This window comes from Pelodiscus sinensis, chromosome 9, assembly GCF_049634645.1.
Source record: "Pelodiscus sinensis isolate JC-2024 chromosome 9, ASM4963464v1, whole genome shotgun sequence".
Taxonomy (NCBI): Eukaryota; Metazoa; Chordata; order Testudines; family Trionychidae; genus Pelodiscus; species Pelodiscus sinensis.
This window is the reverse complement of record NC_134719.1, coordinates 34973379-35079243: the sequence shown is the minus strand read 5'-3', so window position 1 is coordinate 35079243 and position 105865 is coordinate 34973379. Positions and strand designations below refer to the sequence as shown.

General features: G+C 41.7%; 1 protein-coding gene across 5 annotated transcripts; it reads right to left on the bottom strand.

Annotated features, from left to right (window-relative positions):
• Positions 1–3981: 3981 nt before the first annotated feature.
• FNBP1L (formin binding protein 1 like) lies at positions 3982–104286 on the bottom strand. 5 transcript variants are annotated; one of them, XM_014569049.3, is made up of 16 exons: positions 104230–104286; positions 53819–53934; positions 38792–38845; positions 36906–37053; positions 36468–36530; positions 26721–26825; positions 25689–25817; positions 21226–21372; positions 18577–18780; positions 16022–16180; positions 12489–12503; positions 9742–9851; positions 8779–8911; positions 7859–7953; positions 7000–7148; positions 3982–6626 (listed from the first exon to the last, which is right to left on the bottom strand). In XM_014569049.3, the coding sequence occupies exons 1-16, from the start codon at positions 104269–104271 to the stop codon at positions 6448–6450; spliced, it is 1848 nt and encodes a 615-aa protein (XP_014424535.1). In that variant the 5' UTR covers positions 104272–104286; the 3' UTR covers positions 3982–6447. The 5 variants fall into 5 exon arrangements, with proteins under 5 accessions (XP_014424535.1, XP_075792671.1, XP_075792670.1 ...); XM_075936556.1 differs by lacking the exons at positions 12489–12503; positions 16022–16180 and having other exon boundaries at positions 3982–5254; positions 6468–6626; XM_075936555.1 differs by lacking the exons at positions 12489–12503; positions 16022–16180.
• Between the last annotated feature and the right edge of the window lie 1579 nt (positions 104287–105865).

The following is a 105865-nucleotide window of genomic DNA, read 5'->3' as shown; positions in this document are numbered from 1 at the left end:
TTACCATTCAAGAGTGTACTGGAACCTGTGCAACATACTAGAACAAATGATGCAAATTGAAAATGAGGGGCAGACTCTAAGACAAAGGCATGAGCACAAATCACTAAGCAACTGAGATAATTAAAATGTTTCAACTTCACCATCAGCTAGAGGTTTGTGCCTGTTGCTAAGGCTTTCTCCATCAAAAAGGAAGAAATGGATAAGTAAATAGTAGCTAGATTTTTGTATCAAGAACGGCCATACTGGGTCAGATCAAAGGTTCATCTAGCCCAGACTGAGAGAGAATAGAAACAGGTACTCAAGTGATCCCTATCCTATTTCCAGCCCTGACAAACAAAGACTAGGGGCAGTCAATCTTTTTAACCACACGATCACTTAAGTGCAATGTAAGATCTACCTCAAGTACCCTTGCCCTGCTTTCTTACTACCCCTTTCCTGAGGCTTCACCCTGTTCATGGCATCCCCCTTCCTCACTCACTTTCAGCAGGCTGGGCTGGGGGGTTGAGGTGCAGGCTCTGGTTTTGGGCCAAAAGTGTGGGAGGGGCTCCAGTCTTAGCCTGGAGTGGGGAATTGGGGCCCAGGTTTCTGGGGTAGGATAAGGGTTCAGGAAGCAGTTGCTGTCTGGGCACCATTTAACTGATATGGCTGCTGAGTGATGAAGCAGTGGGGTTAAGGCAGGCTTACTCCTGCCCCGGCCCTGAACCACTCCTGAAAGCAGCTGGCATGTACAGCAATGGCTCCACGTGCTTCCCTTCATCTACAGGGCACTGAGCCCACAGCTTTTACTGGCTGCAGTTCCCCATTACTGAGCAATAGGAGTTGCAGGAGTGGTGATTAAACAACTACCGAGGGTATATGGAACTTTGCATTTCCTCCTTAGGCCGCATGTACTTTACAAAGGGTAGATGCAAAAGCCTCATTTCCATTCTCAGATTAATATGCCTCTCCCATATTTTAGTGATATTGATGGTCAAATGAAATCAGGTGCTGCAAGAGAAATCAACTCTAGTGCTTTGGGATTATTTAAAAAAAAAACCTCCAAAAGTACAGAGAAGTGAGAGTCTGGCTTTTCATAAGGACTCACATAAAAATAATCAATCATTGAAGTGTGGAGTTGCTATTTGTTTATTTCTCAGTTAATAAATCCCTGCACTCAACTACAGCACCAGTAATAAGAGCAGAGGAGTCTGTAATAACCACTGTGCAGCTCTTGGGCCACACTTAAATATAAACGAAGTTCAATGCCATTTGGGACCTCACACTTTATACAAGCCCTCTTCTCCATCACCACCAGCAACCACTATCTGGTACACTACCTTGCTTTCTCACTAGGAAGTGGAGACTGCTAGACTACGTCTACACTGGCAGCTTCTTGTGCATGAATTGTTTTGCAGAAGAGTTCTTGTGCAAAAAGTCTTCCACAAGAGCGCATCTACACTGGCATGTGCTTTTGCACAAGAGCATCTACAGCAGTGTGGCTGCTCTCTTGTGCAAGAAAGCTCTGATGGCCATTTTAACCATAGGGGCTTCTTGTGCAAGAAATTCATGTTGCCTGTCTACACTGGTCTCTTGTGGAAGTGCTCTTGCGCAAGAGGGCTTATTCCTCGTGGGGAGAGGAATAACTCTTCCAGAAGAAGCCTTGTTTTACAACGCTGTACTGTAAATTTACTTGCGCAAGAACGCACGTGAAGTGTAGATAGCAGGCAAGTTTTTGCGCAAGAAGCTGCCACTGTAGACATAGCCCTAATGTGTTAGGATCAAAAGCCAAGCCTCTAAAATGCCAATCATTTAAATCAGAGGTGGGGAACTTTTTTGGGTATGGGGCTATTGACCTACAGAAAAATCAGTCAGCTGGGGGGGACACACACAAGTAGGAAGTAAACAAAAAATCCTTCATGGATGTGGTTCCCTGACTGAGGGAGGAAGATACGCCCCCACATTACCCTCGCACACCAGAGCCCTGGGGGTGCGGAGGGAGGATAGTAGATTTTTTGTGCTCTAGCCCCTAGGGGAAATCTTGGGGGCTATAGCCAGGTAAGATGGGTACTACATCTAGCTCCTGGACCTTAGTTTCCCCAGCCCGGATTTAAATAACCAATTAGAAACAGTGATAATTATGGCAGGTTGTTTAATTGTGGAAGTGCCCTAATGAGTATACATTTTAAAAATCCCTCAGGGCAGTGCTTCCTAACCTTTTTTACACCACGGACCAACAAACACCTTCACACACTTTTGGTGGACCAGTAACATTTTATTTATATTCCATTAGCCAAAGCTGCTGCAAACAGCTGGTTTCAGCCAGCTCCCTTCACCAGCCGTTTCCAGAGCCCCATTATCTCAGGGGACCATGTGTCTCTGGCCCCAGCCACCAGAGCAGCCACATGCCACGTGGCCTGCAGCTCCAGCTCTGGGGAGGCACTGAAGCTAGGGCCACGTAGTGGCTGACCTGCTGCTCCTGGGGCAGGGCAGCTGCCTGCCATTCGGCCCTGCCCTGGAGCATCTGAGCAGCCACTGCCTGGCTCTGTTGAAGAGGTGGGCGGGCCTCAGAGGGAACACTGGCAGGGCCACGTGTCCCAGACCTAGCCCCTAGATCTGCTGCAGTCCACCAGCCAGTGGTTGGGAACTACTGCCTCAGGGGATTTAATTGGGCTCACGTGGCAATCCAAAACTTCAGATCAGTCAGGAACACCTGACTTGGCCACATTTAAAAAAAGAGGTGAAACAAGCTTATGTTCAAGACAGCTTTGCTAGCAGCAACACAAACTCATAATATATAAACCCACCCACCCAGAGGAAGTTTCTTGTGATATGTAAGTTTCCAGCACAAACTGTTATATAAATAAAACTGTAGCCACAATTGTCAGTGTGGCACAGAGTCACTGAACTTCATGTTCAGAGGTTTACATAGATATTTCAGCAGCTCAGAGCTAGATTCTGCCACCGTTGTTCTTCATTCCACAAGTAGATCTAAAAGTCACTGCAACAACTTGCAACATATCTAAGAATATAGGGGGTGACAATGACTGTCTAACATACAAGTATAAAAAAGATGTGATGGTTTCATAACAGAAGACAAAGAAAGCTATTTTGACCATGAAAAGTTTTTATTCCATTAAAATATTCTCAACAGAGAACACTATTTTTAAACAAAGCATTTAACATTTAAGAAATCAAATTGTGCACAAAAAGATTAAAAATTACTGGGAAAATGTAAGATTAAGACAATTCATGTTCAAAAATTCAGAATGACTTAGAACTAGCTGTGCAAGTACAAATCCCCCCCCCCCCCCCCCATTTTAATAACCCTCATACAGGTTGCACTATCCCTTATGAAAGCAATTTGCTTCTAAAGGAAGCAAATTCTCCTTTTAGGAAAAACAAACAGTAGCATGAGAAGAACAGTTAGTTCTTTACCTGTGAGGCTGCTAAATCAGGTAAACCACAGGCTTCTTAGCTGAAAAATCAGCTCACATTTCCACCCCTTCTCTACCTTTAAAATAAAAAAGCACTGTTTAAAAAAAAAAAAACTACATTATGTAGTTTGTCAGTATTGAGTAATATCACCTTATATAAATAACCCTGTATACAATATTCAAAAATCTAAACTTCAGATCAATAGCCCCCAAATGTAATACACTAGGTCAGCTGTGTAATAGTGGTATACATAACAAAGGAATACACATCCACACAAGAAATCACTCAGATTTAGTATTACTGGTAGTACAATTTCTAACAACACTGAATTTTTCATTTTTTTAAAAAAGAATCCAGCACTGCTGTGTCCAAGTATTGCTTCAAACCCCATCAGAGAGATTATCATCTCGTTCCCCAAACAGCAAGTGGCTGGGCTTATGAAGCTTTAAATGATAGAAGTTTCCCTCCCCCTATATCCCCTATTCTAGTGTTCCCCACTGAATCAGGTAAGATTTATTTTATTAATAGAATCACAAATGGGAGAAAAGACACCAAAAGCAACAGGGGCACTGCAGACAGCTATATTTACATGTAGAAACATATCCAAATGTCAACTGTTTACAAGTAAAAGTGCACATAGATCATTACAAAGTATCACTCAAATTTCAACTGGTTCATACAATGAAGCATCACCTAGGAACAGACTACCACTGGAGCCTCAAAACCCAAAATTAAAAAACAATCAAAGTTTCCATAAAAATTCATTAAAGTAAAATGAGCAGATGTCTTTAGTTTCAATGCATAAAATTTATGATGCACCATGTATCACGTTAAGGTAGAGCTCTAGAAAACACCTACCATGGCTACCTCAGCAGCTGCTGCACTTTGGAAAGAGTTACAGGAGGTCATACTGAGCTGAGACAAAAGCCCTTTGTGGGATACTGGAGTGGTAGAATTGGCAATCAACAGATTTAGGCACTCTCTAGTTTTAAGGCAGCATTTGAATGGCAAGCAGTTGACTTCTGAAAACAGTCGTTTGTCTTGTAGTGGTGAATCTCTTTATTGTTATGCCAGGTTTTCAGTGCTCACAATAGGTTACTGAAGTGCTGAAGATGGACCATGGTTCTTGATGATCCTGGGCCTGCATCGGGCTAGAGCTGAGATATAGTCTTTTCCCCAAACCAACATAAATACATAAAGGTTTACAACAGTTATAATGCCAAGAAAACTGGAATGTAAAGATTCTTGCATTGGAATAGTTATAGCAGCATACATGGACACTGGGATGAAAACTTTAGTGCTGTAAATATTTAAACGAAGTGGTTTTGCTAGAAATGCAAAATAAAATGAGAAGCAATGGACATAATAAAGTGTTATGCAGACATGCCTGACAATTCTAGACATGCAGGAGGAGGTTAGGGCGAGCATGGAGGTGGCACGGGCAGATGTGGACAAATGCAATGTTTCTGACTGCCAATTAAAATGGGGTAGGAAAAGACGACAGCTGAGACAGCCAAAATGTAATAGAAACTGATGAATAGTCTGTCCATCTTTCAAAACTCAGGACAATGAGACTGAAGTATTTTAAATCTGGTTGCCTTTCTATTCTGCCATAATGGAGTTCTCTTTTGCTTCAGAAATTTAAGAATTTGTAACGTTCCTAATTATACATATGGAAATGCTGAGAATGTTAGTGAATAATGTATGTCTGCATGCATTCATGCAACTTGCTTTTCCCTCTTTTTGCTAGGCTTCCCAGCCTAATGCCCTCCCCCAAAAGCAGCTGCATGTAACCTCCTTCAACATCTCGCCCATTTTCTCAGAAACCCGCTTCAGGAACCTGCAGTCCAAGAGGAAAAAGAAAAGAACAAAGTTACTGAAAGCCTCTGGAAAACAGAGAAGCCTGCTCAATTCTAATCTGCCATCTTAAATGGCTTTAGAATAGCCCTTCTATTTAATCCCTGAACAATTAACCATATGTGATGGCAAGAAAAGCCCTTTCAAGTTTATTCTCAACATACCAGCACAGCTATTTGTCCAGCAATCAAGTACTGCAATGTACTTCTTATCCTTTATTTAAAATTAGGTGAGGAAAATGATTGTAGAGCTAATGTTTGAATTTTAACCCACAAATAATGAAATGTAAAGCCTCTAGCTATAGTACAAGATTCTTTACACTTGGAATGTAAAACATTTGCTTGAAACTCAGAAAAAGAAACTAAGAGCTTTTCAAGAGTAGAAAGAGAATGGGAATTCAGAAAGACATTTTATGTTTTAACCATATAGTAACATCAAAAACATTTCCAAGCCAAATCAGTATCAAATACACAACATTCTAATTCATAGCTGCTAGAAGTAGAATAAAAGAGTAGGTGATAGTACTGTGTACTATCTTTAATTAGCCAGTGACCAGCATGACTGGATTGTGGTTTTTTACCTTCAGAATAGGAAAATATGAAGTGAAAGGTGCTATATATTTACAAAGCAAGGAAAATAATTAAAATTTTCAGTAACTGAGTTCAGTCAGCTGTAGAGTGTTTATTAATTGTTTTGGAATTTTAAATGTATGGTAGTTAAAGTTGCTAATGTCAGAATAATAGATCCTAAAGGAGTTTTTGAAAATTGAAAATTGCAAGAGAGGCTATTTTCAAGTATATTACTGTCCAGACAGAATTACTTTCTGAAGCAAGTGAGTATTAAAAAAGGATTTAAAAAAAAAACAGTAGTATAAAAACAAGGTGATCTGATCAATGGAGGAGATTCAATGATTTGTAAAATGAAAACACTAAAGGATCTCAGACAGATATGTGCAGAAATAAGGCAAATGTTGCAGAGCAACTTATTTAAGACACTTTCTTACTTTTAGTACTAACATCTCTGGGGAGAAAAACAGTCTCTAGCTAAGCTCACATGGTGAACATGAACAACAGGCCACACAAATGCCTTCAGATAGCCTAACACCTTCTCTGAAATAGCGTGTTTCAGTATTTTCCCTATGGGATACAGAGTAGTAGTAAGCGTCCAGCTTTGTAACTAGATATAGGTTACTGCACCTTTACTGTTTTTCTCTAGAGTTACATCTATATATGATGTTGGCACATAGCCTTCTTCTCCATTCTGTCTTCGGGCTCTTGTCCATCCATCTCCTTTGTCTTCCTCGATAACATACAAAACCTCCCCTTCTTTCATTGCCAGAGTGCCTTCATTGTGACCTGGGAAAACAGACAAAAGTCTCCATCTCAGGCACCATTTAAAAGTAAGCTTCATATAAACAGGAAGTATTGATAATCCATGGAAGGAACATAATGAACAAATATGAGCTTGAAGACAAAAATTTGGTCTTATGTTGAAAAGTGGAATATATGCCTGTATTAGCTGTTTTTCTAAAAGCATTACATTAATATAACTCATCTGATAATGAGTTAACTGATTTATGGAATACTTCTCATGATCTTACAACCAGCTGCTAATATTTTTTTTAAATGAAGAGAAGAAGGAGGCAAAGATTCTTGCAAGAAACAATCCATCAGTGTTTTGTTCTGTTTTTTAAAATCAAATAAGCATCAGATATGTAGTTCACCCTACCATCAAAAGGATAAATTGCTTTGCAGTGTCCTATAGCTGGTAAGGGATCATCATCTTCAAATTCATCATCAAATTCATTATGGTGGGCGTGCTGTTGTGGCGGGCCTCGAACTTCCTGGTTTGCATCATCCGTGTAGCTCCCCTCAGGGCTATAAGGCAATGAGTAGGGTAAGGACTCTGTATATTTCTCAAAAACCACCTACACAACTTTAAAGGTTACACTTCCATATCTAAATACTCCTATGAACCCTAGTGCAACAGAGAGTGGGCATTCCAGGCTATAAATGTGAGCACATCAGGAAAACATTGTGGCAATATTTAATTATGGATTAAGTATTAAATTAAGGTTATTTTCTGAAGGGATAGAGATTTTTTTTTAAAGGCTTGCACTGAACTTTGCTAATAGAACAGTCCATTTTTAACACTTAACAAGGAACATACAACAATGCCATTGGGCTTTATGAAATTGGGATGATCTGCGAGAGAAGCGAAATAGGGGGAAAAAAAATCACCTGACAAGCTTGGGAAGCTGTAGAAGTCAAGGGAGGACACTGAGTGACCCTTAGGTGATGTCATACTCTGTTTTCATCTTGAATGACCTAAAACCTGACTGACTGGGTATGCATACGTATCAATGGAAAATTCATTATTTCACTGGAGTGCAAAGAATGAAAAGTTAAACCTTATGGCCATGAGAGTCCATTTGAAGGACACATATAATGTATCTGGGAATCTAAGAGAAGCAGGGGAGGGAACTGTCCACACTTAAATGCCAGGCTATGGAGGGAGTAGCTGTGAAAAGAATCAACTGAGAATTCCAGTAAAACTTCACTGTAAGTATATTAAAATAGTTAGTGACCTCTCTCTTCCCTGTGTTACAAGGTGGTTGATGTCACTGCTGTGCCTTCTGTCTCCTCTTGCTGCTACTTTACCTTCAACTTCAGAGAGCCAGGCCTTATGTGGAAAAAAGTCAGAAAACACCTGGTGTCAATATTATCAAAGAATTCTCAACCAGCAAATGTAATTTCACATGCTCTTAAGAGTGCAGAACAGGGGTGGGCAAAAGGGCCTCCGCAGGCTGGATTTGGCCCGCGAAGGCCCTGCTGCTCCCCCGCCCCCAGGACAAATTAGAGATGGGGGTGGGGGAGAGCCCGAAGCCTCCTCCCACCCTGCCAGGAGCACGTGGCACTTTGAAGTACCATGCACTGCTCGCAGGGCGGGGGGAGGAGGGGAGAGAAGTGGAGGAGGCTTAATGCACAGGGCAGGAGGAGGCTTCCCGCACTCCCCTACCCACAGGCCCTGATTGGCCTGGGTGTGGGGGACCGTACCAAGCCTCTTTCAGATCATAGGTGCCTAGTGGGAAGGGGGGGCAAAGGGGCTCCCCCATGCACACCTCTGGTGTAGAATGTAGGTGCCAATGTACATCCAACTATCAGTTAAATACCAAATCATCGTGCAAAGTCTCCTATTTACTTTCCCTGCAGCACAAAGTTATCTCAGTTTAATACACATTGGTGGTGTTGAGAAAATCCTAAAAACTGACATCTTGAATGATTTATCATGAATCTGTTAAAATAAACCTGTGGAAATTAATCTTCATTAAATTACTCAGTGCATCTCACCTCAGTCTAGCTACATCAACATACCAGGGGAAGGATGCTCAATCAGGGCAACTTCTTCAAACACAGAAATGTTCTGGTTGCTATACTTGTGACTAACAGGGAACAATATATTTCTATTTCAATACACATTCCAAGGAATAATGTAATAGCTTTTAACCTCATTCTTGTGTATTTCCATGCGAAGACGATCCATGTTGCTCATAGTCTCAGCTAATTTTGGCTGCAAGCTGCCTGGATCCCCCATCTGTGGATTCTTTTCATAAACATCTTTCATTTTGATGAGCGCATCCCTATAAGTGAGATATAATAATTCCTGGGCATTCATATAAGTGCCAAGTACATTACAAGACATTTTGTCTTTAAAGTTCAATAAATACTAAAGCAATGTTTATACAGCATCTAGAATAATGGATTTCTGTTCCATCACTAGAGCTCCTATGTTCTATAGTAATGCAAACAACAAACCATTATCACAGACACAGAGGGGATGAATATAAAAATTCTCTCTCCTGCTCCTGCCCCAAGAGAAGCTCATCTCCCTCTCCAGTCCTGTCCCCTCATCCTCTGCCCTCTGCGTAAAAGACCACCCTCATTTCCTTAACCCTTTCCCAAAGGCAAAGCCTAGTATACGGTCTTCCCACTCACTGTGCTTAAACACCCCACTACCCTCCTCTGCAAAGACATACATAGTTCAAATGCTATGTCTGTCCACATATCTTCAATCTCATAACTCAACTCTTCTGCCTGGTTCCTGGTATATGGTCATTTCTTAAAGATTAATACCCAATTTTTCCAATATTATCCACTAGTTTCAGATTTCCAGCTTGACAGACCTCAGGTCTGATTTTCAGTTGTTGAGCATTCACAACTCTAGACACAGTATTTATGATTTATAATACAACAATTGATAATCAACTGCTGAAACAGAGCCAAGTGGATAGCTAGAGAACACACGGACTATAAAAGTGGACACACCGACAATTGACATGGACAGATTAAGAGAACAGAGCAATTTCACTTTTGAGAACTTGGACTTAAAAAAAAAAAAAGGAACCTAGAAAGAAAAGGTCACAAAGATATGGGTGACCAAAAAGGAGTAAGCTGTGAAGGATGCACTTACTTTTGGTCCGTTTCCTTCTGTAGTTCTCTGTTGAGTTCATCGATTCTCTGCTGCAGTTTTTTACGTCTTTGTTCTGGGGGCAGATGGCTGAAATCTTCAAGTGCAGGACCCTACAACAAAGATAAAGACTATTATTAAACACTGGAAAATTATTTCTATAGTCATTTCTACTGACAGTCCATACACAGACAGTGTTCTCTGACATGAGGCAGCAGGATGAACCTTCTTAGCAACTATGCTATGCACAAGTATGTCTGATCTTAATGTCACAGCCCTTGCCCTTTACTCTGTTCCCTCCCTACTGCTTTGTTCTGTCACATCATGTGACAAGACAGATTATACAGGCACTTAAAAAGACAGAACCCCTCCCTCAATCTATATATACCCTGAAGTACCTACTACACTTTGGGAACTGTCAAAAATAAAGTCTTAATTTTTTTTATAGGATACATATTACAACAGTGATACATGAATGGGGAATAAACTGACTTAGAATATACACTAGCAGAAAATAAATCAGAATTAATAATCCTCTCAGCTAACCGCTGAGGAAATTTAGACCTTGTTTCATAGACCATGCAAATTAATTTGCCAATAGCAGATCTAGTAAACATGAAAGTAAGCAAAACCTTAAGTACTTTTACCGAAATGCCAATTCCAAATAGTCTTCATAATAATACAACAGTCACTCAATGAACAGGAGCAATATCAGTATCAAGCCCCAAAACATTTTTTCATACTGTAAATTCTATCTACTCCGATGAACTGTACACCTCCATCAGTATATCCACAATGATCTTCATATGTATTTCTGTCAAATAACGGTAGGTTAGTTGCTGTATGTTGCTTTGCAGACAAAATGCTGCCTACAGCTTACTGGTCCCATTGAATTCAACAGAAGTTAAAGCATAGGTCGTACTAGTCCAGCTCTTGCAATCAAAGCCAATTTAGTAAATTAACAGAGAGCATGATCTATGGTACCATAGAATAATTACAACAACTGAAATCCAGAAAGCAATACATTCATAGTTTCTTAGAGTGTCTGTTTTCCACTTTACTCGGATACTGCCAAAAGAAAATAATTCAACAGTGGTATTCATCCGAAATCTCTTATTGACATATTTCCCTTTAATTACTGAATTTGTTCAATAAAGCCTTAAATTATACTTGAGAAGAAACTATAGTTAGTAAGTTCTATATAAAGCACAATTTTTTACAAAAAATTATGTAATCTCTAAATCCTCGTCTATATCCTGCTTTACTTACTATCAACCTAAACTAAGCACAAACTAAAGTGCAAGTGAAATGAAGTTTATACAACATATGCCCTATTAACATCAAAACTGTGGAATAAAGAAACTACCCTGAATCAAAACTATTGATGCACTGTCTATGTTTTCATTCTATTCCCAAAATTAATATAAGTTGTGTGGGGGTGAGGGGAGACAGCTTATTGATCAAATATTAATGTTTTTGAAATTTTGTATAAAAACTAGCTTCAAATGCTCAAATTCTTTAAGTGACAAGAAAATATGGCACTGTAAGTTCCCTCACCTCAATATACTGCAGGAATATGTCCTCTCGATTAAGCATATGTATTTATATGTATGCATTTTAAAAGAGGTGGTTGCCAAAAACCCACACCTCAGTGAGGGATATGCATGTCAGAGATGGAGAGAGAGAGAGATAAATGCATTTGGGCAAGGAAGAAAGAAAAACAGTTCATGCCTTAGGGTTAATACCACCAACTGATAAAAATTCTACATTCTTCAAGTGCTGGTTATTTAGAACGTTGTTGTTTTTAAACACTGAAAAAGAATCTGGCATTAAGGGCAACCTGAAAAGGGGAGAGTTTTACAAGCACAGCATTTCTCCCAACTGTGTCAGCATTTTGAGTTACATGGATCTTCACTGACCCCAAACCAGCCCGTACCAAGTTTTAAACAATGTGTCTCAAAACTTCTTCCCCTCTCAACTGCATGGTTTTCAGTCACTTGTGATATCATCCCACTACTACTTTAATCATTCAGTATAACCAGGGAAATTAAGATATGATATTTCTAATGTAAAATATACAGCTACCACCATATTGCTTTTGAAAAATAAACCCTTTCTGGATTTTTTTTTACATATCATAAAGAAACAAGAACAAACAAACTTTTCTCCTCCCTCTCTTACTCATCCCCCGCTACCTTTTAACATCATTGGTACCTTAACAATGAAGTTAGAAGCAAAGGACTCTCACTGTGAACATTATTTATTCACTCTCCCTTAAATTAAATGCCAATGGGTATGTGCTGGAATATTTTATCCAAATTGAGAGCTAGGCAGTGTAAGTGGAAAGAGGGATGTATAAGTTCAAAAGACCCATTTTTATTGTTATTCATGGTTCCTTCTTTATACAACTTGCACAATCTTTTCATATAACTATTCTGCAGCTATTTTAACAACTTTTCTATCAATCCCTGATAAAGCATAAAATATATTTTCATTCATTATGACCAACACATGACATTTGTTCTTCTTCACTCTTAAGTCGTAGATAAATTGCATCCAAATCATAGGTCCAATTAGCTCACACTGAACATGGATGATTAAAAAGAAAGGCCATGTATACGAGGTGAAAAATCTGAAAATGTATTTCAGCATCTGACTCGAAGCAATTATGATATGGAAACAAATTTCAAAAGATTACTTTCATGCTATTTTATCAGAAGTACAGCAGACAGATCAGCACACAGGCTTACCATCTTCACCGACCACTGAACAGTTCATTTGAAAACAGAAAGAAACGGGAAATTATTCACATGCAATCATCATTTAGGAAATGAAGATTTATTCTTAAAAATATATATATTTAAAGTATTATTTAAGTAACATTTACAAAACCAAAATTCACTATCAGCACAAAACCAGCTAGCTACAAGTCTCAAGTGAACTTCTGACGTGAGAATTACTGGCACTTAAAGCTTACACTGAATGATAATGGGTAGTTTACCTTGGGGAATTACAATTAAACAACTTTTTAATTTTAGTATTTGTAATACTATATAATTAAAGAAAAACAAAATATACTGCCAATGCAGAAAAAATTGATGATGGTACAAAAATAAATGGATATGTGGCAAATCACCACCAGGAATACATTGCAAGATTATTAATACCCAAATAGAACAAAAATAGAGCAGTTTCCCGTGGAAAGCGCAAAATCCCTTCTCTGCCATTTCAAGTTTACAAGTTTACAAGTTTAATTTTACATTTTAAACTGATCAATTGATCATTGCGCTACACTCAAAATATTAAAATCTACCCTGGTGAAACTGTAAGCATTAAACAGGATTTTCTCCTTGGACAAAGCAATACATTATGATAGACAAGCCTGGTATAGCTCCAACAAAGTGCCATATCCCAGGGCCCTGCCATACACGCAGAGTGACCCTCTAAAACTTGGTAAACTTCTCAGGTAGAGCACCACAAAGGGATTAAAAAGGACCAATGTATCAAATGCATCCATGTATCAAATTCATATTCACCACATCAGTTGTGACCAAAACCCACCAGTGTTGGACTGCTGACCAGTGGCACACATGAAAGGTTAGAGGTCTCATTTAAGCTATTTTCTAGCAAGGGAACAAGGGCTAACTAAAAATCCACCTTTCTAAATGACTCCCTTGCTAGCAAGCTTAGTACATTTTAATTATGTAACAGGGACATAGATGGAACTATTCTTCTTTCTAGAGGCAATCTCCCCATACTTGCGTCGAGGAGAACTGGCAGAGAAGTATGGGTGAAGCTTGCACTTTCATTCCTTATGATAAGCCTGTTTTAAGGCTGTGATTTCTGTTCAAACTGATTGCAAGCCTGCACCTTTCACAGCATTAAACCCTCTGAAAACTACAAATTGCAAGTAGAATAAATAATAAGGCCTTTTAACAATAAGTGACAAAACTACCCATTATCTGATGTGTCTGGCTTGCAGTATCACTTTCCCTTGATTTACAGCATGAAATGACATTTGGGATCTCTCCTTCACATTAAATATACAAAACAGCTGCATTTATACTCATTTCAGATGGGCAATGGTAACAGTGAACAAACAAAACCCCTACACAGTTTTAATTTGTTTTCTGTTACACACAGTTGCTGATGGGGAGTTTTGATGATGCATGAAGCACAGAGTAATGAGAGAGCAGTTTCACATTTATGGCCTTGTTCAAATATCCCTTGAGTGAAATCCTGGGCAGGGCAGGTAAACAAAATATCCAACATACTCAGCTTCTGTGCATATTATTTGCCAACTCACTAGTGAATTTAAATAATAAAACAAAGCAAGTTCAAATGCCATTTGATAGAGAATGTCAGTATCAGAGAAAATATTTTATAGCAATGAAAGAGTGGAAATCACAGTTGTGTGTGTAAAATAGTGACAATGTACAATATCACAAATATTCTATATGTTTTCAATCAAAATATATACAAATATTAAACTGCCATGTGGCACAGGAAATGTTTAACAACTCTGGTAAATTGTTCAGCTTGAAAAAGGACATATCAATTCCATCGATATCTGTTAAAGCAGTATTTTATAGTGTTTGCATGATATTGAAAAACATTTTAAAATGAAATTAAAAATCATACTTGCTGCTCTGATGGCTTTCAAGAGAGAATTAACGTTTGGTATTGTGGGACTTCCAGTGAGCTGAGCTCAGGTCTGTAGGAGCCTGAACGATCCCTGTACATTTTAATTAATGCCATATTTTATCACATTCACTAACCTTTCTGGTTTGCACTGTGATCAGTGTATTTTAAAATAAAAAACCTCATTTAAGATGTTCATACAGTAAAACTGCCACTAGATGATTTTTACATGTAATAAAATAGCTGACTTGGTTAAAACTCCCCTCAGGCCTTGCTTCCTGAGTTAGTAGCAGGCATGTTCAGTAATCAGAAGAAATCAGAAAAGATTAGTGTTATTCCAACCGCCTCCCCTACCGCCTCCTTAATGAACAGCACTGAAGGAGTTTCCTTATAGTCTCCTGACCACAGCAAGTTTTGATCAACTGACACAGATGGAAAGAGAGGGGAAATCTGTCATTCATAAAGATCTTAGATGTTCACAAGGATTTTTTTTTTTGCACTCTATGACCTCAATATCAAGCAGCAAGGCTCCTGTTTAAGGGATGCTATATAGAGTAAATGGAGGGCTTGGGATAACCAAGCACTAGATAAAGTAAGTTAAAGAATGTAAATTTAAAATAATCTGAAATGTAATCAACTGACAGCCAGGGCTCCTCTAATCATTAACTGAAATGCCATATGATGTTGGACTTTGATCTCCACTCCAGAACAAGAGAATCTGCCATGGTTGCATACAGTATGAAACACAGGATTTATCTCATTTTCAATATCAGAAAAATAATGAAATAAATCCAACCAAGTGTATTTAAATTTCTGATTATGTAGATCAACAAATGCTATAAACTTTACATAAACAAGGCAGACTATGCTTCACTGACATAATGGGATATTGTCAGTTCATTTATCACTAGTATAATATATATTTCTAGGAAACCATTCACTTTTTCAATCTTACTGTCAACAGAACAAATTCCACTGCTGAATATGCTATTATAAATTAGTAAATGCACTCTCCAATAAATCTCAGAAAGTGACTTTAGTAGTAATTTATAATTGATTATGATTATAGTTTATAAAGGAAGGCATTTTATAAAAAATCCTTTGGAAAGCAAAAAGCAATTTAACTATCAATGTACGCTACATTAAAAAAATTATAATCTATTACATGAAATGAATGATGGCTCAACATATTAAAAATAGCATTTAACCTACAAAAGGATAAAGGTTTTCCTTTTTAATTTAATTTACTCTCTCTGGAGTCCAATTCTACTCTTTTAGTAAGATGTGTCATTTTTTTAGTGATGACTATATGTCCAATGATAAATTACTGCAAAAATGCATTACATGAGGATGGTAAGACATTTGTGAATGGGCACAACAACAACAAAAAAAGATTTCAAACACATACCCAGTACCCTCTTTATAACACTTTCCTTTTAGAGCTAAACATTTTGAATATTATAAAAAGCTTTTAAAATGAAGGTAATTATTGTGTAAGAGCACAAAATACATCACTCTGATAAAAGGCCACTTTTAGGATAACAGAGTGAGCCTTATAATGAGGGTGGAAGGTATTAGAAAAGCCACACCACAAACACACTTCATAGCCCATCATGCATTTTCAACTGGTTATCAAACTTACCCCTCTTTTGAGGCTTCTGAAAGAAGGAATTCTGGGCTTCCCTGTTTTTATGTCACTCATGCAATAATGCACTGGTTCAATGGAGAATATGGGATACTGGGACCCATTAGGAGTAGTGGATGTGTATAAACTAGTAGGGGTAAGGGGTGGGGACTGTGGCTAATATGGAAATAAAGAAAGGAATACATAAGCCAAATGTTCAAAGTGATTTTAAAATGAAAATTCTGTCTTTCAGTAACAAAATTTCCATCCAACACAAAAACGATTCATAGCATGTTTCACAAGAAGATTTACCACCATAACTGTATCAACTTTAAAACAGTTTGCAAATATAGTCATTTTTCTACACTGTTCTATTCAGATTTAGACTTGTGAGTTATAGTTGGTGCAGATAGCAGATACAGATTTAAGAAAACCTATTTCTACCCTATTTCCGAGATCCTAGCAATACTTGAATACATGAGATGCTCTCCTTTAATACCTTCCCAATAGCATCTTTAGCATTCCCTAATCCTTGTTACTGTCCTTCCGGACTTTACTCTTCCTCATCCCGCCCCACTCTCTCTCTGTAAGGTTCTTTCCATTGTATGTGGTAGGCTAAACCCAGAATTGCCATTTCACTGCCCTAATTAGCAGGCTAATCACAGAAAGACAAATTTGTACCCAGCTGTGGGAACTACTGTATTAAGTAAGGCCAATTCACTGCCTTGGAATTCTGACATTAGGTGTATGGCTTTTCTCACCATTACAGCCTCTTTAATTTCCTCATCCTTTCTTTGTCCACTTTTGTTTCAAATCATCCGTCTCTAATTTTATCTCCTCCTTCCTTGCTCCTTTTCCAATCTGCTCTTCTCTCACCTGCAATAGGCCCCTCTTCTGTCTTCTATAGCTCTTTACCCCTTCAAAAATTTTCATCCCATTTGAACTTATGTACAAAGAGGTAGAATATTTTGAAGTGTAAGATTCACTAATCCATCAAATCACAAAGGCTACCCTGAACATCCAGTTACACTCTGTCAACCAGATTTTTTCCAGTTTCTGTTATGAATTGTTTAAATAATTTCCATTAAAAATTCTTTAAAAATTATGTCCCGCGTTACTTTTTTCCCCCAAAAAAGTGAATAGCATTGACATAATCTTCCATTCAGCTATTCATGTAACCATTATATATGAACAACTTTACACATGATTTGGTCCACTCTGTTCAGCAGTGCTACTCAACCTATAAATATTTGCAGAATGGTAGCCTGATTCTACAAAGTGAACAGTGTCTATACACAAAGTGCTGTCAGTGTACAAAGTAAAACTAGGCCAGACATTTTTTTCCAGAGACATTCTTTCAACTACAGTCAGCTTAGGTGTTAATTATAACTAAAGTAAGAACAAAAGGCTTGGACCTCAGCAGGTACAAATCAGCTTCATTACATCAATGGAATGGGCCAATTTACACCAGATAAGGCCTTGGCTAAAATGTTCAGGCAAAAGTCTGATTTTCAAATTGATTATGTCCCTTCAATTTAAATTCAGTCCTAATCTCTTGTGTAGTCCTCTAGTCAAATAGTACTAAAATGTGCTAGCAGGTTATGTTACAGTTAATGTTAATCAGAGAGACAAAAGTCTGATTTTCAAATTGATTATGTCCCTTCAATTTAAATTCAGTCCTAATCTCTTGTGTAGTCCTCTAGTCAAATAGTACTAAAATGTGCTAGCAGGTTATGTTACAGTTAATAATTACAGTAGACAAAAAGTAAATAAACCCAAGTTTTCACTGCTATCACACAGGAGCAATGTACTATGAGGAGGATACAGGAACTAGATATTCCATCTCTCTCCTCAGAGAAGACTTGTGTATCTGGAATATTATCTGTAAAAACATAAATCCTAACTGGAAAGAATTCTAGAAAGTAGTTATTCCATCTTAATAAAGCTTTTCTATTTCACTAAGTTTCTATTGATTAGCAGCATTAAAAGTCCTCATTAAAATTTGTAGGAATAATTACATAATTTGTATATGCTCTAATATGGTACAAGTCAAAGAGATCTAAAGTAAATATAATGTAATCTTTGTATGTTCAATTACTTAAACAGCCAACACCAATAGTAGTGGTCCCTTTTGTTAGTCCATGCAGGCTTCTTTCACAATGTGTGTCAATTAAACCTACATGCACAGAAGAAAGAGAGGAGTAACATCTCTGTTTTAACATTTTTATCAAAACTAGCTTTACAACTATTGATTCTTTTATCTATTTAGTCTGAAGATTTCCCTTTGGCACCTGCCTGTATGAAACTCAGAAAAATTATATATTTTACATATGACCAAATATTTCATATTTTCAAACAAAAAGCATTTTTATGAAAATATTATCACAAACTTTCAAAACTAGCAACAAATAGTAGAATCCTTCTGGTACCTCTCTCTACCTGCAAAGTAAAGGGGAAACAATCTAATTTAATCTTCTTTTAAAGGTGACTTACAAAAGAAATACTTCCTTCCACCACAAACTACAAATCCTGAGCACATTTTTATTTGGGAAAAGCAACTTTTCAGTGATTACCTTTGGCTTCTTCCCAAAGAGCCACAGCTTGCCCTTAGCCTTGCCCACAGTCGTTTTTGAATCAATCTTCATTCCTTCCTGCTTTGGTGTACTGATGGTTCCATCAGAGACAGTCCTGTAAATATGCTGACTGTAATCTTCAAATGGGAAGTCTCCAGGAGGTTCAAACCCAGACTTGAAGGAGTCTATCACTATTTGAGAATCCTGTATATAAGCAACATTAATGAGCTTAAAAAAATCTACATGTGTATATCTTACTGCACTAGCTATATTATAAACATACTCACTCATGACAAGAGAAACAATATGGACTGAATAAAAGATAATTCCAGACAATTAATAATTAGGTCTATTGATACAGACTTCCTGTTTGCGCTTATACTATCATGTAATCCAGAGATTTTCAACCAGTAGTCTGCCGAACCCTGGGGTCCACAGACTAAAGGGATCCGTACCGCCATTCAAAATTTTTTGGGAGTCCACAAATGGAAAAAGCTTGAGAGCCACTGATCTAACCTAGCTGAGGTGTAGTTTAGTGGTTAAGCTGTGGGACCAGCAAGCTGGAAATCCAAAGTATATATACTGACTCTCTCTGTAGCCTTAGGGATATAAATTAATCCCTTTGACTCAAATTTTCCATCTGTAAAATAACACTTAGCTACTGTTACACACAGGAGTTTTAAATATTAATAATAGAGATAGGGTTGCCAGGTGTCCGGTATTGAACCGGACATCCCGGTATTTGCGCCTTCTGTCCGGTAAAAAAAATTCAGAAAATACCAGACATCTAAAATGTCCAGTGTTTTCTGTTTTTCTTGAGGTCTGGCTCTGGCACCCAGTTGCTTGGGACATGCTGGGGCGGAGGGAGGGGAGACCAGCCTGGGAATTAAAGGGACTGCAACTGCATTTCGGCTCTGGTCTTCCTCTCTCCCCCCCCCCCCCACCCCGAATTTTTTCCCCGGCCTTTTTTTGTTTGTGGGGAGAGGGGGAGGAATACAGTTAGTTAGACTTTACTACAGTTTCCAACATATTCCCCAACAAAACTGGTGGGAATGTCAAGGTTTTTGATGAAAGACCATTAATAGATATTTTAAAGGTGTGGAATAATCCTCACCTGGTTATTTAACTCTAAACAAAATTCTCAGTGCAGCCAGACAGCACCAATCACTACTGGAGCCATAGAGTATTCCCAGAGAGGTAGCAGTAGCTGATCACAACTTCCTCATGGAGGTCAAATAAACATGGTGAGACTGGGAAGTGGGGGGTATGGCAGCTACCCCCTTATGCACAACAACATGTTAGTGGGGCAAATAAACGATCTAGGAAGCTAGTTACGGCCATCGAGGAAGCTAACTGCCCCCCTCCTCCCCTTGGCCCTCAAACTGGGCCCCTTATACAACTGCACCAAATGCATGTTGATTTAATCCAAACAACCATACTTTTCAAAATAGACTATTAAGATAGAGTGGTCATTTGTGCAAAGCCAACCTGAGTAATAAGTGCCAGCAGGGTAGCGTTACAAAGGTGAGCCCAAAGGATGAAAAAGCATGAAACAAGTTTTGATGCAGACAACTGACATCAAAACAGGAAATGAGTATTTCGAGCAAATCCTGAAGTCGTAACTCATTTCTTATTCACAGAACCCTGAGTGGATATAAAAACGTGGATCTGCATCTGCTAGAATCCAATTTGAAATCTGCTCCCTGCCTTTTATACACCTCCACATTTGCAGCCGCAGCACCTTGGTAGCAGCTCATCTCACCGTGTTCGCTCTGCATCTTGTGTATGTCGGGGACGCTCCTGTGGAGGAGCACAGCTGGGGCAGCGTGCTTGTCCTGCTCCACCTTGCTTGGTGCTCATGTGGGAGCAGTCAGGGTGCTCTTGGTGAAGAGCATGGCCTGGATGCAGGTGCTCCTCTTGCTTGCCCTTCCAAGCATTCCTACTGCAGAGCTTGTCCTGATCTGCCCCATTCCCCACCACTTGCCTAGGACTGGAGTCGGGGCTCACCTGGCGAGAAGCATGGCCAGGGCATGAGAGCTAGTCCCATTCTCTAAATGTGGTGTGGGACAAGCATCTGCGCCCTGGCCATGCTTCTCACCAGGAGAGCCCCAGCTCTGCTCTTAGGCAAGTGGCGAGGAGTGGGGCAGATCAGGACAAGCTCTGCAGCAGATGCACGAACACCCACTCCCCAGCCACGCTCTGCAGTAAACTACAGGGAGTGGGGCAGAGTGGAACAAGCACCCATGCCCCGGCCACTCTCCTCGCCAGAAGCGCCCTGACCCTGCTTCCCAGTAAATGCTGTGATAGAAGCACTTGGCAGGGCACCCTGGTCACAGCCCCTTGCCAGGAGCGCTCCAACCATTTTTGTATCCACATCCACTCCACCATCCACAAAGATGAATGGTGGATAACCACACCCACTTATGCAGAAACCTGCGGATATAGAGTGGATACCTATGGATTTACAGGGCATTCAGGTAAAATGCCCAAACAAGACAGTTGGCTTTTTTAGATTAAAAGATAAATGGACAACATACATCTTAATTATTTAGAGTACATCTTTCCCTCTCAGTATTATGCTACATGCCTCCCATATTGGTAAATTTACTCATTCATATTAAAACAATAAAATGAGCTAAATTCACTTACTCTGCGTTCATCAACTGATTTCGCTGCAAGAATCATTCCTTCTAAACATTTAGAGATTATGGGAATAACTTTGCGCTCAGAATCAGCAAAACCTTTATAACATTCACTAAGCTTGATAGTCCTTCGTTCATCCATTTCTTGAAGATGCTACAAAAAAGAAAAAAAGATAATATGATTTTGTTTACTGATATTCCTCGTTTATCTTGTTAAGAATGCAGATTCAGGAGCCTTTTTATAACATCCAGATTTTCTTTTTACAATATCAAGACAAAATGAATACAGGAGCATTAGATAAAAATTAATACTCTTTAAATATATGTAGTCTGATACTTTTTTAAAATCAGAAGATGTACAGAACGGTGTAATCATGAAGACTGGATACTCTTTATTAAAGGTAATATTTGGAAAGACAAGGCTTGCTATTGTCACAGTCTGCTCTTCCTCTCTATCTACCCCCACTTTGATCACAATCATCCCTTCCTTTAATGAAGAAATGTTTCAGAGAAAATTTGGAAAATTGTATAGAACAATTGAATTAACTTTCCATCTTCTGAGCTCTCCCACCAATTTAATTCTTTCTATTCTTAGCTGACAAAAATGTGAGGCTTTTTTTAAAGTCTTGTTTTTGAATTGAACTTTCCTTCCATTTCACACACATTGCCAATAAAACAAATTATTAAAAGCAATGGGAAAGGTTAACACGTACAGATGGGACACAATTCTAATATCACATTTAAATACATTTTCCTGCATGAGACATGTGCTGGAAAATAAGAAAAAATAATGTTTCACAAGCTTTGTAATGAAAGACATTTTTTATCTAAGTAGCGCATTGGATATTGGCCAGTCTCGCATTTAAACAGAAAAAGGTATCATCTCTCTCATGCAGGACGACAGAAGCATCACGTCACTCTGCATCCCCAGGAGCCTGACCACATGACTGCTCCATGAAATGGGGGTGGGGGTTGGTGGCTCCATCCCAGCATGCTCGCTGGACTAGCGTCCACCTGCCTGTGGGCCCTGCCCTCACTTGCCTGGCCCACGTACCTGCCAAGACACTTTGTGCGGCCCAGCCACAGCGCTTGGGGGTGTGTTCTCCCAGGAGTTCTGTCTCCACACACCTCCTGGAGCTGCATCCACCTGCCTCTGGGCCCCACCCCTAGCCTGCTGTGCAGCTTGGCTCTGTGGGACCCAGCCCTTACACAAAGCTTGGGGGGCATGCTCTCCTGGACCCACTGCGAGCTGGGTCTTGCACCCCAGCTGCTTCCCCAGCTCTCTGGACAACACGATGAATTTGTGGGAGGGGGCAGGGTCTATGTATGTAGGGAGGAAGGGGGATAGGGTATATGTGGGGGTGGGTGGTGCAGTAAGGAGAGGATGGTAGGGATAAGGAGGATATAGGAATGGAGGAAAGGGGATGGGTAATGTGGGGAAGGGGGAGGGGCAAGGGAAGCATGGGGGTGTAGGAATAAGCAGTGTGAGGTGGAGGGGGTGGGTTAGGGAGGATGGTGAGTACAGGGGATCAAATTGAAGTACAGGTTGCAGGGGGAAGCCGGCGCTGGCCAGGCCTAGGGCCTTCCTAAAAACTGGAGGTGGGGGGGAAGAGGGGAAAGTCAGGTCTGCCTACCCCAGAGACGGGAGGGTTGGCGAGCGAAGCGAGCAGGAGGCTCAGACCTCTAGTTTTTCTTTAAAAAATTAGGAGGTGGTGCCCCTGGCTCACCAACCCCCCATCTGTGCACCACAGTTGGATTGTGGCCTCCCCTCCTACCTGTGCTGCAGCAGCAGGAGGGCTGCCACCAGCCCTTCCTGCAGCCAGATGGGGGCTAGACCACAGGGCCTGCCCCAGAATTGGGGCTGGGAACAGGATGCTGTGGCCCGATAGGGTCTTGGCCCTGATTGGTTAGGGTATCTGGCCAGAGGAGAAGGGGCAGGAGCAGAGTAGGGTGCAAGAGCAGGCTGGGGGCAGGGAGTCTCTCCAGGAGGGAGGGGCAGGAGTGGGGCTGGGCCAGAGGGGAGGGGTTATGAATGGGTTGGGGGCAGGGTGTCTGGCTGGGGACACGGTGCAGGAGTGGACTGGGGTCAGGGTGTCTGGCCAGCCCAGGAGAGGAGGGAGCTGGCGTACAGGGAGTGCACATGGATTGCTAGAGCTAGGCAGTAGCTGCACCTGGGCAGGCAAAGTGCGGGGACAGCAGCTGCTGGGGAGGGGGCTGTCTCCCTTCTCCATCGGAAGCTCCATTTCCGGCCTGTAGCAGGCAGCTTGGGGAGATGGGGCTGGCCTCCTGAATGCAGGGGCACCTCGGGCTATGGAGACCCCTTGCTCAGGAAAGAACTTTCCCTTTTGGTCCATGCTTGCTGGCGCTGTGATCTCTGTCCCATGCATGGGGGCTGCTCATTATCCTCTCTCTCCAATGCCCTGCCCCCACACCCTGCCACAGCGGGAGAGAGAGCAGCACGCAAGGCCAAAAGCCAAGATCGTCAGTGCATGCGGCTGGGTTCACCAGGGAGCTCTCATGGGGGCCCAACAACTTTGGAGGCAAACTTTGTAGCATCTTCCCCCTACCCTGGGACACCCAGAGTGTCCTGACGGCTCACTTTCCCACAGCATCACGCGCACTTCCCTGCAAGCCAGATCTGGTGTGGAGCCTCTTCCCCTCACCCCTCACAGAAGCTGGCATGAAACTGGAGCACCAGGCAAGTGGTGGCCTGAGGCAGGCAGCGGCTCCCTGCTGGGTCATGGAGAGTCAGGGCCCAACACTGCCACCACCCCCTGAACCTCCTGCAGGGGGAACCCCAAGCCATAGCCACCGCTTCCCCTTCTGACTCTGAGGAGGCTGGGGCGAGGGGAGCAATGCAGAGTGACATGATTACGGCACTCTATCATTCTGCAAGAATATTTTTTAGAGAGAGAGACAATAATCCATAATTTATACAATGATGCATACTCAAAATTCCTCTCATTCTTGCTATAAAAAGACAATATAAATCTATTTAAAACTCAGCCTGTTAGTTACAATAACTGGCATGTGAGTTAGGCTTGAGCCTTTGCTAAATCTACCTTAAACAGAAGCAGATGTCTCAAGTGGCACCTCACGTGATCTCCCTGAGATAAAACAATGCCCGCTGAGTCACAAAAAGAAGCAGGTACTTGCTTGTAAATGTTACTAAATACTTGTAAACAATAAAAAAAAGTAATAAGAGCGAGCCTCAGAAAGTAGCATTTTTCAACCTGTGGTCCCTGGACTTTTGGAGGTCCACTGATAATGTCAAAGGGGGCTGCAAAAGATTTTTTGTTGCCATAGAACAATGGTTTTCAACCTGTGGTCTGCTGACTCGGGGGAGGGGCAGAGCCCAGATGATAGCTATGATTTCCAAAGGGATCTACACCTGCATGTGAAAATTTTGAGGGGTCCACACAAGAAAAAACATGGAAAGACACTATTATGAAGCAAAACTACATCTTTGGGGTCACATTTGCTAAGGACTTCCTCTTGGGTCTTTGTTTAAACATGAATTTGTATAATTGCAGGTATGCACTAAAATTCCTCCCTTGGTCTTCCACTGAAACATCCACTGGAAGCAGCATTCCTTATCTGACCAAAAACCTAAGTTTTTAACAAGGAAGAAAAGACTTCCTTCTGAGATTCCTAGAGTTTCATATAAATAATTCTTCTAAATATGATCTCCCATGTTCCTGGAAAAATCTCAAGTTTTCTCAGGTTGTTACATGTGTAAATTAATTCAAGGTTTTCATTCTTCAGCTGACTCCACTCACTCTGATTCTCAGTGGTGGCTTATGAAGATCCCAGTGTTACTCCAAATGCTTCAACAGATTTCAATACCTTTGAGGAATTTCCCTATTGTTGCCTTCTATGGTTCACTTTATATTAAATTAATGTTGCACAGAATCTATGTACTTGAAAGAAACATTTCTTTTTTCTCACCAGTGTTACAGAAAGGAGCTTTGGTGATTTCTCTTTCAAGTACAGATCTTTGTCTACTTTACCTGAGTCAGCCATCACTGCCATGAGACCTAGCAATACTCCTCTGTAGCTACTGTTGAGGTGCAATATACACTAAAGGCCACACAGAATGGCTCTCATCAAAAGAACAGAGGGCCTGACCTTACTAGAATAATTCTTTTCAGCATTTGCTCAAACAGCTATCTTTATTCTCCTCTTATTCCCTCTTTTGCAATATGTGTCTAGTATTCTTTAAGAAAACAGAAGAAAGCTATTTATAATATTCAAAGAAACTACAACAGTATTTTAATTACATTTCTAAATCTAATTGCAATGAACAATAAATGTAACCTAATAAAAAACTAGACAGATATGCTTTAAATATTTTATACTAGCTTAGGAGACTGAAGTGCTCTACTAAGATGAACTCTTTCTTTAAGATTTAGATTTTTAAATCCTTATCCATCTCAAAAAATAAAAAAATTGTATTAAATATTGTTTTACCTTATAAATTTGAGGAATGACAATGTAGTAATGTTTGTGTTGCTCTCCATTGAAGTTCTGTAATTGTGCAGCATACTCATTTTTGTTTTCATCTGCCATGTGTGTACGCAGGTTTAATTGTTGCTTAGCCTAATGAGAAGTCACATCAGTACAAACATGCCTCATTTGTGTTCTCTCAACAGAAAATGTAACATTACTTTAACCAGCTTTCCCACACATTACATAAAGATATTAGGCACAATAGCTGTGGAGACACAAACATTTTCTCCATATAATTAATAAAAAGAGAAGAATGGGAGTGTCATTAAATTTGTCTTAAAAAACAACAAATGGTCTGGTAGCACTTTATAGACTAACAAAACATGTAGATGGTATCATGAGCTTTCATAGGCACAGCCCACTTCTTCAGATGACCAGAGATGATTTGTCGTCAATATACAGTTCATATTTAGGAACTGCCACAAAAGCTTCATCTTCAGCACGTTAGATTAAAGGTGGTTCAGAAGGAGAATACAACAGAAACTATTAAACTAAACTCTAAGTACATTACACCCCAAATTACAACAGACAAATAACACTACCTGTAGCTTCTGTCTTAGACATTACCAGTAATTTGCAACTAAAAGGCTAAAATATGTCAACATCAACATCCCCTCTTATTTTTTCCATTCACATGCAGAATAAACCTTGTTAGGTGCACTAAGCCATGTGAAGATGTGTAACACTGATACAAACACAGGCAGACTGTGGGCACTCTTCAAATCAAATGGATTTGAATCTCTCCTGGGTGGCTGCCCAAGAACTCAGCAAATAAGGAACACTAATCAAATATGCTGACACACTGCCTTACTATATTGTATATTACATTTTAAAAGATGGATTATATTGTAATTTTGTTATTGCCTATAAATATGTAACTAAATATATTATCCAGTTCAAATACTGCTACAAAAATAACATAATCAAAATTAAACACTTTCTAATAACAGAAACAACAAGAAGGAAGAGAGGAAGAAGTGTTATAGGTCTTACCTTCTCAACATCAGCCTTGGTCGCATTGGTGTCATTGTCCAGTCTTTCATAGCTTTGCTGTGCTTTTTCTGCCTCTCTGCACTCTCTCTCGAATTTCTTTTTGCTCTGAAAACCATGAAAGCCATATTGAGCTAACAAACCAACACACAGTACTATTTTTACAGCAACTTTAAAGCCTAGATATCTTAGCTTTCATTCATCTTGGCTCAAAGAGCTTTCCCTTCTCAAAATCAAAGCACTTCAGTCAAACTATCCTTTTTCTAGAAGTTTTAACTTACTCCATGTACCTTAATGAGATTCCAGCACACAAATGTTCAAAATTGGTTTTTAAATTATTATGCAAGAAGCCAAATTATGAACACACAATTACCTAGACAAATGTATTTATAAAGAACAGCTAGTCCAGATTCAGATTCTCTATTGCAGGGGGGGGAAAAGAGGAGAGGTTGAGAGAGAAAATCTAAATCTGAATTAAAACATCTGTAGAATTTTAAAAATCATTTAGCCAGTTTGTTACAATATTAGTTGACAAGATACTGAGGTTTCTTTTCAGCTTAGCAGTGAGCATAGACCCAAACAAATAGTGTTCAGCAATGTCTCAGCTAATCACATTTAAACCTAAAAAAACCAACAAGTAGTCTAGTAGCACCTTAAAGACTAACAAAACATATAGATGGTATCTTGAGCTTTCGTGGGCACAGCCCACTTCTTCAGATGACTCTCTGACACGATGCTGAACAATGTTTGTTCTGTTCTACACTGATAGCACTAACCCACACTTGGCATCACATCAGCTAACATTACTGATGGCAAAGCTGCTTTATATGGTAACATTTCACAGCACAGATCGAGCCTTCAGGGGTTTATGATGAGACTGTAGCCAAAGACTACGAGTTTTCATGTATTTTGAGAGTCTCTAATAGAAATGCACTCTCAGTACTGCCAACCTACTGAGACTGCAATTCTCAACATATTTACTATAAAGTATTCTCTGACTGTTGACCCTTGATGGCTTTATTTCATGCCCCATCATTAAACATCCAGGGTAAGAAAAGGCTGCTATCTATCACACTTACCAAGGCCCTATTAAGCCAGAATTAGATGGGACTTGAAACAATACAATAAGAAGGAAATGTACACACCAATAAGTGATGGAATATATATGAGCACATGAAGTGCTAGCATCTGCCTGAATGGTGGTTTTTTTTTAAAGGGCTAGTAATGCATTTTTTCCATCACAAATCTATAGTGACTGAAATGTATTCCTGTGGAGATACTGAGAATTCTTCAGTTTGAATCTTCTTGATTTTCAAGACAGACGACTGATTCCAGAAGAATCACGAAGATTTTTCCTGTGCAGTGATATGTAATTATAAGTATCAGGGGGTAGCTGTGTAGTCTGGATCTGCAAAAGCGACAAGGAGTCCTGTGGTACCTTATAGACTAACAGATGTATTGGAGTATAAGCTTTCGTGGGCAAAGATCCACATCGTCAGATGACATGCATCTGACGAAGTGGGTCTTTGCCCACGAAAGCTTACGCTCCAATACATCTGTTAGTCTATAAGGTGCCACAGGACTCCTTTTCGCTTATGTAATTCTAATTTATTCTGACATTTGGGGTAAGGAAGTTTGTATTTGTAATACTGAAATGTCAAAGATGAACAGGAAAGCTAAAAAAAACAGACAACCCTAGTTTCATCTCTACACTAACCCATCTTCAGTGACCAGTGGATTTCCCGTAAGAGGAGGAAAAAAATATTAACATTATTTGTGCACTGTATGTCTCTCAGTCTGGTAAATGGGGAACACTCAGCATAGAAATCAGGGAATAGCTTGGTTTTCACTTTTATTCTTCAACTAATTTACCTTGAAATTATTTAATCGTTTCCCTTTTCTTTGCAGTTAATTCACCTTGAAATTATTTAATCATTTCCCTTCTCTCTTCCTTCTGTTTGGCACTGGTTCAGTGGAATATTCTTACTGATTAGTACTTTCCGTTCCAAAAATTTAGTGACAATAGTTTTGTCCAAATAAGAATGCTGAACCTTTTGGAACAATCTTCAACAACCAACTGCTGCCCTCTCTTGACTTACAAATCAAGTATTGAAATTAAATTATAAATTTATGGAGATTGCCTATCTCCTAGAAGTGGAAGGGACCTTGAAAGGTCATGGAGTCCAGTCCCCTGCCTTTATAGCAGGACCAACTACCATCCCCTACAAATTTTTGCCCCAAATTGCTAAATGGCCTCTGCAAGAATTGAACTCACAACCCTGGGTTTAGTAGGCCAATGCTCAAACCACTGAGCTATCCCTAACCCCCAAATTCTGTTGCTTATCCTCTCTTGTTTATGAAGAGGATGTATCTTCAAAAATTTTTCACTCTTCTGACTCTGCCTTCCTAAATTTGAATCTTCCACCTCTACACCATTGTTTCACGACATCTGACCAAAGATGCAGCACACTCTAAGGATGGTGCATTGGCATAAGAGACTCTGTATCAATATCACTTCAAAATATCATTGATTCCTGGGAACCAGAATTTGTGTTCTGCTTCCTTTTACTCTGTGGCTTTCAAAGAATGATGGCTGATCACCAACCTTGGAGTTCTCTGCCTATAGTCCTTTGTTAAACTGCATTTATACTGATTGAAAGTGTAATAAACCCCAAACAACTTGACAGTCTACTCTAGAGAGACATCCTTGAATAAATATTTTGTTACATGTCTTGAACAAGTCCAATGCTGATGACAAATTTAAAGACTTGTCTTCTTAAGTGATGCATACCTTAAATTCTTTAAACACTGCTGAGTTAATTTGAGGCTAATTAGTAAGAATAGAAACTACGAAAATCTACTACAGCTTCTAAGGAGGCAGCAGAAAAAAAAATCTATGAACATGTGAAAAAATGGAACATAACTAGTTAAACTCCTCCACAAAATAAGCTATTGCTTAGATAAACTGTAGGTGGTTACAAATGAGAGTAGGCTAGGAGAAAAAGCTGAAGGATTGCTAGCAGATGCTTCTGGGACATAGGAGCGAGTGCTATTTTCAAGAAAATTCATACAAACTCTAAAAGGGTAACTCCTACAGAGAAATTAATTAGGTAATGAACTACAAGTACACTGTATTCTGTCTTGGCTACTGAACAATAAATGTAATGCGATCATTCAGTGATACAGCTAAAAAGACTGGTCTTCGAAATGTGTTGTTCACGTCCATTCCAATCAGGCATACTGGAATCAACATGAACACCACATCTTAAAGCACACCAGTTACGAGTACTGGCAACTGTTTTTTCTTCAAGTGCTTGTTCGCATCAATTCCAATCAGGTGACTCCGAAGCTGCTACCCCATGGAGGTGGGGTCAGAGTTAGGAATCACAGATTGGAGCACAGCCCTACTGACAGCTGCATCCTCCCTAGAAAACCTAACAGTGGCATAGTGTGCAGTGAATGTGTATATGGAGGACCATGTGGCTACCCTACAGATCTAATGGAAGGGAACCTGAGCTACAGATGAGGCTTGCATCCTAGTTGAGTGTCCAATCACTGGTGAGGGTGCGACTCCTGCCAGCTCCTAACAGGTACCTATACACCATACTATCCAAGATGGCATACACTGTGCAGAGACCAGATCCCCTTTCATCTGTTCTGCTATAGCTTCCTCCACTTGGTCTAGTATTCCGCCCTAGTGCTGGGCTTCCTACTTCTCAAGAAAACCTCCTGAACCTGAGCTGAGCATTGAAGCTTTAACACATAGGTTCCCAAACTGGGGGGTGCGCCCCACGAGAGGGCATGAAGAAATTCCAGGAGGGGGCACGGGGAAACCCAGCCCCCCCCCCGTCAATCCCCTCCTCCCCCGCAAGAAATAGCCTAGTCCATCTGGCTCAGGTGTCCGCCGGAACACGCATAGCTCGGGCAGGCTGGGGCTGGGGGAGGATGGAGTGTCCCGGGAAGACTTCAAATGGCCGCCTTAAAAGGGCAATGCCTGCTCTGCTCTTAAAAGGGCAATCTTTTTTGGGAGGTGGGGGGGGGGGTCAACAACTTTTCCCCTAGAGTACCAGCATTTTTTTTTTTTTTAAAACACTGGTCCTGGGAATTAAAGGGACCGGGACTGTTTTTCAGCCACAGTCAGTTCCTCTTTTTTTTTTGGGGGGGGGGGGGGGGGAGCGCAACAAAGTTTTGCTGCTATTTTGGGTGGGGTGGGTGAGGAATTCTCAAAAATCAAAAAGGGGGTGTGATGCCGAAAAGTTTGGGAACCACTGCGGAGCCATACAGCTTCCATGCCATGAGGTGGAGTGAACACAGGTCCAGATGTCTGAGATGTCCCTGGTGCATAGAGTATAGAGACTATTGGGGCCTCTACTGACAGGATGAGAAGGGTGGCGAACCAATGTTTGCGTGACCATGCCGGCACCAGGGCGACCGGGGGAAAAGCATACAATAGCTGCCCTCCTCTCCAAAGGATTGCAAACACCAGACTGTGATTCTGGAATAAACAAAAGTCCTTGCACTTCTTGTTCTCTATGGTAAACTGTATACCAAACAGTTCTAGATGGGGAGTCCCCCACCTTTGATAAAACTGAGTGTAAAACATCTATTCTGACTGACCACTCGTGGACCACAAAGGTCCTGCTGAGGGCATCTGCAAGTGTGTTCTCCAAGCCTGGGAGGTACTGAGCCTCCAAGTGGACTTGTGTTATACAAAAATGCCACAGGTTTTGGGCTTCAAGGCAAAGATGGGACAACCTTGCCCCGCCCTGGCTTGTTTATATAAAACATTATGGTTGCATTGTCTGTACATACTGGCATGTGGTGACCCTGCATCTGAGGGCGGAACCTGACAGAGCAGCCTAACCACCTTTAGCTCCTTCACGATGATGTGAAGACACAGGTCTGCAGAGAACTGCATCCCCCTGGGTTCTTAGGTTCCCCACTCCAGGCCCCGGGGCAGGCACGCACTGGTTTCCCTCGGGGGGGGGGGGGGTGGGGGGGGGGGAGAGAATCCTGGGAGGAGGCAGATGCAGGGGACTCTCTGCCTCCACTGGCACCCCACCCCCTGTCCCCAGACTCCGCTCCCCAGATGTCACTCCCCAGCCACAGAACGCTGTCCCCACTCCCATCCCCACTCTCCGAATGCTGTTCCCACTCCCCTGTCCCTAGCCACGGAACTCTGTTCCCACTCCGCTGGCCCCACTCCCCGAACTCTGTCCCCAGTCCTCGGTCCCCAGCTACAGAACTCTGTCCCTAGTCCTGTCCCCACTCCCCGAACTCTGTCCCCACTGGCACTCTGTCCCCTGCTGCAGAACCCTGTCCTCTGCCCTCCCTGCACCGTTCCAGCTCCCCTGCCCCCAGCCGTAGAACTCTGTCCCCACAAAATGTATAATTATAAATGCTTCATTTTAGATTTAAATAGCATGAATAAAAAACAGACCATTTATTTCACAACTATAAACACATGATTTTAATTTTATATATTGCATAATTTAAAAATAAACTGTTTATCAGAGTGTGTAAGTAAGGGCTGTGGATAGCAAGTGATGGACAGGAGGTTCTGAGATTTAAAAAGCAATCTTGGGTGTAAAAAGGTTGGAGATTACTGGTCTAGACCTTTCCTGATAGACATTTATCTAACCTCCTCTTAAATATCTCCACAGATGGGGATTCCACAACCTCCCTGGGCAATTTATTCCAGTGTCTGACTACCCTGACAGTTAGGAACTTTTTCTTAATGTCCAACCTAAACCTCCCTTGCTGCAGTTTAAGCCCATTGTTTCTTGTTCTATCCTCAGTGGCCAAGATGAACAAGTTTTCTCTCTCCTCCTTATGACACCCTTTTGGGAAGACCTGAACACCCCTTTTGCACAGGAAGGCCACTGCCACCAAGGTTCATTTGGTAAACACACGAGGGTAGTATGGGGGGAGGTGGACAGGCCAAAGGGTAGCACTGCAAACTGATAGTGCTCATTCGACACCGTGAAACTGAGATAGCGGCTGTGACATAGGAGGGTCAATATTGAGGGCAGTGTACCAGCTGCCTGGATCCAGTACAGGAATGATGGTGGCCAGAGAGACCATTTGGAATTTCATTTTCCACATGTAGTGGTTGAGGTTTCTCAGGTCTAGAATAGGTCCTAGACCCCCTTTTGCCTTCAGATTAGAAAATAAAAGAAGCAGAACTCTTGCCCCTTGATGAACCTCTTCGATCTTCCCTAACTTGAGAAGTGATTGGATCTGCTGTCTTAGGAGATACTTGCAACAGGGGTCCCTGAAAGAGGACAGGGAAGGGGGTAGGAAGATGGTCGGGAGGAGAATTGCAGGGAGTATCGCACTCCAACCAGGCAGTGAACACAACTATCCAAAGTAATGCTGACCCACACACGGTAGAAGTGGGACATCCTGACTGAAAACAACAGGGAAGGATCCAGTGAGGCTAGTACCCTGTCCTCAAGTGTACCTTCAAAAGCCTTGCTTCGAGCCTGGCAGGGCTTTGGAAGAGTTATTCCCCTGGTTAGGCTGAGATGGGATTTTCCCTACTACTATTGTTTCTATTGTGCCTATGCTGCTGCTCTTGGTGCTGTCCAGGTGCAAACCTCTATGGAGGGGGTAGCGGTTTAAAGGGGCCCCTCTGAGTAGCAGGGGTGTGCAAGTTACACTGGATAGTCCCAAGTATTTCAGTTGCCCGTGAATCCTTAAGGGAGCGGAGTTTAGAGTCCATCTGTTCAGAAAACAGACTTCTGCCGTTAAATGGGAGGCCCTGCAGAGTGCGCTGGACTTCCGGAGGGAAACCTGAGGCTTGTAACCATGCCGATATATGCATGGCTATCCCCATTAAGAGTGTTCTCACCACCCAAGTCGGTTGAATCCAGGGCCACTTGCAAGGAGGTTGTGGCTATGGTACTCCCCTGTCAAGGCACCGAACTCCCATCATGCACCCAGGGGCAGGAGCGCTTTATATTTTGAGTGCGCCTCCCGGGATTGAAAAGCATATCGACTAAGGATCGCCTGCTGGTTTGCAATCCTCAGGTGCAGGCTCCCTGCCAAGTAGATCTTCCTGAGAAAGAGGTCAATCTTTTTTGTTTCCTTAGTCTTGGGTGCCAGTACCTGCAGCCCTGCCTCTCTCTCTTATTAATAGCTGACACCATGAGAGAGGAGGGGTGGGTGTGGGAAAAGAGGAACCCTTTGGATGGGACGAAGTACCTTCTTTCCACCCCTTTCACTGTGGGAGGTATGGAAGTGGGGGTCTGCCAAAGGTTACTAAAATTACACTGGATAGTCTTCATAATTGGCAAGGTCACCTTTGATAGGCCCTCTTGGTACAATATGTCTACCATAGGCTCCTCCAGTTCCTGTATCTCCTCCATAGAGAGGTTCATGTTCTGGGCCACCTAGTGCAACAGCTGTTGGTACGTCCTATGGTCAACCGGAGGAAGCCCTACCCTGGAGGTCTCCGCCATGGCTTCATCTGGGGAAAAGTAAGAAGCAGCCTGTGATGGCAGAGAGTCCACTAAGGATCAGGGAGATAGTGGTCTCATGCCTCTCTCTCTGGCTGAGCCAGATGCCCTTGACATGAGGTCTTGTCTGGGACCTCTGTTCCTGGGCTCTCTCCCCCAGGAGGTCAAGACATAGTGTCAAAAGGTGCCCTCGAGTGTCATCTCTCCCTGGGAGATCGAGACCATTGGCTAGTAGAGACCACCAATCTAGATGATCCGGAGACGCCCTGGAACTGGTGGTATACCCAGCATATCCAGAAAGTCCATTGTGTGCGGGGCAGCCACTGCAGTTGCCATGATACCGGGAGGTCACGTCCCTTATGGTGGGTACAGCTCCTGCAGGAACACGTTGACACTGTGTCAGACCCCAAACCTGACTGAGGACCATGGCAGCACTGATGATGCAAGTGCTGGCATCAATGCCACACAGACGGATGGCCTTGGAGATCTGGACCGGTACCAGAAAAGGCGAGACCTGGAGCCATGCCAATTCCCTCTCAATCTCGATCTGGTCCAGGACTGGGAACAAGACCTCAACACCAAGCATCGTGGTTCATTCAGTGTCAGGCACGATGGGTCTCTGCCTTTGTTACATATACCCAGTGATGAAGTGTGCGTTGAAACATCCGGTGCAGCACGCTGCACTGGAGGAGACTATCTCTTGGAAGAGGAGGAGGTTGATATGCTTCGGTGCTGCTCCAGGGACTGAGTTGGAGTGGGCAATAATTTTTGGTGGGGGGGCCACTCCAAGGTTTTGGTAAGTTGGCAAGGGCCGTACTTTTCTGTGGAGTGGGTATGGAGTCCAGGATAAAGGCTGAGTACAGAAGGGTGCATGGGGAAAGGAACTGGGATGCAGGATATGGCGTGGGGTTTGAGAGGGTGTTTGGGTTAAGAGGAGGTTGTGACCTGGGGTAAGAGGGTACAGAGGGCTTGGATGGTGACCTGGTGGAGGGAGTTGGGGTGTGGGAGGGGCAGGCTCTGGCTGGGAGGCGCTTACCTAAGCATCTCCTGGGTTGCAGCACCCCCAAGGCAAGATGGGCTCCCTGCCTGCTGCAGACCCAGATCACTTGAAAATACAGGCTGTTCCCTCCGTGGCTCTCAGCTCAGGGTGTGCAAAGAGGCTTGCCCTACCCCCGTCTCCCAGGCCAATCCCTCAGCTCCATTGGCTGGCTGTTTCCAGGCAATAGGAGCTGAGAGACTAGCTAAGGTCAGTCGTTATTAGCCAGCTATTTCTGGCCAATAGGGGCTGAGCACTGGGCTGGGACATCACATGAAGCTTCCCTCCCTCCCTGCAGAGCAGAGAAACATAGGGACTGCACTTTAAACTGCGGTAACTGCATGCCTGAGGGTCCTGGCAGAATGGTCCGCGGGCTGGATCCAGTGGCTTGGCAGGCCAGATTGAGCTCCTGGGCTGTATTTTGCCCAGCCCTGGACTGAGGACACTGCAGCATCGCTGGCTTACCCCTCAAATGGTGCAGTCTTGGTTTGTCCTGCACCATAGATGCTCAATTTCTGAAATCTCTCTGAGGTCCCATATCGCCTCACAGGTGTCTGGCATCAGTGGGGTGTTCAGCACCTGACTCCGATGTCCTGGTGCCAGGCTACATGCCAGACTCAACGGTGCCACCCCTGGAGCTGAAGTCGACAGCAAATCCTGGGCTTCCTGCAAGGGGGGGACTGCTTGTGCCATGCCTGGTCTTGCCGGGAGCATGACTTGTGGGGCGATCTGCCTCTGTCCTCTTTACGCCTACGCAGCATTGGGGAGGTTGAGCGGTGCCTCGGCACTGTGGCCTTCAGTGCCAGCAGGCTCCAGCACTGGAAGTCTTTGGTGGCACCAACTTTTGGTACAGTTTTGTGCACAGAGGCCAGAGCGCTGTGAACTGAGCTTGCACCCAGTGCCGATTTCTTGGCATGCGAAGGTTTTAAGGCTGCCTCCATGAGGAGTTGTTGGAGTTCATACTCCCACCCAGTCTTTCCTTGTGCAGGGCTGAAAATCCCTGATTTTACACTTTTCAATGCGATGTTCTTCACCTAAGTGGCACCAGCCTACAAGTCTTCAGAGCCAATCCTACAGGAGTTGCTGGGGAAAAATGTTCCAATGCTCATGCACATGACACACATATACCTGATTAGAAACAACATGAACAATCACTCGAAGAACAATAAATGCCAACTAATCAAAAACACAAAAGCAAACAATGGAATAAGTTATGTAGAACTGTAAGCTATTAATATTAACAGAAAAACTCACATTATCCATCTGTTTCCAGCACATGTCAAGATATTGCTGAGCTTTTCGCCCTTCTTGAAGATGCTGTAAGGGCACAAAAAAGACATTTCTACCATCTCAGATACTGTTAAAATTACTAGTTTCTGTTCTAGTTTATACACAGGATGCTATGCCAATTGCTTACTAATTTATCAACAGACTCTAGTGGAGATATTACTATCCATGCAAGAACAGCACTACAGATTACTTTGGTGCTCAGAAGTTATCAGTGGGCACTACTCTATATTCGTATTTTGAACATCATAGCATTAAAGAAAGCTACTCTGATGATATATTAACTTGCACATAAAACTTAATTGAAACAACTGCCCCTTTTATACTGCTGACTTAAGTATACAGATTGTTTGAATAAAACCCATCATTTTATACACTATTGTTAGATAAGAATATAGGAATTACCATTTTTCTTTCTGTTTTTAGATCATGAGAATATCTCATTAGTTCTCCATACACTCTGTGTCCCATTTCTTCTGCTACTACTTCTCGTTGTCCTGCATAGTCATTTAACTCATTAAGGATGTTATAAAAGGCAAGACATGATGTAAACCTGACAAAATACACAGTAAAAACACAAGGTGAAATTGATTTTTATTTTCACTAAGGATTTCTTTACTTAGCCATTAAGAGAACACAGAGTGTGTTAAAATTAAACACCATGTAAAATAAGCCTTAGATTAAACATTGAACTACACAATGAAAATGCACAATGGGAAAAGCCTACAATGGGCCTAAGATGTACTACCATCTAACGTCTCTTCATACACAGTTTATAAGAACAGGGGTTTTGGGAAGTGGAAAAGAAAGAAGAAGAATACTACCTGGAAGACCCTGCAGTATAGTGGTATCTCTAAGCTGCCAACTGAGAGGCCTGAGCTTGGGAACAGACTTAGATCCCTAGGCTCGGAGGCTGAACTTGTTGCAGAGATGATGTGCTTGATCTTGAGGGTGGAACATGCCAATCATACCACTCATATGCATCCCGCTGGATGGTCTACAGAACAAGTTTGCTATCAGCTCTGGAGACAGCTGCCTGTTAGCCTGCCCACCTCTTGTCTGGAGGTAAGGTGCCACTATGGCTGGCACTAAAACGGGGAAGGAGAAGGGGCAAAATAAGGGTAGAAAGTGTGTGTGGAAGGGAGGAAAGAAACAAAAACAGTCACCATATTAAAATATGCATCTCTAATTATGGAATATTGCCATCTTCTTAAAGCTGGCAGGTCCTGAATTCCATTGTAGAGTTGGAAATCTTGACTCCTGCAGTCCAGATTTCAAGATGGGTATAAACAGAACTGGGGGTGTTTCTGGTGGGCTTCCCCAAGGCATTTCTGCATAGCTGATATGAAATCCATCCCTATGCTACCCATAGGATTTGACTATTATTTCGTTTATTGTCTAAAAATTAGTAGTGTTTTATTCAGACATCAAAAGACTCATCAATGATAAGGACAGTAAAACAAGCACTCCTCTTGGGCTCTGTCTACCCTACAGTGGGGTACGAGTGTACGAGTGCTACAATGACAGCATTGCTTTGGTGATGACTTGGGCTAGCCTCCTGAGGATCCCAGCTGGGCTATCACAGCCACACCACTATTTTTTAGAATGCTAACTCAAGCATGTACATCTGCCTTAACTGGGAATTACAGCACCCCACTGGAGCAGTGTATATGCACCCATAAACCACTGACAATGACATTGCTTAACATGCAGCATTACCACCACAAATGCCCATCCAAATTTACTTTGCCTCGGGAGCCAAAGCAAGTCTCCAGAGTAACATACCTGAGTTCCTCTAGCAAAAAATAAATGACAAGTCAGCATGCACTCAAAACCCAACTCTGTAGAGCTCAGGTAGCACATTACCAGGCGTCTCAAAGGGTTAATACAAATTATAAGAAAAAGAAACATACAGTAAGGGCAAATTATTCCCAACTCTATAAAAGTAATACCAGATTTTTATTTATAAAACTATTGAACTAAAGCTTCACTTTCAAACTCTTATGCAAAAAGAAGTTTAATTTTGGAAAGCTGTTAATACAAATTACCACATTAAGAGGTAGAACTTTAAGACACCAATGTTGGGAACAGAAAAATGTTGTACTGAATGGTATTTAATCCTAACAGAACAAAGAATTCAAACAGAAGCAGTTCTGATTTCATTCATTTGTGCATTTATCCATCAAAAATATTTTACAAAAGAAAAGTAACATTAAGGATGAAAACGATTAAATAGTAAACAGTGGTATTTACTATTTATATATGTAAAACTTTAAATACATATATTTTACCTGGGTTCTTCATCTTTGGATGAACGTTTAGGACAATACTTCTTAACCAAGTTTCTGTTAAAGGAGAAAAATATATACATACTATATTATAAAAGCATTTTTCTAATTTCAGTTAAAAAAAAAAAAAAGAGAGGGACAGTGATAAAAAACATGTCCCAGTGCTGCAAAGAATCTTCAAGGGCAGAGCCTTACACCAGTGAAGGTCTCTTTACAACAGAAGCAGGCAAAATGTGGCCCACCAAACTGCTGGATCCAGCCTGCCACCACCGTCCTGTGGCCTAGTGAGAGCTTCAGGCAGGATCCCTACCTTTTTCACCCCCACACAGTGTTCCAAGTGGCTGGCTGTGGGAGCCTTGTGCTCTGCATGCTAAGAGTCTTGAGAGAGGGGGATGAGGGGGTTTGTGCCTCCTCCTACCCCCAGCATAATCTCCGGCCAACAGGAGCTGCCTGGGCCATGCTTGTGATGCAGGCAGAGCTCCCTTTTACACTCAACCTCCATCCTAGACTCCGCACCACCTCCATTAATATCATAGAATTCTTAACTTCCCTAATAAGTTGCTATCAGATAGAGGCAGCTAAGGGAGTGACAGAGGGGGTACTTTAAAGGGGCAGCGCTGCACAGCTGAGCCTGGGATCAACTGTGCGGCACTGCCATGCGTGGAGCCCAGGGTCAACTGGGGACTTTCCAGCTGATCCTGGGCTCCAGCGCGGCATTTCTGCAGAACCTGGCTGATCCCGGGTTCAGGGGAAATGCCACTCAGAACCACAGTCAGCTGGGGAGTCCTGCTGACTCGAGTCCCCAGCTGACCCCAGCTCTGTGTGACATTTCAAATAGACAGCACGGCATGAAGCCTGGGGTCAGCAGAGTACTCAGTCCCCCGCTGATCCCAGGTTTATGGTGGCTGCCACTTTGAAATGCACAAGAACCCCTGCTGGGGACTCTTGTGTATTTCAAAGCTGGCATTCCAAGTGCAGCTTAGAGTCAGTGAGACTTCCTGCTGGCCCCCGGCTGCACGCAGAGTTCCGCATTTCTCCTTTGAAATGTACAAGAGCCTCAGTGGGGGCTCTTGTACATTTCAAAGGAGGAATGCAGAAGTGCATATTGACTAGTTGAGTAGTCGATGGAAATTCCATGGACTACTCGACTAGTAAAGTAACCAATAGTTAACATCCCTACAATTTACCAAATTCTTGGACTGGTCCCCTGTTAAAAATTATTGCCCACCCCTGCTTTACTGCATAAGGACCAGAAACTGTAAACCACTGATGGGCAACCTACACCAGCGAGTAGGCTGCATGAGTGACCCTCCTTCGTCTCATTGGGCTGGACTTGCTGTAACCAAGCCGGTCTCCCGGGTTAACGTAGTTTTGCTAATTGCACTTGCATATTCTAGAATTGGTGGGATGTGCCAATTGAATGTGTCAATGCTTTGATTGGATGCAGATGGAACACATCGCTCTTACAATTAATGTTACGTGCAATCAGCACACACCTCACTTCACATGCCCTTGGTTTATGTGCATCTCCAGGGGGGGGGGGGGGGGGGGGGGGGGGGGAGACCCTGAAAAGAGACCAGGAGAATCAGGCAACCCTGTGCATGGACAGCAGTAAACAAAATGTCTTGCGGCCCATGCACAGAACCCTGACGGGCTGCAGATTGCCCACCGCTGCTGTAAACTATTTGAATTAATAATTTGATATGATTGTACAGGGCAAACTCATTCTGGTGCAAACTCAGTGAAACCAATAGAGTAATATATATTTTAAGGGACCTGTTGCCATAGTAACTAAGTAACCTCATTTATTCACATCCAACTTAGAAGCGGTGGATATGGTATACCTAGACACAACTCACATATTATATTTACTATCCTCTCTGAACACACACATGATGTATAGAGGCACAGCTAAAAACAGTGAAAATCATATAGTCATATATCACATTCATGAGTTTGCAGAGAAACTTAGTAACCAGAAAAATTTTTTTAACATTCAGAAAAGTTATTTTAACTATGTTACAGTCATTGTTTTGAAAATAAACAAATGTTTAGGGTATAAGATGTAAAATCTTTTTTTTTTTTAAATGGAGGCAATTCCTAGACCTGAAAACATCATCACTCACTCTCGCTAGAGCTATCAATATTTCAAAAGCTAAGAAAAATAGAGAGAGAGACTGAAGTCCCTAATATGTTCTATGTAACGTGGATAGACTTCTGTGCCTATGAGAAACATAATTTACTTTAATGATAGATGCATCTGTCCACTGGGGATGTTAAAAAGCGGGCAATGGGGAAGGAGTGTTTTGTTTTTTGTAAATGTGTAACCACTGGAATTTTCAGCAATCACACATATACATGCAGATGGGAAGGTGGTTCTGTAGGAGCTGGTATGCATGGGGAGCAAGCTTTTAAGCCATCTCCTTGTGAGCACTGGTTCCCCTATGCTCCCTTACTCCCCAGGAGCCAGTTTTCACAGGGAGCCTGCTTAAAAGCCAGGTCCCCACAAGCACCAGCTCCTGCCTGCCCCCATCACATGCTGCTGCCTCTGATTCAGATGCAGAGGAAAGGGGGAGGGGCTGTGGATAACTATGAATGTTAACTGATTAATCAAGGCTCACTGGTTAACCATTTGAAGCATTTTAATTACAGGGCATTCCTGCGATAAATTCCCTCGGTGTGCGCTGGTTGCGCACTAGCGTCGTCGACACTTGTAGGAACTGTTCCATTATAAGTCCTCTCATTCTCTCCCATCTTCTGTCGCACAAAAAGAAAAAGACCAATTCTCACAAAAGGAAGTCAGCCACAGGAAAGAAAAATCCCTGCTTTATATTCTTTTGCTATGTGTCCACTTTTTTTGAACATATCTTGGTTGTACACATCCCTACTGTGCAGCTGCATGCTACACAGTGCTGGAATATAGTCTTGATCAACTAATTTGCTGCATTAAGTCCTCTAGTCAGATACTGATAGCACAGGGATGCACTGCTACAGAAATAACTGCAGTATTAGTGGTTAAATTTTGAAATTTAGAACAACATTATAAAGAATCCTATGAAGTACCAATGCAACTGATCACACCCGCAATCTTACAAAAAAGAAAAAAAAAGAGAGACTAACAAAACTTCAGAATCAATTGTCAAACACAATCCTTCTTCAAAGCATATATGCCCACCACTCCTGCTTAGCTTTACTGTCCCAAAGATAAGATTTGTTGTCACAGACCTCAACTTTTCCGAAAGCCAGAAAGGTGCCTGCAGGACACCATTAGAATACGCCCTTAAAAAAAAAAAAAAAAAAAAAAAAAAAACACACACCCACACCCAATTAATTCTCCACTCCTATTTTGTTAAAAATGAACACACTTGGGAGTGAGGTAGAGATGGACATAGGAGACGGAAGTGTTGAGAGTCTCTGGGTTAAGCTACAAGGGGTTAAAAACAAGGTTGATGACATGCTAGGAGTCTACTACAGGCTACCTACACAGGTGGAAGAAGTGGATGAGGCTTTTTTTTTTTTTTTTAAACAACTAACAAAATCATCCAAAGCCCAAGATTTGGTGGTGATGGGGGAACTTCAACTATCCAGATATATGTTGGGAAAATAACACAGCGGGGCACAGATTATCCAATAAGTTCCTGGACTGCATTGGAGACAACTTTTTATTTCAGAGGGTTGAAAAAGCTACCAGGGGGGAAGCTGTTCTAGAACTGATTATAACAAATAGGGAGGAACTGGTTGAGAATTTGAAAGTGGAAGGCAGCTTGGGTGAAAGTGATCATGAAATCATAGAGTTCACAATTGTAAGGAAGGGTAGAAGGGAAAACAGCAAAATAGAAACAATGGATTTCAGGAAGGCAGATTTTGGTAAGCTCAGAGAGCTGATAGGTAAGGTCCCATAGGAATCAAGACTGAGGGGAAAAACAACTGAGGAGAGTTGGCAGTTTTTCAAAGGGACATTACTAAGGGCCCAAAAGGAAGCTATTCCGCTGCATCGGAAAGATAGAAAATATGGCAAAAGACCGCCTTGGCTTACCCATGAGATCTTGCATGATCTAAAAATAAAAAAGAAGCCATATAAAAAATGAAAACTAGGACAAATTACAAAGGATGAATATAGACAAACAACACAGGAATGCAGGGGCAAGATTAGAAAGGCAAAGGCACAAAATAGACTCAAACTAGCAATGGGAATAAAGGGAAACAAGAAGACTTTTTATAAATACATTAGAAGCAAGAGGAAGACTAGGGACAGGATAGCCCACTGGTCAGTGAGGAGGGAGAAAGAGTAACAAGAAACTTGGAAATGGCAGAGATGCTTAATGGTTTTTTTGTTTCGGTCTTCACCAAGAAGTCTGAAGGAACGCCTAACATAGTGAATGCTAGTGGGAAGGGGTTAGGTTTAGAAGATAATAAAAAAAGAACAAGTTAAAAATCACCTAGAAAAGTTAGATGCCTGCAAGCCACCAGGGCCTGATAAAATGCATCCTAGAATACTCAAGGAGCTGACAGAGGAGGTATTTGAGCCTTTGGAAAATCATGGGAGACAGGAGAGATTCCAGAAGACTGGAAAAGGGCAAATATAGTGCCCATTTATAAAAACGGAAATGAGAACAACCCAGGAAACTACAGACCAGTTAGTTTAACTTCTGTGCCAGGGAAGATAATGGAGCAAGTAATTAAGGAAATCATCTGTAAACACTTGGAAGGTGGCAAGGTGATAGGGAACAGCCAGCTTGGATCTGTAAAGAACAAATCATATCAAACCAATCTGATAGCTTTCTTTGATAGGATAACGAGTCTTGTAGAGAAGGAAGAAGTGGTAGATGTGGTATCCCTAGACTTTAGTAAGGCATTTGATACGGTCTCGCATGATATTCTTATCAATAAACTAGGCAGATACAACTTAGATGGGGCTACTATAAGGTAGGTGCATAACTGGCTGGATAACCATACTCAGAGTAGTTATTAATGGTTCACAATCGTGCTGGAAAGGTATAACAAGTGGAGTTCCGCAGGGGTCTGTTTTGGGACCGGCTCTCTTCAATATCTTCATCAACGATTTAGATATTGGCATAGAAAGTACACTTATTAAGTTTGCAGATGATACCAAGCTGGGAAGGGTTGCGACTGCTCTGGAGGATAGGGTCATAATTCAAAATGATTTGGACAAATTGGAGAAATGGTCTGAGGTAAACAGGATGAAGTTTAATAAAGACAAATGCAAAGTGCTCCACTTAGGAAGGAACAATCATTTTCACACATACAAAATGGGAAGCGACTGCCTAGGAAGGAGTATGGCAGAAAGGGATCTAGGAGTTATAGTGGACCACAAGCTGAATATGAGTCAGCAGTGTGATACTGTGGCAAAAAAACCAAACATGATTCTGGGATGCATTAACAGGTGTGTTATGAACAAGACACAAGAAGTCATTCTTCCGCTCTACTCTACGCTGGTTAGGCCTCAATTGGAATATTGTGTCCAATTCTGGGTACCGCATTTCAAGAAAGATGTGGAGAAATTAGAGAGGGTCCAGAAAAGAGTAATAAGAATGATTAAAGGTCTAGAGAACATGACCTATGAAGGAAGGCTGAAAGAATTGGGTTTGTTTAGTTTGGAAAAGAGAAGATTGAGGGGGGACATGATAGCAGTTTTCAGGTATCTAAAAGGGTGTCATAAGGAGGAGGGAGAAAACTTGTTCATCTTGGCATCTGAGGATAGAACAAGAAACAATGGGCTTAAACTGCAGCAGGGAGGTTTAGGTTGGACATTAGGAAATAGTTCCTGTCAGGGTAGTCAAACACTGGAATAAATTGCCCAGGGAGGTTGTGGAATCCCCATCTGTGGAGATATTTAAGACTAGGTTAGATAAATGTGTCTCAGGGATGGTCTAGACAGTATATGGTCCTGCCATGAGGGCAGGGGACTAGACTCGATGACCTCTCGAGGTCCCTTCCAGTCCTAGTATTCTATGATTTTGATTATGTGGACAAAGATCACATCTTAATACTGCAGGATTTTTTTTTAAATCAGTCTTCAAAATTCTCTCACTTTATAAATCGCTAAAGTTGCAATACATTACTCATCTCTTTGTATGTCTAGAAGGAATTTTGTATCTTTTCAGCAAATACAGAGTAATTTTCAATGGTAGTGAAATAAATAATTTTTAAAAACAAAATACAACAGTTCTTTGCAGACTGACACCTTCAAATCTAATATTTCGATGTTTTACTTGATTTTTCAGTAATGCCAATAATCTCTATAGACGATCAGATTTTACCATGTTTCTATTATTCTTTTCAGTATTTGCTTTAATTTATTGAAGACTTTCTGCTAACTAAGTTGAGTCTCTTACCCCAATAATTGTCATGTCCAATGTGATCATGTTAGCAGAAAATCCTATAGCTTTCCCTCCATAATAGCCAGGAACTTTGAAGAGCATTTGGTTCTTGTCAGTACATATTAAAACCTTTCACTATAGAATCTGTATCATCCAACCTTAGTGTTAAGTGTCCACAGCCAACAGAAGATGGCAGTGAGTATAGTTTAAAGTGGTCAGGTTTGTTTATAAGCATTTTGAAAGTATATACATTTTTTCTCCAGATATTTCTGTAAAGTACTATGTAAACTACACTTTCCTCCACATGAAGTCCATTTAGTAGCTGCAATGGGAAAGGTAGATAGCAAAGCTTACTGCCATATATTCTCCATCTTAGGTTACTATACCACACCAATACTACATATATTTCATTTGCGTCAAATTTTTAATCCACTGAGACAGACTATGTACAAACCAAACAATAAAAAAAATAAAAATTAGCATATTATTTACATATTGCTTTAGTACAGTCTTTGCCGAGGCTTCCCACAGTGTTAGGATTTAAAAGTGCAGTTACGCTGAAATGATAGCTGCAAGAACAGCACTATCTCGCTCTGCTGTGTAATTAAAAAAACCAAACTGTGTTTACTTGACTCACACTCTCACCCTCACGTGTCTCATTGTGACAAAGCACCAAAATATGGAACACCTGAGTTTTGTTACAACATAGTTATTGTATTTTAAATTATCAAAGTGTAGTAAGGATGTTTTCTCACAGTGAATTAAATAAGCTAGTTATTCAAAGACAATAATGGGGAAGGGAAAGAAATGTCATTATATGCAAATAGAAGAAACACTCCCCAACAGGTCAGCATAGAGGTTTAATTTCTGAATTATAAGATTCCCAGCACAGATATCTAGCACTTGAGCTGGATTTCTCTATTTGGACCAGGTCCCTATGGAGAGGTTGTGACGCTTAAGTAAATTCTTTTGTAACTCAATGGCAAACAGCAAAAAAAATTTGCATTTTATTCTGACTTCTGTGAAAGAAGTGAACCTAGCAGGTAGAAAAGCAGCTGTAAGTACTGTACACAAGTTCGCAACATTCTGTAGAAGAGGCAGTATGACAGAGTAAGCAAGTGCTGGGTTTGTCATGGTAGAGACTTCAGTTCTAATCCCAGTTTTGCCAGAAGCAATCTTGAGCAACCTCTCTTAATTTACATGTAAATTGTGGGGGAAATGATACTTGTCTCTGTATGCTTCAATATGAAGCAACGGTCAATAGTGAAGTGCACAAAAATATTAGCAGCAGCCAGTGTGGAAGAGATTTTAAACTTTTAGTTCCTTGGCTCACAGATCGGATTACAGGCAGTCCCCGGGTTATGTACAAGATAGGGACTGTAGGTTTGTTCTTAAGTTGAATCTGTATGTAAGTCGGAACTGGCGTCCAGATTCAGCCGCTGCTGAAACTGACCGCCAGTTCTGACTTACATACAGATTCAACTTAAGAACCCCAAGTCAGCTGCTGCTGAAACTGATCAGCGGCTGATTCCAGGAAGCCCGGGGCAGAGCAACTGTGCCTCGGGCTTCCTGTAGTCAGCGCTGGTCAGTTTCAGCAGCAGCTGACTTGGGGTTCTTAAGTTGAATCTGTATGTAAATCAGAACTGGCGGTCAGTTTCAGCAGCGACTTGGGGACGCCTGGGGCAGAGCAGCTGGGGTGCTCCAGTAGCGCCGCTCCTCGGCGCTACTGGACCAACTCAGCAGCACCCCCCAGCTGCTCTGCCCCAGGCGTCCTGATTCAGCCGCTGCTGAAACTGACCAGCAGCGGCTGAATCAGGACACCTGGGGCAGAGCAGCTGGGGTGCTGCCGGGTTGGTCCAGTAGTGCCCAGAGCGGCACTGCGGGACCAACCGGCAGCGCCCCAGCTGCTCTGCCCCAGGGTCCACAACAAAAGCCTGGTCTGCTGGAAGGGGGCACACTAGCTGCGCCCCCCCCCCAGCAGACCAGGGACACGGGGAGCAAAGCCGCAGCGGCGGGGTGCCTCGCCTCTGAGGCTTTGCTCTGGCGCGGGACCCGCGGCCGCTGCGGCTTTGCTCCCGGTGCCCCTGGTCTGCTGGAGACGGTCCCCAGCAGACCAGGGGCACCGGGAGCAGCTTTTCTCGCCCCGGAGGTCGAGGTGGCGGACCGCTGCCTGCGAGCTCCGGGGCGAGAAAGCCCCGTTTGTAAGTGCGGATCCGACGTAAGTCGGGGACTGCCTGTACTTCCCTCTCCTCATGTACATGTGCATCCCACAGGAACTCAGTGGCAGAGGCAGACATAAAACTCGGTTTTCCAAAATGGCACTCAGCTACTTGAATTGAGAGATGATCCTTCTCTTCCTGCAGTTCCCTGCCTCATTTAATGCATATCTTACAACTTCCACCACAAATGAAGCAGCGATCATGCAGACAACCACCTCATTTGCTATCTTTATTCATACCCAGAGCAGTTCCTAACTTTCAATTTTGGAGTGCTTAACTTTGCAACTTTAACATTATTTTACTATACTGTTCTGTTTTTACATGCCATTTCCTACTTTAAAAAAGCAAGCCCTAACCACATTGACCCCCATATAGGTCATCAGCAAAATGGGAACTTTTAGATCTATAGCACAAACCTCCTTGACTTGAGCTATAATAGTAAAATGTTGTCCACTATGTCAGCTAACCACTCAGGAAGATGTTTTTCCAGTAGGTTTCACACTTACTTACTGACAACAAAGGAATGTTGAGACTCAGGAATCCATGATTCAGTGTGAGGTTTCCGAGGGAGCGTGTTTAGTAGCTACAGACCTTTCTACTCTTGTTCCCTCAACTCCAATCTCAGTCCTATGCCCACCCCTCAGTGCTGGGATGGATCATGTATGGCATATGGAGAGTCTCACACAATGGAGCCGTGTGGGGATAGAACACCTACAGTGCAGACAGAATCTTCGGGAGAATTTTGCTGCAAACTAACCAACCTCTATTGACCATGTGTGAACCATGATTTTTTCAGAGGTTTATAATCTGTGCAAATGTTTGGCAGGTTTTACTCAGATCAGCCCTTTGCCTGATTCCAAGTTAGTGATGCAAAGGTGCTAGAGCTTCTTAATGAAATGGTAGAAGGCTTTTCTAACAGACAAAACAAAAGGATTTTTTTTAATATAATTTCATTTTTAGAAATAGCAGAACTGTTCTTGCTGAACCTTTTAAAAAGAATATCAGTCTGAAGTAGACATCAGACATGGAAATTTCAGCCTGAATGATTAAAGTTTGACAAAGTTATAAGCAACTGAAACTGCCTTATAATGGAAAGTGTTAGGCAACTTTATTGTAGGGGCACTGGTATAGTTAAAGTAATAAAGTAACCGACAATGCCATTTTTACAGATACACTAAATTGAGAAGGTAGTTGGAAAAGTATCTCTGCTCATCATGCTGTCCTCTTCAAAAGTCTGAGCTCATAATGACAACTCCTTCCTACTTCATATAAAAATACAGCTCCTAATATTAGCTACAGGGGGAAGCTCATTTTTCCATCCAATACTTCTAAAAATTTGTAATGTAAAACATAACCAACACCAGTAAGTTACAGAGCTACATGCTAGTCTGCCTGATGCCCAGGACTATTTCACTAGTTCTACATTTATGCTTTTTAATCATTTAATAAATAAAAATTACTTCAGAAAGCAATACTGTGACTCTCCAGGTTTAGACAAGAATTTCTCTCCAGTATGATAGAGTCCATTGTCTGTCTGCAAATTCTATTTGCTGTGCTGATAGAGATTAAAAGCAGACAAGGCTCCACATCTCAACTGGTTTGTGTTTTAACTCATGTCAAAAATATTTTTGTATCCAAAATCATTTTACTATATTGTTTTTTTCTGGTATTATTTTATATTCCTGCCTTATACTTTCTATACAGAGGCATGTATTATAAAGAGGGTATTCCTAAAATATACCTCATTATTATTCAGAAGGTGAAATCCATAACAAGCATAACAATGCTGTAACTAGGCAACTGTGCAAGAGTCTTTTCAACAGAAGATTTTCTGGCATGTTACAGATAAGAAAGGCAAACCACGTAACAAAGCATACAGTTTAGAATGGCAGTGGGGGAGGGTCATGAATTACTAAGAATTTAGTAGCATGCTAATTTCTGTTCTAGATTTAATTTTTCCATGATGCTGTTTTTGTTAATCATTCCTAGGAAGACAGAAATACCTTACAACCACCTTCCCCCTAAACAAAAACAACACACACTGTAGAAAGACTCCATTTAACAAAATTAGCCAGCAGTTGATCCTGACTAAATTTAGGCCCACAAACTTACAGATCATATGCATAAAATTTTGTCAAGAACTCAGCAAACAGTAAGTAGCTTAGGATTCAGTAAATGCAAAAGATAACAAACATGAAAAGACAGATCATGAGTACAAGAGTTGGGGGAAAAACAGAGAGCACAAAAGGCTTTTCTAAAATACCAATAGAAATGTAGCCATGTTAGTCTGGTATAACAAACAAAAAACAGGACTTTGTAGCACTTTAACAAGATGGTTTATTATGTGATGAGCTTTCGTGGGCCAGACCCACTTCCTCAGATCAAACAGTGGAAGAAAATTGACACAACCATATATACCAAAGGATACAATTAAAAAAAATGAACACATATGAAAAGGACAAATCAAATCTCACAACAGAAGAGGGATGGAGTGGGGGGAGAGAGGTAAATGTCTGTGAGCTAATGATATTAGAGGTGATAATTGGGGAAGCTGTCTTTGTAATGGGTAAGATAATTAGAGTCTTTATTCAAACTTAGGCATAAAGTGTCAAATTTAAGCATGAATGACAGTTCAGAGGATTCTCTTTCAAGTGTAGTCTTAAAAGGCCTTTGAAGCAGGATGCATGTAATCAAGTCATTGAGACAATGTCCTTTCTGGTTGAAATGTCCTTCCTGTCTGTGTGGCAGCAATAGTCATGCTCCCTAGGGGGGCAGCCTCACTCTGGGGAGCGTTGGGGTGGGGGAAAAAAGGGTGTTGGCATGGGCTATAGGGGTAAGAGGCTAAAGGGTCAAAGGGCATGGGGCGTAGGGATGGGATCAAAGGGTGTTGGGCACTGGGGATCAAGGGGCTGGGTTGGGGCTAAGCGGTCAGAAAACATTGTATTTGTAGATTCATAATCTGCATAATAAATATGCAAATATGCAAATGTTGCCAATCTGCCAAAAGTTTGTGAATGGGTTTCCTAGTACCCAGCATAAAAAAGGTTGGGAAACACCGCACTAGGTCATCAATTTAAATTCCACCCAGGTTAGTGATGATAATGTAATCGCCTATGTGAAATGAGTTATGTCTAAGCTTAGCAGAATTTGATTGATATTATACATCAACATTATTTAAAAACAAAGTTCATTTTGAAGCATCTTCCCCTCCACCCCCCAAACTATTATCTACTTAATTTTTTGCATACATAGGAAATAATGGAAGGGTCAGACATAATTATTTAACAATATAAGTTGAGACCGAAAAAGTTAACGCTTTATAACAGTTAACACAAATTGTCAATATCAAAATGTATCATGTAAATATCTTTAAATCACTTTCTAGTAAGTTTTCAAGTATCATTTTTTGTAACTGAAATTTTCAAATAGGCTTTTAAAGTATCAGTGAAATTTTCCCCCTCAAGTTTGTGTTTATGGCGAAATCAATATTTACCAATAAAAATCTGATCTTTCCAGTCTATTTATGGCCCCTTACCCACACCGTACATACAGGCACCACTTTTCACATTAATTAATGACGTCAGCAGAGATTCTTAGGATTACTAAGGGGCAAAAACTGAACTCATCCCTAACTGAATTTATACACACCATCAGGGTGGAGTACAGAATCTTGAACTGCCACTACCTGTGCTGTGCCCACTTCTGGAAATGAATAAATGATTTCACAATCTAATGGTGTAAATCAGCACTTGGAAAAGCACTAAATTAATATAATTATAATTAAGTGGGGACAAAGCAAGGGTTCCAAATTAAAAACATTTTATTTCCAACAAGATGAAAGTAGGATGGTCAATTTTTTTAGTGGCAGGATTAGACCACATTGCTCTCTAGTCTGGTGAAAAGACTCTAGGCTGAGGACACAAGCAATAATTATTGCTTATGAAATTTGGGAGGTTAAGGAGCTTAGTAGTTTTAAAAGTATATCATGGCTCTCCCAATGCAACCCTCTTTGGAAGAACTACTAGCTTTCAAGGGAATGTGTCTTTTCTGTACCATAGAATAGGGGTATTATCAAGTGCCTCAGTCACTACATTATAACATTGTACTGTAAATATTTGTAGGGTGGCACAGTTAACTTGAATTTTGCTTTGCTTTAGGGTCTTTGGATCCATAAGTAAATAATCGTAAAAGCAGGTGCCATTTTATTGACATTCTAAAAGTTATTTTGATTAAATGATTTAAATGCAATTGGAACACCTGCTTATCCCACCTCTGATTGGCCCACAATCTATATATTCCAGTAGGGAAGATTCTGAAAGTGAATTATATTTAAAGCCTCCTTGCACAGAATATGAAGCAATGAATTTAGAATTTCCAGGCCTTTTGACAGTTCAAGGGAAAACTACATTTTAATGGCATGTTTAATGTCCTAATTAGGTATAAGAAAAAGCATTCAACTGAAGAAAAGCACCACAGAAAGGAATTACATGGTAGCAGAGTACAAAAATTTGAATCTCTTTGGAACAGGAGAGTTCATGAGCTTTGGCTCTTAAGGTAATCACTAAAAGAAAATTTGCCACATCCACATTTAGATAATAAACAACAGCTTAAGTTTTCAGCTCCAATAAAAGGAAAACAGACTTGAGAAACAAACACATATGGTAATAATTTGCACTCTCAACTTAACTTATAAGCTTATATTTCCTTGTTTCTATATATAGCAATTTAGGTAAAAACCCCTTAATGTGGCTTGAAATGTACATTAATCTGCTATGAAGAAAAAACTGCCACCCAGTAGTACAGAGGATTATTAGTCAACAGAGGATAATCACCGTTACAATTTAAGCAAAACATTTTCTATGACTGACTCAAATCAACGAGATGACTCTAGAGGTCATGGAATATTACATTATAAGAGAACAATGCTCATCCAGAATTCATAGAAAAAAGTGGCTTTTTTCTCTTAATTTCCAATTTAAAGCAATTGAACAAATTCAGAATTGTATTCTGTGTTGTAGTTATGCTATTTACTCTTCAGCACAATAAAATAAAAAGTTCTCTCTCCCACTATTACAGCATTCATATGAAATAAATGTGCAGCACAGAATAAAAACAAAGAGGCATTAATCTCTGGAATTGTTTTGATTTGACAAAAAAGAAGTAAACAAAACAAACTTCTTCCCTTTTCATCAACAGTTACCATATCCAAAATACCATCTGATGGTTCAAATTGAAAGGACCCAGTGACAGCAAAGTACTTTGACATATAATAAAACCAACTTCTTTCCAATAATAAAATAAGGACAAATTCAATGTGAAAAGTTGAATGATTTTTGTTAACCTATTGCTTATCCAATTCTGCCTATCCTGTCCCACATTGCTGGAACTTTGCAACGATCCATATCTTGCCTATTCTTTGGTTCTGTGAGAACATATTATGGAATCACCAGTTTCACATAACACATTTTTTCTTTTGCTCTTTAACTGTGCTCAAGAAAATGGCTAATTAGAGCAAAACATAAGGGTATGCATTTTTCATTTATAAAGTGCACTATGCAAGAATCCCAAGGCATTGCACTGTACAGGAAAAATTACAAATCCTATCCAAAACAATATTAAAAAGAAAATTATAAAGGTTTGGTTTTACAGAATATTGGCATAATACAGATCATATAAATTTTAGACTATAGTAAGCAAAAAAGTTCAGATGCTGACAATGAAGTGCTTTATAACCAAAAGTCAACATTTTAAAAATCAAGGCATGAATAAATCTGAAGTCAATAAGGACCATCCCTGAGGTGAGGTGATCAAAAAGTAAGCTTCATTTATTTAAGAGAAGAGATTTCTTGTGTGTGAAGAAGTTTTTGATTATCTGTCCATATAAAATTGTTTCCCTATTTAGACAGGCAGAATGAGCCTAACACCACACCACAGAGCTGTGAAGCAGTGCTGAATTTTGCACATTTCAATCACTTCTTGAGCTCCTTAAATTCTTACATTCCTATTTTCTGAAATTTTGCTCAGGAATGACTTCTATCAGATTTCTAACAAAGAAGTGAATCTCTGTCAATTCAACATAAGAAAATGATGCTTAAAGCTTATGCTGCTAAATTTTGTTGAACAAAGACGAAATTGAAAATCTGGCTGATGAAGAGACTGCTAAAAGCAAAGTCAAAACCCGTGCAGAAGTAGCAGTTTGTTTTTAAGAATTTTCAAGATTCCATTGAATGTATCTTTCAGGTTCAAAATACTCGGGAGGGGGGGGAGAAGAGGGGAGGAAGAAGCATTCTAGACTGGTAAATCTTAAGATCAGAAAAAATTGGATGTCATCAAAAGCAAGTAATGATCTAATAGAGACATGGGAAAACATACCTTGTACTACAGAATCATACATATTCATCTACCATCTGATAAGGTAATTAAGAATAATTATTATTGAGTAGGACTTAAAAAAAAAAAAAAGAACTTACCTCAATTGTTTTGCATAGTTTTGTTCAATCTCTATCCTTTCTTTTACAAACTTTGCATATCTCTCCAAGAAGTCAATGCCCCATTGTGTATGCTTGTCTAAGTTATCAAATTGATCCTTTAAAAAACAAAAAAAGCAAAGAAATTCAATTAGCAACACAAAAATATTTAAAAAAAAAATCACAAAAATCAATTTAATTTAGTTATGAAGTTGTGGTCTTTTATATTTACACATAACTTACTACAGTGCGATAATAAACCCAGAACTATGGATATCACAATCCTCATATACCAAAATTTTAGTAAACTAAAGTCACATGTGGAAACATACCTTTGGCTCCTAATTTAAAAACACGTGTAGTCATATTTTAAAATTACTCCTGCTTGATTTTTTTCCCCCAATAAAAACTAATGGCCAGGAATATCTGTATTACTTTAAAAAACAAACAACCTACCCTTTTCATAGGTTTCCAACACAGCACTGAAAATGTATGTGAAGACAAGTGTTCTGTAGCTGGTTAAGAGACTATTCAAAGCACAATTTTCTTCCACAAGAGATTTTATTATTTTTAAAATTCCTTAACGCAGGCCCTGGGTGTGGTTTCTAAGCATAGAAACAAGCATTTACATCCTCAAGGTCACCCAATGACAGGAAACATGCTTAAGTGATACTGTACAACAAAGTCACTACATTTTGTATTTCAAACACAGATAATTCAAGGACATCAGCAAACACTCACTCCATGATAGGTGCTAGTAACAATCTCTACAGAGCAAAACTAGTCCTAACAATGAAGAGGGCTATGTTAAATTAGTAACAAGACAGAACCGGATTTTTTTTTTAAAGCAGATTTCTTGAGTAGGGATATAATAATGTAGCCGATTAACCAATAAGCAAAAGCTTATAGGTTAATTCTATAGACTATGCACATTTCCCCCCTACCTCGTGCCATTAAATTTTTTAGCAGGCTGGCCAGCAGCTCAGCTGTCCCAGCTTGCATTGGGTCCTGAATCTACCCGTTGTGACTCTGCATTTAAAGTGTATTAAGAGACAGGTGGGTAGACAGCCTTGCTCAGTTCCGGCTCATGGTGGGTCCAGGAGCTCAGACTCTTCCCTCCTGGACAAGGGCTGCCCCGGGTTTACAGAATAGTCGACTAACCGATAAGAATTCATTAGGTTAATCAACTATTCAATTAACCAATATTTAACATCCCTATTCTTTAGAAATGATCAAAACCTCTGTCATATTGTTGTCTTCAAAGCTGAATTGTCATTATTACTGCAGACAGATCAACATGTTGAGCAAACGTTCATTCAGGGTGAAGAAGGAATCCCAAATTAAAAAGGGGACTGTTGGATGAAATAACTAAGAAAAAAAAAAACCTTTAAAAACAAAACATACTGGGACCAATCATATTCAACCTATTTTGAAATGATCTGGAGAAAGGGGTAAACAGTGAGGTAGCAAAATTTGCAGATGACACTACTCTGCTCAAGATAGTTAAGACCAAAGCTAAAACCATTTCTTAGTTATGAAGAGCTTCAGAAAGATCTCACCAAACTAAAGTGATTGGGCAACAAAATGGCAAATGAAGTCCCACGGCTGCGCGCCAGATCCGATTTCTTAGGAAGCACGCTGGCTGTTTTGGTGAAGGGGAGGAGCAGTGTGCATACTTCTTGAGATGCCATATTGGGTGCACAGCCACGGGATTTCCCCCCTATACCGCAGGAAGCTAGTGCTACATCCATTTTCCCAGAAGGTTGTAGCACCAGTGCAGGCTCCTTGATGGGGGTGAAGAGGAATGAAGGATGGGGGTGATACACCTCATGATCAACTGGCTGGTGACCGCAGCTTTAAACTATGTCATGCTGAAGAAAAGTCCAGGATTTGTGTTTTAAGATGACAATAGTTACTGTAAATTTTTACTATATTTAGCAGACCTTCTTATAAATAATTACTCAATAGTCTAAAACAGTGAGCTAGTGTTTTAAAAACAAATACAAAAAACCCCACCAAGCTATCATATAATGTATCCCAAGAAAAAAAATTAAGATACACTTGACAATAAATAAAATTAAAAATTAATACCAAAAAGACGCAATGATGCATCAGCAAACCTAATTTTGTTGCCTTTACATATTTAAAGTTTGCAAAATAGAACATTAGTTTCTTCATCATCATAAGCTATGCACCACTATATGCCTGACAACCCTGAATTCATATTGCACCTTAACTTAATGAATCATATCAGCCTTTAGTATTAACTTTAGTCTTCTCATTCCAACGCACACTACACTGATTTGAAGTTTCATCAAGGAATGCTGAGGTGCATTCTGGCAGACATAAGCAGTATAACACTGATTGAAATTATGATACCTGGAAGATATTGGTAATAAAAATGTACCACCATTTAAAGATCAAACAATACTTTATCAGGTTTGACAAATGTAAGGAAGAAATTCAGAAATAAGATTATTCTCAAATTTCATATAAACCTGTTGGGTTTAGGATATTGAAGCATAGATTAAATATATCCCACATATTTAATTAATGTTATAATGGTGATTTAAAGATAATAGCCTGCATTCTAAATGTCTTTAGTTGATTAAAGATGAACCCTGCACCTTGTTTAAGGCAGGGTTTTTTGGAGGCATCATACGTAAGCATAAATTATAACTCTCTCAGTACCTTTGCTCTTGGTTTTGTAATTACTTTGACAACATTAGCCTTTGCATCTAAATGAAGTCCCAATAAGGTGTTTCTGGTAGGAAGCCAATGGCCAGAGCCATTAAAAAAAGAACAGCAGAACAATTCCTTCGCTGTCCTAGTTTCGGCTGCTTACTCCACCACTTTGATTTTCTGCCAATGTTTAACTAATATTCTGGAACACCAAACTGTTAATATTTTAGATCACAACTACAGAGAATATGTTTCTAATACTACAGGACCAAATAAAAAAAACAAACAATTTGAGAGATCTGTTAATGAAAGTTAATTATTTACAACTGACACATACAAGGATAAACCTATACAAGTAATATACATCTCCCCTGTCATTAATAAAAGGATCAAACATGACTCTTCCTCACTGAAAAGCTTTCCATTTTTCACTTCCTCTTCCTCTATCTCACTCTAGAAGTTGAAGATATGAGTGAGGATAGCTAGGGATAGGGGATTTTGCTTTTTCTTCCATGAGAAGAAGAATTTGGCACTTAATGAAACAAAGGCTGCTGGAAAGAGAGGTTATTCTCCATCATGTGTAGTAACTGGAGCTCTTCAAGATGTGTGCCCCAGTGGACACTCCACTTCAGGTCCATCTGTGCCCTGCACCACTAATTTTTAGTAGTTTCACTCAGCCTGCACAAGCCACAATATGTCTATATGGAACTGCACGGGCAAACCACCCTCACTTCCTTCTCCTCTGCAAAGTCCCACAAGACAACATCAAAGCAGAGGACGACAGGTAGTGGAGAACCCACAGGCGAACACATCTCAAAGAACTTAAATTACTTCTAAAAGTTGGTAACCATGCCTCCTCTTTCAAGTAATGTTCCACTGGGCATGCCACTTCAGGTGACTCCCAAGCAGTCCTCTCCTAAGAAGGCTGGAGGCAGAGTCCAACAGAAGAAAGAGAACTGAGTTACCCAAAGCAGCATCTGATCTTGCCGTGGGCACCCATGCATAATGATGAAAAAAGGTACAAACAGAGAGACCAAGTTGTCACTATACAGATGTCTGCAAATAGTAAGGTTATAGATGTAGATAGTGCTCTTGGAGACTGGGCTATCACTCTCAAAGGGGGTTGGACGTCATCTCTGTTATAACGTTCCTTAATACAATCAGAGATCTACTTTGACAGCATCTGTTTTGAAGTCACCAAATCCTTGTTTCTACCTGCAATGGATACAAATATTCTAGGATATTTTCTATGTGGGTTGGTGCTGTCTAGATCGGTCAATGCCCTCTTGACATCTAGATAATGAAATATGGCTTCTTGACTAGTCCAGTGCAGAATAGAGAAGAAAACTGGAGATGAATGCTTTGACTAATATGGAATTATGAGGACACTTTAGGTAATCAAAACCTGTTCGGGAGCACTTTAACCTCCCTGGACACTCATTAAGGGATCTACAAGGTTGCTGTTTTGTTTCAGACCAATTCCAAATGCCAAATACACAGAGAAGGATTGGAACACCACTTCATTCTCAAGTTTAACTCTCATGCAAATAGTCTAAACCATGATATCAGATGACTTGCACATTATCAACCAACCAACCAAACAATGAAGGTGCCAATGGTTTTTGATGTCTGTGTAGAATCTGGTGTTAGTACTCTTCCTTTCCTAGTGCAACTAATGGTTCTTATCAGCCTCTTTTGACTATTTAGTCTTTGAGGTGCCAATAGAATATTTGGGTTTTTTTTTAAGTTTTTCTTGTTACAGACTGGTTCAGCTATCCCTTTGACACTTATCTACCCAATGTCCTTCCCCTCCCTCTAATTTCTCCCTCTCCTCCGCCCCCTTATTTATTCTTGGTTCTGGACTCCGGTCATCTGAAAAAGTGGGCTGTGCCCATGAAAGCTCATGATACCATCTACATGTTTTGTTAGTCTTTACAGTGCTACCAGACTATTTGGTTTTTTTTTTTTTAAGTTTCTGCTGTTACAGACTCGGATACCCCTCTGAAAATGTTGGATGAGTCCATAGTGACACTTTCTCTCTGTTAAATATCATAAATGAGAAAACCACCATTAAAGCTCCCCCAAGTTTAATACCTTTGGGCATAAGAAATCACCAACAGAAAGGATATCTTCATAGGTAAATCTAAAACACATAACTAGTGGTTCAAACAGATGCTTCTTAAAGGGGATTAAGGACAAGGTTCAGGTCCCAGCTATGAAGCCCACTCTGATTTGTCAGAAGATACTCAAAAAATCTCTTAGGAATCTTGCTGTAGTTGGGTGAATGAAGAGTGAAATCCTCCCTATGGGTATGCATAAGGCAGTTACCGGTGTTAAATAAACCATAACTGAATTCACAGAAAGACCTGATGTCTTCAATTCCAACAGAAAATCTAATAGCCTACGAAAAGGAAAGGGAGTTAGAGAAATCTGATGATTGTTACAACAAAGATAATATTTCCATTTCTTTCTTGTAGATGGTTTAATAAAAAAACTTGTTCCTCTGAGGAGCAAGACATCTCTATTCTCAGGAAACACTGAGGAATCATGCTTGGAACCTCAGAATCTGCAAGTTGAAAAAAAGCATTTGACTAGTATCTTGAGTCAGCAAGTGAGGACTGGTTGTAAGTTTCTAGGAAGGATGAGAGGCAAGTCTGATTAGACAGGGATATCAGACTTGTCTAAGGTAGAGCTTCATTTGTAATATGGAGATATAGCTCTCTCATAGAACTGGAAGAGATCTTGAGAGGTGGAGTCCAGTCCTCTGCCCTCACAGCAGGACCAGGTACCATCCCTGACAGATTTGCCCCAGATCCCTAAATGGCCCCCTCAAGGATTGAACTCACAATCCTGGGTTTAGCAGGCCAATGCTCAAACCACTGAGCTCTCTCTCTCCCCAGCCACACTGGCATAATCAGTAGAACTATGGCCCAGTCTTGTTTGATCTTGTTGAGAATCTTTAATAGTAAAGAAATCAGTGGAGATGCATAAAGAAGTCTCTGAATCAATGAGATAAATGTGTCTCCTAGTGATAGCCATGGTGTACTGAATATCTGGTAGGTCAAGAATCTAAGGTGACTATACACTGGGCTGTGCACCAATTCCAGAGTTTTATCACTTCTGCCCAGGGAGATGAGGAACATGTTCCTCTTTGATGATTAATAATTTACTCACAACACATTGTCTGTCATTATTTTTACTGAATTTGATCTGAGTGTAGGCCAACATTACTGATTGCTCTCAATACAAAATATTTATGTAAAGAAGCTGTTCTTGTAGCAATCACTTGCCTTGCACTGTAATAGGTTTGAGATGTGCACCCCAACTCAAAGCAAAGCATCTGATGGTGGGGGAATCTGAATGAACAGAACACCTGTGCATGGCTTTGTAAGGTCCTTCCTCCCAGGCAGTGAGTGCAGAACCACTGGGAAACAGACTAACCTATCCAGACTGTATTTGCTTGGCTCGTAAACTGTTCAAAGCAATCCCTGAAGACCTCAAAGGTTTAACCTGGCATGCTATATTACAAAGACACAAGCAGATGTGTGCCAGCAATTGAAAGCCATCTTTTATTGTCACTTGAGGATTTTCCTGAATCATCTGAAATTTTCTAGTGCAAGAAATCTGGAAAAAGGGAGATACACTATGCCTGTCCCTGCATTCAGGGAAGTTCTTATGAAGCCTAGATGCTACAGCCAAGTCAAAATGGACTTTAAGATTGATTTGAAGGTCAACACTGTGTAACAAGGAACATTTGATCTTTACTGCCTCCCACACTGTGATACGATACCAGCTAGGAGGGGTTGCAACTGCTTTGGAGGATAGGGTCATAATTCAAAATGATCTGGACAAACTGGAGAAATGGTCTGTGATAAATGGGATGAAGTTTAATAAGGATAAATGCAAAGTACTCCACTTAGGAAGGAACAATCCACTTCATACATTGAGAATGGGAAGCGACTGTCTAGGAAGGAGTACTGCGGAGAGGGATCCAAGGGTCATAGTGGACCACGAGCTAAATATGAGTTAACAGTGTGACACTGTTGCAAAAAAAGCAAACATTCTGGGATGCATCAACAGGAATGTTGTGAGCAAGACATGAGACATCATTCTTCTGCTCTCCTCTGTGCTAATCAGGCCTCAATTAGAGTATTGTGTCCAGTTCTGAGCACCACATTTCAAGAAAGATGTGGAGAAACTGGAAAAAGGTCTAGAGAAGAACAAAAACAAATCTTAAAGGTCTAGAAAACATGAGCTATGAAGGAAGGATGAAGGAGTTGGGCTTTTTTATATCAGAGAGGATATAGACTGTACTTGGGCCTGCCATGAGGGCAGAGCACTGGACTTGATGATTTCTCGAGGTCTCTTCTAGTTCTAGTATTCTATGATTCTATGATCTGTTCTTTAGCAGCCAATTGTTTAGTCATGAGAAAACAATTATGCCCAAATGATACAAGGTGGAAAGCATGTAGTCCCAGAATCTCTGAGAACTCCTCTGCGCTGAATACAGTCAAAATGGAAGCACATTATATTTGCAGAGTGGATTGTTGATTCAAAAACGAAGACAATTCTTGTGTAATGGGAGAACAACATGAAAAGATGCATTTTATTGGTCAAGAGTTGTGAACCAATCTCCTAATGTTAACAAAGGAATTATTGGTACAAGGGTCACCATCCTGAATTTTTGTTGTTTTATATGTCTGTTTAGAGACCTGAAGTCTAAAATTGGTCTCTACCCCCTAGGGATGTTAGCATGTACTCATTTAGGTGATTAACCTTAACAGTTACACGCACCCCACCCCCTGCTGCCCGCGCATCACAGATGCAGCCAGCCTTTTAAGCAGGCTCCCTGAAAGTACAGGCTCCCGGAGCCCCCTGCCCCTGCCCCTCCCCCCCGCCTCTTATTGGAGGCAGCAGCATGGGGGTGAGGGGCAGTTGGAAGCTGGTAAACACAGGAAGCTGGCTTTCGAGCTGGCTCCCTGAGCATACTGGCTCGCGTGGAACCACCCCCGCCCTCCCACCTCCGCCCCTACATCAGAGGCAGCAGTATAAGGGGACAGGCCAGAGCTGGTACCGCAAGAAGCCAGTTTTTAAGCCAGCTCTTCATGCATGCTAGCTCCCATGCAGCCGTCTGGCTCCCTGCCTCCCACAGAGGCAGCAGCATGGGGGGCATGGGCCAGGCTGAAGCGCTGCTCCCCTGCATGTAAATGTGCCTCTCTGCATGTAAACATGTAATTGCTAAAAATTTCAGGAGTTACACGTTTACACAAATACTTGATAGTTAACATCCCTACTACTCACCATTCTTTCTGGGGAACAGGAAGTACAGCCTGTCTCCGACTTACAAACCTGTTATGGACCAAGCAATTGGTCGTAATTCGATCTGTTCGTAAGTCGGACCCCATTGAGTTACACGCAAACTCAAATATTGATCTGAGGAAGTGGGTTTAGCCCACGAAAGCTCATCACCTAATAAACCATCTTGTTAGTCTTTAAAGTGCTACATAGTCCTGTTTTTTGTCTCTTGTTCTAGTAATTGACTGTGAGAGGAGCTCCTGAAGAGAGAATGGATAGGCTGGGTAGCTTTGAAATGGCTAAAATAATCAAATGTCAATATCTTCTGAATGCCATTGTGACGTAGTGGGGGTACTTGCTGGGCTGTGGTGACCCCTGCTGTCTGGAGCAAGACCCAGCAGGGAAAACCTCGCTAGGCAGAGGTAATGCCAAACTTGTTGAACCAGTGGCCAGACACCCCCCATGGAGAGGAACAAAGGAAGGTGGAATGCTGCCCTGACTGGGGGGCAGGGCTGCCAGGGAATTGAGTTAGTTCTGTCTGAGAGCATGGAGGAGAGCCTAGGAGAAGGGGCTGGAGTTTAGGGGCCCAGTCTCCCCCATCTCAAGGGGGCCTGAGGCATCCTAGCCCAGCTCTGTGACCAGACTACATCTGTGCTGTATCCTGGAGAGGCAATAAACTTCCTCTATTCCACCGGCTGGTGAAGTCTGTTTGTGCCATTTCGGGGTGCAGGAGACGGGGAACCCCCAACGCGCCGTCACAGCCATTTGGTTCAATGTTACATGCTCCCATGCATCACGAAAAAAGAGAGACAGTATCAGGAAGGAGGATGGGGGATAAGATGTTGCATGAGCCCAACAGGCAACTTCACCAAAAATCTCTGTAACCACTGGGACACTACTCAAAAGAAGATAACTCCAATGAGAGAAAAATATTTAGTTTGTAGAAAGAAAAAAAAGCTATCTGTACATTTTAGACAATTGATGAAGCAGGACACTGCAGACACCAGTATCTTTCACAAAATACCTTAAAACCAATGAAGCAAGTTAGTCAGGAATTTTTCTGGATTCCAGACAATTTTGTTACTCGTGACTCAATCTCTGACAAATGGATGCATAAAATGAGACCATCTTAAAGTAAATACTGTGTGACAATGTAGTCAATATTGCCAACCCCAAATAATGATTCAGGACAAAAGAAGTTCATGAGACTGATTTAAAAATCATGAGTTTTAAAAGGAATATTTGCCTTCTGGGTTTTCAGACATTTGGATATTCTTGGGAGGGGAGGGGGAAACTTGAAAATGACCTAACTATGAATGCTAGGAACTTCCCCACAAGAAATGAAATCTGAAATTCTAATGAAATACTGTACATGACTCCAAGAGCTGGGGCTTTAAGCAAAAAACATTACATAGCTCAAGAGTTATAACTGGGGTTGGCAGAATGTTATTGTTTAATAATTTCAACAAATATTAATGTTAATTTTATATTTGTATCAATTTAATTTTTCAAAGTTATGTGAATGTTGGGATTTAAGCTTTTTTTAATTTTTCTCTAATTTATCATGTTCACAGTTGTGGGAAGTTAGAAGTCAAGTACACACAGATTCACAAAGTTAAATCTTTATAAAAACAGTTAAATCACAAAACTGTCTATACAGGCAGTCCCCGAGTTACGCGGATCCGACTTACGTCGGATCCGCAGTTACGAACGGGGCACTTCCTCTCCCTGGTCTCGAGCAGACCAGGGAGAGGAAGCAAAGCGGCGGGGGAACGCGCGGCCAGCTGACAGCCCAGATGCGTCTGGGCTGTCAGCTGGCCGCGCGCTCCGCTCTGCTCCCCCCCCCCCTCTGCAGACCAGGGGGAGGGGGAGCAGAGCGGAGCAGAGCAGAGCGGCGGAACGCGCAGCCAGCTGACAGCCCAGACGCGTCTGGGCTGTCAGCTGGCCGCGCGTTCTGCCGCTCTGCTCTGCTCCGCTCTGCTCTGCTCTGCTCCCCCTCCCCCTGGTCTGCAGGGGGGGGGGAGCAGAGCGGAGCACGCGGCCAGCTGACAGCCCAGATGCGTCTGGGCTGTCAGCTGGCCGCGCGTTCTGCCGCTCTGCTCTGCTCCGCTCTGCTCCCCCTTCCCCTGGTCTGCAAACCATGGGGGAGGGGGGAAGCAGAGCGGAGCACGCGGCCAGCTGACAGCCCAGATGTGTCTGGGCTGTCAGCTGGCCGCGCGTTCCGCCGCTCTGCTCTACTCTGCTCCCCCTCCCCCTGGTCTGCAGACCTGGGGGACGGGGAGCAGAGCAGAGCAAAGCCGCGGAGCCCGAGGGCAGCAGGATAGCCACGGCGCGTCTGGGCTGTCCCGCTGCCCCCGTGCTCCGCGGCTTTGCTCCGGATGCCTGTGGTACAGCAGCTGGGGCGCTGCCGGTTGGTCCCGTAGCGCCGCTCTGGGTGCCACTGGACCAACCCAGCAGCACCCCAGCTGCTCTGCCCCAGGTGTCCCCTAGTCAGCAGCTGCTGAAAATGACCAGTGGCTGACTACAGGAAGCCCCTGCCCCGGGCTTCCTGGAATCAGCCGCTGATCAGTTTCAGCAGCAGCTGACTTGGGGATGCCTGGGGTTCTTAAGTTGAATCTGTATGTAAGTCAGAACTGGCGTCCAGATTCAGCCGCTGTTGAAACTGATCAGTTTCAGCAGCGGCTGAATCTGGACGCCAGTTCCGACTTACATACAGATTCAACTTAAGAACAAACCTACAGTCCCTATCTTGTACGTAACCCGGGGACTGCCTGTATTGTGTTAGGATATACAAAATAAATATCCTAAATTAATACATCATACTTGTTTTATTTGTAACAAACCCAATTCAAAAGTCTAAATCATGAAATACTGACAAGTTCTCAAGCAGCATTTTTCTTATTTCATCTATCAGCAAATTTTAATCATAAACAGAAATATCAAATAGTGAAATCGATATTTACTAATAAAAAATCTAATCCTTCCAAGCCTTGTTATAACAAAATAATGAGATTGGCAATACTGTAATTAAAGACAACTGTAATATAGATTCAAAACTGGACAGAATTGTGTATGTACAAGCAATCTTAACCATCTAATTTCCTACCTGCTGAATGCTTTATTTTATAGACTTAACATTCTTCAAGTTCAGGCTTTTTGTATGAAGACAGACAAAGAAATAAAGAACTATTTAATAGATACTGTAGTAATAATGCCCTTCGTGTTGAGTAGTAAGTGCCATTTATGAAGCAGGAATCTTGCCTACATTCATGTTCTCCTTTTTTGTCACATCCTAGAAGATTCCTTCAGAGTACTGCCTCCTACCATATCCATTGTCCCAGATCATATTCCACAATCCACATAACTTTGTTAAATTAAAAAGATTTTCAATGAATCAGTGAAAAACATATTTATGACCTAAAGACTGAATGGAAAACAAATGAGAGTGATCCTTTAATAATGGATATGTCTAAGCAACATTAACTATAGCCGTTTACATGCACTCTCTATACTATAAAAGGCACTGATCTAGCATAGCGATTATGCACAAGCTTAACTTTAAGAATATCATCAGACTCACTTAAATCCCCAAGGGTATTCACATGCTTACGCACTTGCAGGACTAAGGCTATGTCTAAACAACAGGGGTTTTTCGAAAAAAAAGGTGGCTTTTTAAAAAAAAATTTCACCTGTGTCTAGACTGCCGCTAATTCTTTCAAAATTAAATCAAAAGAACGTGGTGGTTTTTTTGACAGTGGTAAACCTCATTTTACGAGGAAGGATGCCTTTTTTCGAAAAAAGGCATTCTTGACCACAAACAGGGCTTTTCTGAAAGAGAGCACCCAGATTGCCTCTTTCGAAAGAAGCTTCTTTTGAAAGAAGTGTGTAGTCAGGATTCCAGTGGTCCCCAAACTTTTGGGGCTGCTGGGCGCCCGGGGGCGGGGCCGTGCATGCTCTGGGCACCCAGGGCAGGGGCCGCGCATGCGCCGGGCACAAGAATGGCTTGGGCCAGCCCTGATCACTCGGTGGGCGCACATAAATGCTCCGGAGGGCGCCATGGTGCCCACGGGCACCGCGTTGGGGACCACTAAGGCTTGAAACCCTGGGCTAGCCAGTCAGTAGCCTGCCCTTGATACGATCAACTGAAGTTGTAAGTTCTGTTCCTTTTATAGGAAAATGATTTCCCAAAGACTGACTGTTTCTTGTCTTCATCTGTTGGAAGAATTCATGTTAGCTACTAAGTGGAATATCTGGATGCTGGAAAAAAACCTTATATTTTTCAGGAAGCTTTATTTTAAAGTATCCTTGGAAAGGCAAAAGGAAAAACTATGTAGCACTTTACAGACTAACAAGATGGTTTAATAGGTGATGATCTTTCATGGACCAGAACTGGGTGTGGCCCATGAAAGCTCATCACCTATTAAACCATCTTGTTAGTCTGTAAAGTGCTACATAGTTTTTCATTTTGTTTTTGCAAGATCAGACTAACATGGCTACCTCTCTATTATTTGGAAAGACAGATTGAGACTCAGCAAAAATAGATGCCTCAAAACAGAACTGATGTATTCTTTTTAAATCCAAAATATGACAGCTCATGTTTAGATTACAAGTATAATAAAAACTCTTACTTAGAATATAACTGTATAATTGAAGATAAAGGGATACTTATGTATGCATTTCTTTCTCTCCAAACCCTGTACATACTGCAGAATGTTCTGCTCTCAATGAAACCAGATAAGTAAAATATGTTAAATGAATACATCTGTTTTGCCATGTAGGATAAAAACAATACAAATTAAAGTTAGCCTAAGTTTGGTTAAAAAACAACATTTTTTCCTCATAGTTCATGGTCAGTAGGGAAAAGGCCCCAATCAGTAAGTAAATAAAGGTCATGAGAATAGCAAGTAATGTTACTTTTAGTATGGGAAGGATGAATGGTTTCCAAAGTAACTCATAAAATAGAAAGAACTGCAATAACAAGACAAAGGGAAAATGCCTCAAAAGAAACAATCACAAACCATCCCACTATTCTGCTGTGCAAGCAAAGGGGGAGGGAAGTAGAATAAGAGAAGGAAGGAAAGTAGCAAGGAGAAACTGCTTCAGACTAGTTTGTGAAAGCTAGTGTATTAGCTGAACTCCATTACTGGGAATGACATCACTTGTTTGTTAAAGAGCACAAAAAGTAAACTTAAAAAAAAAAGAGATTCACTGCTAATACCTGCCTGACCAAGTTGAAGATGACCAATATAGGTCTAAGCAGCCCTGGATTTAATCTATTTTCAAGTAAACCGATCACATGTAAATACTGTTACTGTATTGGGTATAGAAACTGCTTATTGTTAGGCAGTAATATTTGTTTAGAGAAACAGCAAAAAATACTGTTTGGCCTTTGGATTTATTAAATAATTTTATTGTTAAGTTAGTGTTTGGTGGCTTCAACTTAATAATTATGATCTAAAATACTAATAATTCTAACAAAGTTGGTTTTTTTACAATTCTACATGTAACAAGGAATCTACTCTGCAGGGAATAGGAGCACTGCGGATAGCGTACTTATCCCCTTGGGAGGGTTATGGGGCCTTACGCTGCTTAGCAATTTTACAGAGATGAACAAGCAACAGCTAAGGAAGTTTTATTCTGTCAGGAGGCAGAAGGCAAATGACTACAGCAAAACTCTTAAGGTAGAGAGGGATTTAATATGGATATAGGAAACAGCCTAACACTCATTTTAAGCAGGGATGTGAAAGTGTAATGTGTACATGGTTAACCGATGAGCCTGTCTTATTGCTTGACCTTCAGTTATACGCAGGCATCTGGTATGCACAGGGAGCCAGATTTTGCCCAGGAGCCGCCTGCCCACCCCCGCACGCTGCTGCCTTTATATCAGACTAGTCTATTCTAAACTAGGGATGTTAACGTGTGCTCATGTACAAGGTTAACCAATAAACATTAGCTCATCGCTTAACCAGCAGGGGCACATGCACCCTCCCCCCACCTCCTGCCTTCGTATCACAGGAAGGTGGGGGGAGAAGGTAGGAGCCAGTGCACACAGGGAGCCAACTCCTGTGGAGCGGCCTGCTCCCCCCACCTGCTGCCTCCCACAGAGGGAGCAGGTAGGAGGTGGGGGGGAACAGGTGGGAGCTGGCTTTTAATTTTCAGCAGTTACATGTTTACACTAAGTATGTAAAAGAGTAGTCAATTAGTCGACTACTTGCATTCCCCCCTCTCTCCCCCCCCCCCCCCCGTTTTTGCCTTCATTTCAGAGGCAACAAGGGGAGAGCAGGAACCAGTGCTGGGGGGAGATGGCTTAAAAGGTGGTTCTACCCAGCACTGTTGCTGTAGTGCTGCTTCCTCCTTTTCCCCCGTTGCTGCAGTGTGGGGATAAGGGGCGGGGGTTGCTCCAGAAGCAGCCCCTGTCCACAGTTGGGACCCTCCACATACAGGGCTGCTACCAGAGCTGTCCCTGTCTGTGGCCAGCCCCAGTGCAAAATGGGGATGCTGGACCCGGTACCACCCAGGACTGAGCAAGCCCAACTCAGTCCCAGCTTGCATTGGTCCAGTAGCTAGCCCCGCTGTAGCTCTGCACTTTAAATGCAATAGGAGCCAGGCTGCCTGTGTGCCCAGCTCTTACTACATTTAAACTGCAGAACTGCAGCGGGGGTAGCTCCTTCTGAGCGTCTTCATTTATCGACTAATCATGTAGTCGATGCAAATTCTATCAACAACACAATTACCCACCTCTTAACATCCTTAATTTACACGAATACACATACTTTAACATTCCTATTCTGAACATGAGCTAGCTGTGCAACACAGCAAACAAAGTTAACTGAGTAAATGTGGTCTGGCATGTAAAATTAAAATTAATTTTACATCTGGAACTTTTGGCAAAAAACATTCAATATTTAGATATGCAAGTAGTTCCTTTCTGGAAAGTGGCAGTTTCATTAGTTAATAAAGATTGACAGAAGATAATGAACAAAACGTCAGTTATCTTACCAGACACTATTTTCCCACTGACCTCCCAAGACTAATATATACTATAATTAGTGCTGTTTGTCTACATGCTATTACATAAATGACAAAGCAATAGCTCCCAACCTAATGTAACATTCTACTTAACAGCCACGCATGTAGGTCTGAAGACTTTTTAATTAACACTGTATTTGACAGCCTATTAATGGGTTGCAGAGATCAGTTGATAGATGGTCGTAGTGGATATTACACTACCCACTCACCAACTGGAATGAAACTCAAAAGTTTGCGAGTCATAAATGAAGTAAGTCTTGCATTCCACAAGGGTCCATGAGTCAGTTGGTGTCACTCAACAGGATGCATTTTAATTGTACTTCTATAACAACGTAATTATCAGGAACTTAGATGGATAAAATTCAAGCAGTTTAGATATCATTCCAAAATTCACAACATTAGATATTTTATTCATGTATATGTACTTGCCTTCTGCAATGTAAATTGGTTACCAAATAGAAACAGTGAAATCCAAGTCAAGATGGGTAGAGTGTTATCCATATTAACAAACCAAACCTTTAACTTCAGAATAGCAGTTTACTAAACCCAAACTACTGACACTCGGTAAATATTTTTCTTTAAAGAAAAATCAACAAAATCAGTTTAGAATAAACAAAAGTAGATTGCACCAGAAATAGTCTGCATCGCCTTTAGTGCGGCCTATACAATAGTTCTGAGCATCAAGCCTTCAATTATCAAGTTTACAAGACATGTTTTAAAAGATCTAATTTGGAATGCCTCATATTTATTTGAAAAAACAACAAGCAGTCCCGTGGAAACTGAGAGACTAACAAAATTATTAGATCTTGAGCTTTTGAGAGTAAAATCCACTTCATCAGAAGAGTTGGAGTGATGGGAGAGCTTTCCCAAACTAATTCTCACTGAACAATTGATCACAATTGTCTTTGTAACAACCCTTCACATATTTGAAGATTTTCCAGTTCCTCTCTCATTCTTCTTTCTTCAAGAGTAAATATGCCCAAGTTTTTTTAACCCTCTCCCGTTCACCCCCTCTCCCAATCATTTTTCTAATGTTGTATTATGTTTTGCTCTCCTCTGCTGGACTCTCTCCAATTCTTCCACATTTTTCTTAATGTGTAGTACCAAGAACAGTACTACAGGTGATGTCTTATGGAAGTCTAAGTACATTACATGAACAGCTACTCTATCAATCTCGTTCTTTCATAAAAATCAAGTTTCTTTGATAAGACTTATTTTTCATAAAACTATGTTAATTGACATTAATGATGCTACTGTCCTTTTTCACTGACTTCATCCCATTTCAAACTTTTCCATGATTTTGCCCAGGTTCAATGACAGGCTCACTACTCTATAGTTGTGGTTATCACAGTCATCCCATTTTCTGTTTCTTCCAGGTCTTTGTTCTCCAGGCTGTCAACCTTGTATAAACGTCTCTGTATGTACCCACTCAAATGAACGGCTAGATTCTGGAGAACAATGCTGCAGTAAAGGAATGCATTCTGCAGCTGTGGAATCACTGATACATAAGGCCCCAACTATTCACAAACAGTTACGCTTCATGCTAGCACAAGCAGTTACAAAACTTTACCTTAGGGATGCTAGCTTATTCTTTGACCAGCTCTTCTCATTATAAAAAAATGATTTAAAAAAAAAAAGCTAGTGCACATATGGGTAGGGAATTATGCAGCCATTTTGATATCAAGCCCAGAATGCATACAATGAAAAGAATGAACAACTTCAGCAGTTGCTCAGAGCTGTGTAGGTGGCAAGTAAGGCATTTGTACATTTTATTTGCACTAAATCTACTGTACTTAATACTGTGATCCACAGTAAATTATACTGAAACTATTCACCCATCTAAATAAGTATTTATGTATCATATACTCATCCCTATGGTATATATGAGTGCAACTACTGACTAGCCTTTAGTTCAGTTAGCTAAACTTAATCACAGCAATAAACACTAACTGAACTCCAAAAGAAATTCTGACAGACATTACTGAGAGAAATTAGTAATTAGAACTGCTTTGCAATCATTTGCATTACCTCGGCACTCTTACATATTACAATGTAAGCCTTTTAAAATAGACTTATGAGATAAAGTCTGGTTTATCCGGCTTATCCCAACTTTCAAGTGGACAGAATTTTCTTAAGCGGGCATTTGCTTTCAGGGGAAAAATGCAGAGGTTACAGAAGTTCAGCATTTATACTGGATTTCCTGGTGCTTGCCAATTAAAGTCAAAACAACACAAAAACTAACCAAACAGGTCTTGTATAATAGTAATTTTTTTTAAAAGGACTTGAGAGCTGTATGAGAGGTGACTTCTGAAATGTATGAGAGGTGACTTCTTTGGAGCCATCACACAGTTTTGTGAGAATGCCTAAACCTTCATATGATGCTGCAGATGCAGTCAGTCTGCTGTTAAAAGTTCTTTGAAAAATAACATTAAGCAAGTGGGTACATTATCTTGGAAATTTTAATTCTAACCATCTCCAAAAATGGTGGGACAAAGCAAGGACTAACTGCTTAACAGATTCCCTTTTTTCAAATGTGAGTTAAAACTAATGATAAAAAAAAATCACACGCATGATAAAAATATCGTAAAAAGTATTATGATGACACACAACATGAGCTATGATTAAATAAGGAAATGGACTCTGATATCCAATAAAATAGCTATATTCATTTTACTAAAATGTATACAACAATCTGATTTATTCAGATCAGCAAACAAATTAAGATGAAAACCAATGTTCAAGTTGATCCAGTGAACCAAAATAAATTATAATATATCATATAGAAATCATACCTACAGACTGCTCAGAAAAAAAGAACTAGAAAAAAAATGCAGGTGATATTTTGAGAAGTGTTCAGTGTTGCACTAATCCTCTCTCCTCCCAAGTAACTCTCACTGATGTCAATGTTGAGCTTTTTTGAAAATACCAAATATCTTGATAATTGAAGAAAAAAATTAAACTGATGGTAAATTTCCATTGTCTCAAAATGTATCTTAATTCCCACCTCACTCAATGAAAGCATTCAGAATAGCAAACACTTTATTATAATAAACTAGAAGATTTAGCCAGAGTTGCTCAGATTCTTAGCTCAACTTTTGTTTTTTGTAAAATAAAATGAAAACGTACATGCTTCATTTGAATCCTTGCTCTGGGGTGGGGCTGGGGATAAAAGATTCAGCATGTAGGCTGCCTCAAGGAGAGAGGACTACCCCAGCCCTCTTCTCACTACAGCACCTTAGGGCAAGGCAAGAAGGGCCTCTCCATGGCTGCTGCAGCAGGCACTGCTAGGGAAGGGGTGCATGTTCCCTGGTTGGAGCAGTCCAAGTTTGTCTGTCCCCTGTGCTCCTTAGAGTGAAGAATGCAGCAAATTGGGACTTTCCCCTCACTCCCTGATGACAGAGAACAGACAACAATATTCCCATATGAAACGGGGTGGTCTTGGCCTCCACCCTCAACCCAGCTGGGGCAGGTCCAGGTCTGTCAGCCCCCTGCACTCCTCAGCTAGAGTAAGGAATGCAAACTATACACTTTCCCCTCACTCCCTGAGGTAGAGAAACAGCCAGCAATCTTCCCATATGAATTGGAGGGTAGGGGCGGGAACTTCAGGGACCACGCGATCCTCCCTAAAGGAATCAGAGAATGGGAGCACAGTGGAGCTTTGATGGGGGTACCACCCTTTTACTCTACCTGGTGAATCTCTCTTTTCTGTGTGGTTTCCTGACAAGTGATCCCATTCCAGGCACATACCTTTTTCCTGGCACAACCAAACCCTTACCTTGCTTAATGTTATGATAAGAGGAAGCTGCATACCAAATTTGGTGGTCCTAGCTCTTACTATTTACGAGGGGTTCTTGAACAAACACACACACAAACGGGCAGACAGATAAACTCTCTCAAATATGAAAATACATTCACGTTGTTATAAGAGCAAAAAGAAGGTTAACTCCTTTCATTAGGAGATTTAGGTTTCTCCGTGAAGCCAATGAAGCCAGGATCATCAGCACAAGTCCAAGTGCTGTGTGCTCAGAAAGTAGACTGATGCCAGACACAAGTAGGGGTCTGAGGTATAGCCATGTGTCCCGCTACATGGCCCACAAGTTTGAGGCAAATCCAGGTGGTTGTAAGAAAGTGGGTTGTTACCTGGACAACGAAGCACAGGACAGAGAGCTGGTCCACAAGAGGAGCTGGTTTTTAAACTGGCTCCACACGAGGACCAGCTCCCGTCTGGCACTCCACACTTCACAGAGTGGCAAGGGGCTTCTTGCGAGTGAGGCCGGATTGCACTGGCTTCCAGCCCTGCCCCTGGAAACTATACAATAGTCAACTAGCCAATAAGAATTCATGAGGTTACTCAACTATTCAATTAACCAATATTTAACATCCCTAGTCTAAGAAAGACTGCAATTACCACCATATACTTTGTGAAACTCATGGGGCTGCCAAGAAGCTAAAGAGAAGAGTGGTGAATAGGTAGTGGGGTTAATCTATCACAAACCTGAGAAATCTCCTGTGTTCATACAAGATGGAGATGTGGAAATAAATGTCCTTCAAACTGAGGGTAATGTACCAGTCACTATGATCCAGGGAGGGAATGACTGAGACGAGGGACACCATGCAGAACCTCAGTTTCCTGAGACATTTATTGAAGTGATGCAGGTCCAGGAAGGACCTGGGGGCGGAGGAGCTGCGAGAAGCTTCCTTCGCCTTGCTCCAGCCCTGCGAGGAGCCTGCGGCACTTCAAAGTGCCACGGGCTCCTCACAGGGCAGGAGAAGGCTTCCGTGTTTCCCACAAGTGCCAAGCCTCTTCCAGGATACGGGTGCCTAGTGGGAAGGGGGGCAAAGGGGCTCCCCCACCCCCAGACCAATCATGGTCTGGAGGTGGGGTAGTCCCACCCCTTCCTGTTTATCCCCTTCCAGGTGGCCCAGGGCTACTTCAGAATTTTTTGAAGTGGCCCCCGGGCAAAAATTATTGCCCACCCCTGCCCTTGAGTCTCTCAGATTAAAATTGCACTTCCCCAACAGAGCCTGCTATTTAGAAATATATTGCTGGAGGTTACTCATCCAATGAACTTTGTGTTCAAACAGATCCAGTTCTTTATTTTTGGAGATAGCACTGAACTGCCCTTGTCTGTTCCGGTCGTATCCCTGTGGGGATACAAATACTCAAACCCATTGGCTGGTACTGAGTACTACTTCGGCCCCCATTTCAGGGTGAATATATAAAGGGGTCTGTCATAGTGCGTCTGACAGGTCCAACACTATCTCATTAACTGAAAGGACCACTCTGGAGGGAGCTGCTACAGATAGAATATCAAGTAAGCTGTGCAAAGACTCCTTCAACTCCTTGGTTATCAGCCCCATGCCTTTAGCGACCTATTTCAGGGGGCTGGGAGATGAGAGCCAGAAGCAGCCCCATGAACTGATCATAGATTCAGATATATTAGATTACTTTTTGTTGTTTTGTTGTCTAGTATTTTAATATTTGGATTTCTAGAGAACACGTGAAATACAGTTATTTCGCACAAAACTAATCAGATTGATTGCTTTCATTTTTACTAAGTTAAACCTTTTCTTACATTTTATTTTGCTTATTTATTTTAGTCATGGAAGTTAGAAGCCAAAAATGTTGTTAATCAAATCTTTCTCTCTAGGCTCAATCTTGAAGCTAACTGGAGTTGACGATGCTCAGCACCTGGCAGAATCAAGTCTTTGTTGACTTGAGCTAGGAATCTAATTAATAGAGTGACAATTATCTAAGTTTATTGGGCACTCAAACTCCCTTAACTGGGGAGGACAAAAAACAATGCTCCAGTGATTGTGTTTTCCAAATGGTCCATTCCTATTCTGTGGTGAAAAGAATTCCTTTCCAGTGCCATCTTCAATTCTTTTATTTAATGGACTGAAGAAAGCAACTTTTTAAATACATAAAATCCAAGTGCTCTACATTTTCTACTTCCACTTGATTTTAAAACCTAAAACATATGTCTGATCAGAGTTAACAAGATAGTAAACTAGAGACTTCCTGTCTTTGTTTGAACAATGTCTCTAATAAAAAGTAATATTTCACAGAAAGAATGCTTTATCATGATTAAATCTATTTTCACTCACTGATTTTAAAGCAAATGTATTTTAATAGGTAGAGTAACTGCATTGATATTAAAAACACGTCTCAGAGGGCATCTTCAAAACCATGGTATTTTTCAACATTTTGTGATTTAGATAATCAACTCTAAAATGAAACACAATCAATTTATTTCAGAAGAGTTTATTTTAAATTTAAGATCAGAAAGTACTCAGTAAAATTTCCCTTTTCTTCGCTTTGGCAGGTTTGTAGATCATATTCTGGGCAGCAGAACCTCAGGGTTACAAACTACCCAGTCAATCACATTTGGAACCGTAAGTACACAATATGGCAGCAGCAGAACCCCAAAAAAGGTTTCATGTTAAACAAAAACTATTTAAAAAAATAAATGGATAACAGCATTTTTCTTCTGCATAGTAAAGTTTTAAAGTTGTATTATGTCAAGATTCAACTGTAAACTTTGGAAAGAATATTACCATAATGTTTTGTTCAGAGTTATGAACATTTCAGAGTTAAACCAAGTTTCATTCCCAAAACTTTTCATAAAATATCTCACCTTAACACACAGATACTACCTTTGCAAGGCTAAGCACATAAGGAAAAAATCTGCATATTGCTGTCCTTCCTTTCTAACAGACTTTTAACCAATAGTATGCTCTTAAAAATACAATTAATTAAAGCCACAGATCAGTTATGTACTCCAGCAGCCTTGGCTATAGATCACGGAGCTTTTTTAAAAGCATAACTTGTTTTCCAAAAAATGGTATAAGCCATAAGCCAATTTAGCTATAGACATTGTGTAGAATAGATCTGCATACAAATTCACTGTATGGGAAATACATATTTCTAAGCATTCATGATCACCTTATCCCTGCTATTTACACAAAGCACAGGTTCAAAATAGCTCAGCTCTGATTTTTCTAGAACATACTATGTAGTAATTTTAGGAAGGCACTGCGTTCAACAAGCATCTTCTAAATCACAGCATATGTCTGATGTTGAATCCATATAAATGCATAATGCAGCTTATCAGTATCAATAGCTCTGAAGAAAAACACCATCTAAATAGCATTCAGTTAAGCCGGAAAAAGTAAACAAGGAATGATATTTGAAGCAGCAGTCCATCACATCCAATTTCTATTTTTTACTGGCTTTTGAGGGAGAAGTGGTCCTCCCTCCCTCTGCCCCCCTTCTATATATATATATGCTACAAACGAGGTACCTAATCAGCAACTACAGTCTGCCATAAACTCGAAAAGGTACAAGACTTTTTCTTGAATACTAAAGAACATAGAAAGATGTAAAAGCAAAATAGTAGTAATGTAGTAGTAAAGGAAGCCTTTGTTGATCGCGCCACGTCTAGACTGCTGCGCTGTGCCGGATCAGCTGATCGTCAGCACAGCACAGTGGCCATTTTTATTTTAATGAAGCAGGGATTATTTAAATCCCCGCTTCTTTGACTATGCCGAATAAACTATTTTACGTGGTTCCGTCGACGGATCTATGTAGTCTAGACATAGCCTTTGTGAAAAGTGTAATACATTTTAATGGGAAATAACAGGTAGCCCACTAGGACTCTAGGAGGGGCTCCTCCCTCTCCAGGTCAGTGGGGGAGGGGGAACGCCACTTCACTACATGCCTGCTTACTCTCTCATAGGGGAATCTGCTATGCCTCTAGTTTGGGGCTCAGGCCTATGGTCAGTCCACGCCCACAGTCAGTAAATCCAGGGTCTCAGGCCAATGGTCAGGCTGAGCCAACAGCTGCTAGACCCAGGCCCTGGCTCAGGGAAGAGCAGGAAACCAACAGAGTTCAGGGATTAACAGTCACCAGGCCCAAGACCTAGCTCACTGTGGGGCTGCAAATAAACACAGAGTCCAGGAGCTCAGACCTATGCTCTGGCGGAGCAGCTGTCATTAGGCCAAGGCCTTGGTTCAGGGTGAGGCTGCAAATAACCACAGAGTTCAGGGCACAGTCACTAGGCCTAGGCCCTGATTTAGGGTGGGGCTGCAAACAAACTGGATTCAGATCTCCTAGTCCTTACAGAGCGCGGACAAGCACAGGCAGTTGGCTTCATACAGCGGGGAAAGGGAGAGACAGCCACCCACAGGTTGGGTGGCAGGGGGGACACAGACCTACCCACTCCACTGCATCCCAGCCCAGGGTCCTAACAGTGGAAGCTGTGAATCAGCCAGACTGTCGGCTGTCCCTGGGTTAATTCCAGACTCCCACTCCGGGCATACCTGGCTCAAATGCAGGTCCTCTGGGTGTTAGAGGCTAGAACCTCTGGCGGGTTGGCAGTTCCTCCAGATCGATGTCTGTCTGCAGGCTGGGCAGTCCTAGCTAGTCCAACTCCACTTCCCAGCTTGGGAATACAGGGGAGACATCTGGCTCCTCTGGCAGCTGAGGCCTGACTGGGCTCTTGAGCTGGGGTTTTCATAATTCTAGCCCCACCTCTGACTTCCGGTCAGGAGATGACAGGATGGAGACAGGCACTGTCCACTAAGGCTCTAGAAAAGGCTCTTCCCCCTCCTGGTCAGTGGGTGGCCACTCAGCACAAGTTATGAATTCTGGTTGGCATGAATTATGACATTGCTGTACAATGGAAAGTGCATCCATCATCGACAGAACCTGCAGCAAGTATACACCAGGCTGATGATAACGGGGAGTAATTAACTTTAACCACTGAGTATTGATTAGACAATACATATGCTAAAGGAAGTTTGCGGAAAAATACTTCTTCCTCAATCTGAAGGAGGGAAGCAGAGACGAGTGGCGACTAAAGCAAGTTTATAAAATGACTTTTGGGAAGGGCATACAAAGTTTGGACAGGAAAACGGAAGGGTATGGACTGTCCAAGACCAGAGGAAACAAGTTGTTCTAGGGAGAAGGTTCGGAGTCTCCAAACATTAGCCATGCCCTGGAGCAGCAGAACTCTGGGTGACTCTAAAGGACTCAGATGTTGGTCCAAACAACGCCATAGATTTTTCTCATAACTGGGGTTTTGTAACCATCTGTATTTCTCTTCTGATTAAATAAAGAACAATAATGTGGAAGAATTCTGTACAAAATGTCTGGTGCATGATACATTTCCCACAGTGACGACTCTGGAAGAGGTAAAACCAGAAGGTTCATGCTTTCAGTGGGATTCTAAGAGACGGTATGTCTAAGCTACCTGAAGCCTGAGGATTCAATGTTTCCAGGGGCTAGGTATGGGAGTGTGTGCTCACAGCTCTTAGGAAGGGATGTTTGACAGATCATCTGCAAGTCAAGAATGTTCCCAGACATCTCAAGCCAGGGACAGTGGCTGAGCTCTGTTTAGATTCCAGAAGTTTAACACACCTCAGGATTCTACAGCTGACCTGTGAGCTATAGGCAGGAGAAAGGCTGTGACAATACTTAATTTCTTCAGTTCTCCTCCTATTTGTACTCTGGGCCAGTGTTTCCTGTAAGCTGTGCACTTGGGCAGTCACGTGGGAGAGATTCAGGTACTGCCCAGCTGATCAGCAGAGTGCCCACAGACACTCACAGTTGGCAGCATGTGTTTCTATTGGTGGTGCACATCCACACATGCCTCAGTGCACATGCAACATTTATTCTGCATGTGGATGGAAAAAAACAGAGGAAGAGTTGCTCTGAGCTCAATTTTCTAATGCTTAAAAATACAAAAGATCCTAAGAAACTATGGCTCCAAATATTTGATAAAACATAAAACAAAGATAAAGCCTCCGAAAATGATTTTCCCTGCAGGATATAAGTTGGACTTTTCCATTACACTGATTAAAATGGAACTATTTTGTCATTCAGCATCTCTATTTCCTTTGGCTTCACACAGAACCAAACAGATTAGGAACAAGTCTCGCTGAAAAAGGAATCCATTTACTGTGTATGCTTGCTACCCTGTTCTTGTATCATATGCCATATTAAAATTGGCACACTTTAATCACTTTCTTAAAAATTCATGTGTGTGTTTAAACTGAGTTCTCCAACTTTGGAGCTTCCATGTCTGATAGGTTTTTAATCAGCAGAGAATCTCACATTTTTTCCAGCTGAAGAAATTCAATATAAGAGTAAACAAATACATGTTTGATTCAAGACACAACATGCTTATTTATTTATAAAGATAATTCACTTTACAACGATGTTTAAGCAAATCCATGTCAAACATTTCTGATTCCCAACACAACAACTCTAAGAAAGACAACTGAAGCTGCAAACAGACATTTGTCTTGTCTTTACTAAAAGTTTCAATTAATCAGATCCTGAACATAAGAGGAAATAAGTCTCCTACAAGAAATTTGTAAGAGACTGATGATCTGGGAAGCAAAAAGCAATAATAAAAACAAAACCAAAAAAAAAAAAAAGACGAAGAGATTTATAAGCTCTCTCTCCTGCACTGACAGAGGTGCAAAATACTATCTACAGTTATTTTCTATTTATATACTAATTAAATTTATAGTCATAGTTCCTAAATGCCACCCTGAGCTCTCAGAGGTGTAAAGAGTTCATTTGACTATTCTGCAATGAGCAAGACAAGCATGAATTTGGAGGCCACTGTGTGTTAACTGGATTTCCTGGGGAGTGATGAATGCATGACTCTGATGGGGGGTGGGGAGGAGACGCCTTTTGAAGATACACCCTGAGGAGAGGACTGTCAACTAGTGACTACCTGTTCTCAGACTGGTGATCAAAAGCTTGAATGTACAGTAGAAAGAAACAGCTGATTTACTCAGCTCTGGTTCTGGTAAAGACAGATTTGAACTTAAAACCACAAGGAAAAAGTAACTGTGGAGTCTGAAGGGCAAACTTAGCAGCACTTGTGTTGAGGTTGGTGGTATCCCCTTCCAATAGGGATGTAAAATCCCAAGTAATTAGTTGACCAATTAACTGATTAAATGAGGGCAGTTTCTGGCCCTGCATTAGGCTTATGACTCCCAGCCTACAGTCCCATGGGACTAAAGCAGCTCTCCCTCCGCAGTGGGTCACAGGGAGGGGGCTGCTCCCAAGTGACAGTGAACAGTTACCCATTCACATCCCTATCTGGTAATCCCTTTTAGACTTTTTTATTGTTTTTAATATGCATCCTCTAACATTTTTACCCTATCCACATGCCTGTTTAGGAGCTGTACGGTAATATGTAACTGTATTGCCAGCAGTGTTCATAACTTTCAGAGAGAGAATGCAAAGAACAGGCCTTTCAGGCTGATTGGACTGCCGAGGATGCTGTGGTGTAAGGCAGGGAGCAGTGCAGACTTAAACCCCGTCAGAATGGAATGAGATGCAGGTCTTTGCCCAAGATAGGTGACAGCCCTCATTTACAACAGGTACTGTGCGCCGTCATAAATGCGGGCTGAGGACGCAAATCAGGGGTTTTCGGCCCCTTCCACACTTGCCAAAATGGTTGTAAGTGTGGGGGATCGGAACTCAGGCAGTCGCATGTCAGGGGCCTCTTGTATCTCTTAAAAAAAAAAAGAGCACTAGCCCTATCTTGGGGGTCTCCAGGCTCCCTGATGGGGCAGACATTGTATCAAGCACCACACCCCCCAATCGCTGAGGTCTCACGATGTAACTGCCTAGCCCCAGGGCTCAGTACTGACCCTTTGGTTTCCCTGTAGAGTACAGATAGCCTCTCCATAATCCTGGCCCTGTGTTCCACTCTGGATTCACAAATTAACTCTTATAAGGTGTGTGACAGAAACAACACACAAGATACACAAAGACTTCACAATAGATCCTAATGTACCTTTGCTTTTCACTTAATAGGACAAAAAACACATCTATACAAAAATAAATCCTACATGCACTTCCCTGCCTCAGTTTCCTCTCCTCTCAAACATTCTTTGGGCTAGCAGCAGTCTTATGGGTGGTGTCACTTAGCTGTTTCTACTGACTGACCATTGTCCCTGACCTGGCAAGGGGTGCTTATTACCTTGTAAGCCAGGGGTGGGGAAACTTTTTTGGGTCGGAGACCACTGACCCACAGAAAAATCAGTCAGGGCCTTACTTACACAAGTAAGCAGCAAAATACAAAACAAATAAAAACAAAAAAAAACAGTTGCTAACATAGCACCCCAACTAAGAAGCAGAAAGACACTTCACATTCCCCTCACACACCTGAGCCTTGGGGGCTAGATCCAGACAAACTGGGGGCCACATCCATCCCTGGGCCTGAGGTTCACCACCCCTGTTGTATGTAATGGTGATTTCTACATTTACATACACATTCAATGATGCATCCATTTTTCAAATAACTTCAAGCTATTACTTAGAATTAATAAATTATATAGACAGATTCCCCAAATCATTCATAACCTCCCCGCCCTGAATTTAGCCAAAATACAATCTTGAGTCACTGCTACTGGACCTCAGATTAACTTTTTCAAGAACAGGAGGCAAGCAGACAGTGTGCACTGTGGTCTGCTCACCAGACAACAGAACTTGGAGTATTAACCCCAAGGGAAACTGAGTGAAATTAATCATCCATCTGTAAATAATAATGCTCACCTACATCACGGTGAGGATTAACCAATATTTGTACATTGTTTTGAAGCTATAAACCGCTAAACACTGTGAGCATTAGGTGTTTCTAAAATTTCAAAAATGTTAATAAGTATAAAAAACTTCACATTCTTTTGAAAGAGGTCTCCTGTTGTCAATTAATACAAAAATTCTTAACTCAATTTATGAGTTTCCAAATGATACCATTTTCTATTTATGCAAGGGAGGTTTTACTTGGCTTGGGAGAAGAGGAGTTATTCAATAGGAGATTATCCCATTTTACGTACTTTTCAGAAACCAGCCATTTTTGTTTGTCTAATTTCATTTTTTTCCCCTATTTAAAGCTTGTTCTTACTAAGTGTTTTAAAAGATTATTTTTCTATACAGAGGAACAGACAATCCATTTAAAAAAAGCTATCCAAGTGTTTTAACACTACATTTGATCTTCCACTACCCTAGAATCAGTCTGTCAGTATTTGCTTTCATTTCAGCAGACAGTGTGGAGGAGAGAAAAATAAGCCATTTTTCAAGTGGCATGCTGAGATTTGGTAAACAATGTTTTTGTACAAAGATGAAGTATCTCTGGGGCTGGGGCACCTCCGGTGGCAGCAGGGCTGGCGGCAGGAACCCCAGAGAAAAAAGCTTGGGAGCAGGGCAGCCAGCAGGGGAGCACTGACCTCCCCTGGTCTGGCAAACTCCCTGGACCAGGACAGCTCAGGTCCTGAGGGTGCTGGACCAGGGAGGTCCAACCTGTATCTTACAGGAGCGATCACTTAAACCATTCACACGATAGCTAACAACAGGAGAGCAATTTTTAAAATAATTTAGTGAACATATTCTCTAAGCTGTTGTGATGTTTAGCTGTTATTATTAGAAATGGGCAAATTTTTTCAAATGAATTTTTCCCCCCACTGAAAAATGAAGATGTGATGTCACCAAAATATTTTACCAATAGGTATCAGTGCGGCAACAGTGTCCAGTCACAGTAAAACAAAATTCTGAAAAAATTGAAAAATTGAAAATTGAAATCCCCTTTAATGTACAGTATTTAAAATATTATTTAGAATATTAGAGTGTGCACAAAAGCTAAAAAAAACTTTTGCTTTAGGTCGAATACATTTTGTCCTATTCAAAATAACATTTTTTAATTTTCAGTTCACTGACAGTAAAAAAAAAAAAAGTTTTCAGTTCAACCCAAAACGATTGCACACCCACAATCCTCCAATTTTTGAAAGAACCAGAAACCAAAAACCCATTATTTGCTAAGTTCTGTTTATTATCAGTATCTCTAGTTGTATTCTTTAAGCCATCACATATTAATATTAGTTGGTTATGTTAAACATCATGGTACCTTTAACAAAAAATAAATTTGTATTAAATGTTTTGATTAGGTAGATAGGAGGTCTCTCAGTAACCACAAAATGAATGCAAATAAATCTCAAACCAAGAGACAAGCTGAGTAAACTGACAAAAACATTCATTTCCCATGGTGAGATTATAGCTTCCCTAACTTCAGCAGAAACCAGGCTGAACAGATCACAACACAGTAGGCATGTCACCAGCTCCCAACAGACACCGTTGATCTAGATGCACATTACAATCCAAAATAATCACCAAACTCATTTTATATAATACAGAAAATGGGAGAATTATTTTATACAGAACAGTAGCAAGGCTTGGTAAAGTATTTAAAACAAAACCAAGTAGATGTTCATGTACAGTAGCTAAATAATAAAACAGTGCTGCGAGAACAGCAAATACACTATTAAACCTAGTTCTCAGTTGAAATCAAGTGTCTGAAATCAAAATCTTAGTGAAAACACTAAATAGATACAGCATTTTTAAAAGGAAGCATTCCTTTTCCTTGAAAATTTCTGAAATATACTTTCAGTCTGTCTCCAAGAAAAAAGGGTAGGATACACTGCTTACACTTCTGCATTGTGCCAACCAAATGAACACTGGTAGGAGCCCTACTTGTTTCTGTGGTAGCCATCTTTGATAAGACATTATTGGAAACTTATTTTCACCTGTTAATAAAAAAAAATTAAAACCCTGAAAATAAATCCTGATCTACTGATTTAAATTCTGCATAAGGAAACTCTAGGGAGAAAGTTTTCAGTGACAAAATGATGGATTATAAAGCAAAAAAGAGATTATCCAGAAGAGATTCCCTATCAGATTGGATTATAAAAGGCTACTGAAACATCAAGCCTAAAATCACTTGATAGTATCCTCTTAAAATGTTTGTATAGTTTGCATCATATGCCGTAGAAGATAAGCCATTGTTTTTATAATCCCAATAGAAGGCTATGTGTGTCAGTGAGCTAAGATATGTGTGTCTGTCCCCTGAAGAACAAAAGCGGATTAAATATATATTAAAGAAAGATTTTATATAGCAGCTGGCACCTCTGTAATTCAAATTTACCAAATTATCTCTAATGCCCTCTACCTTTCTCTTAAATTCAATTTCAGAAATGGCAACGTTAAACAGGTATCAGCAGTATTTATAATGATGAGTTGCTTTTATTATTTAACTAATTCAAATTTGGCTATCCTATTTAAATCATATTTATCAGGTAAAAACTATAATCTTAATTAAACATAATATAAGAACAACCACAAATATTTGTAAATCATCTGTTTAAAACCAGTTAGTAAAGTATATTTTGGCTTTTCTTTTGATGATGCTCAAGAATATATATAGTTTAATTTATTCATAAAGACTGCTAGAAAAATCCACTACAAAACTCTGGCACACATTTGATGGCAAAGAAATCCATCTATTTAAGGTATACAATAAGGAACTTCTTTGGCCCACCCTTCCTGACTAGGTAATCAAAAAAGAAAACAAATCCTCAGTATAAACAAGCAGTTTGCCAGATTTTTTTGATTACTGAATCTTGGTACTTGGAAAAAAACACCAAGCACAATTAAACAAACACGGCTAGAAACAACCCAGTGCCTCCATAGTTTAGCTGTATTTATGTAATCTCTAAATAAATAAGACAAAGTGAAGGTATAATTATCAAGTATTGCAGTATAAAATGACATTAATCTCACAAAACTAAAGAGAGATCAAAGAGTAAGAAAAGAGGTCACAGAAAAAGAAAGGGAGGAAATGGGGGTAGGAGGAAGACAATTCTAAAATCTAATGGGTAAAACAAGAACAGAGAAATGCTGACAACTTCTAGCAAAGTGCAAATTAATGTGAGAAGGAGAGGTAAAATAAATATATGTATGAAGAAGTTAAAATAAAATATAGTGGCAAATATGAGAAGGAACTCAAATGAATAAATTCAATGTGGTCTTGGAGTCATGAGACAGAATTATGAGTCACTAAATAGGAAACAAAATTGTTAAAAGTAATTAACTATTTAATACCCTCCCACCTCAAAGAGTCCGAGAGCTTGGGTTGCAGCCTGTGCCAAAATGTCTATACCCCTTAGTCTAAACCCCACGAGCCAGAGTCAGCTGGCATGGACCGGCTGTAAGAATCTAACTACAGCATAAACCTAGCCTGAGATCAATAAGATCGGGAAATAATATTCCAGATAGAAGGGGCACATAGTGTGGTCCTATAGTCAGATTCGGAGCAATCCAATATCTTGAGCTGCAGATTTAGAAAGACAAGTGCTTCTCTATGTGATGGACGAAGAGCCTCTCACTCTTAAAAAAATAACATTAAAGACTGGTGTAATTTTTTGTTCACTGTCTCTTTCCCCGTCACATACAGCAGGGGCCAAATCTGGCCTGCCATAGGTATTGATCCAGCCCATAGATGCCCTGCCTCTCCCCCTCCCACAAGCCAATCAGGGCCTGGGGACAGGAGAGCACGCAAAGTCTCCTCCCCACCAGGAGTGTGCAGTGCTTAGACTCAACCGACAGGATTGACTAAGCACCACATTCCCCTTGCAGGGCAGAAGCAGGGAGCAAGAGACTTTGCGTGCTCTTCCCCCTGCCTTCAGGCATGGATTGGCTCAGGGGCAGGAAGTGCACTAAGTCTCCGTAGAGTCAACTGCCAGCTGAGTAGCAGAGCACCCCCTTGCAGGGCAGGGAGCGAGACTTTGTGCACACCCGCTACCACCGAGTCAATCAGGAACAAGGGGAGCATGCAAAGTCTTTTCCCATCACCAGGGGTGAGGGTGCCAAGAGGGAACCGCCCACCAGCTGTTCAGAACAGCCAGTTCTTCTCTCTAGTGGGGCTGGGGCAAAGACTTCACACACTCCCCCCATCCCCGGGCCAACCAGGACCTGTGGACTGGAAAGCATGGAAAGGTCCTGGACCCACCCCTTCCGCAGCAGCCCAGGACCTCTAGGGATTTTAAATTTAGATTAACTGGCAAATCGAACAGTCGATGCAATTTGCATTGACTACTTGATTAGTCGATAAGGGCGCCTCTGCCTTTAAAGTGTAGGGAGAAAGGGAAAGGGACGCAGGGAGCATGGGGGCCAGCAGGGGACTGCTTGCGTCCCCTGCTGGCCTCATGCTCCCCTCAGTGTTTCAAAGCAGCAGCACCACATGGAGCCCAGGGCCAGCCAGGGATTCGGAGTTCCCAGCTGATCCCAGCTCCATGTGGCACTGCCTCTTTGAAATGCTGTGGGAAGTCCGGCATCAGGCTCCATGCAGCATTTCAAAGTGGAAGCACTACATGGAGCCTGGGGTCAGCAGGGGGGGGGAGAGAGAGAGAGAGGTGATAGACCTTCATTTTAGTAAAGCTTCTGACAGGCTCACGTACATTCTTATAAGCAAACTACAGAAATGTGGTTGAGAAGAAATTACCACAAAATAGGTGGAAAACAAGTTGAAAGATGGACAGGAGACATATCAAATGCAGACCCACCAGATCCATACTAATAAATAGTTTTATTAATTATATGGATAATGGGAGTTGAGAACAGTGCTCCTTGTAAGCCGTGTGCTTGGGCTGCCTCTCAGGAGTGATTCAGGTGCTACCTAATTAATTAGCAGTGTCCATAGCATTGCCAGCAACATGTGTTTCTACTGGTGGTGTACATCCATATATGTCTTAGTGCACATAAAATGTATTCTGAACATGGATGGAAATATTAGAGGAAACATGCTTTACAAATGTGTAGATGACACCAGGCTAGGAGATGCTAGCACTTTGAAGGAATAGATTAGAATTGGAGGTATTAAAATGTGTTTATTCAAGCAAACATGTAACTGCTGAAAATTTCAGTGGTTACATGGGGAAGTGTGTGTGGGGGGAGGCTTCCTGGCCACACACCACAGGCTAGAGCAGCCCTTGTCTGTGACAGGTGGGGGGGCAGAGGGCGAGACAGGGAGAATATCAATTAAATGGGATTTTACATCCATACTATTGACTTCAGTGAAGCTACTCATGTTAGTAAAGAACAAGCATAAGAATTTGCAAGATCAAAGCCATAATAAAGACTAGACCTAAACAAGATTCCTGAGGTACCCCAATAAAGATGCCCCTCATAACTCAGCCTTCTGCTATTTTATCCCTTTGTTTGTGGCCTTTCAGCCAGATTTCAGGCCATTTTTGTGCTGGTCTAAATTCATACTAAGGTCAAGCTTCTGAGAGTCACAATGTTTCACTAAAATCCAGGTGCTACGTATCACACCCTTTTACACCCACTATATTTTTGTCATCCTTTTATAAATAATGTTTGGCTTTAATCTTTCTCTCTCAACATGCATACTATATTATCACCAACACCTGAAATCTCTTTGCTAGTTTTCAGTCTTTTACAATATCAAATTCAAGCTTCTTGTTTCACTATCTAGGCTTTCCTAAGGAACTAATCATTGAGGGTACATCTACACAATACCATTATTTCAGAATAACTGACATAATTCCGAAATAACAAAGAGCACATCTACACTACAAGCCTTTATTTCAAAACAATGTTGAGCTGGAGGACTTCTTACTCCGATGCACGGTAACCCTCGTTTTACAAGGAGTGTTCTTCCTTCGATTTCCTGCTGTGTAGACAGTGCCAAAAGCTGAAATAAGCTATTTCAACTTAAGCTACACAATTGACATAGCTCAAGTTGTGCAGCTTACTCCGACTTTAGCCCTGCTGTGTAGATGTGCCCTGACAGCCTAATAGTTTTATGACTGGAGACAGAGAAATTGTTGAAGCACTTTTTACCTATGCTTGGAATGGCAGCTATTACTTAATAAGTGCCACTGTATTAAGTGCTGTACAAGACAAAAGTTGCTTCTTACAACTGGCTTCAGGTAGGAGCCAATGATATATGAGTGATATCTGTATGTTAATGCCATATAATTATATAGCATGTTGCACAAGGCTTCTTACAGTAGGTATGTTCTTAGAGATAACAGGGTGAGAAAGGAGGGAGGGTCAGGGCTGCAGGCACCAAAACCCCCCAGCTCCCACTGGCCACAGTTCCCAGCCAATGGGACATGCAAAGCTGGAACTTGGGATGGGTGCAGAGGCCCCTGGCTGCTCCTACGCATAGGAGCCAGAGAGGGGGCATACTGCTGCTTCCAGGAGCCACAAAGAGCCACAGCACGCTTCCCAGCTGGAGCAGGGTAAATCCAAGATCCTGCTCCCTGGAAGGAGCTTGACGACTGAACTAAAAGGTCTGATGGGGCAGATGTTTGCCCACCCAGGACCTAGTTGCTAGAAACAAAAGAGGTACCACCTGAAAAATGAACTCTTCACAAACTACTAGCAATTGCTCATAAGCCACAGATGGCAAGTAACACTTTCATGTCCATGCAATAGATTTAGACATCCGACACATCAGGGAAGCACCGAACCACCTAAACTTCAAACGCTCCTTTCATAAGGACTTACACAGTAAGAGTCCAAAATCTTTTCACACAACTGCCTTTCATCAGCTTAGCTCTAAGCCAAATTCCCCAACTGAACTTTGTCAGATACAATGTATAAGACTAAAGCCCCATATTTTTGCAAATACAAAATGACACAAAATAAACTGAAAAAAGCCAGCAAACAAATCCAAAATGCTCATTCTGCAGCAGAGGCTCCTGTCCCATGCGTTGTAACCTGGAGAATGAGGCTGCGGGCAGTCAGATTTGGCCTGCCCATTCCTCCATCATGGTGGGAGAACAGCCAAGCCAAATTTGAGTGACTGGCACTTGTGACCTGGCACATGGAGTCAGAGCTTCATTCTTTCAGGTCTGCCATCATGACAGGGGGGATGACCAAGACAAACCTAACCAATGCTCCAACCCTTTTCACTAGGTTGCAACACCCACAATGAGGAGCCAAGCCCAGCCCCAAGCAGAAAGGAGGTGCCACTAAGAGTGAGGGCAAAGTAGGGTTCTTCTGCAATTTCAGAAGTCAGGTCCCAGGGGCAGCACCTGTCCTCTCCCATGTGGATTCCATGAAATAATACAAAATTCTCACAATTTCATGGGGGCTCTTAAAATTGTCTTATGAACTGCCATTCCTTTCGTATGGTCAGTCCACGTTGCCACACTTCAAGGTTTCTCAGTGTATATATATACAGCTAACACTCCACATTCCATTACAACAAGCATGTAGTAATGTGTCACACAATGTCTGAAAGGTATTAATCATTTATAGTAAATATAGAATCATGAAAAAAATCAACTTGAGTGCCAACCTGTGTCAAATGAATTCACATAATGCCTCCTTCTTAAACAAACACTTGATAAGTATAACTGCTAAATGAACAATACATATCAAATGACAAACCTGCTTTTCACTTTAATAAAATTTGCTACACACGAATGATTAATACTGTAAATAAATGTCTTTTAAAACAGTAGTCTCTGGAGTAACTAGTTAACATACTAACAGCATATCACTTGATTTATTTGTACAAATGATAAAAAAAATGATGCAAGCAAGCAAGCAAATGTTGGTAGAAAATAACATTTTCCAAAAATATAATATATTATTTAAGACTGAAATAAAATGAAAGCTATCTGGCAGTAACTTTGATCATTGACGTTTAGAAAAAAAGTTAGGGCTATCAAGTGATTAAAAAATTTAATTGAGATTAATTGTGTGCACCTCCCCTTTGAAACGCCATGGTGGCCTTTCAACAGGGCAGTGCTGCATGGAGCTCAAGATCAGCTGGAGTCCCCAGCTGACCCCAGAGTCCATGCAGCACTGGCCCTTGAAAGCGCTGCGGTGGTGTTTCAAAGGGGAGGCGCACACGATTAATCTTAATTAAACGCGATTAAATTCTAGCTGATCCCCGGCTCCTTGTTGCAAAGCCCCTTTGAAGTGCCACTCCCGTGCTTCAAAGGGACTCCACTTGCACTGGCCTTTTGAAGGGCTGGAGTGGCACTTCAAAGGGGCAGCAGAGCATTAATGCCAGTGAATAAGGCGTTAAAAAAATGAACATGTTAATCCTGTCCTGCGTTAATCACAGGCATTAATGCAGGTCAATTGACAGCCCTAAAAAAAAAAAAATAGAATTTGTTGACCTTAAATTTAATTCCATAGGAAATTAAAGTTCTGACCTGTGGCAATAACTAAAAAAGCAGTACTTTGTACTTATGTAATACCCTCCATTAGAGGATCTCAAAGCACTTTACAAACATTAATGAATTAGGCCTCAAACAATTACATGAGGGAAAGGGCCAAATAAAAAGTCCACAGCAAAGCCAGAAACAAGATTAAAGTTTCTTTATTGTCAGCCCAGGACCCTAACAACAAGACAATAATTCTCCCTCAGATGAAATAAAGAAAAAAAAAGTCTCAATTCTGAATTGTAAATCACAAGTAATTGCCTAGAAAAGATGGGTTTCCGATGTGCAAATACACTTGAACACCTTTAATCCAGCAACCTTAGAAATAGTCTATGATGGATTATGGAATTTTCCAGACCAAGAATGTTTGCCATAATGAAGGGTAAACAAAGTCTATTACTAAAGCTTTTGTATGTACAAACTGTACATGTCTAATAGGTCATAAGATAAAAATGTTAATGCACTGTATTTAAACTGTTATTGGTAGTATGGGTGTGGAGTTTTGGAGAGAGCTAAGAGCGCACTGGGGGTGGGAGTGCAGGGTCTGGGAAGGCCAGGTGGGGGTCTGAACTATGGGTATTCCTGGATCACAGACACCCAGATTAAGGAGGTTCACGTGTACACAAAAAACAATGACAAGGAGCAGCAAAGTGCTATGACAGCAGAAGGAACAGGAGAGAAGAAAAAGGGAACCATCTAAAAATCTCACATTTAATTGTTTCAACGTTCTACTGCTCTATCTAGAAAATATACAGGCAAACAAGAACACCTGAATATAAGTCACTAATGTATTTGTAATCTGATGCATCATCTAAAAGGAATTATGATGTTGTTACTCTCCTCTTGGAAAAAACTACAAATACAAAGAACAACCAACAGTTTACATTTATGGCAATAAGAGTTAGTGTTGAGGGTCAGCATTTTAATGAAAAACTTCTGTTTTCATTACTGTAAAACGTTATTTCCTCCTCTCTTTTCTCTCCCCATACAGCTGGAAGCAGTGACATGTATCAGAAGAAGAATCCATAAACATTCTGCCAAGACAGCACTGGGACTGGGATATGTAATCTCACTAGAGGCAACTGAGGCAAGCTGATTGGAATGTCAGCCTTCACTTAACAATTTGTTTCCTACAACAAGGAAGAAACGGAACGTGTTTAGCCTCTCATGATTTTTTCCTACCAACCAAAATTGTACATTATCATAAACAATCTGTGTGAGAGCATTATAAACTAAATATTTAGAAGTGTTAGTCTAAGAACGGCTCTTCAATACAGAATTACTGAAATAATGGATGGTTTCACTCAATAGGCTAAGAAGCTGTTCTGCTAATATCACCAAGAAGGCATCCAATTACTATACATTCACTAACCTAGTATCAGGATTTAACACACAAATGACTCTTTAGGACAGGCTCTTTTCTCTAAGTGGTTGCATTAATTGAGGGTGTGTCTGTTTTTAGCATTAGTGAAGACTAGATATGCTAAGCACTGGTTAATTAACTAATCGAGTAGTCGATGGAATTTCCATTGACTGCTCCATTAGTTGATGGGGGGAGGAGAGGGAGAACACTCCCACTGCAGCTCTGCACTTTAAATGTAGTAAGAGTCCGGCAGGCTTTTATTCCATTTGAACTGCAGAGCCTCAGTGGTCCCAGACTGGCAGGACCAAGAAAAAAGAAATGAGGCTAAACAATAAAGAAGCGTCAGGATAAAGCAGAGAGCAGGGTGCAGACTCGGTTCCCCAGACTTCAATCGCCAGCCCTGTTCATGTCCCCTTTACCTTGCAAGTTCCATGGAGCAAGACACACACTGAGGGGAAAAAAAATCACTGTTGAGAGAGCCAGGCAGAGAAGAAAGGTTTGAGCTCTCCGGGGCTGGGGCTGGGTTTGCTCCCCTCACCTGCCTCTTTTTGCCTGCTTTGCCACACCACGCCCTTCCCTTCTCCCTGCGGTTGCAAACCCAGTTAATCAGAGTGTGAGATGTGGGGGTGGCATGTGAGATTCAGAGCCGCCGGACTCGCAAACCTGCGCTCCCAGTTTGCTTGTTGTCATTAAGCTCCAAATTCCAACCTACTTCTGTGCAAAGTTTGCTGTAAGAGAGCCCTGGCCAGTGAGGGAGGGAAGGAAGCAAACAGCAACGGGTCGGCTCGTTTCTGATGCCCCAATGTGAGCAAACAAACCAATGCCTGTGGATTTGGTTAGCCAGGTGCAATCAATAATTTAAAAATTATAGCAAGCATGAGAAATCAAAGGGTACTCTTTGTTTGCCAGGCTGAGAGACAAGATGGGAGTATTCTTTCTAGAGGTGCGGGGGATACCTAGGCACACTCAGGCCTGGTTTCTAATTCAGTTCGCTCTAATTCACAGCATGTGCTTGTGCGCACATGTTTAAAATGTACTGACTCCGGGAAACCAAAGTCAGGGTCACTTCAAATTAAAATATGACTCTCCCTTCCAGGTCCCACTGGAGCAAGGCTAAGCTGGGAGCGCCGCAGCCGGCAGGAAACTCAGGCACCATTTCCACTAGGAATTGGCAATCACTGCTTCTGTTCAATGCAGCCATTAATAAATCTGCATGTGGGCAGTGAAGGCAGGAGGAAAGTGTCCTCCGAGAGCCACCAGACACATTTCCCCCTGCTCGAGTGAAGAGCTAAGCGGCATCCCCAGCTCAAGCCACAAAATAAGGACTGCAACCTCCCAGCCCAAAGCCAAAAGCGAGCTCAGAAGGGAAGAGCTGGGGAGCATACAGAAAGCCCTTCCTTGGGAACTAACCGGGTGCAAGAGAAGGGGAGGGAAGGAAGGAAGCAGAGGGAGAGATGACAAGCAAGTAAATGCCCTAGCCAGGGGGCTGGGTCTAAACCTGCCTTGTGTGGCTCCCTTCATGCCACCCGTGGCTAGCTTGGGGTTCGCAGACACACACATATAGCACAGGGCCTGTAAGCCCCCTCGCTGTGTGATTCATACTGAGCCTGCGCTTATTTCACGGGCACCCTCTCTCTGCACCCTACCCACGCCACCCAAATCCAGGGAATAAACATTGTTGGCTTGGTTCAGCTAATTTCCAACTGCTGCAGAGCCGCGGCAGTCCCGGACCTGCACGTGCCAGGACTGAGCCAGACCTGTTCAGTCCTCGAGCCCCTGCGGACTGGGTCTGCTGCCAGAGCAGCCTCCCTGCCTCCCCCCCAATACAGATGCTGCAAGGAGGGGGGAAGTGAATAGTTGACTTGAATACTCCCTTACATCCCTAGTGAAGACTCCACAATCAATTTCATTTTCTGTTTTTCAAACATTTTTAGGTAATTTTCAGCAGCCCACTACACAGTTATTCACTGGGGAGGAAGACAATCTCTAAACATAGCTATTAAAAGCCTGATAACAGACTTGCCTATGTCCACTTTTTCCTTCCCGCAGCTGTGATGAAATTTGCACCTCCAAAAGAATCATGTCCCAGACAGCATTTTGACAAAAAAAATCCTCTTCATCATTCTCTCTGAAGAAATACTCTATATCACTGAGGCAGGAGGCCTTGTAATCTGAGACAACCTATTGCTCTTCTCACTCAGAAAATCAAACTGAAAGTAGTAGCATTTACAATCCATTAATATAGCCAGTTCTCAGAATTTTGAATACAGACTCTGGCAGGGAAGGTAAAGACATTTTTTCCAATGTTAGCATTCCATGGCACTCTAGGATTTGTAACATCTTATGTATGGTTATTTGGACTTCCTTGAAAATCAGCCAGATTTCCAAATCCATACACAAATGAAGTAGGAATGTTAAAATGCATTTATTTTTTGTAACTGTGTAACCACTGAAAATTTCAGTGGGGAGCCAGCAGTACTGGCTCCCGCCTATCCTCCCACCCCAGCGCTGCTGCCTCCATATCAGAGGCAGCAGCGCAAAGGGTAGACAGCTCTGTGGGAGCTGGTGCTCACCTGCCCTGCTGCCTTTGTGGGAAGCAGCAGCATGGAGATGCAGTGGCTCTGTAGGAACGTACCAGCTCCCACCTGCCTCCCACTCCCGGCGCTGCTGCTTCTGATACAGCAGGTATCAGAGGAAGTGGAGGCAGGGGAGTTACATGTAACTGTGAGGGTACCATGTACACAGGTACATGTTCACATCCCTGGGTGTGTCTAGACTACATGGCTCCATCGACGGAGCCATGTAGATGAGGCGGGACGACGAAGGGAAATGAAACGAGGCTTACAGGACCTGCTGACGAAGTGTTCTGGGGTCGACAGATCCCCGTCTAGACTGCCATGCTGTGCCGACAAATGGCTGATCGGCACAGTGTGATGGCCATTTTGATTTAAATGAAGCGGCAATTATTTAAATCGCCGCTTCCTTTCCCTTTGTTGAGTAAACTAATCTACATGGCTCCGTCGATGAAGCCATGTAGTTTAGACGTACCCTCTATGAAGAAGCTTCATAAATAAAATCAGGAACAGATGTAATTCTAACAGATATTAAGTGACTAAAAGTGTTTCAAATGGGGGGGGGCAGAGGGAGGAATCAAGCAAGATTCAGAAAATGATACACAAAAATATGCACGTATTTAGTCAACTGATAACAGAAAATCCCTTAGTTGAACATCTCTGGCAATATTTTTGCCAACTCAAACTGATGAAAAATCTTACGACCAATTACTCATTCTTCCCAGAAACAGTAGCAGAAAGAGTCAGATGCTTGTGAATGAGACAACTGCTGGAAAGACACAGACAAATATTATTTCTAACACACACAAAATGCTGTTGGAGTAAGAACTGGACATGTGGAATGTTCAGCACGAATTTTTCTTCTGAAGTTTTCATTACTGGGTCAGCAGAGAGTATGACTATGTCTACACTGGCACTTGCGTCATTAAAGCATTTGTTCACTCAGAACACTACCCAAACGACAACAGTTTTAACGACTAAAAGCACTGGTGCCAACAAATCACTAACTGAAGCACTGAGAGATTAAACATCTTATAGAATCATAAGGCTGGAAGGTACCTTAAGAGGTCATCTATTCCAGTCCCCTACACTCATGGCAGGACTAAGTGTTATCTAGACCAGGGGTCTCATATTTCCAGCCTGCGGTCTCAATGGGGTCTCAAACTGTTCAATCCGGCCCTGAACTGTTGGTTAGCTGGAGGAGAGAGGGGGGTTTGTTCATTACAGTCCCAGCCCTGCTCCTTCCCACTGTTGTTCTGCTCTCTCCTCCTTGTCCCCATCCTCCGAGCATGCAGCTTTGAGGATTACCTTGGGGGGTGGCCTTGTGCTGCACGGTGGCAGTGGCTGAATCCGCTTATATTCTCCCCAGCAGCAGGAGCTGTGGGGAAGTGAAGTACACCAGGTGGTGCACTCCGCTTCCCCACAGCTCCTGCTGTTATTAATTAGTAACACAATATTTTAAAAAATCATTAAGACTAGAGTTTTAGATATCTGCAACACTTCAAAAACTTCTGTTAAAAGAATCTTTTTCTCTCTTACCTTAAGCCATTAACGCCTATACAAACTTTGTTTGAAATGTAATCATAGAAATGGTCTGGCATGCTCACACACACCATGAAGTCTGCTTCCTCCCCAACCCAAACAGACAGAGGACTGCAGCAAGTGAATCAGGAAGATACCCCAAACAAATTGCCCCCGCCTCCACCTTACTGCATGGATGCCAGCATCCACTTCCCTTCCCCCCACCTACTCCTATGCAATCTGCTCCCCCTCAGCCTACCTTGGGGCCGGGATTAAATCCTGCTTCTCAGACTAGCAGGCACAAGCAGTCTTGCTGGGAGTCAGTACAAGACCAGCACAAACAAATTATCCACACCACTCCCACCTCACCCCAGGACACAGCACAAACTACCTTCACCTTACCCCAATGCCAGCACCTACCCACCCCTTCTTTCTCCCACCTATCCCATGCAGTCAGTCCCTTATCTCCCTTCCCAGCCCAGGAGGGTGGAGGAGACTGACAGGTTTCTGCCTCACTCTCTCTCCTCACACATGAGACTCTCCAAACTCCCCTCCCATCTGATTTCCCCTCCAAGCCAATTAATTACTCACTCGCTCTTCAAGCCCCCACCCCACCACTTATTCTCTCCTTATCTTTTGCTTACCTGCTCTGGGAGTTCCTTAGTTCAAGCAGGCAGCTACCTCAGTTAGCTGCTGCTTAGAGATGCCCCACCCCACGCCAGTCATCTGAGCTTCCTGCCTGCGCAGGAGCTTTGAACCTCTGACCAGGGCTCAGAAAACAGCTGTGCAGGAATGTAGCTTACAGAGGACTTAACTATGTTCCATGTAGGCAGACTGTTATGCCCATTCAAAAAAGGTCCAAGGACTTTATTGGAAATTCTTCTGTCTCTGGAGCTCACTGAGTGATTAGAACTGAAGTGGGTACATGGAAAATTATTTCACATGTAGCTTATTAGAAAACAACTAAAAGAAGAAAATTAAAATACAATAAAAATTTTAAAATATGTAACATATGCTTTTGTAAGTCACAGAGGAGGAGAACTCCATATGCACAAAAGGATGCTAAAACATTCAATATAAAATAAGGTCTAAGTATTTTCAGTAGTTTTGACTCATGATGCATATTCATTTAACAAATCAGATTCTACTATTTCCAAATATTTTAGTTCATTATTAACTGTTTTTGCTATCACCTCTCCTTATTCTTCTTGGATAAATGTACCCAGCAGCCATGAAACTCAAAGCAAGCCATGCTTGAGGATGAAAGTAAAACTATACCTAACATTTATACCTTAAAGCTCCAGATCTGGAAAGACTTATGCACATGCTTAACTTTACACATTATGGATAGTCCCATTGAAATCAGTGAGTAAAGTTAAGAATATGCTTACATCTTTCCAAATATGAAGCCTAAATGTGTAACCCTTTAACAGCTACTGAACTGAGCATGATCTATCTCACTGCATACACAATGCATACATTTAAAATTTAGCTAAGTCTCCAAAAATATACATTTACTTTAATAAAAAAACATTTCCTCACATACAATAAAATATTCAGTATATAATACCTTTTCATTGCAGGATATCTTTTGTGAAAGGATCTCAGATGGTTTCACAAATATTAATTTTCTTATGTGAATTAGATATGAGTGATATTTTACATATAGGAAAACTGAAGGCCAGAATAATTCACACAAGGACATAAATAGTGACAGCGAGAGAAGCTGGGAATAGAACCCAAGACCTCCCTGATCTAACCATCAGACAGTGTATCCAAGATAGAATGACAAATAATATTATAAAATTTGTTAAGACATGTAGGCTAAGAATATGCTGGAAGGGTGAATGTAGAAGCAAATATACAAGTGAAAATGCAGCTATCCAGGGACTAATACACTTAAAAATGGATCAGAAACTTGTAACAAGATACAACACAGACATAATGGAGATGGAGCACTTTTTTATGCAACATAAAAAAATGTAAAAGAAAGCAATTCTACAAATGTGTCATCTTAAACTAACAAACCTTATTATTTTTAGTTCCCGTTATTTTAAAGGAATGCTGTCAAGAAAGAAAAATATACGCATATACGTAAGTGCTAACACACAACAGGGAGTATTCTATTCAGCCAATATACACACATTTTGGTACAAAGTCGAGCAGCATATTTTAGCCCACCCAAGACATACGTATTTGGTTGAAACAAACTTTTGAGTGTGTTGTGCTTATCAAATGCTTTGTTGGCAAGCCCCCACACTCCCACTCACACACATTAAACTATGCCAACAAAAAAAAAAACTTCCAGTGTAGCATGCCTGATATAGCTAGAAACTATGAAGACTATTTTTAAAACAACTGTAACTACAATGTATTAGAGATATGAAAGGTTCACTGGCTAACCAGTAACTTACCAGTTCTGATTAATCAGTGGGTGCTGGAGCAGCTCCCCATCTGCTGCAGGCATGGTGCTGCTCCAGCCTCGCCGACCTGCCGCAAACTGGAGTGCTCCAGTCCAGTCGGTTACCCAATTAAACAGGATTTTACATCCCTACAATTTATGCTGTTTAATACTAGGGATTACACAATTATAGATCAAATAAACACAATATGAACATACGGTGTGATGATTTGCTTTTGTTTTGTTTAGTTCCTTATTGCTTATCTCCAGTTCATCATCTCTTCTTGCCCACCACTATTCTTAAGTAACCAAAAGTAGTATCAGGATTTGAGAAGAGAAGCCACTTTCCAGAAGCCAGAAGGTATAGTAATCTAGTTGGTGAATAAGATGTGAATAACCTTTAGCTCATGTACAACACCACCACTATTTCTGAAAATTTCCCATTGTTAACCTGGTGTAAGTACTAACAAAGGCAAGACTCCAGGCAGCCACATGAACTTTCAATACTGTTTCAGCTAAACCAGTGCAAAGCCAGTCTATAAAACAGAATAGATGAAACACTAGAAACAGCAAGCATCCTATTTAGACTAGCACTCACTGTTATCACTACCAGTGACTACTGGACCTGCAGTGGTGTAAGGAACAATGGAAAGATTTTTATAGAAAAAAGCTATTGTGTACCTGGCAAAGGTGCATATTCTGTGACTGTATAGGTTTTGGACCCCCATACGTTAATAATCAAGTAATTAAATAAGGCAGCAGATTAAAGTAAATATAAAAATATACCATAAATTGTTCAAAGCTTCCCCTCTGATGCTCAACAAATATTGATTTGTTTTCTAAACTTTTTAGCCTACATTGAAGTGGCTGTTTTTTATATGATACGTTATGTTTTGTCTTATGGCAAACATCTTTAATTGCCTATCGACTGATATCAGAACAGTTTAAAGAATAGATGACAGACTGCAATCAGCAGAAGGAACACAAAACATTGCTTTGGTAGTCACACAGAAAGAAAACAGTCTGTTTTATATATATTATTCAGAATTTTTGAAAACAGAATCCATAGAACTTGCACCATTTAATAATGAAGCTCTGTATTAATAAGAGCCTTACTCTATCTCATGTTTTGTCATTGTAGCTAAAACAAATAATTACAGTAGAGTCTCAATTATCCAACCTTCACTTATCCGACATTCTGTTTTATCCAATGTGTCGCCTGCCGTCACATGCTGCCTGCCAACATGACGAACTGACGAATAAGAATGCAGCATGTACAACAGCCACGCACAAGTGCAGTCGTGCTTTTGTTTGATGATGCCAATAAAAGTAAGATTGTCCAAAAACAACTCCAAATCACTCCTTTCTTAATTTAAACTTTTTTATATTCATAAAAGTGTTATAAATTCTATTTATGTTTGTTGAAATATTTTATTTTATTTTTTGTTAGAATTAGTCATAAATTGATAAATAAATACATTTATACGTATTTGTACCCATGTTTTTTATTAGTATTCCGTATTATCTGACATTTCCTCTGTCCAAGCATCCTCCGGTCCCGTTTAGGTCAGATAATCAAGACTCCAGTCTACTGTATATGAATTTTGCAGCTTAAAAAGCTTGAGAATATTTTTTAAATTAATGCATATTAGCAATGGATTGCAAAATATCACTTAATAGGTAACTGGTATAACTAAGTTTCCTTGGCTATATCAGTTTATCTTTTAACTAGAGATCCCATTTAAAATGTTAACTGGTTAAACTGTATGTTTGACCAATTAACTGGCTTCCTGAGTTGTGCCACAGGTGGGGGACCACTGGAGCAGCCCCCTGCCCATGGAGGCTACACCGGCTGGGTAGGGCCCACCCCACCATACTTGTAGGTGGTGGCTGCTCCAACCAGCCTGGGCACCAGTTAACCAGTTACTTAGTAAGCATTACCCTTATTGAGTGATGCTTACTGAGTAATCAGTTACCCATTTACTTCCTTACTTTCAACTGATTTGCCTGTCTCCTGTATCCAAAATGCTTGTAATTCAAAAAAGTGCAAATTCAAGATCCATCTTTCATCTGCTTGAGAAATTGCCAAAATACACAAAGAAAAAGTTAACTAGAGCTTGGCTTCGTAAAATACCATGCAATTACTTGGTGTTTATATTAAGGACTAGTTGACTATCCCAGAAGTAAATGCTTATCAGATACAGGCAGTCCCCGAGTTACGCGGATCCAACTTACGTCGGATCCGCAGTTACGAACGGGGCCCTCCCTCTCCCTGGTCTCCAGCAGACCAGGGAGAGGAAGCAAAGCGGCGGAACCTCGGGCAGCAGACAGCCCAGATGCGTCTGGGCTGTCCGCTGCCCGCGTGCTCCGCGGCTTTGCTCCCCGTCCCCCTGGTCTACAGACCAGGGGGACGGGGAGCAAAGCAGAGCAAAGCCGCGGAGCCTGGGGTTCTTAAGTTGAATCTGTATGTAAGTCAGAACTGGCGTCCAGATTCAGCCGCTGTTGAAACTGATCAGTTTCAGCAGCGGCTGAATCTGGACGCCAGTTCCGACTTACATACAGATTCAACTTAAGAACAAACCTATAGTCCCTATCTTGTACGTAACCTGGGGACTGCCTGTACTCAAAACGATAGTTGATTCGTCACTCCCTGTCTCCTCCCACTGCCTCTATCAGATAGAGGCAGCAAGAGGGGGGAAAAAGAGGGTATTTCAGACCTGCACAGAGCCCAGGGTCAGCTGGGAAGTCCCCAGCTGATCCCGGGCTCCAAGCAGCATTGCCACTTTGAAATGTCGCATGGAGCCTGGGGTCAGCTGGGGATTTCCCTACTGACCCTGGACTCCATACAGCATGCCAGCTTTGAAATGTACAATTTGAAATGCAGAAGCGTCTAGGTGGAGTCCGGAGTGAGCAGGATTTCCCGCTGACCCTAGGCTCCATGCAACATTCCAATTTTGAAATGCACAAGAGCCCCCACTGGGTTTCTTGTACATTTCAAAGGCAGAACGCAGAAGTGCATATCGACTAGCTGAGTAGTCGATGGAAATTCCTTCGACAACTCAACTACTAAATTAATCGCTAGTTAACATCCCTAGTATACATAAGAAAATTCAGTGTCCTCATAACACATACACCCTATTTTCCAAAGTACCAAAAAGCTGAAAATATTAACCTATAACCTTACCTAAACATATTAATTTTATTTTCTGCACAGGTATGAATTCAATTTAGTTATTGTGTTGTTAATACAAATTTAATATGTAAATTGCTATTGTTAAAAAATTATAAAAAATGTCACTTCTGCTTTTTGCTTTAGTTTGTGAAGGCATTGCAGCAACACTGTTAGCTTACTATTAGTAGGCAATGAATCAATATTAGTATTATTTATCATTCGTACAGGTTGAACTTCCTTCATCCAACACATCAGGACCTGACTGGTCCCGAATAAGGGAATTTGCTGGACCAGGGGAGGTTCCCTGCCACTAGCCCCCCAATACGCTGATCCTTCCTGCTGCAGGCTCCACTTCCAGCCCAACCAGCACACCTGCCTCCGGCCCAGCTGGCTTCCGAGGGCTCCCATCAGTCCTTGGCTGCCATAGGCTCCTAGACACCAACCCACTGCCTCCTGGCCTACGGCTCTTTGTCCAGGGACAAGATATGTAAGCAACTAGTCGCGTTCCTCCCCACCCCACCCACTTGCTGCCTCTATCAGAATAGAGGCACAATGGGAAACAGTGCAAGTGGGGACTTAAGCAGTCTTCACTCGTGCCACTTCTGCTGTGATTCTGGTTTTGAAAATGGGCTCTTGTACATTTCAACAGTTGAGGCCCTGCAAGGAGCACTCTGGCCCTGTGCTCCCTGCAGGGCTTCCGCTTTTCAACTATAGAAAGAACCCAGGAGGGCCCTTGCTACAGTTCCAAGGCTGAGGCACCTTATAGACTAATCAAACAGTTGATGGAAATCCCATTCACTGTTTGATTAGTTAATTAATCTAAATTTAACATCCCTACCAGAGACATCTGTGGTCCTCCCGGACAACTGAGGTTGCTGGACCAGACTCCCAATTTAGGAAGGTTCAACCTGTATTATCATTAACAAAATACAGAACTATGTAGCACTTTAAAGACTAACAAGATGGTTTATTAGGTGATGAGCTTTCGTGGGCCAGACCTACTTCCTCAGATCAAATGGTGGAAGAAAATTGCTTAACAGCCCTTGTCTTGAATAATGGTACCTCATTGTGCTAAGAGCTTGTACAACTATGCTTCAAATAGTTTTCAGTCTGATACCTCTCAAACAATTAACATCCCAACAAGTCTCTTGTATTCCATTTAGAAAAACAGACAACTAGCAGACGAGGGAGCAAAATGAAGCACTACTGACTAGACTTCAAACTATAAAGATCTAACATTTATTTTTCCAATAAAATGTTCTTACCAGAAAATGTGTCTGTTCATTCCACCCTCTCTCTCAAATAAATAAATCAGCATATAATAATCATCATTATAATAGCCAGTTCTACATATGACAGGAGGCATTTAAAATTGGAGACCTAAACTCTTATAAGACAGCAGGAATTTTTTCCAAAATTTCCCACCATTGCAACCACAACTGTTCCATTTGTGGTAACAATGTTAGGCACGCTAGTGTAGAAAATGTAACATAGCATGTTGATTCATCCTGAACTGGGTTAGACATTATGGTATTAAAATACTAGTGGTTACCAGTGACAGTAGCAGCCCTCTATAACTACCATTAGCAGAATTAAACTGCTTTATAGTAATACACGAGTGGAAATTTTTACAACAAAGATGCAACGTGTGCACATAGGAGAGGATACTGCCTGATTTACAGCCATACACGCTTCATATATGAAATATCATGGGAAAGTAACATCCCTATAATCAGTATTATGCTGTAATATTTTAAGCCATTATTATAGAACCATTGCACACAGTAAGATGATACACATCAAAATTATTTGCTTGTGGAACTGTCCTTTTTTCAAAAACACAGATGTTCTGACAATTATATGCCATCAATAGGCACATATTGCTATAGTTCTCTCTTTTCAATGCCCTGTTTAATTATGTGTCTGAACCAACAAAACAGGTAAGAGTAGCTTTACAGATGTGAGTAGTCTCCAAATCCAATGGCACTGCTCAGGTGCCTAAAGACACAAAGGCTCCGACTTCACTTACACTACTGTCATTAATCTCTCTTCTTCACTGTCACACCTCTCTGCTATCTATTGCTAGCCCACCCCTAGCACTTCAGCAGTCTCTGAATCCCCTCACACAGGATACCAAGCACTGCTGACTCACATGAAAAGGGACTGAACAAAATGGAAAATCCGTTTCACTCCGTTCCTCATTCACTCAATCCCCCCCCCCTTGTTTTTTTTATATATATATTACTGTTGCGGCTCACAAGACTGTTCTAAAGGCAACCCCAATGCCACCTCCTCCCAGCTGTCCCTCCTTACACTGCCTAGCGGCTGTAGCAACAGGCACTAGCAATTCGGATGCAGCACTCTCCTAGAGCCCCATCAATCGCCATCCCCACACGCCCCATTGCCCAGAACAGACCCAAGTCCCATCCCAGCATCTAGCCCCCACCCCTCATGCTCGCTGCTATCCCAACCCCACTCCTCAGTCTTCACAGTGCAGACAAGCTTCCCCCTCCCCCCCGCTCATCCACCCCAATCCCCCACCCGGATCTCCCCCGCCCACCCATCCCGACACCCCCTCCCCTCTGCCCACCACCCTTTCGGCCCAGGCCCCCGACCCCAAGCGCCTGGCTCCGGCTGCAGGGGCGGGTGCCCAACGGGCCGCCTGTGCCGCCCCTCGCAGCCGAACAAAGCGCGCCAGCCGCGGCCCCGCTCCCCCGGGAGGTCCCCGGCAGACGCGGCGCGGGGGAATCGCAGACACAATGAGGCGCCAGCCGCGACTCACCCACAGCTCCGCGCCCCAGCTCATGGCGGCTCCTCGGGCGGCGCTGGCTGCCGGGAAGGGGCCGGGGTCTCTACGCGGCCGGGGCAGGGGAGAGACGGCGGCGAGCGGGGCTGCGGCGGCGGCTCAGCCGGGCTGGGAACGAGGGGTGGGGGCGCCGCGGAGGAGGCTGGGAGAGGGCGGGCCCGGCTGCGGGGGAGGGGAGAGGCCGCCGCTCCCTAGGGAGGCCCGGGGACAAGGTCGGGGCAGCGCTACCGCCTCCCGTCGAGCACCCGTGGCGGAGCCTCACCCCAGCGCTCCTTCCGGGGGGTGGGGGGGCCGTCCTGCCGAGCCGGGGCAGGGGGACCTGGGGGTGGGAAAGGAGCCTTTCCCGGGGGTCTCTCGGGGAGGGGGCAATGCCCCCTCGGGGAAGAGAAGACTCCGTCTCCAGGGGCTGAGCGCCGCGGCTCCCAGGGGGCCAGAGCAAGCTCAAGGCGGAATAGACAAAGCAACGTGCAAAGAAAGGAGATTAAGTGCGAGCCTTGCAGAAACTTACTGCGGCTGAGCATTGAACTAGGACTGGGAAATTACTCCTCATTCAGTAAGTAATACAGCAGCGCAGGCGTTAGAGCATATTCGTTCTTCCAGCAAGGATGGCCGTCATTGTGTCATTTCAGAGACTCCTTACAAGCGGGCTGTATGCTACCTGCTCAAGATGGTCCCATTAAATCTCTGCAAGCCCACTACAGGCCACACAATTCCCCTGAGTGGGCTGCAAAACGTTCAGCCTCCCTAAATCAATATTGCCTGGGCCATTCTATCCGAAAGGATTATTTTCCAGCCAATCAGAAATACCGGGAATAATGCTTGGCTTTTGAGAGATACTATTGTGATGCTAAAGAAGACCTGAAAAGAGGAGAAATCTGGTGGGGTTTTTTTTGACCATCTTACTATATTTATGCATAAATAGAGTCTGAAAAGTCCTTCAACTCTCTTTCTGCTTGTTTTTCACCTTAGAAACCTGAGGTTTGTTTTCCTTTTTTTTTTCCTGGTTGATGAGAATGACTCAGATGGGAATTGGATGCTTCCTCTATTGTTAATTAAAGGAAATGTGTAAAAAGGGACTTCATTATGATTGCTTAGAACTTTTCTGCTAACATCTATTAACTTAAATATTTTAAAGGAAATGTTTAAAACAGTGGTAGGCAACCTATGGCCCATCAGAGTTCTATGTGCAGCCCCTGAGACATTTTGTTTACCATTGTCCGAGCACAGAGCTGTCAGATTCTGCTGCTTTCCATCCACATATTACTGAATTGACATGCATGTAAAAAAGGGAGGTGCATGCTGATTGCACACAACACTGACCTGGAGAGCTGTGCGCTCCCTCTGCATCCAATCTGACTACTGCTACTGTTCAATCAGCACATGCTGCAAATTCTGGGTACACTAGCAGTTAGCAAAACGATCCTTGGTTACGACAATCTTGTGGGCTCACTGATATGAAGGAGGGCCACTCATGCAACCGACACACTAGCCTAGGTTGCCCGTTGAAGGTTTAAAAGGTGTTAACAGAAAATGAAATTTTAAACTATCATAATAAAAGTCAATTCCCTTTGTTAGGTTTCACTTCCTCGGTATATTTCTGTAGTGGCAACCTGCTAGCTTTCTTGTCATTCGTAGGCTTTGTCTACACACAGCAATAAGTCACAACATCGTTAGCATATTTTCTGTGGTTTCTTTTTGCGCAAGGAGTTTTTGCCTTCTCTCACCATGGCCACTGCATCTCCAGCAGACTCAGCCAGGGAAGAGGCATGTATTCCCTGGCTGGGGTAGATCCAAGTTTGTCTGCTTCCCTGCAGCCAGAGTGAGATGTGCAGCTAACTGTGCACTTTCCCCTTGCTCCCTGAAAAAAGGGAACAGCCAGTCATCGTCCATATAAATGAGAGGGGCTTCCTCTCTAAAGGGTACCTGGGGGAGTGGGAGTCTCAGGACTGGGACAATCCTGGATGGGGGAAAAGGGACACATCCCCAGCCAGCCCCTTTCACTTGCCTGGTGATTGCTTCTCAGAAAACTATACAGGAAAAAAGGCACAACTAACCCTTACCTTACTTTAAGTTATGATAGGAGGAAGCAGTATATCAAATTTAGTGGTCCTACCTCTTACTGTTTAGGAGGAGTTCTTGAACAG

What these genes read in the sequence shown, in the direction of transcription:
- FNBP1L (XM_014569049.3), bottom strand. Translation starts at nt 104,271, where the DNA reads ATGAGGAGTAATTTCCCAGTCCTAGTTCAATGCTCAGCCGCA. An exon ending in TAGTTCAATGCTCAGCCGCA is followed by an intron (nt 53,935 to 104,229) that starts GTAAGTTTCTGC and finishes TGTTTTTTAAAG; the next exon opens with GATCAATTTGATAACTTAGA. An exon ending in GTAACACAGGGAAGAGAGAG is followed by an intron (nt 7,149 to 7,858) that starts GTCACTAACTAT and finishes ATTGCCTTATAG; the next exon opens with CCCTGAGGGGAGCTACACGG.